A 141130-nucleotide genomic window follows, 5' to 3' on the forward strand; every position below is an offset into this window, starting at 1 on the left:
CCTTACCTGCTCCAGTGACGTCTTCCTAGTTTTCTGTGGAATGCTCAGCTCAAAGCTGCTGTTGTGAGCTTGTGACTGAGAGGTGGAGTCTTCTCCCTCCAGGGTACAGGAGTGGTCCTCAGAGTAGCTGCTCCTGCGGGACGTGCAGGGGGAGGCCAGAGGGGAGTTCCTGCGCTTCTTACCCCCCGGTGAGGTGGGCCGGGAGGAGGGTGACAGGCAGAAATGGGAGGTGACCTCATTGAGCTCCTCCTCCTCCACCAGCAGCGAATCACAGCTGGACGCAGGACTGAGCCAGCCGCGAGAGGAGGGGCTGGAGGCAGGGCTTGGGCTCAGGGACCCAGCGCCGGTGCTGCCTTCGCGGTAGCAGAATGGGTCCATTAGGGGAAGGTAGAGGCGCTCCCTGTCCCATCCACCTCCTGTGTCCCAGAAGTTACTTCCTGCTGGGGCAGTGTCATCCTCTGGGGAGATAGTGGTGATCTGGATGCTAGGGCACTCCAACACATGGGACTCTGACACCTGGGAGAGAGATGGGAGAGAGAGAGAGGGAGAGAGAGAGAGAGAGAGAGAGAGAGAGAGAGAGAGAGAGACAGATAAGTTAGAACATTAACAATAGAGAAATGCTACGCCACCCCCACGGCCGTTAGTTTCTTCTCCGCAATGAGTGGGGATCTGAGTACCTCCCCCAAAAATTCTAGAATGCAAACACATTCTAACCGTTCTGATTGGTCCCATAAACCGATGGGTTGGGCCAGATTCAGAACATACATGGGTAAAGTGGCATTTAGGAAATTTGCCGAGGGCGCAGCGCTCAATGGCACTGCGTCACTACAGACCCGAGTTCGATCCCAGGCAGTGTCACAACGGCCGTGACCAGGAGTCCCATAGCGCGGCGCACAATTGGCCCAGCGTTGTCCAGGTTAGGGGAGGATTTGGCCGGGGGGGCTTTACTTGGCTCATCGCACTCTAGCGACTCCTTGTGGAGGGCCGGGCGCCTGCAGGCTGAATTCGGTCGTCAGGTGAACGGTGTTTCCTCCGACACATTGGTGCAGCTGGCTTCCGGGTTGAGAGGGCAGGTGTTAAGAAGCGCGGATTGGCAGGTCATGTTTCAGAGGACGCATGACTCAACCTTCGCCTCTCCCGAGCCCGTTTTGGAGTTGCAGCGATAAGACAAGATCGTAATTGAATATCACAAAATCATTAAACTAAAATATCACTAAAATAAATAAACATTCGTAATTGGCTTTTATACTCTGATTGGTTACTGATGATCCAATCGCTGATGACTTTCTTTTGTACAACACCCTTCATTTTCACCACAAATGACTTCAATGATGACAGTCTCAGACTGAAGTATGTTGCGAACATAGAGCAGCGGAAGAATTGTTGGAGTCGTCAGGCAACCATACTGTAGGGAACTGTATGGCTTTTAGCATCATTTATGACATACATTTATGAGTCACTGTCCCACTCTCACTGACCAGGAGAGTAACTGGACATCTCCGATTCGCTCACCTGTACAGATCTCGCTGGAAGGCTCTCATAGGTCCCACTGAACTCCCTCACCAAGGCACGTCTGGGGGGCGGGGAATGCATCCCAGCCCTTTGACTGGCTGAAGAATACGTTGGGGTAGGGATGCCGATTGGCTGGCCTACGTGAGTGGTATCCAGGTGGCTCTCTGTGACCAAACAAAAATGTTGGAGAGGGTTGTTAGTAGTCTCCCAGTTACAGGTTGACATGGTAAGCTTTAGCCTATTGAATTCACCGTAAAGAGATGGTACAGATCTAGAATACATTAAAGTTTCAGAGTAACCAGTTATGTCCACTACAACTATAAAAACATACCCTAACTCTATTGCTTCAGAAATAATGTAGAGGGGGCTTAAGGTTGTTTATAAAATAGGTAAGTAAATGTTCCATATTTGTGTTTTTACATCAAACATTTCCCTGCTGTGGTGCAATAGACAGTACAGGACAGTTAGGTTCACTGTAGAGCACTGTGTGCATCACTTTCCAGTATGGATCATTGGTCAGCCTAGTGCATCAGTTATAAGGTACAATATACACTGTGGTAACATCCCTAGGTTGGGGTGTGGTATACATGTTGTATGCCAGTGTGGGCAGGAAATAAATGCTTTAGTGGGTGAGAGGGGTGTGTATCAAAAGCTGAAAGGGGAAAGGAGTGAGGGGGAGAGGAGAGGGAGAACGGAGGGAGAGGAGAGGGAGAACAGAGGGAGAGTAGAGGGATAGTAAATGGAGAGCAGAGGGAGAGTAGAGGGAGAGGAGAGGAGAGGAGAGGGAGAGGGAGAACGGAGGGAGAGTAGAGGGAGAACGGAGGGAGAGGAGAGGCAGAACGGAGGGAGAGGAGAGGGATAGTAGATGGAGAGGAGAGGAGAGGAGAGGAGAGGAGAGGAGAGGAGAGGAGAGGAGAGGAGAGGAGAGGAGAGGAGAGGAGAGGGAGAACAGAGGGAGAGTAGAGGGATAGTAAATGGAGAGCAGAGGGAGAGTAGAGGGAGAGGAGAGGAGAGGGAGAGGGAGAACGGAGGGAGAGTAGAGGGAGAACGGAGGGAGAGGAGAGGCAGAACGGAGGGAGAGGAGAGGGAGAACGGAAAGAGAGTAGAGGGATAGTAGATGGAGAGGAGAGGAGAGGAGAGGAGAGGAGAGGAGAGGAGAGGAGAGGAGAGGAGAGGAGAGGAGAGGAGAGGAGAGGAGAGGAGAGTGGAGGGAGGTGTGTATGTGGTGCATGCTCAGTAAACAGAGATTGCGGTTCCATCCAGATGGCAGCTGTTAACTCCACTCACACGCACAGCTGATTAAAACCACATTGAGTTCTGCTCTTACACACACACACACACACACACACACACACACACACACACACACACACACACACACACACACACACACACACACACACACACACACACACACACACACACACACACACACACACACACACACACACACACACACACACACACACACAAGCATGCAATACACAGCACACATAGTAGGCTACAGAACACAAGAACTCCATGCACATGAACACACATCCCCCAGACACAGATAAGCACGTGTGCACATACAGTACATCCAGACCGGGGCTCTCCAACCCTGTTCCTGGAGAACTACTGTCCTGTAGTTTTTCAATCCAACCCCAATCTAGCGTGTCTAGTTCTAATAATTAGCTGGTTGATCAACCAAATCAGGTTAGTTACAACTGGGGTTGGAGTGAAAACCTACAGGAGGGTAGCTCTCAAAGAACAGGGTTGGAGAGCCCTGATCAGACACATAACTCATCTCTATACCTGGGTAGAGAGAGAGAGAACATTAGGCCAAATAATTGTACAAATAAATGATAAACGTACTCAGAACAAGTCAACTAAATCATTCACATTATATACACCACACACAGAGGAATGTCTCTACGTTGTGGATGAGTTGCCTACATTGGGGACCATTGAACGGCCTTCAATCTTCCTTTCCTTATCTGTCAATCTCTCTCTCGGTCAATCTCTCCCACATTCACAAACATTCACACACACTATTCAAGAAAGGGTTCTAACCAGTATTGCTCGACTCTAGGAGCGACAGGGCGCTCTCTGTCCTCTCCCCCGCGATAGTGTGCTCCTGGTCCGCGTTGCACAGCGGGGATGGGCCCCGGAGTTGGCGCGTCGGGTCCTCCTCAAAAACCAACTTGAACTCGAACTCCCCCTCCTCCCAACCAGAACCCGGCGCAGCCCCCATCCCCACAGCAAGCGAAAAAAAGTCTGCGAAACGGATGAAGAGAACTCCCAGTTGAACAGATAGTGTGATCTGCTGTGTTATTTCATAATGATAATTTCCTTGGTCCTGTTCATTCGAAGTTTTGGAGAAGACAGATTTAAATAAATATATCGTTGAGTTCTTTGAAGTCCGTTAGCCATAGGACCGGTATCTATCTATTCCATCACAGGCTATCTACCAGTCTTTAATTCTAATGCTCTGTCGCCATCCTAGCTTCTATCCAACCAGAAAAAAAAGTGTATCAAATATTTTGTCGTCCTTTACCCTTAATTGCCTTTGGGTGAGTTGCCCAGCCCAGTTTGGACCGTTACTCGATCTCAATTGGACATTTCGTTTGTCAGTCAATGAGACCCTCTCACCCTCCTATCCCCTTTTCCCCCTGCCTGTGTCCATGAGCGGGGATGTTTCTTTTCACATACTGTGCTTAGTTTACGTTTTAAAAAAAAACTTTTTCCCAGTTCTTAACATAACTAATATGTTAAGTAGGCTATAGCCTATAGATTATTGCCTACATTTCCTCTGACAGTTTGACAGTACATCCTTGTATTTCCAGAAGTTTTCTGTTTTCGCTCCCTCCCTCAAACACCAAACTTTTTAAAGGTATCAACTCGAGTGTAAAAAAGTAATGAAGTGACCCTCTTGAGCCAGATGTTTGGCTGGTGGGCTGTTCCTCCTTGCTGTGGCCTCACTGTATGTCCCTGTGCTCTCTGTCATAAAAAGGACCATGATTCTTCGCTGTCATTCAGAGAGCATAAGGAGGCCAGGCTGTTTCCTGTGGTGTTTACATGATTTACCCCCTCTGTCTTGTCATCCTCCTTTCCTACTCCCATTACCCATCTCAGCCCTTTTCTTTTCCCTCCCCCATGTTACTCCCCTTGCTCTCCCAGGCTCACCCCCCCTCCCTCTCTCCCTCCCTCCCTCTCCCTCCCTTGCAAGATCTGTTTCTCATTATCATCTGTAGTCTGTACTCTGTCTGAGACGGGAGACGAAAAACTTAAATAAACATGCTCTCTCCCTCCCTCAATCCCTCTCTTTCCCCAGCCCCCCCCCCCCCCCCCCGCCCCCCTGCCTCTCTCTCACCCCCTCCTCCAGTTCTCACAATCATCATGTTATACTGGAGCTGGATGCTTTTTTCTCTCACTTTCTATCTTTCATACTCTTGGAGATGTGGGTCTTCTATCCAAATGAAGATGATTATATTTGGTAAATGTTTATGCGCAATCAAGATTGACTAAAGACTGCTCATTATTTAGGGTAAAATATAGTTTATATTGTGGGGGATTGGGATTTATTCTATAGAATTATAGAATTATCTCGCCTTCATAAGGTCTTGGCAAGAGATCAAAATCGTTTTTTGGAGTTTATATAACCAGTAGGGTTTTATTTGGGAGGCATATGAGTGTTACAAATTAAAAGGATGCTAATGTGGGTCAAATCCTCAGGCTGGCTTTCAGTTGCTGTTGGATGTCAACGGTTGAATGTCAAATTAATTGACAGAGGAAGGAGGATATAACAATGTGGATATCTTGCCACCATGTGGTAGAAAGGTGGAACAGTCTTTCCACAGTCTGTATTCTTTTGCCCATCTTAATATTTTATTTTTATTGGCCAGTCTGAGATATGGCTTTTTCTTTGCAACTCTGCCTAGAAGGCCAGCATCCCGGAGTCGCCTCTTCTGTTGACGTTGAGACTGGTGTTTTGCGGGTACTATTTAATGAAGCTGCCAGTTGAGGACTTGTGAGGAATCTGTTTCTCAAACTAGACTCTCTAATGTACTTGTCCTCTTGCTCAGTTCTGCACCGAGGCCTCCCACTCCTCTTTCTATTCTGGTTAGAGCCAGTATGCTCTGTTCTGAGAAGGGAGTAGGCCATAGCGTGGTACGAGATCTTCAGTTCTTGGCAATTTCTCGCATGGAATAGCCTTCATTTCTCAGAACAAGAATAGACTGACGAGTTTCAGAAGAAGGTTCTTTGTTTCTGGCCATTTTGAGCCTGTAATCAAACACACAAATGCTGATGCTCCAGATACACAACTAGTCTAAAGAAGGCCAGTTGTATTGCTTCTTTAATCAGACAACAGTTTTCAGTTGTGCTAACATAATTGCAAAAGGGGTTTCTAATGATCAATTAGCCTTTTATAATGATAAACTTGGATTAGCTAACACAACGTGCCATTGGAACACAGGAGTGATGGTTGCTGATAATGGGTCTCTGTATGGCTATGTAGATATTCCATTCAAAAGCAGCCGTTTCCAACTACAATAGTCATTTACAACATTAACAATGTCTACACTGTATTTCTGATCAATTTGATGTTATTTTAATGGACACATTTAAAAAATAAAAAAAATTAAACAAGGACATTTCTAAGTGACCCCAAACTTTTAAACAGTAGTATTTATATATATATATATATATATAGTGGCAGACCAGGGGGTTGTGTCAAAACATTTGCACAGATCAGACACAGAGTAGGATTAGCTCAGTTTCAAAGGTGTTTATTAAAATAATAGTTCAAAAGAAAAGAATAGGTCTCCCCCATGAGACCCTCTCCAGGATACCATCTTCTGGGCTCCGGGTCTTGCTGTGTCCTGTGGGGATCAAAATCTGAACTCACTCCTGTTACCTCTGCAACCGTCCCCAACTATACAGGTGTCCTTTCTTGCTCTTTCCCTTACATAGACTGACCAGGTGAATCCTGGTGAAAGCTATGATCCCTTACTGAAGTCTCTTAAATCCACATCAATCACTGTAGATGAAAGGGAGGAGACAAGCTAAAGAAGGATTTTTAATCCTTGAGACAATTGAGACATAGTGTGCCATTTAGAGGGTAAATGGGCAAGACAAAAAATATAAGTGCCTTAGAAGAGGGTATGTCATGAGTGAGGATGTTGAATCAACGTGGAAAACTGATTGGATTTGCAAAAGTAATCGACTTTAGGGCATTTCGTATTTTTAACCTAAATCCAATGACATGGTGACATTTTTTGTTGACTTCACGTTGAATTCACGTTAGTTGACAACTCAACTAAATGTAAATCAAATCTAGACATTGAACTGATGTCTGTGCCCAGTTGGCAGACACAATGCGTGCCTGACTACCTCTAAAGGTGGTCAGGAAGATCACAATCAGATCACAATGTGTCTTTTAATCTTCTACACCTGTCGGATAATGTGGGTACAATCAGAATATTGGCAAGATCAGGACAAAGGGGGGAAGGTTAGCACCAGGAAAAACATCGCTGTGGAGGGTGTGTGTGTGAAAGAGAGTGAGAGGTTGGAGACTAAAGGAAGAACACACCTCTCTCGCCCTTCAGAGCATGTTACAGCTTGTGGGGCAGCACATTTATTAGACACAGTAGCAGGGAAAGACAGGGGAAACAAGCAGTTGTAAAGAAAAAAATAGAATGAGAGAGGGAGTTGGATACAAGCTGTCAGAAAAGAGAGATAAACAAAGAGTATAGATAAACACAAAACTATTGCCACCATATGGTTACACACCCTACTCAGATCCATTGCTCTTCAACACCTTCTTCGTCATCCTCTGAAGTCTTGATTGTGTAGTAAGGTGAGTGGATGCAAATATCCTGAATTTTTCCCTGGGATATACTCGATTCTCATTTTCAGTCTCTCTCTCAGTCTCTCTCTCTCTCTCTTTCTCTTTCGTTCTCTCTCTCTCTCTCTCTCTCTCTCTCATAATCATTCCTAATCTCATAATCATTCCTAATTCATTTCCAATTTTCTTATTTTCCAATTCCATTATCTTCCCTCTATCTATCTTCTTTCCCTCTCATATCCATGTGTTGATGAGTGAATCCTGTCTCTGTGTGGTTCTGTGTGTTCCTTGCTGTTGACGTAACTCTGCCTTGATTCTTATGTTGACACATAAGGTCAGCTTTTGAAATCCACTTCAAACAGTGTAGATGAAGGGGAGGAGACCGACTAAAGAAGGATTTTTAATTCTTGCGATAATTGAGACAGGGATTGTGTATGTGTGCCATTCAGAGGGTGAATGAGCAAGACAACAGATTAGGTGTTCCAGATGTTTTCTACACTCAGTGTATAATACAATGCACTTTCCACTGCTGTTCACTTTTTTTATTTGTCAAAATAACTGCACAAGTGGAGACTTGTTGCCCTGTTCATAGCCTGATTGACAAAATGTCCACTTCTGTGAACCATTATTTGGTGTCCTTCCTCTTCATAGCTTTACAGAAATATATTTTTTTGGGGGTAGAAATAGAAATTACACCACGGAGGAAGACAAGCATAATGCCTGTGATGATAAGAGGACATTATTGTGGCAATGTAGAGTACAGAGAGCGATACAGAGAGATATACAGAGAGAGATACAGAGAGAGATACAGAGAGAGAGAGCAGGAGGGAGGAAATCAAGAGAAGTCTATGACTATCGAAGTGGAGTCTTTTAAAGGAGCAGTGTTAATATTTGGCATGTTTTAGCATGCCATCTCTGTGTTGTGACAATATACTGTTGGCCAGGAGGGCTAATGTGAATATTTGCTTGCCTGTGTCAGTGGCAAAATGTTTTATGTGTGCTGCAAACACATTGTCTACCGCAAAGATACAACAGTGAGTGAGGGTTGAGCGACATGTAGCCCCAACCTCAAATAGAATTATATCCCAAAGCTATTTCTATCAGTGTAAACATGACCTTGGATGCCCATGCTTCACTCACGTCAATGAGGTGAGATTTGGAAGGATGGACTCGTGAAACTAGTGTAAACCATATGCAAAACAATTCACCTAATTTTGAGTTGGTGACAGTTCCGTGATATGCTACATGCATGACCAAAACTATGGGGACACCTGCTCGTCGAACATCTCATTGCAAAATCATGTGCATTAATATGGAGTTAGTTCCCCCTTTGCTGCTATAAGAGCCTCCACTCTTCTGGGAAGACTTTCTCCTAGATGTTGGAACATGGCTGCAGGGACTTGCTACCATTCAGCCACAAGAGCATTAGTGTGGTTGGACACTGCTGTTGGGCGATTAGGCTTGGCTCAGAGTCTGCGTTCAAATTCATCCCAAAGGTGTTTGATGGGGGTAAGGTCAGGGATCTCTGCTGGCCAGTCAAGTTATTCCACACCGATCTTGACAAACCATTTCTGTATGCCCCTTGCTTTGTTCATGGGGACATTGTCATGTTGAAACAGTAAAGCTGGCAACCGTTCCCTAAATGGTTGCCAGCCGCACAAACGTGTCAGAGAAAACACGGCCCAACTGACAACCGAGTCAGCTTGCAGGCACCCGGCCCGCCACAAGGACTCTTTAGAGCACAATGAGCCAAGGAAATCCCGCTGGCCAACCCCTCCCTAACCCAGACAACGGTAGGCCAATTGTGCACCGCCCCATGGGTCTCCCAGTCACGGCCGGCTGTGGCACAGCCTGGGATAGAACCCAAGGCTGTAGTGGCACCTCAGCACTTCGATACAGTGCCTTAGACCACTGCGCCACTCGGGAGGCCCACAGAAAGCCCTTTCCTGTTGCACATGGTGATCTTAGGCTTGTGTGCGCCTGCTCGGCCGTGGAAATCCATTTCATGAAGCTCCCGACGAACAGTTATTGTGCTGACGTTGCTTCCAGAGGCAGTTTGGAATTCGGCAGTAAGTGTTGCAACCCGAGGACAAACAATTTTTACGCGTCACACACTTAAGCACTCAGTGATCCTGTTCTGTGAGCTTGTGTGGCCCACCACTTCGCGGCTGAGCCATTGTTGCTCCTAAATGTTTGCACTTCACAATAACAGCACTTATAGTTGACCGGGGCAGCTCTAGCAAGGCAGAAATTTAACAAACTGACTTGTTGGAAAGGTGGCATCCTATTACGGTGCCACGTTGAAAGTCACTGAGCTCTTCAGTAAGGCCATTCTACTGCCAATGTTTGTCTATGGCGATTGCTCAATTTTATACACCTGTCAGCAATGGGTGTGTCTGAAATTCAGTAATTTGAAGGGGTGTCCACATAGTTTTGCATATAGAGTGTACTTCCCAAACATATGTCTCTTTCTCTCTACCCTCGTTTACATCTTGTGCTATCGTGAGTTTTGTGAGATCTGATCAATATGATCCGATCACTATCTGATCAAGGTTTATCGCGTCTACGCGTTGTATTAAAATGTGTCTCTTATCCTTCCACCGTGTCAGCACTAAGTTGGTGCCTCCCTGTATGGAAACTATTTGACAGATATTCTTTTAAAATAATCAGAGTTTATTTAAGACAATGATACCATAAATCATTGGTGCTACCTGTGTCAATGATTTTAGAGTGATGATTATAATGATGATTTAAATGGTTTCACCATCCAGGTCTGTTTGATATCCAGACACAATGTGTGCCTGATCACAATCAGATCACAATTTTATTGTCTACACCTGTCTAGAAATGTAGCCTGGGCACAATCAGAATGTAGAAAAGATCAAGACAAAGGGCACATGCTAGCAACAGGTATAAACGGGGCTATTGTTTCGCCCTTTACCTCAGAGCTAATAACCGTACAAATGGCCAATGACATTGATTTCCTCCTTTTTTCTGACTCGTCCATCTCCTTCCTTCTTTAATCACACAGAATTGAAGATGACAGACAGCACCTTGAGCCCTCAACTAAAACCTTTACATCAAAACAATATGTTCTTACCTTAGCTTCAATAAGTAAAATGTCTACTGATAACTGTGTTTTATGTAGGTCATACTCTTTGTCAATGACCCAAGCTCTGTGCTACTTTTCAACTTGAAGGTTGATAACACACAGTAGCCATTAGAGTCCATGGATAACTCTGTCTTTCTCCCTCTCTCCCTCAGAGCTGATAACCCTCACTATGGCTAAGGATGGCAGTTCCCTCCTCCATTATCTCAACAAGTCCACTTCCACCTCTATCCTCTTCACCAAAGACACTGTTGAGGATTCCAGCATCGTGAGTAATGACGCCACCACAGCCATAGGAGCCCTCATCTTGGGCCTGGTCTTCCTCCTCGGCGTCCCAGGAAACCTCTTCATCATTTGGAGCATCCTGGCCCGTGCCCGCCAACGCTCCGTTACCACCCTCCTCATCCTCAACCTCGCGTGCGCCGATGGCTTTCTCATGTGCCTTACCATCTTCTTCCTAATTTATCTGGCCAGGCAGAACTGGGACTTTGGCGACCTCATGTGCAAAGGGCTGTTTTACCTGTGCAACACTAACATGTACGCCTCCATCTTCCTCATCACGCTGATGAGCCTGCACAGGCTAGTTGCAGTGGTGTGGCCCCATCGAGTGGCGGCCCTGGCCAGCAAGAAGATGGTGGTGCGGGCAATAGCTGTGCTCTGGGCCCTAGTGTTCTCAATTTCTATCCCTGCTCTGGTGTTCAGGCAGGTGAGGTATGATCATGATGAACAGAACAACACCCGCCTGGTGTGTGCCTCAAATCACTCCCGGTCTCGATATGTAAGTTTAAGAGATAAGTGAATATTAAGTTAATAATGAAGTTAGATACATTATATATTTTTTCTGGTTTAAGTATATAGTTATTCAGGATTAGGAAGAGGTTTACATGTTGATACAGGTACAGTCATTATATGACTACTAAAATCACAGGAGCCATCTTACATTTAGCTTGATCTTGGTATGACAGACCCATTCGTGTTCAAATAAGCCTGGTATTGTACCATGTCATTACATGTGTGCAGTTTATCATTACATAATTTCTCATGTTCAGGTGGTGTACCAGTACACCTTTGAGACAGTAGTGGGATTCCTGGTTCCGTACGGGGTTATAGTGAGCAGCTACGTCTGCATCCTGAGACGCCTCAGACAGACCAAGTTCCGTCGTAAGGTCCGCAGTGAGAAACTCATCCTGGCCATCGTTGTGATGTTTGGCATCTTCTGGTTGCCATATCACCTCATTAACATAATACAGGTCTGTGTGATCATACGGTATTGTTTATCTTGCAATTTCACTCAGAGTGTGGAGTGTAGCATAGAAAGTTATACTATTTTACAGTGAATGACTGTACTTTTTTTTCTCTCCTAGGTGGTGGCTGAACAGTTTGATGACAGCTCACCAACGAAAAAGAGGTATGTGCCAACCAACCCAACATCTTTCCCCTCCATTTAGCTAAAGTTAAATTTAACATAAGCACCAACACCCATACAATAAGAAAAGGACTGGAACTGCAACATGAACTCTATCCCTCTCTCTGCAGACTAGATATGGTATGGCAGCCCAGTCGTGCTGTGACCTCCGCTCTGGCCTTCATCAGCAGCTGTGCTAACCCTATACTCTACACCTTTGCTGGAAAATCCTACATCAAAGAGGACGGCATTGCCTTCATGGCTCGGCTCTTTGAGGGGACATCTCTGGACACTGGGATAAAGAAGGGAATTGGACTAAAAGATGCGTTGTCTTTCAGCAGCACTGGGGGCAATGCTGTGAAGAACGAAAAACAGACACTTGTGTAGAGTTGCACTGCAGATGCTATCCACTCATCATGACGATGCACTGCTGCACACAGACTGCTTCGAAACCTTTACCTGTCCAAATGGGACCATCTGAAAGAATCCCTACAATATTCAGTGCACCTTGTGTTAGACAAGTTTCTCAGTAGACCCAAATTCACTGCCACTAATCTTTGTAAATGCGTTTTGTAAATGTGCCCCCCCCAAAAAATTTAAATACTTTTAATACACTGCTTGTACTGCTTGAATGTTTGTTGAATCCCATGTTGTAAATACCACTTATAATACTGTGGAATATTGTGATTAAAATAAGTGTGGAAAATGATTAATAATTTGAGTTCTGAATATGTAAACTCAACTTCAGGTTATAATTACCTAACCAAACAAATCCAATTTTAAGGGTCACATACACGTGATTAGCAGATTTTTATTGCAGGTGCAGCGAAATGCTTGTGCTTCGTCAGTGCAGTAATATCTAACAAATTACACAACATATACCCAATACACACAAATCTAAGTAGGAATGAATTAAGACTATATACATGTATGGATGGATGAGTGATGTCAGAGCGGAAAGGACTAAGATACAGTAGAATAGAATACAGTAGAGAGAGAGGTGCATATGAGATGAGTAATGCAAGATATGTAAACATTAAGTGACTAAGATACCGTGACTTATATGTAAACTTCATTAAGGGACCAATATACTGTAGAAGTATAGAAAACGGTATCAGATGAGTAATGCCAGATATGTAAACATTAAAGTGACTAGTGTTCCATTCCTTAAAGTGGCCAGAGATTTATAGTCTATGCCTATAGGTAGCAGCCTCTAATGTGCTAGTGGCCATGAGATAGCTGGAACCAAGAGTCTGAAAAACAGCTTTGATGCACCTGTACTGACCTCGCCTTCTGAATGTTAGCGGGGTGAACAGGCAGTGGCTCGGGTGGTTGAGGTCCTTGATATTTTTGGCCTTCCTGTGACATTGGATGCTGTACAGTAGGTGTCCTGGAGGGCGGGTAGTGTGACCCCGGTAATGCGTTGGGTAGACCGTACCACCCTCTGGAGAGCATTGGTTGCGGGTGGTGCAGTTGCCATACCAGGCTGTGATACAGCCCGACAGGATGCTTTCAATTGTGCATCTGTAAAAGTTTAAGGGTTTTAGGTGACAAGAAAACTTTCTTTAGCCTCCTGAGGTTGAAGAGGCTCTGTTGCGCCTTCTTCACCACACTGTCTGTGTGGGTGGTCCATCTCAGTGATGTGTACGCCAAGGAACTTGAAGCTTTCCACCTTCTCTGCGGTCTCGTCGATGTAGCTAGGAGGGTGCACCCACGATCATCTCAATTGTTTTGTTGATGTTGAGTGAGGTTGTTTTCCAGGCACCACACTCCCAGAACCCTCACCTCCTCCCTGTAGGCTGTCTCATCATCGTTGGTAATCAAGCCTAATACTGTTGTGTCATCTGCAAACTTGATGATTGAGTTGGAGGCATGCTTGGCCACACAGTCATGGGTGAACAGGGAGTACAGGAGGGGGCTGAACATGCACCCTTGTGGGGCCCCAGTGTTGAGGATCAGCAGAGTGGAGGTGATGTTTCCTACCTTCACCACCCGAATGAGACCTGTCAGGAAGTCCAGGATCCAGTTGCACAGGGTGGGGTTCAGACCCAGGGTTTTGAGCTTAATGATGAGCTTGGAGGGTACTATGGTGTTGGATGCCGAGCTATAGTCAATAAACAGCATTCTTACATAGGTATTCCTCTTGTCCAGATGGGATAGGGCAGTGTGCAGAGTGATGGTGATTGCATCGTCTATGGATCTATTGGGGCGGTAAGCAAATTGAAGTCAGTCTAGAGTGGCAGGTAAGGTAGAGGTGATATGATCCTTAACTAGTCTCAAAGCACTTCATGATGACAGAGGTGAGTGCTAAGTAGCAATAGTCATTAAGTTCAGTTACCTTTGCCTTCTTGGGTACTGGAACAATGGTGGCCATCTTGAACAAAACTGAGCTCCCTCCTTTTATCTCTGGAACCGTCCCCAACTATGCGGGATCAACCTTTCCTCCCCCAGTCCCTTCTCCCATGTGCTGCCCTTCCCTTCCGGCAGCTTTATGGGACTTGTCCAGCTGGTGATCAATCAGCCCTTGATTACTCAGCCCCAATTAGTCCTTGCCAGAGAGCCCGGCGAGACCTGGCACATCCAGAAGAGGGAGCCATCGCCTTGTGATGTAGACTCCGTCTGTCACCAGGCCTCCCCCTGGTGGCTGACCTGCTGTACGCCACACTTCCCACAATACGTTGGGTGAATTTTGGCCCATTCCTCCTGACAAAGCTGGTGTAACTGAGTCGGGTTTGTAGGCCTCCTTGCTCGCACATGCTTTTTCAGTTCTGCCCACAAATGTTCTATGGGATTGAGGTCAGGACTTGATTTGACTTTGTTGTCCTTAACCCATTTTGGCACAACTTTGGAAGTATGCTTGGGGTCATTGTCCATTTTGAAACCTCATTTGCGACCAAGCTTTAACTTCCTGAGTGGTGTCTTGAGATGTTGATTCAATATGTCCACAGAATTTTCTTGCCTCATGATGCCATCGATTTTGTGAAGTGCACCAGTCCCTCCTGCAGCAAAGCACCCCCACAACATGATGCTGCCACCCTCGTGCATCACGGTTGGGATGGTGTTCTTCGGCTTGCAAGCCTCCCCCTTTTTCCTCCAAACATAATGATGGTCATTATGGTCAAACAGTTCTATTTTTGTTTCATCAGACCAGAGGACGCTTCTCCAAAAAGTACAATCTTTGTCCCCATGTGCAGTTGCAAACGTAGTCTGGCTTTTTTATGGCGGTTGTGGACCAGTGACTTCTTCTTTGCTGAGCGGCCTTTCAGGTTATGTCAATATAGGACTTGTTTTATAGTGGATATAGATACTTTTGTACCTGTTTCCTCCAGCATCTTCACAATGTCCTCTTTTGTTCTGGGATTGATTTGCACTTTTCGCACCAAAGTACATTGGTCTCTTGGAGACAGAATGCGTCTCCTTCCTGAGCGGTATGACGGCTGCGTGGTCCCATGGTGCTTATACTTGCGTACTATTGTTTGTACAGATGAACGTGGTACCTTCAGGCATTTGGAAATTGCTCCCAAGGATGAACCAGACTTGTGGAGGTCTACAATTTATTTTCTGAGGTCTTGGCTTATTTCTTTTGATTTTCCCATGATGAGGCACTGAGTTTGAAGGTAGGTGTTGGAATACATTCACAGGTACACCTCCAATTGACTCAAATGATGTCAATTAGCCTATCAGAAGCTTCTAAAGCCATGACATCATTTTCTGGAATTTTCCAAGCTGTTTAATGGCACAGTCAACTTAGTGTATGTAAACTTCTGATCCACTGGAATTGTGATATAGTGAATTATAAATGAAATAATCTGTCTGTAAACAATTGTTGGAAAAATGACCTGTGTCATGCACAAAGTAGATGTCCTAACCGACTTGCCAAAAGTATAGTTTGTTAACAAGAAATTTGTGGAGTTGTTTTAATGACTCCAACCTAAGTGTATGTAAACTTCCGACTTCAACTGTATGTAATTGCAATGTTTCAATTTTAGCTGTGATCTTTTGTCTACCTCAGAGATGATCCTGAAGTTGATATTTGACAGGAAGCTGTTGCCTTTCCAGACAGCCTTAGCCTGAGGAAGACAGGTATTACTCTGTTTATCAACCTCAGACTCAGTGGGGAGAACAGTTGAGATGTCCACCTCTCTGTCATGGATGCTGGCCCCATCTTCAGATGTTCTTTAGGGCCCAATGTACTCTTTCTGCATTACTGAATCAGAAAACTGAGAGAAGTTGTCCATGACTTTATGGACCATAACCTTTGTAAACAGATTCACAGCATTGTTGTATATCTGTGAAGAGCTGTCGGAGACTGCATATCTTCCAGAAGAAATGCAGTTCTGAAAGTTAAATCAGTAAGGCTGGTCTGAATGGATCATCACTTTTAATTCATCTAGTAAACTCATAATTCACATCGCTTCCTATCTCACTCATCAGCATTATAGGTATTTACCCTGAACAAAAATATATACTCAACATACAAAAAAATGTAAGATTTTACTGAGTTACAGTTATTTGTAAATCAGTCAATTTAAATAAATTCATTAGACCCTAATCTATGGATTTCACATGACTGGGAATGCTGATATGCACCTGTTGGTCACAGATACCTTAAAAAAAAGTAGGGAGTGGGTCAGAAAACCAGTCAGTATCTGGTGTGACCACAATTTGCCTCATGGGGCACGACATGTCTCCTTTGCATAGAGTTGATCAGGCTGTTGATTGTGGCCTGTGGAATGTTGTCCCACTCCTCTTCAATGGCTGTGCAAAGTTGCTCAATATTGGCAGGCACTCGAACATGCTGTCGTACACGTCGATCCATAGCATCCCAAACGTGCTCAATAGGTGACATATCTGGGGAGTATGCAGGACATGGAAGAACTTGCACATTTTCAGCTTCCAGGAATTGTGTACAGATGCTTTCGACATAGGGCAGTGCATTATCATGCTGAAACATGAGGTGATGGCGGCGGATGAATGGCACGACAATGGGCCTCAGAATCTCGTAACGGTATCTCTGTGCGTTAAAATTGCCATTGATAAAATGCAATTGTATTCGTTGTCTGTAGCTTATACCTGCCTATACCATAACCCCACTGTCACCTTGGGGGCCACTGTGTTTTTGGGAACCTTCAATGCTGCAGAAATGTTTTGGTACCCTTCCCCAGATCTGTGCCTCGACACAAACCTGTCTCTGAGCTCTATGGACAATTATTTTAACTTAATGGCTTGGTTTTTGCTCTGGCAACTGTGGGACCTTCTTTAGACAGGTGTGCAGTACTTAACTTGAGCCGGATCCTGTCGGAACAGGATCCTGCACCTCTCAGATTTGACTTTGTTTGTTCCAGCACCTATTTGCCCAGATCCGGTACCCCTCGCAGCATGATTTATTCATAATTTCATTGTTCGCACTGTAGACATTCTAATAAAAGCAATAAGCATTAAATCAAGTTGTCTCCTCGTCTCCCGGGTGGCGCAGTAGTTAAGGGCGCTGTACTGCAGCGCCAGCTGTGCCACCAGAGACTTTGGGTTCGCGCCCAGGCTCTGTCGTAACCGGCCGCGACCTGGAGGTCCGTGGCCTAGCGTCGTCCGAGTTAGGGAGGGTTTGGCCGGTAGGGAAATCCTTGTCTTATCGTGCACCAGCGACTCCTGTGGCGAGCCGGGCGCAGTGCACGCTAACCAGGTTGCCAGGTGCACGGTGTTTCCTCCGACACATTGGTGCGGCTGGCTTCCGGGTTGGATGGCGCTGTGTTAAGAAGCATGACTTTCAACCTTCGTCTCTCCTGAGCCCGTACGGGAGTTGTAGCGATGAGAAAAGATAGTAGCTACTAAACAATTGGATACCACGAAATTGGGGAGAAAAAGGGGTAAAATTAAATTTAAAAAAATTAATAAAAAAAAATAGTCTCCTCGTTATTTCTCCTGCCCCCCCAGACCATCATGTAAAAGTGCGGTGATCCTTCTATGTAATCATCCTATCCTGTACATAGAGGTTATTGGGAGGGACAGTGGGGTAAGTAACTGATCTTGACACAGGTCCTGGTAGTGGTGGTCAGCTAGTCCCTACGTAGTCACGTCACGTAGCCTAGTCTAGTCATCTCCCTACTGAATTTGAATCATGGGAAAGCCAAATAAAAAATGGATAAAAAAAAGGCAATCGAGTTTGACATTTTTCAAGTCCAAAAATCCAGAGAAAGATGGTGAATTCGAACCCAGTACGGGCCAGAGAACTGTCAGTGCGTGAGAGGAGTGAGGGGCAAACTGTTCCTGATACAGTGTCAAGTAAAAGTATGTGAACCCTTGGAAATACCTGGATTTCTGCATAAAATGGTCATCAAATTTGATCTGATCTTCACAACAATAAGCAAACATAGTGTGCTTAAACTAATAACACACAAATTACTGTATTTTTATTATCCTACAGTGTAGGTTGTCCAGATAATTCCAAAGGATTCACATACTTTTTCATGCCACTGTACCTGTTGCAAGACCCACTGGTTGATGCTTATTTATAAAACCCTCTTAAGCCTCACTCCCCCCTATCTGAGATATTCTGCCAGTCACATTCTGTTAAATGTCCCCAAAGCACACACATCCCTGGGTCGCTCGTCTCTCTTCATTTAGCTGCAGCTAGCGACTGGAACGAGCTGCAACAAACACTCAAACTGGACAGTTTTATCTCAATCTCTTCATTCAAAGACTCAATCATGGACACTCTTACTGACAGTTGTGGCTGCTTTGCGTGATGTATTGTTGTCTCTACCTTCTTGCCCTTTGTGCTCTTGTCTGTGCCCAATAAAGTTTGCACCATGTTTTGTGCTGCTACCATGTTGTACTGCTGCCATGTTGTGTTGCTACCATGCTGTGTTGCCGTGTGTTGCTGCCATGCCATGTTGTTGTCTTAGGTCTCTCTTTATATTGTGTTGTCTCTTGTCATGATGTGTATTTTGTCCTATATTTTTAATTGTATTTATTTTGTTAATCACAGCCCCTGGTCCCCACAGGAGGCCTTTTGACTTTTGGTAGGTGTCATTGTAAATAATAATTTATTCTTAATTAACTGACATGCCTAGTTAAATAAATAAAGTAAACAAATTATCCCACCAGTTCACTCTACTAGCTAGTATTTTTTTTAGCAAGAAGTTGACTCTCGAGAGTTAAATGGACTTGACATGGGTAAAGTCATTGTGGGAGTTTGTAATCTGAATATGTGCTTCATATTATCACATAGGCAGGAGGCCTACAAATTCTTATATGTGGGTTCTGCTGTAGCCTACATAGATTTATTTTATGTTATATTCCAATATTGCGAAATTTGTCGTGAAATATGAAATACGGGTCTTGTGAGCCCCACAGCTGAGTATGTGTGCATATGGTGGGTGTTCTGCAGTGTCGCATAAAAATGTTGCTGTACATTGATGTCTATAAAATTAGGCTATAAGAAATTCTGACTTGTGTAAGCCCCACGCTATACTCAAGTATGTGGGTTTACTGCAGTGACGTCTAAAATGCTTTGAATTAATTAGCACCTTGCAGAGTGCTGTACGTTTCACCTCCATAGATAGTAGGCTACTTGGCTGCTACGTTGTGCTTGACACTTTTTCTCAAAGTGTTATGGTACCTCAGAGACCACCCGGATAACCCCCCCCCCATTTTTTAATAAAAAAATAAATAAACCTGTTTTCACTGTGTCATTATGGGGTATTGCATGTAGATTGATGAGGAACATTTTTTATTTAATCAATTTTAGAATAAGATAACAAAATGTGGAAAAAGTCAATGGGTCTGAATAATTTCCTGAATGCACTGTATTCGTTAAGGACTGGGGAGTTTTTCAGGATAAAAAAGAAGCAGAACGGAGAGGCACAGTCAGAATCCTTGAGGAAAACCTGGTTCAGTCTACTTTCCACCAGACATTGGGAGATGAGTTCACCTTTCAGCAGTACAATAACCTAAAACACAAGGCCAAATCTCCACTGGAGTTGCTTACCAAGAAGACAGTGAACGTTCCTGAGTGGCCGAGTTACAATTTTGACCAGAAAATGGTTGTCTAGCAATAATTAACAACCAATTTGACAGAGCTTGAAGAATTTTTCAAAGAATAATGGGCAAATGTCTCACAATCCAGGTGTAGAAAGCTCTTAGAGACTTAACCAGAAAGACAACCAGCTGTAATTGCTGGCAAAGATGATTCTAACATGTATTGATTGACTCGGGGGGTTGAAGTGTTTAATTTTTAATAAATCTTTCACAAATGTAAAAAAAAAAATGCCTTCCACTTTCACATGAAAGTTTTGTGTATAGATCGTTGACAAAAAAACAATTAAATACATTTGAATCCTACTTTGTAACACAACAAAATGTGGAAAAAGTAAAAGGGTGTGAATACTTTCTGAAGGCACAGTATACATAGTGGCTGTAGAATTAACACATTTCAGAGAGGGGTCTGGAGAAGCACTCAATGGCTTAGTTGAGTCTTTCTGGGTAAGTAAGAGATTTGCACACCTGGATTGTACAATATATGCACATTATAATTTTTACAATTCTTCAAGATCTGTCAAATTGGTTGTTGATCATCACTGGACAGCCATGTTCAAGTCTTGCAATAGATTTTTAATCCGATTTAAGTCAAAACTGTAACTAGGTCACTCAGGAACATTCAATGTAATCTTGGTAAGCAGACTAACATCGCTGCTCTACCAGGGGTCGAGTCGGAGAACAGGGAGGGGGCGGTTAGGTCAGGTAGAGCACTAGAGCAGCGGCGGTGTCTGAGGACAGGGCAGCTAGTGGATGCTCTGCGACTTCTGGGAATTGTGATTGATAGATAAGACTGAATGACTTTTATATGGCTATAGGGGGGGTCTGGTGACGCCATAGTAGCGATAAATTGTGCCGTAATTAGGCTATTGATTTAGCTTATAAAATAGATGGGCTATTAGTTTGAAATTACAACAGGATCATTTCAAGAGCCAACCATTATAAAGGTACATCTAATACCTTAACCCTCAGCTGAGGGTCCGCTCATACAATTTAGCGATTTTCCCCCCTTAATTTTAGGATCAAAAGAATCGTGCTGTGTTTTGTATTTGTTAATTTTCCCGTTTGTGCTTGGAATGGCACGGTTACTATGGGAAAGTCACATGTCATAATGCACATGTAAACGTTTTGTCGGCCAATTTTGAATCTGTAGGTTACTATGTTAACCATTATTCCTTTTAAACTTTTACGTCATTAAAAGAAGTGCCATTTGGCGGCCAATCGGGCTTGTGCCACCAGTGGATTCAAATGAGAACCCTAACAATTATTTAGCCCACATGGCTCCAGTTCCATTTGCAGAAACTTAAACATAGGGTGACAGTGAGCAAAATAACCATAGATGGGAAGTTAATGGTTTATTAAAAGGTATACATTTTACTAGGGTTGCAGTCCTCAGATCAAAATTGCATTGAATCAAATCCAATGATTTATCGACCATAGGACGGGGTGCCGCAATTGCAAAATACCACGGGTATGACGCTAAAATGTGTAACTGGATTATAAAAGCAATAAGGAACCTCATGGGTTTGGTAAAACGCTTCAGGTCGGTCACGTGTGCTAGCAATGCAGAGGTCACGCCGAATTGGAATTCCCTAAACCAGCAGCAAGACATCCTCTACACTCCTCCCCCTCGTGGGGGCTATTTGAATGCTCATTGAAATTGGGGGCCGCTAGAACATTCTCTATTACAAGCAGCACTCGCCTAGCCCTCATGTGGTGGCTAGAAACCGACCGCTAGTCAGCCAATCCAGTAATGGTGAGACGCTATACTGATGATTTTATTTTAAAGAGGTATTAACAGTTACAACTGCCAATGACATTCCATAAATTATAAACAGTCAACATTCACTGCATTTATTGAACACTTGAACCAAAAGTAACATTTTGTACAATTTTGAACCAGTTCGATAGTGCCGCAGACAAAACGCATCTGGTTAGCAACTGTAGAGTACATACGTAGTCATTAGATGTACATAAATTTGACCTCAAAAACAGATCTGAAGATCCAGGGGTTGAATGGAAGCGGTGATCAGTCCTACAATGGCAGTTCACATTACCTAGAGATGGACAGATGGGAAACCGTTAGTACAACACAGAATGAAGAGATTCTACAACAACTCCTTAAATTTACTCAGCGCATGTGTATAATCACTAGGATTCAGGTGAAACACGGATCATGCAACAAACTCATCATAGTAAGGTTACTGAAAGGCTAGATTCAGGAGCAGAAAAGCTTATAGTTACCCGATTTTCCAGCACAGCAAGGCTTGAGCTTAGATTCTCTAAAGTGACATACAAACAAAAGTCAGTTACCTATAGTCATTGACAGAAGTGTTAAATGTTGACATTGTCAACCCAGTCAGTGCAGTGAAATTATAATCACGAGGTTCAGCTGAAACACGGACTCACATGCAAATCATCATTTTGGGTTTGACGATACAACATTTGCAAGTGGTCACAGGTAAATAACGTTAGCGATGTAATAATGGACCCAGGTAGCAAGCAAAATGACTAGTCCTCGGAACCAACCCCCCCCCCCCCCCCAAAAAAAAAAATTACGTTTAGAGATACTGCCATGGTTCATCATGGAACCAGTTCGATAGTGCCTCAGACTAAACACATCTGGCTAGCGGCTGTACAGTACATGCCCAACATCTGCTTACTGTCTATATAAGGGCCTACGGCATTCGAATTCGTGGTTAAAAATAAATGTAAATAGTTAGGCCCAATTCTCAGACAGGTAAAAAGTTAAGAAAATACTTGATGTTTACCGTAGCCAAGGCCTTTGAATGGTCGGTTTATTGAACCAACTTACATTTTTAAAAATCGGATAAAACTAAAAATGTATCAAGATATATTAGGCTGGCCTAAAGCTAGCCTAGCAAGTTAGCCACCAAAATGACTTACCGGCCAATTGCAAGCAAATAACCCAAAACTTGAGTCAAATATTACCTAATAAAAAAATTGTTATAAAAAAATAACTAACTGACTATCAAAATGAATCAATTGGTAGCTTATGGCGAAATCGTCCACATGTGCTGATGTCCACTTGTCCTCCAACCGCAGTAGGTGAGAAAGACTGATTGAGGGGACTGGGGGCGGATTTATATGTTTTACAAAACCACGTGTTGTTGTGGGAAACACGCATGTTGCTTCCGGGTGTGGTATCTCCCCCTAAGACATGTCTTTGTTTCAGTTCCGCGTGGAACGAATCAACGCTGAACACTTTAAACCGCGAAAGATCATTCCCGAGTTTGACAAGATGTAATATAGAAATTGTCATGGTTCTGGATATCTGAGAATAGTCACACTTTCTCGTTTGCCCCTCACCGGATGCTTGAGCTCATATGTGCCTCTTTAAGAGCATTAGCTCAAAAGCTTTATGGAGCTCCTGAGAATACAACAAGTCCAAATCAATCACACTATTATGTTGTTATAATACAAACAAAATGTTATCATAACAAACATTTGTTCCATTATTCTGATATTGATTTATAAAGGCCAATTGACTGACAAACCAATAACTGGCTGATAACTGATCTGGTATATCCATATTTTCGAAACATGCATATGTCTGACACTATTGCCATTTAGTTGAAAGTGTTGCTGGAAACACTGCGTTTAAAAAAAATCTCCGCTTGTAAGCATAATACAAGATAGTGATTGTATAATTGGATTGAAAGGACAGTAAGTTATTTTCCTTACCTCACAAAAATGGAGGAGGGCTCTGTTCAGTATGGCATGTGACATATCTACTGGACACCGTTGGACAAATTCTTCTGCGTACACTTTAAAAAAAATAATATTTAACTAGGCAAGTCAGTTAAAGAACAAATCTTATTTTCAATGGCGGTGTAGGAACAGGGGTTAACTCAGGGGTTAACTGCCTTGTTCAGGGGCAGAAAAACAGATTTTAACCTTGTCAGCTCGGGAATTCGATCTTCCGGTTACTAGATCAACGCTCTAACCACTAGGCTACCTGCAGCGCCGTGCCAATTTGAGTTAGTGTACTGTGAACAATCAACACAGGAAAGCAGAATTCCAACCCTGGAACTGGAAATTGTGTGATATGAGAGTGTTAATAGGTATGTATAAATCAGACATTTTTATTTTATTTAACTAGGCAAGTCAGTTACAACGATGGCCTAACGTTACCACTGATCTTCAATAGCGTAACGTTACTTGGCTACTTGTAACTGAGTGTTTGTTACATTGAACGTATACTATTAGCTAGTTAAAGAAATCGTTATCAAACATGCATTCTGTGGTTCCAGTTTCATGTCATGTGTGCGGTAACTGTAGAGGAACCGCGTCAGTTTTGCTAAGGACATTTCGTTCACATTTGAAAACCCTTGTAAATATAGCCAGCTACCTTGTTTTGTAACTGAGCAAAGTGCGCATGCGCGTCAATATGACGTTTCTTTGAACACTTATCTGTATTGTTTGGTGAGCTAAGATTCTTATGCCTAGAGTAATTGCTGGTTGTTAATACAGGTTCAGAGTTTTATTCATGTTCTCATCCAAATTTCTAGCATCGTCTATGTTTTGGACTGTGAAAAATAAAATACAAATTAGTAACAGCAGCTTCCCTAATCTAATCTTGTGGTTGTCAAACCTGTTCCATGTATTTGATCTATTCCAGAGTTAGCATACCTGATTGAACTTGTCAACTAATTATCAAGCCCTTGACTAGGTGAATTAGGTGAGCTACTTCAGGGCTACAACAAAATTGTGAAACATCTAGGGGTCCCCAAGGAGACGTTTGAGAACCACTGATATAATCAATCTTGTACTTATCCTGGCTTGTAATATTGTAATATGCTCTCTGCCTTTTATTTTCATCAGGAGGAGGATCTGGGTTTGTGGGAAGAGAGCTGACTCGTTTACTCAAGAACAAAGGTCATGAAGTCACAATAATATCCCGACAGCCAGGTCTGGGAAAGATCACATGGGTATGATTATGACCTCATTTTATAGCACTGTCATGGGCAGAGCACGCACTGAAATAATTGTAATTCATTTTCCTTTAGTATTATAATACAAGTATTCCTCACTCCTACAGAGTAACCATTCTTCATATTAGCAACCATAAGTGATCTTTGTATGCACGAATGACTGACTATAAGTCACTTTGGATAAAAGCATCTGCTAAATGGCATTTATTATTGAAGTTATTATCTATTGGAATCTTTCAGGTTGACACCCAAACATAACACATGGTGTCATCTAATAAACAATAATTAAAAAGCTATCTCATGCCCTGTTTGCAGGGTGAATTGGAGTCTGGTGGCCTCCCACCATGTGAGGCTGCTGTCAATCTGTCTGGGGAGAATCTTATGAACCCACTGCGATGGTGAGCAATGGAGCCCTCATTTTAAGCCTTTTCCAAAAATGAAAGCAATTGTCTGAGGATGGTGCTGGACCATCAGATTTTATTTGTCACATGTGGCAAATGCAACTGTTGTAGACTGACGTGAAATGCTTGCTTACTAGCCATTCCCAACTATACAGAGTAAAATACATGAGGAATAGAATACACAACCATGAAGATGTATACAGAGAGTATGAATAGCAGATCAATGTGCGAGAGGGATTTGAGGTAGATATGTAAATAAAGGCAGGATAAAGTGATTAGGTATCAGGATAGATAATAATAAGAGTAAGAATAAAGAACAGAGTAGCAGCTGCATATGATGAGTGTGTTGTGTCGGTGCGTATATATAGTCTTGTGACTGTGCATAGTCATTGCAAGATAGGGTCAACGTAGAGTCCTTCTAACCATTCAATTAACTATTTAGCAGTCTTATGGCTATTTAGCTGTCTTGTGGCTTGGGGGTAGAAGCTGTCTCGGAGCCTGTTGGTCCGAGAGCCGATGCTCCGGAACCATTTGCCGGACGGTAGCAGAGTGAACAGTCTTTGGCTTGGGTGCCTGAAGTCTTTGGCAATTTTTCGTGCTTTCCTCTGACACCACCTGATAAAGAGGTCCTGGATTTCAGGGAGCTCGGCCCCAGTGATGTACTGGGCCGTCTGCACCACCCTCTGTAGTGCTTTGCGGTCGAGGGCGGTGCATTTGCCATACAAAGTGGTGATGTAGCGAGTCAATATGCTCTCTGGTGCAACTGTAGAACTTGAGGATCTGAGGCCCTATCTGACATAAAAAGAAAAGGGGACAGTTTGATGAAAACGTTTTAAATACAGGTTAATATCCATCATGGACTGGACTCTTTCCATACCACTCTTTGCCTCCCTCTCTCTCTTTTCTTTTTATGTTTGTCCCTCTCAACCCCACCCCCCCATTGGTTCTCCCTCCTCCATGTTGGTACAGGTGGAATGAGGGTTATAGGAAGGATCTGTTCTCCAGTCGGGTTGACACAACCACAATTCTGTCTCAAGCCATTGCTGGGTCCCCCAGTCCCCCTCATGCTTGGGTCCTTGTCACAGGTGTAGGTAAGTATCCTAGGTTCCTTGCATAAAGTTTCAGTGACACTTAAAGCATCCTTAGATAGTCACAAACAATATTACAATATTTTTACCACAATTGTTGGTTGGTTTTTGTCTCTTCCCCACAGCATGTTATAAACCCAGTCTAACAGCTCAGTACACAGAAGACAGTGAGTGGACGCCATTTGACCTCCTGTCGAGACTGGTGAAGGAATGGGAGTCGGCGGGGCGTCTTCCTGAAAACATTGCACAGAATACCAGACAAGTAGTAATCAGACCAGGTGAGTACTATACATTTATTATCAGAGTGTGTGTATGTGTGTTAGATACAACTGGACAATGTTAATATGAATACGGTCCATTGAATGAGATAGCAGTCTTGTGATTTCACCACTGATACCCCTGCTCTACTGCCTTCCTCCAACAGGGGTAGTACTGGGCCGTGATGGTGGGGCCATGAAGCAGATGATGACTCCTTTCTGGCTAGGCCTTGGAGGCACGTTGGGGTCTGGCAGACAACCATTCCCCTGGATCCATGTCTCTGACCTGGCTGGAATCATCGCTCATGCCCTGGTGCCCTCTCCCGACACCCCCTCCTCTGCTGTCCCTCAAGTGTTTAACGGTGTCGCCCCAGCACTGAACACCAATTACGAGTTCACCAAAGAGCTGGGCCGGGTTCTGAGGAGACCCACTGTCTTCCCTGTGCCTGGATTTGTCATTGATGCCCTAATGGGTTCAGAGAGAGCCATAGTGCTAACCCAGGGTCAGAAAGTAGAACCCAAGAGGACTCTGGAGTCAGGCTTTCAGTACCAGTACCCAGACCTGAGCTCTGCCCTGAAGGAGATTGTTGGGAGCTAGATGTGAAACAGGAGATGTCAAGAGACTGAATGAGATTAGATTTTGAAACGTGAGAGAACTTCACTGATGTGAGCTTTTTTCCTGAATAAATATGAGATGGACCCTGTCTTTCAAAAAAAGTGTCCAGTGTCCACTGCAAGAAAGGATTATGTACATATATAAAATCTTCTACACGTTAGTCAATATTACATTCTCAGCCTAGAGGTTTCTGTGACCTCAGAATGTAATGAGTAACATGATTTGAGCACTTGAACTTCACTGTTTATTAACTTTTATTTACAATGTAAATATGTTATTCCCCATTACAGGAAACAACATGCAATTTATGGACCGTGGTGAGCGGAGGGTGGGGTTCTGACCAAAGTATGATGAATGTGTTTGGCACTTATTCACTTAAACACAGGATTTAACAAATCATACACTTTTATTGCCGTGTCCTTGACAGTTATATACTGAACAATGTTCACATTAACAATCTTCACCACATACCCTTTTAGAAGGAGAGTTGCGCTTGAATCAAATGTTGGTGTTTCATGTCATGTCAGTTATCCTCAGTATGATGATGTCAACCTGTTTTTGATCAGTCTATGAAGGGAAGAGTTGATTTCACAGCACCAGGAAGAATGACCTTAGAAACACCCTCCATCTCGTTCATTCATAATGGCACTGACTGGTCAGTCTAAATTACTTGAGTCATCCTCTGGCTGAATGATTGGCAGTTGATCTCCCCAATCACTACTCCGGGCACAGCGATATACGTCTCTGTGTGGAAAAGATACCATCAGTCATGTATGCAGTTTAACTTGGACAGTGGAAGTGTAATGACGCTAGTTGGAGGATTCAACGTACCTGCCATGTCGATGGGCTGTCACCACAACCCGTTTAATCTCTCCACTAGAGCAGCAGACCTGACAGTGAACATGTCTCGGCCTGCGCAGCACTGGTGCTGTGAGCCTGGCCCAGTCCAGCCCCTCTCCACCTGCCCAGTCTGTTCTTGACAGAACCAGGTAGCTGAACCTCTCGGTCAGTCGGTCTGGAACCTGTGAAAGAAATAACAGGACTAAGAATAGGACAGGCCAGATTATCTTGCATTCATTGTTGACACCATTGTTGACACATGGTCAAGTATGCCAACAACCAGAAAATACAGTCAGATCCTTCAGAATGATCTCTTACCCCAGGAAAAGGGAGTGGGCTGTAGGCTTGAGAGAAGTTGCAGGGTACTACGGGCAGTTGGAACAGCTTGGGACAAGGTGATTCATGAGGACACTCAAAACAAAGCAGACAAAAAACCACATAGGTGAAATAAACTGCCGAATGAGACAATGTATTATAAGGTGGTTCATGTATAATAACATACTGGGGCGAACACAGATGGTCTTCTAGGGTCATGGGCTGTTCTTTCTTGTTTCTGGGATTAGAGTAATAAAGGCATCATTATACTTTCAATGACTCATGTATTTAGATATTAAAAGCAGTTGATTATAGTATATGTTTGAGAGAGTGAGACCTTAAGTAGTATGTCTCTGGCATCCATAAGTATCTGGTGGCCCTCTTTGGTCCCATTTTCTACCAGCACCTACAACAAAAGCAGAGTTCAAAGAAATGAGGTTGGGGTGATTCAAGGTAATATTACTTATTGTACAATGGATGGGGTTTGAGGGAACATTTTCACCAACCAGATAAGAGCTGGTCTTTCTCCACAAAGTGAGTATGGCATCTTCCCTCTCCTTTTGACTGGCCAATTCTGACAGAGAAAAGGCCCCCACCACCAGATCAAATTGCACCTGAAAGTATAACACCGCATCATCACTAATGCCATCACATTGTTAGTCTTGCACATAACTAGACACATTGAAGGTAACTAGACTAACCTTAGGGGAGACAGGAAGGAACTGACGGAAGTATACTTGTTTGATGACAGGCTCATCTTTTTCGCTGCTGCCTGCTCAACAAAGAACAGCATAATGATTATGTAATTCTCTGTCTCGCTCCCTGTACATTGACATGAATGACTGGAGGTGCATACTTTACCTCTGAGAAGGCGATCTGCTATAGTGTTCATTGCCCCAGAATTGTCGACACACACCATCTCCTTCAACGTATCACCCCAAAATGAGTGTGATGCCCTGGGAAAAAAGGAAGGAGAATCTTAAATGTGAAGTCTCACTACACAGACAGACAACTGAAATGATGTTATTGTTCTGATCCTCACCAGACAGCTGTTCCTAATCCTGAACCAAAGTCCAGGAGAGAATGAGGGGAGAAGGAGGGATCTCTTTTCTTTATCTGGAAAGAGTGATGAAAAAAAGTGAAGAGGTCCCACTGTTGGCAAGAGGGGATCAGACTGTATATAAAAGCATGTTAGTATGTGGCAAGACTGATTACTTTACCTCATTTAGAACTCTTTTCACTGCAGCGTAGCCACCTGCCAGCTTAGCAACCATGTACACCACACCCAACTCTTCATCATACCTAGGACAGAGACAGAAGAGCAGAGTGAGACAGAAAGACTAATTTACATGCTACTTTAAGCTTACCATGCAGAGATGTACATAGTTGAGGAAAACACACATAGCTACCTCATAGGGGACCAGTGGTATGTTGTCTTCCTGAGATCGGAGAGCACTTTCTTTGTGATTTGGGTCTTCAGTAGTTGAAGATCTACATCTTAAATAAAAACAGACGTTAATTTCACATTACCACATGTTCTCCATCTTGTGTCCAATTGAGCAAGACACTTTCCTGGAAGTTGTTCATCCAGTTCACCTTTCCCTCACACCCAACATTCCATATCGCCAATCTCTGCCCCTCTCTTTCTTTTAACATCCATTTGTATTAAGTCTGTCACCTCCACCCTTCTCTTTTGTCTTCTCCCACAGATTCTTCTCCAGGGCCATGGCTCTTTCCCTTAGTGTTACATCCTCAGGTGCTCTTTTCCTGCTCCACAGGAAGTTGGTGAGACTGCGTGCTTTGTCAACCAACCCACTCACTTCTGTGCCTGCAAGTTGGGAGGATAAAAGACTAGAATAACACTGTCTCTAAATGGTAATAGATTAACACTGTCACTAAATGGTAACACTGTCTCATGATATTTTATTACTCTAAATAAATACCATGGCAAGAAGTAACACTATTGAGATATGGATGTCAAATATCCTCTACCATGAATGATAGCTTGTGCTGCTTTCTGGAGTTCATCTGGCAGGCGCAGTGTCTTCAGATTTGTCACCCCTGGGTGTTTCCTGTGGGGAGCACCTTTTAGGAAGTCTGCATGGGATTGGGGATGCACTTCTGCACTTAGTGCCTGTGGGTAAAGATAAATTATTCGAGACATAACTGACATTAACATCCTCAATATTATTATTCCCAACCTCTATGAATAAGGATGGTCAGTCTTCAATTAGACTTTAAGGTCACAAAAAATTAACGATGTAACATAGAAGAATAGGCCACATTTAAGAGAATGGATCAACGACAGGGCGAGAAGAGCAAAAACAATACATACTCTGTACATTATCCTCACAGCAACCACCCTTTGATAAAGGACACGCGCACCATAAACTCGAAAAGCCATATCTTCGTTTTAACAATCCCAAATGTCTACATGGAATAATAACTATACTAAATAGCTAGCTATTGGCTACCTGGCTGACACAACATGCGAAGCGATCACGTGTACGTTTACCAAATACTTCCGCCTAGGAAACCGCTAAGGCGGAACCTTTATTGCCGAGCTAATCCACAACATATCTCAACAGAGGCGCTAGCTGGTTGGGTGATTTCCCGCGTTGATCACTTTCTAGTCTGCATCTGTGCATCTGTTCTTAGATACAAAAAAAACGTTCTTATTAGGCAAGTAACATAAACATTGTACAACATGAGACGCACAAGAAGCTCCAGGAACACATCTCAAGGTGTAGCATCAGCAAATGGAGTGTCTCCGTCCAAGACAGGTTAGTGCTTGCTGGCAGGCTAACGTTAGCTTTGTTGTTAGCTGGCTAGCTAGCTACGCTTCGGTTGCGTGTAATTTTGCTTACCTAACGTTAATTAGACACTAACAAAGTACTGACAGGAGCTGATAACTATTCTGCTTTTTTAAAAACTTGTTGAAAAGTTTGCTTGACTCAGTCTGTTGTGACATTGATTGGCTATAAAGCTGTATAGCTCTCTGTTTGACTGAAACATAGCTATGCAAAAACGTGTATGTCTAGTCTACAGCATCTGTTGCGTTGTTGAAATTAATATCTCTGTGACTGTTCTCTCCTCAGTGTGGCAGTGGAAGGGGGATGAGGGTCAGTGGGAGCCATACCCACCATCAGCATGTGCCCAGCTAGACTCAGCCCTCAGCTCTGGAGACGCCACGGTCTCACTGACGTTTGGCTCTGGGGCAGCATATGACGTAGACTTGAAGAAGATGGTCCAGGTCAACACAGTAACCAAGTACAAGAGGAAAATACGTTCTCACACACTGAAACCAGGTTAGTTGTCAATGTTGTTATTACATGTGTCTATGTATGTGTGTTACCTACAACAAATCAACACATGCTATCCCCCTGTAGAGAGTTTAAATGGAGGAGATGCAGTGGATTTAACCCAACAAGATGCGAGTCCAGTCCAGATTAAAGTGGAGGAAATGGAGGAGCAGCCAATCGCCAAGAAGAAGCGGGGTGAGGGAAGGAGCCAGAAGAAAAGTAAAGTGATGCCCATGGATGAAACAGAGAGCAAAGGTTCTAGCATTTCCTTCCATTTTTATAATTTAAATGTGTTGTCTGAAGTGCTGTCTATGCTATAAATACCCATTGTTTTAGGACATGGACATCTATTTTTGTTCATGTGTGATACAGTAATGTAAGGGGTTGTGTCAATTACTGTATACTGATGGCTCTATGTAATGTGTTCATGTTCTCTTAATAATTGTGGTTAATGTCAGATGTCTTTTTGATGTGTTGTGTATTAACGGTGCTGTTTATGTTGTGCAGAGATTGTGAAGACTGTGGTCATGAAAGGAAAGGCTCCAGTTGATTCAGAATGCAAAGCCAAAGCCGGCAAGGTACAGTACACTGGGATTTTTTTAGACTGGCAACTGAAATGTTCTCTTATGATGCTCACCCCTCGTCTAGGTGACAAAACCACGGCATCTGTGAGCTTTTCTAAGACAAGCTTTGGTCACAGTTCTCAATGTGGTGTTTCTGTTTGAAAGTGTTTTAGTCACATACCTCTGACACAATCTACCATGTATGCACAAAATCTAGAAAAATTGACTAGGGTCTGGTTTCAATGATGGGACACTTTTTGCAACTTTCAATACGGGAAAAAAATATGTTCCGTGCGGGTCCTCCTCAGACAGCTTCCTATTTCGCAACAAAGCATCCTTCACTCATGCTGCCAAACATACCCTTGTAAAACTGACCATCCTACCAATCCTCGACTTCGGCGATGTCATTTACAAAATAGCCTCCAATACCATACTCAACAAATTGGATGCAGTCTATCACAGTGCCTTCTGTTTTGTCACCAAAGCCCCATATACTACCCACCGTTGCAACCTGTACACTCTCGTTGGCTGGCCCTTGCTTCATACTCGTCGCCAAACCCACTGGCTCCATGTCATCTACAAGACCCTGCTAGGTAAAGTCCCCCCTTATCTCAGCTCGCTGGTCACAATAGCATCACCCACCTGTAGCACGCGCTCCAGCAGGTATATCTCTCTGGTCACCCCCAAAACAAATTATTTCTTTGGCCGCCTCCCCTTCCAGGTCTCTGCTGCCAATGACTGGAACGAACTACAAAAATCTCTGAAACTGGAAACACTTATCTCTCTCACTAGCTTTAAGCATCAGCTGTCAGAGCAGCTCACAGATTACTGCACCTGTACATAGCCCACCTATAATTTAGCCCAAACAACTATCTCTTTCCCTACTGTATTTATTGTATTTTATTTATTTATTTATTTTGCTCCTTTGCACCCCATAATTTTTATTTCTACTTTGCACATTCTTCCACAGCAAATCTACCATTCCAGTGTTTTACTTGCTATATTGTGTACTTTGCCACCATGCCTTTTTTTTTTGCCTTTACCTCCCTTATCTCACCTCATTTGCTCACATCGTATATAGACTTGTTTATACTGTATTATTGACTGTATGTTTGTTTTACTCCATGTGTAACTCTGTGTCGTTGTATGTGTCGAACTGCTTTGCTTTATCTTGGCCAGGTCGCAATTGTAAATGAGAACTTGTTCTCAACTTGCCTACCTGGTTAAATAAAGGTGAAATAAATAAAAATGTTCAAGTGGATAGAGTAGTGATGTAGGCAGTGACGTAGTTCTTCTATGCCTAAACAGTCCATAATTGAAACCAGTCTCTAGTCACTGTTGCCTAGGGTTGGATATTCCAGACTTCCCTTCTCACCAATTGTAAACCCTCTCTTTTCCTCACAGGCCCATGTCTACAGTGAAGGAGATGACGTATATGATGTAATGTTAAACCAGGTAAAAACATAACGACATAGTAACTACATAAGTGTATTTGCTAAATGATTTGTAAGGGAGATGTTTTGTTTGTTGTTTCACAGACAAATCTTGAGTTCAACAACAACAAATTCTTCCTGATCCAGCTACTTCAGGATGACAGTGTTAAGGCCTACAGCGTGTGGTTTAGATGGGGACGAGGTGGGTTCATGTCTTTGTTTTCCCAAATGTTTTGTGATATTGGGAAGTAGTGTTTTCTAACACATGGTGCCATCTCTATTTAGTTGGTAAGGTTGGACAGAACAATCTAGTTTCCTGTGGTGGAGATCTTCTTCAAGCCAAAGAAGTCTTCAAGAAAAAGTGAGTGGGCTGGGGGTGTTGTGTGTGTGTGTGTGTGTGTGTGTGTGTATGTGTATATGATGGGAGTTGAGTGATATTGGGTGTTTGAATGATTGGGGAAAAAAGCTACATTTTTGAACTAAGTGAATATTGCTAAGAGGATAATGTATAAATTTGTGTTTTGATGTAGGTTTCTGGATAAGACCAAGAACGAGTGGGCACACCGGACAGACTTTGAGAAAGTGGCAGGAAAATATGACATGGTGTTTATGGACTACAGTACCAATGGAAAGGCAAGGAATAAATCATCTCAGACTTTCCTCATATCGTCAATGTTTTATCTCTCAATCAAATCAAATGTTATTGGTCACATACACATGGTTAGCAGATGTTAATGCAAGTGTAGCGAAATGCTTGTGCTTCTAGTTCCGACCGTGCAGTAATATCTAACAAGTAATCTAACAATTTCTCAAAAACTACCTTATACACACAAGTGTGAAATCATCTACATATCCCCCTGCTCTGCATTCATTAATTCTCCATTCCATATCTTCTCTCCCACCCCTCTGACCTTAATGGTCCACTGTTCTCCAGCTTTAGGCAGGTGAATCTGTGCCTAACCAGTGTTCCTCCTTTTCCAGGAAGAGCCCCAGCCCCTGCTTGCATCACTGTCCCAGAAAAAGCCCTCCAAGCTGGATGTGAAGGTCCAGTCCCTTCTCGAACTGATCTGTGACATCAAGGCCATGGAGGAATGTGTGCTGGAGATGAAGTTTGACACCCGAAAAGCTCCTCTCGGTGAGTATGTGTAACTGTCAAAATAACTGACAAAGTAAATGTGACATTGTTTTTGTAACTTTTCATTGTGGTTGTTTTCCCCGGTAGGTAAGCTTACAACAGAGCAGATCCGTGCAGGTTACTCAGCACTGAAGAAGATTGAGGAGTGTGTGAAGAGAAAGGGAAGCAGCCGCGAGCTACTGGAGGCATGCAACCAGTTCTACACACGCATCCCCCATGACTTTGGGTCAGTAATGAATGTTCTGTATTTCAAGCTGCTCTATCCACTGGCATGTGTCCATTCATGGTAAATAACAATTTTATTATATTTTTCCCAGGTTGCGAACTCCCCCAATAATCCGCTCAGAAGAGGAGCTGAAGGAAAAAATTGCTTTATTAGAAGTGAGCATGACTTATTTGAGTACTATATTTTCTATTACCTGCAGATCATACCATTCAATAACATGTTCTTACAAATTGAAATTGCTGGATGTTGGTTTGGTATGGAATCACGCCGTCTGCAGCCTGTTTGACAGTGTGTTGTCTATCTCCAGGCACTGAGTGACATCCAGATAGCAGTGAAGATGGTCCAGTCCAGTGCCTACGGTGATGAGCATCCTTTGGACAGACAGTACAACGCCCTCCAGTGCCAGCTACAGCCACTGTCCTCTTGTAGCCAAGAGTATCAGGTGAGCACCTGTGCTTTGGTTGAGTTTACTCAAAGTATGTTCATGTGTAGTTTAGAGGTCTGTTACAGCTGGGTTGGAACAAAAGCCTGCATATATTGATCAGGTAGGGTGTCTCTTCCTTCCACTGCTCAATTGTTGTTCTCTCTCTGAAGGTGATTGAGAGATATCTTCAGACAACCCATGCTCCCACTCACTCTGACTTCACCATGACTGTTCTGGACATCTTCTCTGTGGACAGGGAGGGGGAGAAGAATGGCTTCCTCTCACAACTACACAACAGGTGCCTAATATTTTATTGTCTGCTTACACAGGCTGTCCAATGCCACTTTGAAAGGGATTTTAAAATAAAGATGGTACCCGTGGTGAATGGTTGTCCTTCGGGGTGTGTTCTGCATTGTTATTGTGTGTGTCTCCCTCAGGACGCTGCTGTGGCATGGCTCTCGTCTGTCTAACTGGGTTGGAATCCTCAGCCAGGGCCTCAGAGTGGCCCCTCCAGAGGCTCCTGTCACTGGATACATGGTGAGATTGTGTGAGTGAGAGACTGTGAGAGAGAATATGACTGAAATGAAATGGCACATGTTCACCTGCTGCATAACAGGGCGATGACAATTGTTTCTTTCTCCTAGTTTGGGAAAGGTATTTACTTTGCTGACATGTCATCGAAAAGTGCCAACTACTGCTTTGCCAATCAACGCAACAAAACTGGACTCCTACTGTTGAGCGAGGTATGAGATTTGTAGTTCTATTTTTTTTCCTCTACACAAATGCGTTGTTTCCAATTTGAGAATAACCCTTCTGGAAATGATCATATGAAGCGTTTGTTTCCATACACCTGCTATTTTTCATTTGATTTATTAGGATCCCATTAGCCGATGGCGACAGCTAGTCTTACTGGGATCCAACACATAACGGAAAAAAACATTACAATTTACATGCATGTAAAAAAAAAAAAATGTTTATATGTATGTATATGTGTGTGATGCAATATGATGTGTGTACTCCCTTGGTAACAAGTCGTCTGTTTATTCGTTGTCTTGGTAACAGGTTGCCCTGGGTGACAGTAACGAGCTGTTAGCAGCTGACTATGAGGCTGCCAAACTACCTGCAGGGAAACACAGCACCAAGGGCCTTGGACAGACAAGCCCAGACCCCAGGAACGCTGTCACATTGTGAGTTTCTCTCCCTTTCACTCACTGTAAATGTTTGGTTGGTTTACTCTAACACAGATGAGTAATAAAAAACAGACATATCTAATAGTTTTACTTGAACCTGAATCAAGATTTCCGTCTTACATGTTGTATATGACTCGCTTGAGTCTTCCATTGTTCACTATTGTCTCCTCTCTCTCTCTTTCCCTGTTCTGTGGTTCTCTCAGGAATGGAGTGACAGTCCCAATGGGGCCTGGAATGAAGACTGGGGTGGGAGCAGGTGGCGGCTACTCCCTCCTCTACAACGAGTTCATTGTCTATAACCCTGCCCAAACCCACATGAGGTATTTACTAAGAGTTCAGTTTAACTATTCCTCGCTGTGGTGAGTCAGGGATATACTGTAAAGACGTGTGTAGCAAAAAGAGACATTAACACATGAAGTAAACTGTCGCATATTAGTAATTTGTATTTGTCCTGTTACACACAAGTGTGTAATGGAAATGCCGTAAGGGCACAGCAACATATTTTTTTGTTTTTCTTTCGATTACTGACCCAATGCTTCAACCTCGAGGCTATCTGCCGCCCTTAAGCTTAAGCGGTGGTTATGAAAAAGGAAGAGTAGACCCAGAGAGATTCTGATAAAAAAAAATTCACAACTCATGAAACGATCCCTAAGGGGTTTTAATGTCTGTGGTGTTGAGGCTGTATTACTCCCAATAGCTTTATTTCAAAGCCTTGCATTGTATGATGTCCATAAGAGGGCAGCAACAATTAACATGGGTTAAATTCATACATCTGTTGCATTCCAAGCATTTTTTGAAATAGTGGATGATGTGAGTGTTTTGAAGTGATACAGCTTGTTTAGACATCAGCACAGATTTTGTTTTATGTTGTCAAATGTCACCCTGAGTGTTTCTTTCTAATGTAAAACAAAATAATAAAAATGCATGAATTGACGGTTGTTTTATATATAAGCTATTGCTATAACTATCACCACAAAACAGATTTTTATTGATAACAAAAATATGAAAAGTAAGTCTGTAAGAGCGAGAGATATCACTCATCAAATATGTATGTCCAGGGGTTTCCATGTAAAACTAAATAAAGACTGTTTTCATTGTGAACAGGGGTTTTGCATGTGTGCTTGGAGTAGAGCTGGGACGATAAACCAAAAATGATCAGCACCAACCATACTGATCACTTATCCAGGGCCAGATTAACAAGTCATAGGCCTTACGCTTAGTTTTTTTAACTCAGTCGTGGTCTCAACTTACTGTTGAGAGTTAAAATGGTACGATACACGGTGCAATTTCAAAATATGAAATGCTTACTTTCAAGCCCTTAATTAACCAACAATGCAGTTCAAGAAATGGAGTTAAGAAAATACTTACTAAATAAACTAAAGTAACACAATACAATAAGGCTATATACAGAGGGGCAGTGTTTCTCTGTCAGTCAATAGCTAGGTTTCCAATTGGTGACAGATTTTCATGTGAATATACTAAAATACGCATAAAAACAATATACACATTTTCCCACCAGAGATGTTACATTCTATTTGACTTGTTGCGGATAAAAGGATGTGCGTGATGACGTAGTGCACGTAAAAATATATTTTGCTTTTAAATTCCCATTTACCGAAACAAAAACAAAAAACTGGTATCGCATTTTCACTCTACTGATGGTTTTGTCACAAAACATGTATATAGAATGTGCCCGCTCTGGTATTGTCATGTGCGATCTGGCCAACAGCTCACATATAGAGCCTTCAGAAAATATTTACACCCCTTGACTTTTTCCACATTTTGTTGTGTTACAGCCTGAATTTAAAATGGATTAAATAGACTTCTTTTTTTGTCACTGGCCCACACACACTACCAGTGTTAGTCACTGGCCCACACACAATACCAGTGTTACAGTCACTGGCCCACACACAATACCAGTGTTACAGTCACTGGCCCACACACAATACCAGTGTTACAGTCACTGGCCCACACACAATACCAGTGTTACAGTCACTGGCCCACACACACTACCAGTGTTACAGTCACTGGCCCACACACAATACCAGTGTTACAGTCACTGGCCCACACACAATACCAGTGTTACAGTCACTGGCCCACACACAATACCAGTGTTACAGTCACTGGCCCACACACAATACCAGTGTTACAGTCACTGGCCCACACACAATACCAGTGTTACAGTCACTGGCCCACACACAATACCAGTGTTACAGTCACTGGCCCACACACAATACCAGTGTTACAGTCACTGGCCCACACACAATACCATAATGTTGAAGTGGAATAATGTTTTTAAATAAAAAAAAATGTAAAAAAATGAAAGCTGAAATGTCTTGTGTCAATAAGTATTCAGCCCCTTTGTTATGGGAAGCCTAAATAAGTTCAGGTGTAAAAATTAGCTTAAGTCACATAATAAGTTGCACGGACTCACTCTGTGTGCAATTAGTGTTTAACCACATAAATGTAAAGTCCCCATATTTGGGGACTCTATTAGATTTTTAAAAATTAAATTCAGTCTGGTATGAGAACAGTAGCCCCTATCTGCAAAAGCAGGGTGTCTGTGGAAAGCTGAGTATCTTGGCTATTGATCTGTGCCTTAAAATCTTTGGTGTTACTTCTTACCATATATGGGCATACAAAAATATAATGGCATGCTGAGGTGATGACAATTCAAGATGACTGCTACATAGATTCCGGTTAGCGTTGTGTAGCATAAAGGAAATAAACACGGAATACGTTGATACACACCGAAAGCCGGGACTCCACAGATCATGAGGATGTTTTATTTGTCTGCCAGTGACCTACCGTTATTGATCACCAGCCCCAAGAGTCCAAATGTTTTATTTTACAAATTTTTTTTCACCAAACAGTAAACATCAAATTTTATTGGTCACATACACATGGGTAGAAGATGTTAATGCGAGTGTAGCGAAATGCTTGTCATCTTACAAAGTAAGCTTCGATTTGGTTTGTGTTTGCGCTAAAGATACATGGGTGGTATCAAATTAATCCTTAGGTTGGTAGGAACAAATCTAGCATATTGCCAATGTTATCTGATGATGTATGACTAAATGGCAACATCGAATGTCCACTGAGTGACTATCTTTGCGCATCAAAAATATGACGTTGCCCGTTTTACACGCTGAAGGCATCCATTACACGGGATTGACTACTATGGCACCTTGACGGTCTTGTAGCCAGCGAGATGAGCTTCCAGGGATATGCAGTTGACCTGGGTGGGACAAAGTAAGGCCTAGAATATTTGATGCGTAATGCGAGCTATTGCTACCTGGCTCAGAGACGAGACACACTGAGTATGCCACATTCGATTGTAAACCGATGAATTGCTTTAATTTCAACACTTTAGCATAAAAGATGGCTTCTCAGGGTGTAAAAAACTAAGAATATTGAACAGGAAGCTAAAAAGGAGGCCGCTATGAATGAGCATACCGGCATAGAAGCTTTGGTCGGACTCGGATCGGGGAGCGATTTGGACAACGAGATTTAGACTCGGCCAACGACGATAGTTTTCTAGAAGGATTGGATCCACTTTTAGATCTGTAAGTAAATTTTTTTCATGACTTTTATATAACTAATTTTACTATGTATTTAGTTTACCTCGGCCTATGTAACAAGTCATTTCAATGTAATATAATTCCTAAATTTCATCCTTGTAATTTTGGGGAGACCACTAAACTCTCATGGCCATGTTTACTTGTGGTTCTCACCTCTGCCTTTGTCTCCAAAGTGTTATTGTTTGCATTGTGTGTGTTTCACACCTATGAGACACTGTACAGATAAAGTTAAGGCTTGGTGTTTTTACTTTACAGTAATGTCCTTTTTGTAAATTTAGTCAATTGCAATTCTGTGTGTCTTACAACAATATATCCCATAATTTAATTCACCGCAGAGGATTTGGATGATGATGACGTTTGGGAGCCACCCCTCCCCAGCAAGCGCCCCCGGTCAAGGTCTTCACCCCCCACTGCTATGTCAATCACCCCATCTGATGGTTCTACATCCACTTTTCATAGACCTCTTGAAAAGAAAATAGGGGCTTGTGGCACCATTCGTCCTAACATAATCGGTTTCCCCAGGACCAAAGTAAACAACATGACAAAGACAGCGGAGAGGGGGACCATATGTTGTATCAGGACGAACAAGCTGCTTTTTGTGAAAGTAGGGAAGTAACCATGCTCACCACACAGCATAAGGCATTCAATAGCGACCATGTCTCAAGGAGGGTGAAAAAGGAGAATGTCCCCATTCCTGATTCTGTGAAGGACTACAATGCCAGCATGGGGGGTGTTGACCTACAGTTGAAGTCAGAAGTTTACATACACTTAGGTTGGAGTCATTAACTTGTTTTTCAACCACTAACAAATTATAGTTTTGGCAAGTCGGTTAGGACATCTACATTGCATAACACAAGTAATTTTTCCACCAATTGTTTACAGACAGATTATTTAACTTATATTTCACTTTATCACAATTCCAGTGGGTCAGTTTTCAACCATTTCTACAAATTCATTGTTTATATATGATCAAATATTGTCACCTCCGTTCTCATCCACACAACCTAATGAAACCATTCTGAAAATGTGGTATGGTATTTATTAAAGGAGAGAAAAGAGAAATAACATGTTTGACACAGCTGGGGAACAAAGGACAAAAAACTAGTTTCATGTGAACTTAAAATTAAACTTCATTTATATATATTTCAAGTAACTATTGCATACTACCTTATAGCTGATTTACATTGAGGTCCTTCTCTTAGGTTTTTAAAGGCATGTACATACAGTTGAAGTCGGAAGTTTACATACACTTAGGTTGGAGTCATTAAAACTCGTTTTTCAACCACTCCACAAATTTCTTGTTAACAAACTATAGTTTTGGCAAGTCGGTTAGGACATCTACTTTGTACATGACACAAGTCATTTTTCTAACAATTGTTTACAGAGAGATTATTTCACTGTATCACAATTTCTGTGGGTCAGAAGTTTACATACACTAAATTGACTGTGCCTTTAAACAGCTTGGAAAATTCCACGAAATGGCATGGCTTTAGAAGCTTCTGATAGGCTAATTGACGTAATTTGAGTCAATTGGAGGTGTACCTGTGGATGTATTTCAAGGCCTACCTTCAAACTCAGTGCCTCTTTGCTTGACATCATGGGAAAATCAAAAGAAATCAGCCAAGACCTCAAAACAATTGTAGACCTCCACAAGTCTGGTTCATCCTTGGGAGTGATTTCCAAACGCCTCAAGGTACCACGTTCATCTGTACAAACAATAGTACGCAAGTATAAACACCATGGGACCACGTACCCATCATACCGCTCAGGAAAGAGACGCGTTCTGTCTCCTAGAGATGAACGTACTTTGGTGCAAAAAGTGCAAATCACTCCCAGAACAACAGCAAAGGACCTTGTGAAGATGCTGGAGGAAACAGGTGCAAAAGTATCTATATCCACAGTAAAACAAGTCCTATATCAACATAACCTGAAAGGCCGCTCAGCAAGGAAGAAGCCACTGCTCCAAAACCACCATTAAAAAAAGACACTATGGTTTGCAACTGCACATGGGGACAAAGATTGTACTTTTTGGAGAAATGTCCTCTGGTCTGATAAAACATAAATAGAACTGTTTGGCCATAATGACTATCATTATGTTTGGAGGAAAAAGGGGGAGGCTTGCAAGCTGAAGAATACCATCCCAACTGTGATGCACGGGGGTGGCAGTATCATGTTATGGGAGTGCTTTACTGCAGGAGGGACTAGTGCACTTCACAAAATAGATGGCATCATGAGGAAAGAAAATGATGTGGATATATTGAAGCAACACCACAAGACATCAGCCAGGAAGTTAAAGCATGTTCGCAAATGGGTCTTCCAAATGCACAATGACCCCAAGCATACTTCCAAAGTTGTGGCAAAATACCTTAAGGACAACAAAGTCAAGGTATTGGAGTGGCCATTACAAGCCCTGACCTCAATCCTATAGAAAATCTGTGGGCAGAACTTAGTGTGTGCGAGCAAGGAGGCCTACAAACTTGAATCAGTTACACCAGCTCTGTCTGGAGGAATGGGCCAAAACTCACCCAGCTTATTGTGGGGAGGTTGTGGAAGGCTACCCGTAACATTTGACCCAAGTTAAACTATTTAAAGGCAATGCTACCAAATACTAATCGAGTGTATGTAAACTTCTGACCCACTGGGAATGTGATGAAAAAAATAAAAGCTGAAGTAAATCATTCTCTTTACTATTAATTCTGACATTTCACATTCTTAAAATAAAGTGGTGATCCTAACTGACCTAAAACAGGGAATTTTTACTAAGGATTAAATGTCATGGATTGTGAAAAACAGTTTAAATGTATTTGGCTAAGGTGTATGTAAACTTCCGACTTCAACTGTATCAAGACAAGGAAGTGGTATACTTTTTTTACCACTTTGTGGACATTGCTACAGTAAATGCGTTCATTCTCCACAAGCAGATGACCAAAGCAAAAGGTCAAACCCCTTTCTCCCAGTTGGCCTTCACCAGCCACTCTATTCATACCCCTTGACCTATTTCACATTTTGTTGTGTTGCAGCCTGAATTCAAAATTGATTACATCATTTTTTCTCAGGCATTGACACACAATATGCTCTATTGACAAAGTGAAAACATGTTAAACATTTTTGCATATGTATTGAAAATGAAATACAGAAATATCACATTTACATTTTTTTGAACCTTTATTTAACTAGGCAAGTTTAAGAACTAATTCTTATTTACAATGACGGCCTACACCGGCCAAACCCGGACGATGCTGGGTCAATTGTGTGCCGCCCTATGGGACTCCCAATCACGGCCGGTTGTGATACAGCCTGGATTTAAACCAGGGTGTCTGTAGTAACGCCTCAAGATGCAGTGCCTTAGACCGCTGCGCCACTCGGGTGTTGGAAATGGCTGAATTGGGGGCCCAAAGCAACCTCACAAGACCCCCCCCCCTCATTTAACTGTTGAAAGCACGGAAGGAATGAAGCAACAATAGAGAGAGAAAGAGGAGGTTGGCTAATAACATTGGAGTAACCCTGAATTGTAAACTGTCCTGGTCAAAACATATTGATACAACAGTAGCTAAGATGGGGAGAAGTCTGTCCATAATAAAGTGCCGCTCTGCCTTCTTAACAACACTATCAACAAGACAGGTCCTACAGGCCCTAATTTTGTCACACCTGGACTACTGTTCAGTAGTGTGGTCTGGTGCCACAAAGAGGGACTTGGGAAAATATCAGTTGGCTCAGAACAGGGAAGCACGGCTAGCCCTTAAAAGTACACAGAGCTAACATTAATGACATGCATGTCAATCTCTCATGGCTCAAAGTGGAGATTGACTTCATCATTACTTGTTTTTGTAAGAGGTGTTGATAAGCTGAAGGTACCGAGCTGTCTGTTTAAAATAATAGCACACAGCTCGGACACCCATGTATACCCCACAAGACATGCCACCAGAGGTCTCTTCACAGTCCTCAAGTCCAGAACAGACTATGGGAGGCGCACAGTACTACATAGAGCCATGACTACATGGAACTCTATTCCACATCAGGTAACTGATGCAAGCAATTAGATTTAAAAAGCAGGTAAAAATACACCTTATGGAACAACGGGGACTGTGAAGAGACACACACAAAGGTACAGACACATGCATATGCACACATTGTGATATTGCTGTATGGTGGTATTGAACATTTTGTGTTGTGGATGTGTGGTGGTGTAGGGATGTTGTATGATGCACTGTTTTATCTTTAGCTCATTCAGTACAAACAGTTCACTGTTTTATATTTTGTTTTATATGAAATGTGGGTGCTTTGGTGTGTTTGGACCCCAGGAATATGGGGATCCCTAATAAATACAAATGAATACAAACAAGGTATATACAGTGCCTTGGGAAAGTATTCAGACCCCTTGATTTTTTCCACATTTTGTTATGTTACAGCCTTATTTTAAAATGGATTAAATTAAATAAAAATCTCATCAATCTACCTGCCTTTTACTGAGGAGTGGCTTCCGTCTGGCCACTCCACCATAAAGGCCTGATTGGTGGAGTGTTGCACAGATGGTTGTCCTTCTGGAAGGTTCTCCCATCTCCACAGACAAACTCTGGGGCTCTGTCAGAGTGACCATCAGGTTATTGGTCACCTCCCTGAGTTTGGTTCCAAACTTCTTCCATTTAAGAATGATGGAGGCCACGGTGTTCTTGGGGACCTTCAATGCTGCAGACACTTTTTGGTACTCTTCCCCAGATCTGTGCCTCGACACAATCCTGTCTCGGAGCTTTACAAACAATTCCTTCCACCTCATGGCTTGGTTTTTGCACTGACATATACTTTCAACTGTGGGACCTTTATATAGACGTGTGTGTGCCTTTCCAAATCATGTCCAATCAATTGAATTTACCACAGGTGGACTCCCAAGTTGTAGAAACATCTCAAGGATGATCAATGGAAACAGGATGCACCTGAGCTCAATTTCAAGTCTCATAAGGTATCTGTTTTTTTTTATTTGCACAAACAAAATACTGTTTTATCTTTGTCATTATGGGGTATTGTGTGTAGATTGATGAGGGAAAAAATGAAATGTATCAATTTTAGAATAAGGCTGTAACGTAACAATGTTGAAAAAGCGAAGGGGTCTGAATACTTTCCGAATGCACTGTATATACAATGCGTGTGTAGCCTACATGATGTTATTAATATGGACTAAAGAGCAAGATTATTTTATTTGTCAAACGGCAGCTAAGCATCTGTCATCATGTCACCAGAATAAGAACCATTGTATTTATTGGAAAGGAGCATAAAGCTCATCACCTTGCACTTTCACCACCCTGTAAAGTTCATCAGAATTTATTTCACCTGTTGCCTAATAAACTGCATGGTTTCCCAAGTCGTAGTGGGAGAATAACACAACATGTCATCGCATGACTTCAAGTCTACATCGATATGATGGTTATTATATCAATATTTGTGCTTAAAAGAGTTTCCACTGCCATTGCGCGCATTATTAATTTTACCGACACAAAAAGATCCCACCTTGTCTAGCATATTTAGTTTAGTCAACGTTTGGAAAGTTTACCAACAAATTTGCTGTTTCCATCAGGCCTGTCATAAAATGTTTTATGTGACATGTATTTTTCTCGCATAAAAATATTGGATGGAAACCTGTTTACTGACAGTCATTCAATAAGCCATGTCAGCTAACACTTTTTAGACAAGTTAGCTGGCTAGACTATCTAATCTTGTAATAATCATGGCTGAATACCGACTGTGCATGCAAGGCACATGCCCAGGGGCCCTGACCTCCTGGGGGCCTCCTTTGATTTTGTTATTCACTCTCACTGATATATTATTAACATGGCATAAGTCATGGCAAAATGTGTAGAATTGCAGGTAATTAGCTTTAAAACTGCAAAAATGACTCTCCGCCCCATGGCAAAATGTGTAGCGGGGCAACTAAAGTGTTTTACACATGTGGGCCCCCTTCTTCCTCTCTTCCCCCATCTGATGATTAGCAGAGTGGCAGAAGGATGTCTATCTATATTCATTGAGAGCGGGCTCCTGAGTCCTCCTGTGTTTGGTGGTTGTAGTAAAAAATATGTATATTTTACCTATATATACTGTATGTATTTCCTTTTTTTGTGCCTCTTGGGCCCCCTACAAGCCTGGACCCAAAGGCTCAAGAAATGTGATGTTTGAAATTAAATAAGTTTGCTAATATGGATGATTGTTAATGAGACAATTGATGACTACAACCATCAAACTAGTAGTAGTAGTTTTAAAGGATACAAAAAAAGAATGGCGCACATTGTTATAAACGTATCGTTCTATTTATCGTTATCGCATCAATTCATGCAATTTATCGCGATATGGATTTTTGTCCATATTGCCCAGCTCTAGTTTGGAGTGCTTTGGACTATAGCTACATATGTGTGTCATTGTAGGTTTCTGCCAGGTGTTGACTATTTGCTGGAGCCTCCCATTATGATGAGCAGATAGAGGAAGATGTTAATGATGTCCAGGTACAGGATCAGGGCAGCAAACACATACTCCTCTGGATCTAGAGCGTACTTCTGCCTGCCCATCACCAGCTGGCAGTCAATCGCCAAGAACTGAGGGAGAGACACAGAAAGGGAAAAGGTGACGGAGGAAAGAAAGCGTTTAGGGTGCAATGGATGGAGGCATTCATTCTGGCTATAAGGCTGGATAAACAGAAATGGCCTAAAAGTAGAAGTAACATTGAGTGAGTTCTGTACCAGTGAGAAGAGCAGGGCTCCCAGAGATCCGTAGACTATCTGCAGCACATTGGAGTAGAAGAAACAGCAGAAGAAGCTGAACATGAGAAGGTCCACTGCCAGCACCAGCAGGATGCCATTACAAATTGTGAAGTCCACTCGAGTCTGCAGACCAAAGAGAGGACAGTGAGTAAGGCTAGATAGGCTTGGTCACTGATCAGCCTGACCACATTAAACACACGTGGTAGGTACTACAGTAGTGGTCCAATTAAGCATAATATCATGTTTTTTGTTATTTGAAAAGACTGAGTCTGACCTGGGCTGAGAAGATGATGATGGTGAAGGAGATTGCCACTGTTGCTCCCATGGCGATGACTACAGCAGTGGTATTATGAAATGAGGCCACAGTGCCGACCAAGTAAGATAGGGTGAGAGTTACCACTGACTAAGGGTAGTACATTACACAGTTAGAATAACACTCACTCAACCACAAATCACACTGTATCTTTGTCTTATGTGTTTAAGACAGTTGTTCTCATTAGTCATAGAACTAGGTTCTAGGAGAATGGCGTTGGCATGAACTAACAGGGAACTGTGAATACAGGAAGAAGCATTTATAACCATCACAGGTAAGTTCTCTTTTTCAATAATGTTTAGGAACATCTAAAGAACAATTGCGTAGTTTATATACAGTATATCAGTCAACAGATGAACCTTGAGCTCAATTCAATCTAACCCACACTTCAGTATTAACTCATTGACTGCATTAGCCAGTATGTCAGTCACTGTTCTACCTAGCTGCGAAAGGGGTTGTGTTTGTCTGTGTGTGACCTACCAGTCCCACCAGGTTCCAGGGATGCCTTCTGCTGAAGGAATTGGAGAAGCTAAGGGAGATGGCCACCACAGCAAACAGGATGTATGAGCTGAGGTAGATCCAGATGTTGCTCTGCACCGCCGCCCTCACCACACTGGAGAACGTGAACACACACACGATGCTGAAGGTCACCAGCAACTGCAGGGTCACGACACTGAACACCTGCACAGGTAGAAAGACAGGGTTACCGTTCGCCACTTTGCTTGCCAGGTATACTGGGGAGGTCACCATGAAACCTGGGGGTCAAAGACTAAGGGCTCTATTCAATCCGTAGCGCTGAAGTTCCGCATTGTAGCCCGATTTACATTTAAAGACAATGTTCCCACGGTAGCAGACTGCATTTGTGTTAAACACTGTATATGTCGACTAAATTGGAAATTACCTTTACATTTCAAGCACGCTATAGCTCTGAACTTTGGCGATATGGATTGAATAAAGCCCCAAATCTCTGAGACTTATCAGTACAGACCTTTCTGATAAACGCCTTCCTTATGGTCTTGTCATCAAAAGATGACACCAATAGGGCGGCGTCTGCCTCTGGTGAAGACGATCCTTTGTGAGTGACAGAACAACAGCCCCATGTTGTTATTGGACACAACACTGGAATACTGTAGTGACCAGACTTTGCAGACTTTTCAGTGGTTATGTAACACAAGTGAATTTAGCGGACATAAATTATTCAATCAGAAATGTTCAATGTTATAGTAATTGGCAGTAATATGAGGAAAGACATGAATAATCCATCCGCATGATCGATTCCCTCTTTCCTTGCTATAGCAGGACAGATATATACCTGGCTCTCCCAAAGGGTTACACTCTCCAGGGGGGAGAGTTCCCATGTCTACCCCTGCCTGTGGTGGATACAGGACTGGGGGGTAGGGGGATGGAGGATACATGGCTGGAGCTGCAGAGTAGGGGGGTGGTATGTATGGTGGCATGGGGTCCACTTGAGTTTCCCCATGGGGGTAAGGGGGTGGCAGGTCAGAGTTCAGGGCATCCTGAGACTCTGTGGGCATGGAGTAATTCTGAGCATCTGTCATTCTGGCAGAATGTAGTCTGAAAAGGAGGAGTGGTTAGAAGACACTGATGTTGAAAGGAAAGTACAGAGGACGTTGATATCAAAAGGTCAGTAAGAAAATAGAGGTGCAAAACTTAATTTTGAAAGTAAAAATGTGTTGCAGGCATATTGCCTCATTGGGGGGGGTTTCCACACAAGGAGAAACCTGGGTTGAGTAAACCATGTATAGTAGAAGAAATATAACAGCCATGTATCGGAAAAATCATGCAACAATAACATCCTTGCATTTACGACCAATCGAACATACTGTGCATGTTACTACCAGATAATTTTTTTGTATTAGTGTACTCACTGACACAGGTGGTTTTGTCTATGTGTGTGAATGCAGTTCTTAGTAGCAGGAACAAGAAGAAGGTCAAACCACTGTGACAGAGTTCAGCGATGAACACATCAAAATGACAACTGGAAAGCTAAGCCCAAAAAGCAATCACTTTTACTGTATCAGTTATACAAAATTAGATCAAATGTTTGTGTTGCCCAATTCATCATCAGATATACAGTACCAGTCAAAGTTTGGACACCTACTCATTCAAAAGTGTTTCTTAATTTGTACTATTTTCTACATTGTAGAATAATAGTGAAGACATCAAAACTATGAAATAACACATATGGAACCATGCAGTAACCAAAAATAGTCTTAAACAAATCAAAATATACAGTGCCTTGCGAAAGTATTCGGCCCCCTTGAACTTTGCGACCTTTTGCCACATTTCAGGCTTCAAACAGAAAGATATAAAACTGTATTTTTTTGTGAAGAATCAACAACAAGTGGGACACAATCATGAAGTGGAACGACATTTATTGGATATTTCAAACTTTTTTAACAAATCAAAAACTGAAAAATTGGGCGTGCAAAATTATTCAGCCCCTTTACTTTCAGTGCAGCAAACTCTCTCCAGAAGTTAAGTGAGGATCTCTGAATGATCCAATGTTGACCTAAATGACTAATGATGATAAATACAATCCACCTGTGTGTAATCAAGTCTCCGTATAAATGCACCTGCACTGTGATAGTCTCAGAGGTCCGTTAAAAGCGCAGAGAGCATCATGAAGAACAAGGAACACACCAGGCAGGTCCGAGATACTGTTGTGAAGAAGTTTAAAGCCGGATTTGGATACAAAAAGATTTCCCAAGCTTTAAACATCCCAAGGAGCACTGTGCAAGCGATAATATTGAAATGGAAGGAGTATCAGACCACTGCAAATCTACCAAGACCTGGCCGTCCCTCTAAACTTTCAGCTCATACAAGGAGAAGACTGATCAGAGATGCAGCCAAGAGGCCCATGATCACTCTGGATGAACTGCAGAGATCTACAGCTGAGGTGGGAGACTCTGTCCATAGGACAACAATCAGTCGTATATTGCACAAATCTGGCCTTTATGGAAGAGTGGCAAGAAGAAAGCCATTTCTTAAAGATATCCATAAAAAGTGTCGTTTAAAGTTTGCCACAAGCCACCTGGGAGACACACCAAACATGTGGAAGAAGGTGCTCTGGTCAGATGAAACCAAAATTGAACTTTTTGGCAACAATGCAAAACGTTATGTTTGGCGTAAAAGCAACACAGCTGAACACACCATCCCCACTGTCAAACATGGTGGTGGCAGCATCATGGTTTGGGCCTGCTTTTCTTCAGCAGGGACAGGGAAGATGGTTAAAATTGATGGGAAGATGGATGGAGCCAAATACAGGACCATTCTGGAAGAAAACCTGATGGAGTCTGCAAAAGACCTGAGACTGGGACGGAGATTTGTCTTCCAACAAGACAATGATCCAAAACATAAAGCAAAAACTACAATGGAATGGTTCAAAAATAAACATATCCAGGTGTTAGAATGGCCAAGGTGTTAGAAACCCACTCTTTTTTGGGTTTCAACATGATTCCATGTGTATTTCATAGTTTTGATTTCTTCACTATTTTTCTAAAATGTAGAAAATAGTACAAATAAAAACCCTGGAATGAGTAGGTGTGTCCAAACTTTTGACTGGTACTGTATCTTACTACATGTTTTTATCCAAACTGACACATACTATAGGTCATCCACAACAGCCTGAGATCTTTGACATCCCCAAAATTCTGTCATCTGGTTCAGTCAATGAATTGGCTGTTTACAAAGGCAGCCCAATTCTGACTTTTCTTCCCCCCAGTAATTGGTCTTTTAACTAATCACATCATATTTGTTTCCAATTCAATTTGGTAGACAAAACAGGAGATGACTTACCTCCTTTACACCTGGGTTTCACTTGAACTTCAATGACCGTACTGTCCTTCCTGTTGATCTAGCCTACACACAGACTGTCAATTGCTGCTAGGCTCAGACAGACTCTGGAACATCTACCTTTAGCAGCCTGTGCCCATTTGTGTTATTTCCTGAACCTAACTGTCACTGACAGCGATGGTGATTAGAGGAACTAAGGCCGCGTTTACACAAGCAGCCCAATTGTTTTGACCGATCACATATTTTTCAGATCTGATCGGCCAAAATACCAATTAGTGAAAAAAAGATCAGAATTGGGCTGCCTGTGTAAACCCAGCGTGTGACAGAACAAACCAACATACATTTTAAGATCTGTAGCTTGGGGAAATGGAAAACCACAAAGTTTCTCCACTGTTCTTTTCCACAAATGTAGTCAGAAGGGGATGTACTTTAATCGTTAAGAGGCCTAACAACAGGAAATGCAATAATGTAATCTGGTGCTCGTAAAGGTTTGAGTAACCATCTTTGGTAAATCTAAAGAATGCAACCAGTTAGGAATATACATAATTGTGAAACTGACCCCCAAATTTCACATGGTCGAGAGAAAAAAAATGTAGGATAGTCATTTACAATGAATAACTTAACTGTAGAAATGAGTGTCACACCATTACCTCTTTAGCAATGACCATTGCAGACATTCCACAAAACACTTATGAACACTACAGTACTCACATATGCAAACAAGGACAATGACAAAACATGGCTCACACAAGTATATTTATTGTAAAAAAATACATATAAAAACAACTTTGAGACATACAAAAGATTGGAGCTTAGAAACAGTACAATGAACAGACAAAGACCAAGCCATTTTGAATTGCAATACATATGTACACTTTAATAAATAAACGGATTGTTCTGTTATACCAGAGAAGGCAGATTGTCCATATCTTGGGATGCAGATATCACCATGGTGACCTTAAAAACATTATCATTGAATATATCAATTATCGTCCTTGGAGAAAAGCTATGCTGCCGAGTAATAACATATGTAAAAATGGAGGTATTGTACCACACAGCTAAAAGGGAAGAGTAGTAAAGTAAAGGAACATTTGGGGCTTCAGATTGTCCATATTTTCTCTGACAACCCCTCCGCTCCCTCAAAAGTACACAACATCATTATTCATCATCACCACAAATATTGTAACATTTATGTCTAATGATCAATTTCTCTCTTTTTCACACACATCCCCTACCACTGTTTCATGTACACAGACATGCATACATACTTTTGGCGGAATAGTTCTTTCTTATTTTTTGGGGACGAAAGAGTAACATGCACCGGGCTGCCATCTAGGGGCAGGAAAGGTCGTAGCACCTCACTTCAGAATGCAAGATGTGGGGCAAGAACTCGGGGATATCATCCAATAGGAATGCTGAACAGGGCTGATCCTCATGCTGGTAGCATCACTGTAGCATCACCACTGATCCCCAGAGTACACTACACCAGAGGAGCCTGGACAGACAAATCTCACCAGGCAAAGGCAACCAAAACACAGGCAAATGTATCTGCTTAGCACATTTAGTAGTAATAATAATAACTGGAATAATACAATGTCTATAAATCCTCTTATGGGGAAAGGGGGGTGGGGTAATATAAGAATCACCCCATCAGCTGTTCTTTGCTTCCAGCGACAGGAATCATGGGATAGGCAAGGCAGCTAGCTGCCTTATGGAGTAATCATGCCATTAAATACATCATCCCTCCCATTCAGACATGAATGCAGGGAGCCAGATAGCCAGACTAGCGCACAGGGACTGGTCCAACAATCCGGACAACACCCTAGAGAGGCAGGGGGACATGAAGACCCACAAACACCACCACATGCCTTCAGCACAACAGGCGAGGTGGAGGGCATGTCAAAGTAGCAGAATGTTTTTAATCACACAGATAGTTTTAATCATTGTGATACTTTGTTCCTAAAAGTATCGCTTTCACCCAGGGCATTAAGCACACACACCTCTCATGTATACAGCCAGTGAGAGGACTGCAGTTCACTTCTGCGGTCCAGTCAGGCGGTGTACACACACACAAACAAACAACCGTATGGAAATATCAACAACCTGCTACCGCTGCAGTAAAGGACCTAATACAGTGGTGTCAGCACCAACCAAACAAACTGACCTAAACTGACCAGACTATCAATCAACTCACACCCACCATCCTTCTTCTGAAATGTGTCATGGTGACAACAGAAAAACACCTACAATCACTATAACAACCCCACCCACAAAATAAAGCCCTGCGTTCCAACATATGGCTTTTAAAAACAATACATTGCAATATTTACGCAGCTGGGCTGTTGTTTTTTGAACAGAAACATTTATCCACTGTAAGGTGAATCTGGCTGTTGTTTTTTGAACAGAAACATTTATCCACTGTAACGTGAATCTGGCTGTTGTTTTTTGAACAGAAACATTTATCCACTGTAAGGTGAATCTGGCTGTTGTTTTTTGAACAGAAACATTTATCCACTGTAAGGTGAATCTGGCTGTTGTTTTTTGAACAGAAACATTTATCCACTGTAACGTGAATCTGGCTGTTGTTTTTTGAACAGAAACATTTATCCACTGTAAGGTGAATCTGGCTGTTGTTTTTTGAACAGAAACATTTATCCACTGTAAGGTGAATCTGGCTGTTGTTTTTTGAACAGAAACATTTATCCACTGTAACGTGAATCTGGCTGTTGTTTTTTGAACAGAAACATTTATCCACTGTAAGGTGAATCTGGCTGTTGTTTTTTGAACAGAAACATTTATCCACTGTAACGTGAATCTGGCTGTTGTTTTTTGAACAGAAACATTTATCCACTGTAACGTGAATCTGGCTGTTGTTTTTTGAACAGAAACATTTATCCACTGTAACGTGAATCTCTGCACAATATGGTTTTGCAGCATCAGGAAAGATAACATGACCTTTTCATATGGATAGTCCACATTAGGGTAAGAAGAATGCAGGGAGCACAGAAACACATTTTCCTTTCCTTGAGTTCCAAAGGTCTTTCAGGGTACTGCCAACCTGGTATGATAATATATCCCCTCCAGCAGTTTTGGCTATAGTTTCGGCTACATTGACAGAGGAGAGGTGCCATCTATTCCAGGGGTGATTATAGTGGTCTGCGTTGAGTTCAAATGGACTAAACCAGGTCCAAGATGGTAAAGTGGTTGTTGGTCGCATCCTTGTGGGGTTGTGTTGTTATTAGGAGGCTTGCCTCTGGTATTAATCATTGTCGTAGTATATTTTCTGCAATTGTAGATACATTGCAGTCTCCTGTGGGGTAAAAATCTAAAATACGTCAGAAACATTTGGAATGTGTAATCGTTCATATAAAAATCTCTTCATATTCAAGTACATAATCATGTCCACACTAACTTCTACCCAGTTGGGTAATGTGACATCATGAGGATGGAACAAATGTGGTTATGAACATGTACATACCTGAGTCAGGTGTGTCACTGAGCAGGACATGTGACCCATGAGTCAATCAAAAGGGTGTTCAGGACAGCAGGTCTTTACCTTCGCCCAGGAGTCAATACAGCTGGACAGAGAAACAAATGTCTATTTTCCCTTTTGATTATCACATATTCACTTATTTGTCAGGGACCATGCATAATATGTCTATTACAACAGAGTTTTAGATACATAACTAACTTCCATCTGTGGTCCCGGGGTGGGACTTAACTATGACCATGGTGCAGCTGACTCACTGTGAGACAGCCTGATTAGAAACACTTGTTGTGGTTAGGGGTGTGAATGTTTAAAGGAAATTGGGATCATTGGCATTTAAAAATCCCTAAGGCCTAGGGAAAGTTGAATAATATTTATAAAAACAAATAATATTTATAAAACCAGGGCTGAAGAGGCAAACTTTAGGCTACTTTGGTGAATGTGAGATACAGATTACCAAGACATATGGAGTTCTTTCTGCCTGCCCCTCCTCTCTCTTCCTCACGCTGGCTCGCCTGCTTGTTCTCTTTGTTAATGATGCGAATGGGTGTTCAGTTTGAGTTTTTTTGTGTGTAGAATAACATATCCTGGCGCAACAATTTAAGGCACTGCATCGTAGTGCTTGAGGCATCACTGCAGACCTGGGTTCGATCTCAGGCTGTGTCACAGCCGGCTGTGACCGGGAGACCCATGAGGCGGCATACAATTGGCCCAGCATCTTCCGGGATAGGGGAGGGTTTGGCCAACCGGGATTTCCTTGTCCCATCGCGCTCTAGCGACTCCTTGTGGCGGGCTGGGCTCCTGCAAGCTGACTTCGGTCGCCAGCTGGACGGTGTTTCCTCTGACACATTGGTGCGGCTGGCTTTCGGGTTAAGCGAGCAGTGCGTCAAGAAGCAACGCGGCTTGGCAGGGTCCTGTTTTCGGAGGACGCACGGCTCTCGACCTTCACCTCTCCCGAGTCCATAAGGGAGTTGCAGCGATGGGGCAAGACTAACTACCAATTGGATATCACGAAATTGGGGAGAAAAAGGGGTAAAAAGAACAAACTAAAATCAAATAAAACAATATGGTCCTAGCCTATTCATTGATAATAGGGCCTTGCTTTACAGAAGTTGCAAGACATGTGCAAGCCAAGAAATTGCGAGATACAGCTTTTGATTACCGATAGATAGGCCGAGTGAACGGTTTGGATAGTCTGTCTGGTAGCCGACCTGCCTATAACCGTGCCCCTCCCCTCTCTATCCGTTCCTTCGCTAACTCGCTATGAAATATGGAAGTGTTTGTGTTCTCGAAAGTACAGGAACTAATCAGTCTCCTCTGTTCCAAAAATACAAAATCTTAGGAGTCAATTGTGTGTGGAATTTAATCGTGACACTCAGAAATGGGAGTTGACACCGGGAGTCGACATGCAAGGAGTAGAGGAATCTATTATTTTGGAGTTGACTATCCAGCACTACGTCATCGTCGTCAACAGTTGGAAAAATAGCAAAGAAAGGCACGCGATAGCAGCGAAGTCCTGTATGGCAATACTTTCAGAAGTTAAATGAGAAGGTGGTGAAATACAAACTTATAAGAATTGTAGTCCAGGTGCAATGCTTAATCATCTGAATGAGACGCACCATGAGACCGAAACTGTAGCGGGAAAGGAGCTCAGGCCCACAACAACAGACATAAGACAGCTTCACACGAAGGAAGAGTGATCAGGGATGAAGTAGCCATGACTGCAGTAAAAGGAGCTGCATTGCCCTCCAGAGGTCATATGCAGGACAATATTGTGCCTTTTGAATTCACATGCAATTTCATAAATGTTTTCATATCTTTTTACAAAGAAAAAAATTGTATTTTAAACGTAAAGAAATCTTTCCCCATTTGTCACAGGCCTAGTTGTGGTTACACGCCTAGAGGTTCACACCTCAAGAGACTTCCTGGTCTTAAAGAGGTGAATGACTTACAACAAGGTTAGGTCTTTCAGGGAAAAAAAGAATGAGGTTATTAGACGCTCATTGTTTGCTGCTAGCACAAGAGTTCTTCAGTGGAGCTTTTAGTGATATACTTTTGGTCATTTAGTGTTTATTTTCTATATCAACTTTATTTAACCAGGTAGGCCAGTTGAGAACAAGTTCTCATTTACAACTGCGACCTGGCCAAGATAAAGCAAAGCAGTGCGACAAAAAACACCAACACAGATTTACACATGGGATAAACAAAAGTACAGTCAACAACATTAGAAAAATCTATATACAGTGTGCAAATGGGAGTAAGGAGGTAAGGCCTAGGCAATAAATAGGCCATAGTAGCGAAGTAATTACAATTTAGCAAATTAACACTGGAGTGATAGATGTGCAGATGATGATGTACAAGTAGAAATACTGGTGTGCAAAAAAGTCATTAAAAACAATATGGAGATGAGGTAGATAGTTGGATGGGCTATTTACAGATGGGCTGTGTACAGCTGCAGCGATCGGTGAGCTGCTCAGATAGCTGATGCTTAAAGTTAGTGAGGGAGATATATGTCTCCAACTTCAGCGATTTTTGCAATTTGTTCCAGTCATTGGCAGCAGAGAACTGGAAGGAAAGGCGGCCAAAGTAGGTGTTGGCTTTGGGGATGACCAGTGTGATATACCTGCTGGAGCGCGTGCTACGGCTGGGTGTTGTTATGGTGACCAGTGAGCTGAGAAAAGGCGGACCTTTACTTAGCAAAGACTTAGATGACCTGGAGCCAGTGGGTCTGACAACGAATATGTAGCGAGGGCCAGCCGACGAGAGCATACAGGTCCCAGTGGTGGGTGGTATATGGGGCTTTGGTGTCAAAACAGATGGCACTGTGATAGACTGCATCCAAGAGTAGAGTGTTGGAGGCTATTTTGTAAATGACATCGACGAAGTCAGGGATCGGTAAGATTGTCAGTTTTACGAGGAATGTTTGGCATTGTGAGTGAAGGAGGCTTTGTTGCGAAATAGGAAGCTGATTCTAGATGTAATTTTGGATTGAAGATGCTTAATATGAGTCTGGAAGGAGAGTTTACAGTCTAGCCTGACACCTAGGTATTTGTAGTTGTCCACATATTCTAAGTCAGAACCGTCCAGAGTAGTGATGTTAATCGGGCGGGCGGGTGCGGGCAGCAATCGGTTGAAGAACATGCATTTAGTTTAACTAGCGTTTAAGAGCAGTTGGAGACCACGGAAGGAGTGTTGTAAGGCGTTGAAGCTCGTTTGGAGGTTTGTTAACACAGTGTCCAAAAAAGGGCCAGATGTACACAGAATGGTGTCATCTGCGTAGAGGTGGATCAAGGAATCACCCGTAGCAAAAGAGCGACATCATTGATATATACAGAGAAAAGAGTCGGCCCGAGAATTGAACCCCGTGGTACCCCCATAGAGACTGCCAGAGGTCCGGACAACAGGCCCTCCGATTTGACACACGGAACTCTATCCGAGAAGTAGTTGGTGAACCAGGCGAGGCAGTCATTTGAGAAACAAGGGCTGTTGAGTCTGCCAATAAGAATATGGTGATTGACAGAGTCAAAAGCCTTGGCCAGGTCGATGAAGACGGCTGCACAGTACCGTCTCTTATCGATGGCGGTTATGATATTGTTTAGTACCGTCAGCGTGGCTGAGGTGCACCCGTGACCAGCTCAGAAACCGGATTGCACAGTGGAGAAGGTAAGGTGGGATTCAAAATGGTCAATGATTTGTTTGTTAACTTGGCTTTCGAAGACTTTGGAAAAGCAGGGCAGGATGGATATAGGTCTGTAACAGTTTGGGTCTAGAGTGTCACCCCCTTTGAAGAGGGGGATGACCGCGGGAGCTTTCCAATCTTTAGGAATCTCAGACGATATAAAAGGGAGGTTGAAAAGACTAGTAATAGGGGTTGCAACAATGGCGGCGGATAATTTTAGAAAGAGAGGGTCCAGATTGTCTAGCCCAGCTGATTTGTACAAGTCCAGGTTTTGCAGCTTTTTCAGAACATCTGCTATCTGGATTTGGGTAAAGGAGAAGCTGGGGAGGCTTGGGTAAGTAGCTGCGGGTGGGTGCGGAGCTGCTGGCCGGGGTTGGGGTAGCCAGGAGGAAAGCTTGGCCAGCCGTAGAGAAATTCTTATTGATATTCTTGACTATCGTGGATTTATCGGTGGTGACAGTGTTTCCTAGCCTCAGTGCAGTGGGTAGCTAGGAGGAGGTGCTGTTATTCTCCATGGACTTTACACTGTCCCAGATCTTTTGGGAGTTAGAGCTGCAGGATGTACATTTCTGTTTGAAAAAGCTAGCCTTTGCTTTCCTAACAGACTATGTGTATTGGTTCCTGACTTCTCTAAAAAGTTGCATATCGCAGGGACTATTCGATGCTCGTGCAGTACGCCAAATGATGTTTCTGTGCTGGTCGAGGGCAGTCAGGTCTGGAGTGAACCAAGGGCTATATCTGTTCTTAGTTCAACATTTTTTGAAAGGGGCATGCTTATTTAAGATGGTGAGGAAATGACTTTTAAAGAACATATGGACGAACACCTGCTCGTCAAAAATCTGGGGCAGGAAGTGTTCTCCTGGAATCTGCCAAACCCAGATTCATCCTTCAGACTGCTAGATGGTGAAGCGTGATTCATCACACCAGAGAACGCGTTTCCACTGCTCCAGAGTCCAATGGTGGCGAACATTACACCTCTCCAGGCGAAGATTGGCATTGTGCGTGGTGATCTTAGGCTTGTGGCAGCTGCTCAGACATGGAAACCAATTTCATGAAGTTCCCGACAAACAGTTATTGTGCTGACGTTGCTTTCAGAGGCAGTTCGGAACTCGGTAGTGAGTGTTGCAACCGAGGACAGACGATTTTTACGCACTATGCGCTTCGGCATTTGTCGGCCCTGTTCACAGCTGTGCCTTTGTTGATCCTAGATGTTTCCACTTCACAATAACAGCACTTAAAGTTAACTGGAGCAGCTCTAGCAGGGAAGAAATTTGACGAACAGTGGAAAGGTGGCATCCTATGACGGTGCCACGTTGAAAGTCACTGAGTTTCTCAGTAAGGCCATTCTATTGCCAATTCACGAGTCATGACCACAGTCAAATTCCAAGTGACCGCTGAGTAACAATAACTAGGCTACTCCAAAACTGTTCTCTGTAAATAATGATGCTGATGGTCGTTAGTAGCCAACCAAACTTGTTAATGGCCCTCAAGTCACAAATGGCCTGGTACTCAGCACTCCATTGTCCCTGTAATCACTCTGACATCAATGCAAATACAATTGAAAATCAATTCAACCACTTCATGATTGAATTTGAATATCACCTGTCACGCAGCTGAGAGCCAGCTCCTCAGCTTTTTGATGTGTGTAATAAAATAGTGCATGCATTTTTTTGCGACTTTTTCACATCATCAAAATTCGCATCATGCAGCCCATATATGTTTGATTTTTCAAAAACATTCTAAGGTTTGGATTACAACTAAAGTTGCCAAATAACTCTATATTAAGCATATAGGACATGTTAAAAAGTATCACTTTTTATAACCGCTCAATACAGAGCACACACACTGCAATTGATTGCGGAAAATATCCTTTCTATTTCATGCAGCTATGTTCAATTGTATTATTTTAAATTGTATTCTTCTTACTATAAAAATAATATAATATGAAATAATGGCATGGGAATTATAAGAAAATCATGTCTTCTAAATGAAATGCCAGATCAGTAATCATGTTCTTCTGAAATAAATTTTCTTCATACCATAGGTTCTTAAGACCTGCCTAAAATAAATCATGGATTTAATTTGATGGTGTGTATTAAATGGATTTATTAAACTTTTTAAAAATGTAGATGTTCCAAGGGTCTGCATCAGTGGCTTAATGCGTGTAAGCCCATAGATGCTTTAAAGTGTTTGTTAATTAACCGTCAATTACCATGAGACCGGCGGTGATTTGCATGACAGTTACCAGCTCACAAATTGTCATAACTGCTACAGTCCTAAATGAGATTTCAAAAGAATACAACTCATGATTGTATCACATGCTTCCCATGCATGTGATGCTTCCCATGCATCACAGTTGCATAATTGCTTCCTGGTAGATAGAATAGAAAAGTATCAATGAATTATCAGATCTGTGCTCTTGTGTGTGAGAAATGTCACCCCTTTCCCTACTGGGCAAAGTGTATGCCTGCATCCCAAAATGACACACTATTCCCTATATAGTGAAATACTTTCGAGGCCCTGGTCAAAATAAGTGCACTATATAGGGACTAGGGTTCCATTTGAGACAGATATATTGTGTGTATTAAATCCTCAGTGTAATTACCTCTTGTGGTAGACACAAAGGCAGGCCAGCCGGGCGATGGTCTCTCCCTGCTGCAGCTCGTCCAGACAGATGGAGCACTCACCGCTGTCCTTACTCAGCACGTCCACTGAGACCACCACACACATCACAGAAATGACAGTTAGACAAAGCACATCCGCTGAGACCACAGTTTGTGTAATAGACTGTAATAACACCATAATAACACCACTCATGACCCAACGTGAGTATTACATTTAGCATGCAATGTCAACCCTTTCTCTGGGTGAATGTAAAGACAGTAGGGCTGGGAATTGCCAGGGACCTCACGATACAATATTATCACAATACTTAGTTGCCGATACTAGCGTTGAATGGCAGGAACCCGGTTACCGGGATTTACTGTCCAAAACCAGTAAATTATAATGAATAATTTATATGAACACCATGGCACGAAATGGAACTGTTAAATGATATGCAATATCTAAATCTGGTTTCTCTACGGCCTATGCATGTTGAATCAACGCTCAGGGTGGGGACATACAGCCCATCTCAGTATGGAGCGCAGTTCACAATGCATGTAGACCTACAGTATCATCTCATGAAAAAAAAATGCATTAATATCTGCAGTAATATAAAGACCGAATGCGTGTCTAATTTACACATCTCCATCTGAATTTCGGGGGTCACCTTGTTTTTAACTGTAAGATAATATTTTTTTTGCAGCTGCAGAGTTTTAAAACAGCCTATCACTCGAATATCGTTGCTTTAAATAAGTGCATGCGGGAGTACTCTCACAGTCTTTCTTTCTCTCTCTCTACATCAACTCCATTCAAATTGCTTCCAAAATACATAATTCTGTTCTAGATTGATATACATGTCCTAGCCTATCTCTTTCAGGCAATATATTCAATGCAGTATTAGCTTATATTTAGCAAATTAATGATGGGTTATGCAAAATATGCTTCTTACATATAGCCTCTGTCTCTTGAGCAAAACACAAGCACCTGTGCTCCACTACCCTCTCTCCTTAAAAAACACTCCGTAGCTCTTGGAGTCCCAGGCAGGAAAAACTAGACCAGAATAGCTTGCTGGACATAATTATTTTTAGCATTTCTTATACCAATAGACAATTTGAAGAGAGACGCAAACTATTTTTTTGCTGAATGTTAAATACTGCAGCCAATAGAACTCATGGGTAGTTTGAAAGAAATGTGAACACGAGATGGTGGTAAGCTGTAGCAGTTATTTATTCAGACTCATAACCATTCAATCTTCATGAAGAGAAATGAATGCCTTCTGCATCTAATTGTAGTCCTATATTATTCAAGGATGTCATTAGAATGATTACGATAAGGACAACAAAACGTATTTAATTTAACTGTTGAACGCGAGGAAAGAATGAAGCAACAATAGAGAAAACGGTAGGCTAATAACATTAGGTCTAAATATTATAAAAGGTATAAATGCGTCAGCCTACTAATTATACAAATAGGCCCTATTATATTTCAAAATTAAAATCAAATTCGCCAACCTATACTTTGTAGGCCGCATGTGCTGCACCAGAATCGCATGTTTTCTTCTGCTTTATCATGGTTTGAACAATGTGCGCAATTCCAGTCCATATAATACAGTATAATACAGTACAGTAATACAGTTCACACTCAAAAAGATGAGCCTACAGGAGTTAGTTTAATTTATTTACCCAAGAGCACATATAGCTAGCTACATCTATGGGCTTTTATGTTTTAATGTCGTGCGTAATGTGCAGTAGCCTATATCATATATGTATTGCATAACGGCCCAATCATTTGGGCTTTTTTGGGCTTGGGCTCATTAAATGTCATAAATGTATGGCTCGTAAAATGTATTTAATATATGTCTCATCAGGCTCAGCTAGCATCAGGTTTGAATGTTCATGCTGATCAAATCTCTAATCAAATCCAGACATTTATATGCTTCTTTGAATGACACTTACGGCTTTGGCGGGAAATACTGGGTTATCCGGGTGAAAAGTGATTTATTCTCGTGATGGAACATTTGTAAAAAACCTGGAAAATATTTAACCCTAGCTGATACGATATGTATTGCAATTCTCCCGTTTCTATATGTATTGCGAGTCGATACTACGATTTTATTTGATGTTCCAAACATATTAGGGTAGCTTAGCGGTTAAGAGAGTTGGGTCAGTGACTGAAAGGTCGCTGGTTTAATCCCTGAGCTGGCAAGGTGGAAATATCTGCTGTTCTGCATGGCAGTTACCCCCAACAACAACTTTTCCTCGGGTGCAGATGACTTGGACTTCGATTAAGGCAGCCCCCTGCAACTCTCCGATTCTGGGGGGGTTGGGTTCAATGCGTAAGACACATTCCAGTTGAATGCATTCAGTTGTACTGACTAGGTATCCGCCTTCTTTTATTACTCACTATATATTTTCTGAAGAGAGATACTTACTGTTGTAAGGGAGAGGGGGAGATGTGAGACAGCTCAACAGGTGATCCTCAATTCTGCCACCCGGGAAAGGCTTGGAGCAGAACGGACAGCGGATATCTGGGGAGGAGACGACAACATGCTCATGTTTAACAACAACACATTAGAAAAACAAAAGAGGGGAGTTGATCAAATCAACTAATCAACTAATGAAATCAACTTGTCCATCATGCATGCCATTGGTCTTCAGTAGATGTTGACATTTGCGTGATCAGCGTGTCATGACGAATGATTAAGGTCAACTGACCCGTGATTAGTTTTCTAGTCATCATCATTCTAACAGACCAGGCAATCACGCATAAGAAGAGGAGTCCAGCCTCGGGGATGGGACGACGTGGGGGAGAGCGTTCCCAGTTGGCCTACATTCCTCTCTGGCCCTCCTGTCAGCCATGCCCAAGTGAGGACTTTGACCCATTTCCTAGACTTGCTCTGAGCTGTGTTTGTGTGTTATGGCGCGTGGGAAAATAAATCCAATGTTGTGTTTGGGCAGGGGTCTCACTCATATACAACCACATCTGTCCATCTGTCTAATGAATAACATAACATAGGTCTACACTGAGAATCTCTCTCAGTCTGGGACGGGTCATATTGGAAACGTCCCTAGCTACCGTAAGTCAATGGATTTTGTTGAGAGTGATGCATGGGCTATTGTTAGAGAGCTCATTGATGAATCTCGAATGAATTCATGGGTGTGCTACATTCTGAAATTGTCAAAGCAGTCAGTTTGTAGTACTACTGTATTAGCTAGCTAATCTATTAACAGCAGCCTGATTGTTACAACTTAAAACAATGGGTTCTGCTGTAATAAGTCAAGTAGCTTGTAAGCACGAGAGAAGATCATACCTCCAAGAATGCAGGTTCAGTAGTAAGCCTGGACAATTTGTGTCACCATAAAACTGATTGTTGAGCCCTAGCCTAATAGAGAATGGAGTATTTTTGTTGCCACTAACTTCATCATGGCTCTTTGGCCAAAGCATATAGGAAAATTAAATGGGGGTTTGAGGGTTTTTGGATAAACACAGAAAGAAAGTTAAATACAGGCTTAGGAGATCTTATACATTTTGTTCTATGATATTTAGTTCAATCAGCTAACGGCACTTTTTGTGAATTTTTAAGCATTTATGTAATCAAAACAAGCACATAAAGGCTTCATAATGGTCATGTTAACTGACTGATATTATCTCATAGAACAAAATGTATAAGACCTCCTAGCCTGTGTTAACCTCAGACCTTATTTTAGGTGTTTATCTAATCAAATCCAGCTTTATTTATACAGCACATTTCAGACATAGAATGCAACGCAATGTGTTTTACAGGAAAAATATATATAACAAAACAATTAAAATAAAAGCTGAAATATATATTACACAACACAAAAAACTAAATGACACAAACTGAACAACTAAAAAGCACATTCAGGAAAATCCAAGCTAAAAAATATGTGTTTTAAGATCTCTTTTAAATATGTCCACAGTTTCAGCCAGCCAGGTTATTCCAGAGGCTGGAGGCATAATAGGCGTAAAAAGCTATTTTGGTCACAATCCTAACGTGTGATTCAGAATTTAGTTCAGAATCTAAAATAACACCTAGGTTTTTTACCTGGTGTTGTATCTTTATTGCCTGTGAATTAAAATGTGCGGCTAGATTCTCTCTCGGTGCTTTGGCTCCAACAATAAGTACCTCAGTCTTGTCTTGATTTGGCTGGAGGAAGTTGTGAGCCACCCAGGTATTTAAATCACTAATACAGTCTAATTTATTTATGAAGCTAAAATCATCTGGTGACACAGGAATGTAAAGTTTTATAACGTCTGCGTAGCAGTGAAAATCAATGCTGTGCTTTCTGATAATGCTGCCAAGGGGTAACATATATAAACTGAACAGTACACCAGACCCAAAATCCCCAACCCCCATTTATTTCCCCTACAAGAATGGCTGGACGAACCAGATATAACTAATTTCAAGTTTTTTGGACCACAAGCTGGCAAGCTCTATACCAATGGGGCATTTCACTGTGTTTTTGTTCACACTGTGTGTGTGATAATGTATCGGTTGTCAAATCTGCGAGAGAAAATAGGAACAGCAACTTAAACAATACACACACAAAAACACAACATGGGTGGTCTCGTATAAACTTACTGCCATGTCGGTTGTTGACACGGTAGAGGCTAATCCAAGCCTCCGACACTGGGCGCTGATGGATGCCTCTCATCCGTGCGGATCTTGCGCTGACGTTGCGCCCAGAAGAGTGTCGATTACCGGGTAAACGTTCAGAGAAAGTGCGGTGAAGCACTTGGCCTGTCTCCTCTCCAGGCAGATGTTCCCCGTTTACAGCACCCGCAGGACTGCTATTGCAGTCTTCCTCGCGTTTGCATTCGCTGTTGTCTTCTGCTGGTGATGATGGGCTGATGGACGGGTGGCTCTTGTGATCGACGGGGCTTCCACCGGTGCTCGCCTGTTGCCCCATGTCCGAATCGCTGCCCTCCTCCGATCGGCTACGGTTGGTCTCTGAATCGTCAAAACTCCCCAAAAAGTCTACCATAATACTGGTGGGCCTATTGCACCGGGGTCGTCGATAGGAATCCCGAGTGATGCCATCTTTCCCGAAAGTCGAAGGCACTGGGTCCTCTTGTAAACGACTAGCTCTTGTCCCCATCTCTTTCGTTGAGAGCAGTTAGCAAGCCAGCTAACTCACCTATCTAACGTTAGATAAACTAGCCTTCTCAGTACCTTTACGGACCACAAAACAGGAGATTTTAGATGGTGTTATTCTCGAAAATTTTATTTCAAATTTTTCCCACGATCTCTTAAATGATATTTGTTCTATAAATAGAGTATTGTCTACCGGTTGATATCCCTCGTCTGTCTATGCTGGCAGCAGCGGAAGTGAATTTAGTTTCTTCTTCGGTATCATGGCGTTTTCACATTTTGTTTGTGCATGCCGCCACCTACTGTGCGGAAGTGTGTGTTCAATCACGTTGCATTTTGTGAACACATAAAAAGGGTGAAAATGAAAAATTGCACCACCAACTAACCCTACACCTACATACCACAATTTCATTAAAATAAAAATCCCCACCCTATTCCACTACTTTGACCCTTACTGATCCTACACCAGGCCAACGGCATGAGAGGATGGCACTCTTTAGTTCAACACACCTTGCAACTCTTCTGCCATAAAACCTTGTGCACCCAAGTACATCGCTGCAGCTGCCACCACAACATCTATTTTTTGTGATTTGCGTTCCATTTCTGCGGTACAGTTGATAACCATGGCAATGAATGCTAAGAAGCCAACGTTACTGAAGCACAAATTCTATCACTCTGTATTGGCTTAAGGCCTACTACTCAGCCTTGACCCATCATCCTCTACTCTCTCCACTGCCTCAGCATACAACATCTGTTCTACTCTGACCCTGACAACCTAAACCTGTCTCCCTCGCACTGGTCACTTCTGATCCCCAGCAACATGGTCACCTCCACAATTGACCGTTTTTTCCACTGATACTACACATTTGTCCCATGCACTCCTGCATACTTCTCACATCTCAGAATCTCCCTCCTACACACTGCTGTAACATGACCCTCAGCTTGGCATCTGAAACGCCTTAGTGGGTTCAGCACCAAAGCTCTCACTGGATAACTGACATATCCTAACAGGAATATATCAGGTAAAGACTCTGCTTCAAAACTCGAAAGGGTGGCGAGTCTTCTCAGTTTCACCACACTCGCCACCAGGTCTAAGTCGCACCAAACGGCCAGTATCACAATAGAGACAGCAGAATATGGTTTGTACTTGGCGCCATTTTTCCTCAACACACATCTTCCCTCTGCACTCGGCTCTTCTCCTTCTTCCTCGCTGTCCATAACCACGTCTATCAGTTCACCACGCTCATGCCGCATCTTCATTCGCTATACTGCTTGCAGAACAAATACTGATGGCCTTTCTCCAATACCCACCTTCTGTTCCTTAGCCCAATTTACTAGTCTATCTATCTCTGGCCTCTCAATGCTCCTAAACGTGCCACAGTCATCAAAACCTATAAATCTCTACTGAATAAAAATATAAACACAACATGTAAAGTGTTGGTCCCATGTTTCATGAGCTGAAATAAAAGATCCCAGAAATGTTCCATATGCACAAACAGCATGACCAACCGCAGACCATTTCTAACCACGCTAGCCCAGGACCTCCACATCTAGCTTCTTAATCTGTGGGATATTCCGAGACCAGCCACCTGGACAGCTGATGAAACGGTAGGTTTGCACACCCAAAGAATTTCTGCACAAACTGTCAGAAACCGTCTCGGGGCAGCTCATCTGCGTACTCATTTACCTCACCAAGGTCTTGACCTGACTGAGGTTCTGTCACGCCCTGACCTTAGAGAGCCGTTTTATTTCTCTATTTGGTTAGGTCAGGGTGTGATTTGGGGTGGGCATTCTATGTTGTCTATTTCTTTGTTTTTGTCCGAGTATGGTTCCCAATCAGAGGCAGCTGTCTATTGTTGTCTCTGATTGGGGATCATACTTAGGCAGCCCTTTTGCCTACTTTCTGTTGTGGGATCTTGTTTTTGTTAGCTGCTGGTTTAGCGCTACATTACTTTACACATCGTTTATCTTTCTTGTTTTGTTGGGTTGTTCATTTAATAACTTCAAAATGTACCCCTACCACACTGCACCTTGGTCTCATTACGACGACAGCCATAACAGGTTCGGCATCGTAACCGACTTCAGTGGGCAAATGCTCTCCTTTGATGGCCACTGGCACGCTAGAGATGTGTGCTCTTCATGGATGTTTCAACTGTACCGGGCAGATGATGTCATCTGGGCAAGTTTGCTGATGTTAACGTTGTGAACAGCGTGCCCCATGGTAGTGGTGGGGTTATGGTATGGGCAGGCATAAGTTACGGACAACGAAAACAATTGCATTTTATCAATGTTAATTTTAATGCAGAGATACCGCGACGAGATCCTGAGGCCCATTGTCATGCCATTCATTCGCCATCACCTCATGTTTCAGCATGATAATGCACAGCCCCATGTCGCAAGGATCTGTACACAATTCCTGGAAGCTGAAAATGTCCCATTTCTTCCATGGCCTGCATACTCACCAGACATGTGACCCATTGAGCATGTTAGGGATGCTCTGGATCAACATGTGTGACAGTGTGTTCCAGTTCCCGCCAATATCCAGCAACAGCCATTGAAGAGGAGTGGGACAACATTCCACAGGCCACAATCAACAGCCTGATCAACTCTATGCAAAGGAGATGTGTTGCACTGCATGAGTCAAATGGTGGTCACACCATACTGACTGGTTTTATGATCCATGCCCCTACCTATTTTTTAAAGTATCTGTGACCAATTTCAATGTACTGTTTAGCCTTGTGTGGACTTCAGTTTAATTTGTGCTTCTAGAATACACCATTAGAATAATTTCAAGCACACCCTTCCTTCTTCACTACCTTTAATTATCACTGGTCTGATGACTGGACAGTAAATGTTATACTCTCTCCCCCTCTTTTTCTCTTCACACCCCTCTCATCTCATGATGAGAGGGGTGTGTCTATCTCTCTCTCTCTCTCTCTCTAAATCTGTAATAAATTTACTAAGACTGACAGCTATGTTTATTAACCAAGAGTAATATACTATACTATATACTATTGACCATACCATTTATTTGGAAAGATTGACATCTCACCTGACCAGATTTTGAAGAAAGTCCCATAATCTCAATTGGTTGTCCTAATCTCTGGACAGTTATTAGAACCAGAACTGGATAGATTTGGTAGGAAACATACAGGGGTGGATTTAGAAATTTGGGGGTCCATTGCAATATACTGTTGAAGGGCCCCTACAAAAGGGACATTTTCACACAGACAGAACCTGGTGATTGATTATTAATATGCCATTATTACAAATATTTATTTCATGTACATTTAGAAATTATAAAATGTATAAGCCATATAATGTTGAATTCTTTTATAAACATTGAAACCCCTGAAACATAGCAAAGTCCGACCTTGGAAACATCGGCAGGCAAACTCTATCACATTCTTTTGTCATTTTTTAAAAACATTTATTAGGAGGGTTGGGAGACTCAACTCTCTTATAGTAACCTATTATATGTTATAACTTGCACCCTCTATTGACTAGCTTCACAGATTATTTATCCAGGGTTGGATCTCAATTCTGACTTCCTTTCCACTTCTGCTTTAATAATCTACACTGATTTGAAATAACTGAACAGTTGAAACCAAAATCCCAGTATCCACCATATTGCGGTTTCACCTTTCCTGTGTTTTCAGATCTGTGCAAGTGAAGTGAAGGAGACAAGGAGATGAAGCCACTTTACTAACATATTAAGATGCACCCAGGTTTGTATAAACTATGCTTTGTACAAAATTATGTTCTGTACTGCACGAGGCAGTTCCTCATTTTACTGCCATACATCTAGCATTTCCGAGCATTTTTGTAGTCGTTTCTATGGGACCTGGGTGAGTAGATGTTGCCTAGAAGGGATACAGCTTTTGTCTAAATTGTACTTTTCATAGCAGGGTTAGGGGAAATTACGCAGCAGGTTAGGATAATTAATGAAGCAGGTTAGGAGAATTATGTCAATATTGGGGAAAAGGGTTAGGTAAAATGCAAATAAAGAATAAACTTTTGGCGTCAAAAGCTGTATCCCATCAACACATGACCCGTTTAGAATTGATTTAAAGCGCATCCAACAATTTTTATAACTAGCTCCTTGTTCTATATATACGATTTTTATAACTAGCTCCTTGTTCTATGTGTAAGATTTTTATAACTAGCTCTTTGTTCTATGTGTAAGATTTTTATAACTAGCTCTTTGTTCCATCTGTAGCGCATTAAACAGTGCGTCCACAACAAATATCTACACACATGCAAGAGGCATTTCTCATTCGGTACAAAACTTGTATTTAATATCTTTTTGAAATTTCTCTGGATTTTGTAGAACCACATGCAACTGGACACAGACATTTTATGAGATACACTTTTTCCCGAATGGAACGAAGTAAGTATTCCCAAGAGCAGGTAAATTGAGCGTCAGTTGTTTAGCAACAAAACTGATGTGTGTGCAACTATGGGGTAAAACAGATGGGGTCAGCTTAGATTGTAGACAACATATCAACTATATTTAGTCTCCAAATGTCTATTGAAAACATAATACATTTTCACAATGACCACTTGTTGTCTCTCAAATACATCATTACAGTTGTTGATTAGCTAGCTAGCGAATTTGATCCATATTAGTGTTGACATGAAATCAGTCACAACATCTCAAAACAACTTTTTTGGTGTGTTTGGACCATGATAGTTTGTTGGTGATGTGGACATCAAGGAACTTTTAACTCTCGACACGATCCACTACAGCCCCATTGATGTGAATGGGGGCGTGTTCGGGCCTTCCTTTCCTGTAGTCCACGTCTCCTTTGTCTTGCTCACGTTGTTGGAGAGGTTGTTGTCCTGACACCACACTGCCAGGTCTCTGACCTCTGGCTGTTGCATTGTTGTCAGTAATCAGGCCTACCACCGTTGTGTTGTTAGTAAACTTAATGATGGTGTTGGAGTTGTGCTTGGCCATACAGTCGTAGATGAACAGGGAGTACAGAAGGGGACTAAGCACGCACCCCTGAGGGGCCACCATGTTAAGGATCAGCATGGCAGATGTGTTGTTGCCTACACTTACCACCTGGGGGCGGCCAGTCAGGAAGTCCAGGATCCAGTTGCAGAGGGAGGTGACCCAAGTCCCAGGGTCCTTAGCTTAGTGATGAGCTTTTTGGGCTCTATGGAGTTGAACGCTGAGCTGTAGTCAATTAACAGCATTCTCACATACTGTAGGTGTTCCTTTGGTGGGAAAGTGTGGAGTGCTTTTGAGATTGTGTTGTCTTTGGATCTGTTGGGGCGGTATGTGAATTGGAGTGGGTCTAGGGTTTCCGGGCTGATAGTGTTGATGTGAGCCATGATCAGCCTTTCAAAGCACTTCATGGCTACAGACGTGAGTGCTACCAGGCGGTAGTCATTTAGGCAGGTTACCATCGCTTTCTTGGGCTATGGGACTATGGTGGTCTGCATAGACTATGGTCTGCTTGAAACATGTAGGTATTACAGTCTCTGTCAGGGAGAGGTTGAAAATGTCAGTGAATGCACTTACCAGTTGGTCCGTGCATGCTCATGCCCCGCGGCCTTGTGAATGTTGACCTGTTTAAAGGTCTTGCTCACATCGGCTATGGACAGCGTGATCACAATATAATAGCCATATCTAGGAAAACCAAAGTTCCAAAGGCTGGGCCTAATATAGTGTATAAGAGGTCATACAATAAGTTTTGTAGTGATTTATATGTTGATGATGTAAAGAATATTTGCTGGTCTGTGCTGTGTAATGAGGAGCAACCAGACGCTGCACTTGACACATTTATGAAATAGCTTATTCCAGTTACTAATAAGCACGCACCCATTAAGAAAATGACTGTAAAAACTGTTAAATCCCCTTGGATTGATGAGGAATTGAAAAACTGTGTGGTTGAGAGGGATGAGGCAAAAAGGTCTGGCAGCCCAACTAACTGGCTTATTAAGAAATCATGTGACTAAGCTAAATAAAACTAAAAATAAACAATACTATGAAACAAAGATAAAAGATATGAAGAATGATAGTAAATGTCACGACTTCCGCCGAGGTCGGTCCCTCTCCTTGTTCGGGCGGCGTTCGGCGGTTGACGTCACCGGCCGTCTAGCCATCGCCGATCCACCTTTCATTTTCCATTTGTTTTGTCTTGTTTTCCCGCACACCTGGTTTGCATTCCCTCATTACTCGTCTTGCATATAACCCTCTGTTTTCCCCCATGTCTGTGTGTGTAATTGTATTATGTAAATGTATGTGTACTCCAGGCTGGTTTTGTAAACCGTGTGTGTTTAGTTTTCTGAGTGCCGTGTTTTGTTCACCTCAATAAAGGGCTCCGTTTGCTATCAATTTCTGCTCTCCTGCGCCTGACTTCCCGGCAGCCAGTTACGCACTCCAGTAAAAAGCTTTAGAGCACCTTAAATGACATTTTGGGGAAAAAAGCCAACTCGGCTCCATCATTCATTGAATCAGATGGCTCATTTATCACAAAACCCACTGATCTTGCCAACTACTTTAATTACTTTTTCCTTGGCAAGATAAACAAACGGAGGGATGTCATGCCAGCAACAAACGCTGGCACTACACATCCAAGTATATCCGACCAAATTATGAAAGACAACAATTGTACTTTTGAATTCCGTAAAGTCAGTGTGGAAGAGGTGAAAAAATGATTGTTGTCTATCAAAAATGACAAGCCAAAGGGCTCTGACAATCTGGATGGAAAATGACTGAGGATAATAGCAGACGATATTCCCGCTCTTATTTGCCACATCTTCAATTTAAGCCTACTAGAAAGTGTGTGCCCTCAGGCCTAGAGGGAAGCTGAAGTCATTCCGCTACCCAAGAATAGTAAAGCCCCCCTTACTGGCTCAAATAGCCGACCAATCAGCCTGTTACCAACCCTTGGTGAACTTCGGGGAAATTAATTGTGTTTGACCATATACAATGCTATTTCACAGTAAACAAATTGACAACAGACTTTCTCACATATAGGGAAGGACACTCAACAAACACAGCACATACACAACTGACTGATGATTGTCTGAGAGAAATTGATGATAAAATGATTGTGAGGGCTGTTAGACTTCAGTGCAGCTTTTGACATTATCAATCATAGTTTGCTGCAGGAAAAACTGATGTGTTATGGCTTTACACACCCTGCTATAATGTCAAGAAAGAGTTACTTGTCAAATAGAACACAGGGGGTGTTCTTAACGGAAGCATCTCAAACATAATCCATGTAGAATCATGAATTCTTCAAGGTAGCTGTTTAGGCCCATTGAAAAAGGCAATCTTTACTAACGACATGCCACAGGCTTTGAGTAAGGCCACTGTGTCTATGTATGCGGATGACTCAATGACATACACGTCAGCTACTACAGCACGTGTCTATGTATGCGGATGACTCAATGCAATACACGTCAGCTACTAAAAGACTGCAACACTTAATAACAAAGAGCTGCAGTTAGTTTCGGAATGGGTAGCAAGGAATAAGTTAGTTGTAAAGGTATTTTTCCTCCTCTGATGAGGAGTAGTAGGAAGGATCGGAGGACCAATGCGCAGCAAGTGTCCATATTTTTAATAAAGAAATTGAACACTGAACAAAAACAACAAAGTGCACAAATGAAACAGTTCTGTCTGGTGCAGAATACAAACACTCAACAGAAAATAATCACCCACACCACACAGGTGGGAAAAGGCTACCTAAGTATGATTCTCAATCAGAGACAACTAACGACACCTGCCTCTGATTGAGAACCATACCAGGCCACAAAAACACCACATAGAAAAAGGAACATAGACAACCCACCCAACTCACGCCCTGACCATACTAAAACAAAGACATAACAAAAGAACTAAGGTCAGAATGTGACATTAGTCCTAAATATTTGGAACAAATCACTCACTAAACCCTACATCTCAACTACATCTCGTAATGAATAATGTGGAAATTGAGTTCAGGTGACTAAACAGCTTGGAGTTACCCTGGATTGTAAACTGTCATGGTCAAAACATATTGAAACAACAGTAGCTAAGATGGGGAGAAGTCTGTCCATAATAAAGCGTTGCTCTGCCTTAACAACACTATCAACAAGACAGGTCCTACAGGCCCTGGTTTTGTCGCACCTGGACTACTGTTCAGTCGTGTGGTCTGGTGCCACAAAGAGGGACTTGGGAAATATCAGTTGGCTCAGAACAGTGCAGCACGGCTGGCCCTTAAAAGTACACAGAGCTAACATTAATGACATGCATGTCAATCTCTCATGGCTAAAAGTGGAAGAGAGATTGACTTCCTCATTACTTGTTTTTGTAAGAGGTGTTGACAAGCTGAAGGTACCAACCTGTATGTTTAAAATATTAGCACACAGCTCGGACACCCATGCATACCCCACAAGACATCCCACCAGAGATACGCACTATACACACACGTACACATGGATTTTGCATTGTAGATATGTGATCGTGTAGAGTATGGATAGAGTATGGGCCTGAAAGCACACACATAGCGTGTTGTGAATTCTGTAATTAATGTATTGTAATGTTTTTTAAATTGTATAACTGCCTTAATTTTGCCGGACCCCAGGAAGAGTAGCTGCTGCCTTGCCTTGGTGCTCTCAGGATTCAATCTTAGTCCTGCATTGACACTTTGCCTGTTTGATTGTTCGTCTGAGGGCATTGCGTGATTTCTTAATATCGTCTGGATTAGTGTCCCGCTCCTTGAAAGCGGCAGCTCTAGCCTTTAGCTCGGTGCGGATGTTGCCTGTATACATGGCTTCTGTTTGGGATATGTACATGCGGTCGCTGTGGGGACGACGTCATCAATGCACTTATTGATGATGCCGGTGACTGAGGTGGTATACTCCTCAATGCCATTGGATGAATCCCGGAACATATTCCAGTCTTTAAGAGCAAAACAGTCCTGTAGCGTAGCATCTGCGTCATCTGACCACTTCCGTATTGAGTGAGTCACTGAGACTTCCTGCTTTAGTTTTTGCTTGTAAGCAGGAATTAGGAGGATATAATTAGGCAAAACGGATTTAAGTTTGCCTGCATTAAAGTCCCTGGCCACTAGGAGCGCCGCTTCTAGATGATCATTTTCTTGCTCGCTTGCCTTATACAGGTTCTTGAGTGCAGTCTTAGTGCCAGCATCGGTTTGTGGTTGTAAATAGACGGCTACGAAAAATATAGATGAAAACACTCTTAGTAGATAATGTGGTCTACAGCTTATCATGAGGTACTCTACCTCAGGCGAGCAATACCTCGAGACTTCCTTAATATTGGACATCGCGCACCAGCTGTTATTGACAAATATAGTGGCAAGAAAAAGTATGTGAACCCTGGAATTACCTGGATTTCTGCATAAATTAGTCATAAAATTTGATCTGAGCTTCATCTTAGTCACATCAATAGACAAATACAATGTGCTTAAACTAACAACACACAAATTATTGTATTTTCTTGTCTATATTGAATACAGAATTTAAACGTTCACAGTGTAGGTTAGAAAAAGTATGTGAACCCCTAGTCTAATTACTTTCCAAAAGCTAATTGGAGTCAGGAGTCAGCTAACCTGGAGTCCAATCAATGAGACGAGATTGGAGATGTTGGTTAGAGCTGCCCTGCCCTATTAAAAACACTCACAAAATTTGAGTTTGCTATTCACAAGAAGCATTGCCTGATGAACCATGCCTCGAACAAAAGAGAGCTCAGAAGACCTAAGATTAAGAATTGTTGACTTGCATAAAGCTGGAAAGGGTTACAAAAGTATCTCTAAAAGCCTTGATGTTTATCAGTCCACGGAAAGACAAATTGTCTATAAATGGATAAAGTTCAGCACTGTTGCTACTCTCCCTAGGAGTGGCCGTCACCACGGAAGAAGCCACTGCTGTCCAAAAAAACATTGCTGCACGTCTGCAAAAGAGCAATTGAATGTTCCACAGCGCTTCTGGCAAAATATTCTGTGGGCAGATTACACTAAAGTTGAGTTTTTGGAAGGAACACAAAACACTATGTGTGGAGAAAAAAAGGCAGAGCACACCAACATTAAAACCTTATCCCAACTGTAAAGTACGGTGGAGGGAGCATCATGGTTTGGGGCTGCCTCAGGGCCTGGACAGCTTGCTATCACTGACGGAAAAATGAATTCCAAAGTTTATCAAGACATTTTGCAGGAGAATGTAGGCCTATCTGTCCGCCAATTGAAGCTCAACAGAAGTTAGTTGATGCAACAGGACAATGACCCAAAACACAGAAGTAAATCAACAGAATTGCTTCAACATTTCCTAGTGACAATAGTCCCTGCAGTGCTTCTGTAGTGAAGTCTTGGAGCCCCAAAAACTTATCGGCCGCAGATGTAACGATGTCCAGGTTCTTCGACTTCTTAGACACGTGTGCTGTACAATTAATCACTGTGGCTATAAATGCCACAAAATCCACTTCACAATGAGTGTATCCAGATCACTCGATTGACTTTAAACACTAGCAACTGGTTGCAATGCATCCACTACGATATCTTCAACACTGTTGTCTCTTGCCCCTTCGACTCTCTTCACAGCCACATACAGTGCCTTGCGAAAGTATTTGGCCCCCTTGAACTTTGCGACCTTTTGCCACAGTTCAGGCTTCAAACATAAAGATATAAAACTGTATTTTTTTGTGAAGAATCAACAACAAGTGGGACACAATCATGAAGTGGAACAACATTTATTGGATATTTCAAACTTTTTTAACAAATCAAAAACTGAAAAATTGGGCGTGCAAAATTATTCAGCCCCCTTAAGTTAATACTTTGTAGCGCCACCTTTTGCTGCGATTACAGCTGTAAGTCGCTTGGGGTATGTCTCTATCAGTTTTGCACATCGAGAGACTGAAATTTTTTCCCATTCCTCCTTGCAAAACAGCTCGAGCTCAGTGAGGTTGGATGGAGAGCATTTGTGAACAGCAGTTTTCAGTTCTTTCCACAGATTCTCGATTGGATTCAGGTCTGGACTTTGACTTGGCCATTCTAACACCTGGATATGTTTATTTTTGAACCATTCCATTGTAGATTTTGCTTTATGTTTTGGATCATTGTCTTGTTGGAAGACAAATCTCCGTCCCAGTCTCAGGTCTTTTGCAGACTCCATCAGGTTTTCTTCCAGAATGGTCCTGTATTTGGCTCCATCCATCTTCCCATCAATTTTAACCATCTTCCCTGTCCCTGCTGAAGAAAAGCAGGCCCAAACCATGATGCTGCCACCACCATGTTTGACAGTGGGGATGGTGTGTTCAGCTGTGTTGCTTTTACGCCAAACATTGTTGCCAAAAAGTTCAATTTTTGTTTCATCTGACCAGAGCACCTTCTTCCACATGTTTGGTGTGGCTTGTGGAAAACTTTAAACGACACTTTTTATGGATATCTTTAAGAAATGGCTTTCTTCTTGCCACTCTTCCATAAAGGCCAGATTTGTGCAATATACGACTGATTGTTGTCCTATGGACAGAGTCTCCCACCTCAGCTGTAGATCTCTGCAGTTCATCCAGAGTGATCATGGGCCTCTTGGCTGCATCTCTGATCAGTCTTCTCCTTGTATGAGCTGAAAGTTTAGAGGGACGGCCAGGTCTTGGTAGATTTGCAGTGGTCTGATACTCCTTCCATTTCAATATTATCGCTTGCACAGTGCTCCTTGGGATGTTTAAAGCTTGGGAAATCTTTTTGTATCCAAATCCGGCTTTAAACTTCTTCACAACAGTATCTCGGACCTGCCTGGTGTGTTCCTTGTTCTTCATGATGCTCTCTGCGCTTTTGACGGACCTCTGAGACTATCACAGTGCAGGTGCATTTATACGGAGACTTGATTACACACAGGTGGATTGTATTTATCATCATTAGTCATTTAGGTCAACACTGGATCATTCAGAGATCCTCACTGAACTTCTGGAGAGAGTTTGCTGCACTGAAAGTAAAGGGGCTGAATAATTTTGCACGCCCAATTTTTCAGTTTTTGATTTGTTAAGAAAGTTTGAAATATCCAATAAATGTCGTTCCACTTCATGATTGTGTCCCACTTGTTGTTGATTCTTCACAAAAAAATACAGTTTTATATCTTTATGTTTGAAGCCTGAAATGTGGCAAAAGGTCGCAAAGTTCAAGGGGGCCGAATACTTTCGCAAGGCACTGTAGGAGATGTGCTGCACAGCCCTGATCCTTGACACTTTGACCTTCTTCAGTCTAACAGGGCACTCAAGGAAGTCCTTCAGTCTAACAGGGCACTCAAGGAAGTCCGGGGTATGATCCCCACCACAGTTGCCACATTTTCCATTGACAGATTCTTCAGTAATAAACTTCTCCCGTCTGCAAACATTTGGCACGTGACCATATCCTTTACAATTCCTACACTGTAATGGTTTGGAAACAAATGCTCTCACCACATACCTCCCCAATCCAAGCTTCACATATTCAGGTAGAGTCTCCTCAAACAAAAATATCAATAGGTTTTTCTCCTTCCTTCAATTTACCATACGGGTCAGGCGACGTGCACTGACCACTACTGGGATTTTCTGACTAAGGTACTCGTCATCTACAGTACCAGTCTTTATTTTTACAATTTTCTACATTGTAGAATAATAGTGAAGACAACAAAATGATGAAATAACACATATGGAATCATGTAGTAACCAAAAAAGTATTAAACATATCAACATATATTTTATATTTGAGATTCTTCAAAGTAGCCACCCTTTGCCTTGATGACAGCTTTGCACGCTCTTGGCATTATCTCAACCAGCTTCATGAGGTAGTCACCTGGAATGCAATTCAATTAACAGGTGTGCCTTATTAAAAGTTAATTTATGAAATGTATTTCCTTCTTAATGCGTTTGAGCCAATCAGTTGTACCTACATGGTAGGGTTGGTATACAGAAGATAGCCCTATTTGGTAAAATGCCGAATCCATATTATGGCAAGAACAGCTCAAATAAGCAAAGATAAATGACGGTTTAAAGACATAAAGGTCAGTCAATATAGAAAAATTATTCAAGTCCAGTCGCAAAAACCATCAAGCGTTATGATGAAACTGGCTCTCGTGAGAACTGACACAGGTGAGGAAGACCCAGAATTACCTCTGCTGCAGAGGATAAGTTCATTAGAGTTACCAGCCTCAGAAATTGCAACCCAAATAAATGCTTCACAGAATTCAAGTAACAGACACATCTCAACATCAACTGTTCAGAGGAGACTGCGTGAATCAGGCCATTGCTGCAAATTAACCACTACTAAAGGACACCATTAATAAGAAGAATATACTTGATTGGGCCAAGAAACACGAGCAATGGACATTAGACCGGTGAAAATCTGTTCTTTGGTCTGATGAGTCCAAATTTGAGATTTTTGGTTCCAATCGCCGTGTCTTCGTGAGACGCAGAGTAGGTGAATGGATTATTTCCGCATGTGTGGTTCCCACTGTGAAGTATGGATGAGGAGGTGTGATAGTGTGGGGGTGCTATTCTGGTGACACTGTCAGTGATTTATTTAGAATACAAGGCACACTTAACCTGCATGGCTACCACAGCATTCTGCAGCGATACACCATCCCATCTAGTTTGCTCTTAGTGGGACTATCATTTGTTATTCAATAGGACAATGACCCAACACATGTCCAGGCTGTGTAAAGGCTATTTGACCAAGAAGGAGAGTGATGAGTGCTGCATCAGATGACCTGGCCTCAACAATCACCCGACCTCAACCCAATTGAGATGGTTTGGGATGAGTTGAACCGCAGAGTGAAGGAAAAGCAGCCAACAAATGCTCAGCATATGTGGGAACTCCTTCAAGACTGTTGGAAAAGCATTCCAGGTGAAGCTGGTTGAGAGAATGCCAAAAGTGTGCAAAGCAGTTATCAAAGCAAAGTGTGGCTACTTTGAAGAATATAATATATATTTTGATTAGTTTAACACTTTTTTGGTAACTACATGATTCCATATGTGTTTTTTCATATTTTCACATGACTTCTGAGGTGGACAATTTTGCCAGATCCAGTGCCTGGTTCTTCTGTTCTTCATCAACACAATTAACCAAAACAAGGTAGATTCTAGTCACCTTGATTGAATCCAACTGCTTTCTTCACAGTCCTCGATATTACAAATGGATTTCCCAAATGAATCTCCTTGTCCCAAAAACGCAGTCCAATAAGAAATGCATTATTGGACCGGTCCTTGTCTTCTTCTACAATTTTTGCTTGTTTTGTTCCATTCTTTGATTTCCCATTGGAAACAACAGGCTGTGGTCTATCTTGGTTTAGTTAAAAAAAAATACTTCTTATAACGTTCAGTATTGGAAACGTGGATGTGGGTACACAGACCTGGGAGCAACTGCGGCCCCTTTTGATGAGTTCAGATTTTTTGTGGCCCCCACCCCCATCAAAGTTGCCCATCCCTGTCCTATGCGGAGGCAACCAAAATAGTTTTGAAAGCAAACTACTGTGTTGAAGATATGGGCTGCAATCCAAACTCAAAGTAGACAGCCCGACTTGGCCCTAAACCCTCAGGCCTTGAATGACGTTTTACATTGTCACATCCGAATGTACCTTAAATGTCCCTTGCCCAAGCGAGGGAGAGTGATGATCGGAGAGGCAACGTCCTTGGTGAAAATCTTGAAATTGAGGCTAAAAACAACCAACCTGAAGCTATTAATGTACTTAGCAAGCTAACCTAACTAGCCTGCACTCCTGTCAGGGAGTTACAGTTACACATAGCTGGCTAGCTAGTTTCAGTTAGCTCATTTATTCCAATAAATGTCAGAATTCCAAAAAACATGTCTATGAAGCTAGCTATGTTTTATAGGCTCCTCAGTATGAGACTAAGCCAATTTGCAAACGCTACAATCAATTTAATCAAACATTTTTTTTTAGCAAGCTAGCATCATAATTTTATCTGACATGACTAAAAATGCAGCCATGTTGATTAAATATGACACTTTGCGGCCACCGGAGTATGACACGTGACTACAGTTTACATTGAATTGTGTGTCAGATCAACCATCAATTGGATAAAACAATTCCTAAGAAGACCCACTTCTATCTGGAATTTTATTCCTCATCATGTCTTCTCTACTTTTGGTGGCCTTAACTTCATGTTGTTTTGCAATTATAATATTGACAAAGTTCCAGTGAAACTTTCTGCTTTTCATCAGCAGGTTTTCTTGTCATGGTCCTTAATTTATAAACACAATTTTTCTCCACACAGATATTATATATGGAATAATCGGGATATATGGTATAAAAATACCTCTCTGTTTTTAGAATATTGGTTCCGAAATAATATCCTATTGGTGAGCCAACTGGTAAATGCAGAGGGTCTTTTACTCAGTTATAAAGAATTCTTATCACTTTACAAGGTCCCTGTAACACCTAAAGATTTTGCAATTGTTTTAGATGCCATTCCCTCAGGTGTTGCTATGTTATTCAGGAACATGTCAAGACCTGACCCTCAGAGCCTACCTTCTGTTGACCCTGTTGACTCATCAGTAGGAAAGATTTGTTTCTCTTTTGGTCCATTCAACAACAGAGCGATACGATCCTTGTTTCAGCAGGATGTTGTGTCATGCCTTATTGGAATGGATTTATTGATAATATCTGTTGGAAAAAAGTTTGGATGTTGCCACACACATTCCTACTTGTTAACAAAATTAAGGAAGTTTCCTTTAAAATTATTCATAAATATTATCCTGACAACCACTATATGAAGAAGGAAAACATCAACTCAAATTGCTCCTTTTGTAATGACCACCCAGAAACAGTTTTGCATCTTTTTTGGCATTGTATGCATGTAAGAAAACTGTGGCAAGACATCAGTAGGTTTATAATTGAACACATTTATGAAGATTTTACACTATTCTGGAGAGATGTACTGTTTGGATTCTTTACATACAATAGAAATAAGCGGAATCATTTTTATGTAATTAATTTCATTATTCTTTTGGCCAAATTTCATATACACAAATGTAAATTTACAAACAGAAAACCACATTTTCGTACCCTACAAAAAGAAATTGAACTGTATTTTAAGACGGTTAAATGCTCTACTAACAAAAAAGCTGTTAGATTTGTAAGTATATGCATGTCCCTTAAGGTCCTTGTGTAATTGTAATGTGATATTGTACCCCCTAGCTCGATTGTCTATTGTCTGTAATCTATGTATGCTTGTGTTCCCTCATGTGCTTTATGTATTGATTTGTTATTAATAAAAATTACACAAAAAAAAGAAAAAAAAAGTGTGTCAGATCAACCCCACAAGTGATCAAAGTTCTTTACCTGCTCCCTCGAGCTAAATTGAGGGCCAAGGGGGTAACGTTGGTGAATTGGACCTCCATTTAAAATGGCAATCAAACTGCATCCGGTTGCGACAGGGATTCCCCTGAGGGAAACTGGCTAGTACGAGAGCAGAGGGGGAGAAAACAACCTGTATGGACTGTAGACAAGGTCACTTTTGTGTCAAACAAGAGAAACGGATACGCTGTGGGTTAAAAAGGTGGATTTTGGAGCATTCATTGCAACTGTTCTTTACTGTATGGCACAAATTACGAAGAAGTTGGACATCATTGTGGCTGCAGCTGAAAAGTATCTAGTACTTCAGGAGTTCACAGCGGAAGATATCCAAGGGGTATTGGCAATGGAAGATGTCCCCCATTTTTGTGTGTTTTTGTTGGTAGTTTGTATGGATATTTCCCCCAACCCAAGAATGTTCCCATTTTTGGGATCTTTTTGTTTTCATCCCGCACATTAGGTGGCAGCAATACACATTTTTGGGTGTACTCTGCCAATAAACCTTAAAGAAGAAGTAATGGAAGCGAACATAGTTATTATTACATATGTGACGTAACACACTTTAGCTAGTGTTACAGCCTAAAAAGAAAAGTTCAACAACTGGTAAAGAATCAAGCCAACTGCTAGTTTAATAAACCGAAGAACAACTATTCAGCACAGCCTACATTTCAGCAACCACAGCAACTTCTTTTATGATCGAAAAAGGCTTTCAACGCGTATATTGCTTGAAGATCACAGATAAACAACCAGTAGGCAGTTGTAATGGTAAGCGTCGAATCATGTTGAAACGGTTTTGATTATACGTTTAAGTGATGTTTTGATCTGTGGTGTCCATTTTTAAACTTACCATAAATTGCTCCTGTATAATAGAGATAGTTAACATTTGTTTTGACAGGATCGGAAAGGGCGATGCCATTGTGGATTTGGAGTGTGAGGGAGAAGTCATGGTTAGCCCATCATAGCCCAATAATGCACTAAAGAAGCCTAAAGTTACTCCGTATCATCAAAGGACATTAAATGTCCCGTTTATAGACGAAATGCCTCTGGAAGCCAAACCCGCTAAATACTCAATCTAAACATGAATCGATTCTCAATTGCCTTACGGTTCTATAAACATAAATCCCTCGACTTTCCTAGCACATTTAAAACCATTTCACAAACGCAAAATACACACGGTTTATTTATATGATTTTATTAAGCGTCACACACCTACCAGTGCCCAGCCCACATGGGTTTACAATTTTCCTTGTACTAAAACAAAATAACATTTTACAAATTATAATAATCATGGCAGGTACAGCTACACTACACAAAAAAATACATTGTTTAATTTTTTTTGCAGCCGTCAGTATTTTTCAGTGTCGACAGTCTTCCGTTTACACACAGGTGTTCAGAGACGCAGATAGCTAATTAGCACAGGTAGTCCACTCTGTCTTCCGTCATTGGGGGCTATTCTATGGGTGCTGAAACCAGTTGTTTCTTTTTAAAAACAAAATTGTTATGTCAGAGCTTCAGTAGTTGCTTTTCAACTCCATCCTAAATCGTTTGAGTTTAATCATCTACTTATCGTGGGTCTTCTTAAGAGCCCCGAGGCCTTCTCTAAAAGGTAACGCAAATTACGGTACGGTTTTGGAAACCGTATAATGTATTTTTCATATCAGGGTATTTTACGACATCATTTAGGGTTTCCGCACAGACATATCTCCATATTGCTACGCGTGTTAACGGAAAACCGAGGCAGCCATCGAGCGTGCTCGGAACATCTGTGTGTAAGCATACAGTGCGTTCGGAAAGTATTCAGACCCCTTGCCTTATTCTAAAATGGATTAAAGTTTTTATTTATCATCAATCTACACACAATACCCCATAATGACAAAGAAAAAATAGGTTTCTAGAAAACGTATAAAAAACTGAAATCACATTTACATAGGTATTCAGACCATTTACTCAGTACTTTGTTGAAGCATCTTTGGCAGCGATTACAGCCTCGATTCTTCCTGGGTATGACGCTACAAGCTTGGCACACCTGTATTTGGGGAGCTTCCCATTCTTCTCTGCAGATCCTCTCAATCTGTATCAGCTTGGATGGGTACTGTCGCTGCACAGCTATTTTCAGGTCACTCCAGACATGTTCGATCAGGTTCAAGTCCGGGCTCTGGCTGGGCCTCTCAAGGACATTTCAAGACATGTCCCGAAGCCACTCCTGCATTCTCTTGGCTGTTTCCTTAAAGTTGTTCTCCTGATGGAAGGTGAACCTTTGCCCCAGTCCGAGGTCCTAAGCGCTCTGGAGTAGTCTTTTAATTTTTTTTATTAAAAAAAAAAAAACTTTAATCTGTTCATCTTCCCCTTGATCCTGACTAGTCTCCCAGTCCCTGCCCCTGAAAAACATCCCCACAGCATGATGCTGCCACTACCATGCTACACTGTAGGGATGGTGCCAGGTTTCCTCCAGATGTGACGCTTGGCATTCAGGCCAAAGAGTTCAATCTTGATTTCATCAGACCTGATAATCTTGTTTCTCATGGTCTGAGAGTCCTTTAGGTGCCTTTTGGCAAACTCCAAGTGGGCAGTCATGTGCCTTTTTTTTACTGAGGAGTGGCTTCCATCTGACCACTAACATAGATGGCTGATTGGTGCTGCAGAGATGATTGTCCTTCTGGAAAATTCTCACATCTCCACAGAGGAATTCTGGAACTCTGTCAGAGTGACCATCGGGGTTCTTGGTCACCTCCCTGATCAAGGCCCTTCTCCCCCGATTGCTCAGTTTGGCCGGCGGCTAGCTCTAGGAAGAGTCTTGGTGATTCCAAGACTTCCATTTAATAATGATGGAGGCCACTGTGGGGACTTTCAATGCTGCAGATTTCTTTTGATACCTTTCGCCAGATTTGTGCTTCAACACAATCCTGTCTCGGAGCTCTACGAACAATTCCTTCAGCCTCATGGCTTGGTTTTTTTCTCTGACATGCACTGTCAATTGTGGGACCTTTTATATAGACAGGTGTGTTCCTTTCCAAATCATGTCTGATCAATTGAATTTACCCCAGGTGGACTCCAAACATTTCAAGCATAATCAATTGAAACCAGATGCACCGGAGCTCAATTTCGAGTCTCGTAGCAAAGGGTCTGAATACTTAAGGTATTTCTGTTTATTTTTAATACATTTGCAAAACAATTTTAAAAACGTTTTTCGCTTTGTCGTTAATGGGGTAGTGTGTGTAGATTGAGGAAAACAATTTAAATCATTTTAAAATAAGGCTGTAATAAAATGTGGATAATGTCAAGGGGTCTGAATACTTTCTGAATGCACTGTAAGTGGGGAGGGAGTGTAGTTGATCAACTGGAGGCACACAGAGCATATGGATCTGTGCAAAACTGCTACAGTAAGTGTGTATTTTTATTTTAAAGATTCTTTCTCACTGTTATGAATGTGAAAGATAAGGGGCATATCATCATATGTTTCGAAAACCGCTTTGCAAGCTATGATTAACGCGTTTTTCTAAACAAATGAAACTTAGCGTCGGAATTGTAGTTCACACTGAGCCAACCGTGGGCAAGTTTTTTTTTTTGAGAGAGAGTTCAATTATGGTGAAACTGAGTGGCCTACATATTGATACGAACAACCCAACACCTAGCGACCTCTTCAAGGGGTTCATTGTTGCTGGACCTGGGTTCGAGTCCTGGTCGGGGCTACCCTGCGAATTCACTACACTGGTGTCGGAAGTGGGAGGGTGCCCGTTAGGCCATCGGAGAGGCGTGCACACGAGGGACTTGGTATAGTATTGAAACGCGGCGACATTCTTTCCCAAAGGAAGAGAGTATAATGTAGTGACCAACCCAACACCTAGCAATCTCTTGGCATAACGGTTAAGGTGTTGGCTTGACAATTGCCGGATCCGGGCTCGAGACCCGGTTTGGGCTGCCCCCAAATTCGCTACAATAGGTTTTCTTTAATACAAGAACCATAACCATTGACCAATCATTCTGTGTATTTTTCTAAATCCTCTGAATTAATCCACAATGAGCAGCCTAGTGTAGAAAGAGGGCAGTGCTGTTATGTTATATCCCCCCCCTCAATATTTATACTTTTTTTTTAATGATATTGATGGCATCTTTAATTGCAGGAAAAGTAGAAGGCTGAAAACACATCAGGATCAAAGGAGAATCTCACCTCTTCTGAAAAACACTCTAAAACCAAATAGGTAAGCATTTTGGTCTAATTTGTTGCTGTACTCTTTATTCATCAATATGGAATCTCAACTCAGAATGTACTTAACTGTAAAACATGTGTCCCTTTCTTTGTTTCAGGATAACCTATCTACACAGTGATCTGTCAGCCAGCAGTGACAGTCTCTCAGACAAGACCTCAAAGGTGAGGCTGGTGTTACACAATGTAACTTTCCTCCAATTTGTTTTGCATGCAACTAGGTTGCATTTGGATCGCTTCATATAACACCCCCAGCAAATAATAAGCAGCTTTTAATTTCTTTTTTATGTCTTTATCTGTCAGAACAAACTGGTTGGAGCCATGAACAAGCTGAATCCTTTTAAATCAACTCCCAAAGTAAGACATCATAGCTGTTGTACTAGCCAATGAGATTACACTTTTTCCCTCCAGAAAAAAATAGATTTCACTTGTAAAAAATCACATGATTTTGCATGAAATTCCTGTGGTTTTTCCATAGGTTGTGCTTATTTTCTTTCACTATCATATGACAGTTTGAACTATGAAGATAGAGTAATTACATTTATAACGATGCTTGAGACTGATAGTTTGAGCTGAATATGGTGGCAACATCTACAGCCCGAGAACAAACATACTGAACAAAATATAAATGCAACATGCAACAATTTCTATGATTTTACTGAGTTACAGTTTATATAAGGAAATTAGTCAATTTAAATAAATAAATTAGGCCCTAATCCATAGATTTCACATGACTGGGGATACAGATATGCATCTGGTGGTCACAAAAATGTGTCAACTAACTTTTTGTCCTGAATACAAAGTCTTATGTTTGGGGCAAATTAAATACAATACATTACTGAGTACCGCTCTCCATATTTTCAAGCATAATGGTGGCTGCATCATGTTACTGGTATGCTTGTAATCGTTAAGGGCAGGGGAGTTTTTCAGGATAAACAAAGAAATGAAATGGAGCTAAGCACAGGCAAAATCCTAGAGGAAACCTTGTTGTCTGCTTTCCACCAGACACTGGGAGATACATTTACTTTTCAGCAGTACAATAACCTAAAACACAAGGCCAAATCTACAGTGGAGTTGCTTACCAAGAAGACAGTGAATGTTTGAGTGGCAGAGTTAGTTTTGACATAAATCTGCTTGAAAAACTATGGCAAGACTTAAATGATTGTCTAGCAATAATCAACCAATTTAACAGAACTTGAAGAACTCACACCAGAACCAGAAAGATTCACAGCTGTAATCACTGCCAATCACTGTATTTACTCAGGGGTGTGAATACTTATGTCAATTATATTTATTTTTCATTTTCAATAAATTAGCTAACATTTCTAAAAACATGTTTTCACTTTGTCATGATGCGTTTTTGTGTGTGTATATAAAAAAATATTTATTTTAATCCATTTTGAATTCAGGCTGTAACACAACAAAATGTGGAGTAAGTCAAGGGTTATGAATACTTTCTGAAGGCACTGTATATAAGGAACCAGGATCAGATGTTGAAGAGCCACCTGCCACCACAGAAAAGCTTCCCAGCCACAGACATTCCTATGCACGGCCCTGTTCATCTGTTACTGTTCCTGTTTCATTATGTAATTCAAGTCGTATTGCATGTTATTTCTGTCAGAATTACCAATGGAGCCATATCAAAAATGAATCCATTCTGCTCTTTAACTACAGTAAATATTACAATTAATTTAACTGTTGGTGGTGGTGCTTGTATCAATGATTATGATTTTTGTGAAATGTTCGTTAGGATTATGATGGCGTGATGTTTTCAAAGTCGTGATAGTGTCGGTTTGTGTTGGTGGTTTTGAGTTCAGTGCAAGTGGTGATGCTGCAGAGAAGTTAATCAATATGGTGAGAAGGATGATCCCTTTAAAATAACAATGTCTTTCCTTGTTCAGAAGGACAATGAAGATGCAAAGTTACTCAGGGACAAGGAAAGGCAGGAAGAGGAAAAGCAAAAAACAGTGAGTTTGTTACATTTATACCACACACACTTGTTCTACTATCCTAGCGGAGACCTAAAATTGATTTCCATTCTAAATCTTATTTACCCTAAACCTAACCACTAACCATAATTCTAAACATAACTGAAAATAGCCTTTGTGATTGTGGGGACATTGGAAATGTTCTTTTACTATCCTTGTGGGAAGGATAGAAGATCAAGACCATACACACAATCAAAGTTGCTTCTCTCTTTCGAAAGTCCCCTCTCTTCCTTGTCTCCACCTTTTCCTAAAGTTCCCACCAGCCTTTGCTTCTCTAACTCCTACAAAGTCACAGGAACAGAACAGTGATTGACTGTGAGTGTCCTTGTCAGGTCAAAAGCAATCTGATCCAGAGAGAGAGGAAGGAGAGAACTGAAACACAGCCGGCAGTTCCTCCCAGACCCACTGAAGAGGTAGGCAAACTGCTCCTCCTTACTGTATGTCAAATGTTTTATATATCTCTACTGAGGTTGTCTGTCACCTCTCCACAGGAGCTGAAGGATACAGCCTTACATGACAGACTGAAGAAGAGAGAGACGAACGACAATCAGGTATGGTTTACACCAGTCATGTTCATTTTTGGATGTGTGTTATCTATAGTGGGGTCTGAATTTAATTTGAGGGTCAAAGATCATACTTCCAAGGCTTGCTAACCTCTCACCATTAACATGGGGAGGTTAGCATGTCTTGGGGGTATGATCTTTGATCCTCTTGTAACTATTCACTAATAATTATTCACGATTCATTCAGGATTATCCATAATCATTGAAGCATCCACATTAGGGCTGTCCCGGACCAAAAAATAAATACTTAGTCGCCTGAAAGTCATCTGTTCGATTCACCAATTTATTTTTTTTTTATGAGTATTTTCACCTATATAGACACTATGTGTTTTAATAAAATCAACTATATGCATTGAGCTTGTCTAATGCTTTTTAAATTAAATAAAACACAAATGACTCGGGAGCCAGACATCTAGCTAGATAAGCTGAAGAAAAACATACATTTGACCAAACCATTCTCATCCCTCTCCTGCTGGCTTTTGCAGATTCTGCCATTACTCTCCTGAAGTTGCCGGTAATAGGCTAAATGAGGAGTCGGCAACCTTTCTCATGTAGCATGCCAATTTATCTTACTATTTCTACCTATCTGTGTGCCAGTTGTGGTCTTCATAAGCACATTTTTGTGGAACAGTTTTGTTTTATAATAACGTCTTCATATCTCAGTCATTGTCATGTGATTAATCAAAATTCTATCCAAATTTGAATAAAAATGATAAAAACCTAAAGTGACTCCTATTGCCATTGCCAACTATGTAAAAAAATGTGCCTACATAAAGACAACAAATAAAAACATTGCAGCCTGCAAGTAGAAAATATTCGGATTTTAAAAATAAATAACCTATAAATCACATTGGCTACGCATGGCCTGTCTGCAACCAACTTTAAACATTGTATTAACTTTGGTCTGGCCCAATGCTTGCCTAACGAACTTGCAACATTGTATAAAATATTCTGGGCGCTCAGTTTCTGTGCCAGTGAGCTCAGGACAGACACAGCTGTAGGCTATTTACGCAAGGGATATGAAGCAGTGCTTGACTTGGGCAGGAGCTCACTAGAGCTGAGTACCGACACCTCAAATGCTCTACTGCTTGAGCTTCTGTTCCTCTTATAGAATATTATCTCAAAAGTATTGTGGAGCTCCTGTACTTAAACAGTACCAGCACCAAAAATGAGAACCGGAACCTATTTGTCTAAGTCAAGAAGTTATCAGATAGGTCTGTTTGATGACGTTTCCACTGGATCGGAGCATGACATCTTTTCCTTTCACGCTGAGTGGTTATCGAAAGGGAGAGAGCTGGAAAGATTTTAAAAATACATTGAACTATTGTCATTCTCAATGGATGTAAAAACATACTTTGTTTGCTTGCTATTTAGGTGAAGAAAACATTACTTTGAGAAGCTCTACAGCCAATCAGAAATACTATCAGATCCCCAAATGGGCACATTCCTATTCCTACATTTGCGAGCAGGCCAGGTAGCCTACAGGCCTACTTCTAAGGGTAGTCAAACTCCAAGCGGGCTGTCATGTGCCTTTTACTGAGGAGTGGCTTCCGTCTGGCCACTACCATAAAGGCCTGAAAGGTGGAGTGCTGCAGGGATGGTTGTCCTTCTGGAAGGTTCTCCCGTCTCCACAGAGGAACTCTGTCAGTGACCATTGAGTTCTTGGTCACCTCCCTGACCAAGGCTCTTCTCCCCCGATTGCTCAGTTTGACCAGGTAGCCAACTCTAGGTAGAGTCTCTGTGGTTCCAAACTTCTTCCATTTTTAAGAAAGATGGCGGAAACTGTGTTTTTGGTGACCTTCAATGCTGTAGACATTTTTTGATACCCTTCCCCAGATCTGTGCCTCGACAAAATCCTCTCTCTGAGCTCTACAGACAATTCCTTCGACCTCATGGCTTGGTTTTTGCTCTGACATGAACTGTCAATGGTGGGACCTTTTATTTAGACAGGTGTGTGCCTTTCCAAATGATGTCCAATCAATTGAATTTACCACAGGTGGACACCAAGTTGTAGAAACATCCTAAGCATGATCAATGGAAACAGGATGCACCTGAGCTTAAGTTCGAGTCTCATAGGCGAAGAGTCTGAATACGTACAGTACCAGTCAATGTTTTTTCTTTGTTTTTACTATTTTCTATATTGTAGAATAATAGTGAAGACATCAAACTATGAAATAATACATATGGAATCATGTAGTAAACAAGTGTTAAACAAATCTACATATTTCATATTTGAGATTCTTCAAAGTAGCCACCCTTTGCGTTGATGACAGCTTTGCACACTCCTAGGTCAGTTAGGATCACTTTATTTTAAGAATGTGAAATGTCAGAATAATAGTTGAGATTTATTTAAGCTTTTATTTATTTATTCACATTCCCAGTGGGTCAGAAGTTTACATACACTCAATTAGTATTTGATAGCATTGCCTTTCAATTGTTTAACTTGGGTCAAATGTTTCGGTGTAGGCTTCCACAAGCTTCCCACAATAAGTTCCTCCTGACAGAGCTGGTGTAACTGAGTCAGGTTTGTAAGCCTCCTTGCTCGCACATGCTTTTTCAGTTCTGCGCACAAATGTTCTATAGGATTGAAGTCAGGGCTTTGTGATGGCCACTCCAATACCTTAACTTTGTTGTCCTTAAGCCGTTTTGCCACAACTTTGGAAGTATGCTTGGGGTCGTTGTCCATTTGGAAGACCCATTTGCGACCAAGCTTTAACTTCCTGACTGATGTCTTGAGATGTTGCTTCAATATATCAACATCATTTTCCTGCCTCATGATGCCATCTATTTTGTGAAGTGCACCAGTCCCTACTGCAGCAAAAGGACCCCCACAACATGATGCTGCCACCCCCGTGCTTCACGGTTGGGATGGTATTCTTTGGCTTGCAAGCCTCCCCCTTTTCCCTCCAAACATAACGATGGTCATTATGACCAAACAGTTCTATTTTTGTTTCATCAGACCAGAGGACATTTCTCAAAAAAGTACAATCTTTGTCTCCATGTCCAGTTGCAAACCGTAGTCTGGCTTTTTTATGGCGGATTTGAAGTAGTGGATTTTCTTTGCTGAGTGGCCTTTCAGGTTATGTCGACATAGTACTCGTTTGACTGTGGATATAGATACATCTGTACCTGTTACTTTCAGCATCTTCACAAGGTCCTTTGCTGTTCTGGGATTGATTTGCACTTTTCACACCAAATTACGTTAATATCTAGGAGACAAAACGCGTCTCCTTCCTGAGTGGTATGACAGCTGTGTGTTCCCATGGTGTTTATACTTGCGTACTATTTTTTGTACAGATGAACGTGGTACCTTCAGGTGTTTGGAAATTGCTCCTAAGGATGAACCAGACTTGTGGAGGTCTACAATTATTTCTGAGGTCTTGGCTGATTTCTTTAGATTTTCCCATGATGTCAAGCAAAGAGGCACTGAGTTTGAAGGTAGGCCTTGAAATACATCCACAGGTACACCTCCAATTGACTCAAATGATGTGAATTAGCCCATCAGAAGCTTCTAAAGCCATGACCTCATTTTCTGAAATTGTCCAAGCTGTTTAAAGGCACAGTCAACTTAGTGTATGTAAACTTCTGACCCACTGGAATTGATACAGTGAAATAATCTGTCTGTAAACAATTTTTGGAAAAATGACTTGTCATGCACAAAGTAGATGTCCTAACTGACTTGCCAAAACTATTGTTTGTCAACAAGAGATGTTTGGAGTGGTTGAAAAATGAGTTTTAATGACTCCAACCTTAGTGTGTGTGTGTGTATATATCAGCAAAAAAAGAAACCTCCTCTCACTGTCAACTGTTTTATTTTCAGCAAACTTAACATGTATAAATATTTGTATGAACATAAGATTCAACAACTGAGACACAAACTGAACAAGTTCCACAGACATGTAACTAACAGAAATGGAATAATGTGTCCCTGAGCAAAGGGGTGGTCAAAATCAAATTAAGTCAGTATCTGGTGTGGCCACCAGCTGCATTAAGTACTGCAGTGCATCTCCTCCTCATGGACTACACCAGATTTGCCAGTTCTTGCCGTGAGATGTTTCCCCACTCTTCCACCAAGGCACCTGCAAGTTCCCGGACATTTCTGGGGTGAAGGGCCCTAGCCTTCACCCTCCGATCCATCAGGTCCCAGAAGTGCGCAATGGGATTGAGATCCAGGCTTTTCGCTGGCCATGGCAGAACACTGACATTCCTATCTTGCAGGAAATCATACACAGAACGAGCAGTATGGCTGGTGGCATTGTCATGCTAGAGGGTCATCTCAGGATGAGCCTCTTTTAGTGTCATAAGTTTTCATAACTGTGACTTTAATTGCCTACTGTCTGTAAACTGTTAGTGTCTTAACGACTGTTCCACAGGTGCATGTTCATGTTTATGGTTCAAGCATAGGAAACAGTGCTTAAACCCTTTACAATGAAGATCTGTGAAGTTATTTGGATTTTTACGAAGTATCTTTGAAAGACCTTGTCCTGAAAAAGGGACATTTCTTTTTTTGGTGTGTGTATATGTACATACAGTGGGGCAAAAAAAGTATTTAGTCACCCACCAATTGTGCAAGTTCTCCCACTTAAAACGATGAGAGAGGCCTGTAATTTTAATCATAGGTACACTTCAACTACGAGAGACAAAATGAGAGAAAAAATCCAGAAAAATCACATTGTAGGATTTTTAATGAATTTATTAGCAAATTATGGTGGAAAATAAGTATTTGGTCACCTACAAACAAGCACGATTTCTGTTTCTCACAGACCTGTAACTTCTCCTTTAAGAGGCTCCTCTATCCTCCACTCGTTACCTGTATTAATGGCACCTGTTTGAACTTGTTATCAGTATAAAAGACACCTGTCCACAACCTCAAACAGTCACACTCCAAACTCCACTATGGCCAAGACCAAAGAGCTGTCAAAGGATGCCAGAAACAAAATTGTAGACCTGCACCAGGCTGGGAAGACTGAATCTGCAATAGGTAAGCAGCTTGGTTTGAAGAAATCAACTGTGGGAGGAATTATTAGGAAATGGAAGACATACAAGACCACTGATAATCTCCCTCGATCTGGGGCTCCACGTAAGATCTCACCCCGTGGGGTCAAAATGATCACAAGAACGGTGAGCAAAAATCCCAGAACCACACGGGGGGACCTAGTGAATGACCTGCAGAGAGCTGGGACCAAAGTAACAAAGCCTACCATCAGTAATTCACTACACCGCCAGAGACTCAAATCCTACAGTGCCAGACGTGTCCCCCTGCTTAAGCCAGTACATGTCCAGGCCCGTCTTAAGTTTGCTAGAGAGCATTTGGATGATCCAGAAGAAGATTGGGAGAATGTCATCTGGTCAGATGAAACCAAAATATAACTTTTTGGTAGAAACTCAACTCGTCGTGTTTGGAGGACAAAGAATGCTGAGTTGCATCCAAAGAACACCATACCTACTAAGAGGCATGGGGGTGGAAACATCATGCTTTGGGCTGTTTTTCTGCAAAGGGACAAGGACGACTGATCCGTGTAAAGGAAAGAATGAATGGGGCCATGTATCGTGAGATTTTGAGTGAAAACCTCTTTCCATTTCAAGGTCCTGGAGTGGCCTAGCCAGTCTCCAGCTCTCAACCCCATAGAAACTTTTTGGAGGAAGTTGAAAGTCTGTGTTGCCCAGCAACAGCCCCAAAACATCACTGCTCTAGAGGAGATCTGCATGGAGGAATGGGCCAAAATACCAGCAACAGTGTGTGAAAACCTTGTGAAGACTTACAGTAAACGTTTGACCTCTGTCATTGCCAACAAAGGGTATATAACAAAGTATTGAGAAACTTTTGTTATTGACCAAATACTTATTTTCCACCATAATTTGCAAATAAATTCATTAAAAATCCTACAATGTGATTTTCTGGATTTTTTTTTCTTCTCATTTTGTCTGTCATAGTTGAAGTGTACCTATGATGAAAATTACAGGCCTCATCTTTTTAAGTGGGAGAACTTGCACAATTGGTGGCTGACTAAATACTTTTTTGCCCCACTGTACGTATGTGTATGTATATACACTGCTCAAAAAAATAAAGGGAACACTTAAACAATACAATGTAACTCCAAGTCAATCACACTTCTGTGAACAATACATTTCACATGCTGTTGTGCAAATGGAATAGACAACAGGTGGAAATTATAGGCAATTAGCAAGACACCCCCAATAAAGGAGTGGTTCTGCAGGTGGTGACCACAGACCACTTCTCAGTTACTATTCTTCCTGGCTGATGTTTTGGTCACTTTTGAATACTGGCGGTGCTTTCACTCTAGTGGTTTCATGAGTCGGAGTCTACAACCCACACAAGTGGCTCAGGTAGTGCAGCTCATCCAGGATGGCACATCAATGCGAGCTGTGGCAAGAAAGTTTGCTGTGTTTGTCACCGTAGTGTCCAGAATATGAAGGCGCTACCAGGAGACAGGCCAGTACATCAGGAGACGTGGAGGAGGCCGTAGGAGTGCAACAACCCAGCAGCAGGACCGCTACCTCCGCCTTTGTGCAAGGAGGAGCAGGAGGAGCACTGCCAGAGCCCTGCAAAATGACCTCCAGCAGGCCACAAATGTGCATGTGTCTGCTCAAACGGTCAGAAACAGACTCCATGAGGGTGGTATGAGGGCCCGATGTCCACAGGTGGGGGTTGTGCTTACAGCCCAACACCGTGCAGGACGTTTGGCATTTGCCAGAGAACACGAAGATTGGCAAATTCGCCACTGGCGCCCTGTGCTCTTCACAAATGAAAGCAGGTTCACACTGAGCACATGTGACAGATGTGACAGAGTCTGAAGACGCCGTGGAGAACGTTCTGCTGCCTGCAACATCCTCCAGCATGACCGGTTTGGCGGTGGGTCAGTCATGGTGTGGGGTGGCATTTCTTTGGGGGGTCGCACAGCCCTCCATGTGCTCGCCAGAGGTAGCCTGACTGCCAATAGGTACCGAGATGAGATCCTCAGACCCCTTGTGAGACCATATGCTGGTGCGGTTGGCCCTGGGTTCCTCCTAATGCAAGACCTTATGTGGCTAGAGTGTGTCAGCAGTTCCTGCAAGAAGAAGGCATTGATGCTATGGACTGGTCCGCCCGTTCCCCAGACCTGAATCCAATTGAGCACATCTGGGACATCATGTCTCGCTCCATCCACCAACGCCACGTTGCACCACAGACTGTCCAGGAGTTGGCGGATGCTTTAGTCCAGGTCTGGGAGGAGATCCCTCAGGAGACCATCCGCCACCTCATCAGGAGCATGCCCAGGCATTGTAGGGAGGTCATACAGGCACGTGGAGGCCACACACACTACTGAGCCTCATTTTGATTTGTATTAAGGACATTACATCAAAGTTGGATCAGCCTGTAGTGTGGTTTTCCACTTTAATTTTGAGTGTGACTCCAAATCCAGACCTCAATGGGTTGATAAATTTGATTTACATTGATAATTTTTGTGTAATTTTGTTGCCAGCACATTCAACTATGTAAAGAAAATAATATTTAATTCATTCAGATTCAGGGATGTGTTATTTTAGTGTTCCTTTTATTTTTTTGAGCTGTGTGTGTGTGTGTGTGTGTGTGTGTGTACAGTGCCTTGCGAAAGTATTCGGCCCCCTTGAACTTTGCGACCTTTTGCCACATTTCAGGCTTCAAACATAAAGATATAAAACTATTTATTTTTGTGAAGAATCAACAACAAGTGGGACACAATCATGAAGTGGAACGACATTTATTGGATATAAACTTTTTTAACAAATCAAAAACGGAAAAATTGGGCGTGCAAAATTATTTAGCCCCCTTAAGTTAATACTTTGTAGCGCCACCTTTTGCTGCGATTACAGCTGTAAGTCGCTTGGGGTATGTCTCTATCAGTTTTGCACATCGAGAGACTGACATTTTTTCCCATTCCTCCTTGCAAAACAGCTCGAGCTCAGGGAGGTTCGATGGAGAGCATTTGTGAACAGCAGTTTTCAGTTCTTTCCACAGATTCTCGATTGGATTCAGGTCTGGACTTTGACTTGGCCATTCTAACACCTGGATATGTTTATTTTTGAACCATTCCGTTGTAGATTTTGCTTTATGTTTTGGATCATTGTCTTGTTGGAAGACAAATCTCCATCCCAGTCTCAGGTCTTTTGCAGACTCCATCAGAGTTTCTTCCAGAATGGTCCTGTATTTGGCTCCATCCATCTTCCCATCAATTTTAACCATCTTCCCTGTCCCTGCTGAAGAAAAGCAGGCCCAAACCATGATGCTGCCACCACCATGTTTGACAGTGGGGATGGTGTGTTCAGCTGTGTTGCTTTTACGCCAAACATAACGTTTTGCATTGTTGCCAAAAAGTTCAATTTTGGTTTAATCTGACCAGAGCACCTTCTTCCACATGTTTGGTGTGTCTCCCAGGTGGCTTGTGGCAAACTCTAACCAACACTTTTTATGGATATCTTTAAGAAATGGCTTTCTTCTTGCCACTCTTCCATAAAGGCCAGATTTGTGCAATATACGACTGATTGTTGTCCTATGGACAGAGTCTCCCACCTCAGCTGTAGATCTCTGCAGTTCATCCAGAGTGATCATGGGCCTCTTGGCTGCATCTTTGATCAGTCTTCTCCTTGTATGAGCTGAAAGTTCAGAGGGACGGCCAGGTCTTGGTAGATTTGCAGTGGTCTGATACTCCTTCCATTTCAATATTATCGCTTGCACAGTGCTCCTTGGGATGTTTAAAGCTTGGGAAATCTTTTTGTATCCAAATCCGGCTTTAAACTTCTTCACAACAGTATCTCGGACCTGCCTGGTGTGTTCCTTGTTCTTCATGACGCTCTCTGCGCTTTTAACGGACCTCTGAGACTATCACAGTGCAGGTGCATTTATACGGAGACTTGATTACACACAGGTGGATTGTATTTATCATCATTAGTCATTTAGGTCAACATTGGATCATTCAGAGATCCTCACTGAACTTCTGGAGAGAGTTTGCTGCACTGAAAGTAAAGGGGCTGAATAATTTTGCACGCCCAATTTTTCAGTTTTTGATTTGTTAAAAAGGTTTGAAATATCCAATAAATGTCGTTCCACTTCATGATTGTGTCCCACTTGTTGTTGATTCTTCACAAAAAAATACAGTTTTATATCTTTATGTTTGAAGCCTGAAATGTGGCAAAAGGTCGCAAAGTTCAAGGGGGCCGAATACTTTCGCAAGGCACTGTGTATATATATATACGTGCTACTGCTTGACAAAATAAAATCTTGGTCGACCAACAACCTATCGACCAAACAATCGACCCGTTGACTAATTGGGGTCATCCCTAATTCACATTAATATATTTAGAAACATATATTATATTCTTATTTACAATAAAAATGACTCCAATGACACACTACATTATATACCATTAATTTCTATTGGGCACTAAATCTGAAACCCAACTAAAATAAACTGCAAATGCATCCAAGCATGATGTTGTCATTGCATTCTAGGACCAAATGCTAAACTTTTGACACTTCAATTCTAAGATTATTTAGGGGTGTCAATTTTGACCCCTACCCTTTTTGAGAAAAAACAAGTATTGTTAACAAAGTCTTCCTCTGAGCAATTGTTTTAGTATAAAATATAATGGAGCATACAATATAGCTCAGTATTTGAATTGTTTATTTTATACAGTTATTACTGCTCATCTTTATCAAGGATGTCAATCATTTCTGACCCATCTGTATATGTAGTGTACCGGTATCTCTGTTTAATTAATGCACAATTCAGATGGTGACTATATTCGTCCTTCTGACTATTTCAGGCTAACCGTAATATGATGCAGAGTGAGAGGAAAGGGAAAACTGCTGAAACTCCAGTGGTTCCTCCTAGACCCACAGAAGAGGTAGGCTTGGATGATTGACTGGTCAGGATTTATAATCATATCTAAATTATCTGTATCTATCAGTTATCCTGTGTCATGGTGGCTCATATAGGAGGATTTTGTCTTATGTTTCCAGGAGATAAACAGACCAGCCAGACGTGGTCAGCAAAATACAAAAAAAGACAATCTGGTAAGCGCATGCACATACGCTCGCACATACGCTCGCACACACACGCAAACATATGCACACTCCTTATCTGTAATTTATTTTCTAGGACCAATGTGATGATGAATGCCTTAAAGAGGGTGAATCTCTCTTCCCGGTGGTAAAAGAGGGAGAGGACAAGGATGAAGAAGAGGCCGTGGTTAAACTTACAGATAGCACATCAGTAAGTTTGTTTTCATCTTAAATTCTACATCCCCCTAGACCTCGACCTGTATCCACAAAGCTTCTCGGAGTAGGAGCGCTGATCTAGGATTAGTTTGGGCTTTTAGACCGTAATGATTATATTGACAGGTGGGGTCCTGATCCTAGATAAGCACTCATACTCTGATACGCTTTAGGAATATGGGCACAGTACTCTATCCTTGCTGTGTTCATGCAAATATCAGGGTTTCACTTCAATTCAGTTAAGATTATTCCATGATTAAATGCTGGTGTTTTCCAGATTTTCTCACCATGTTTCTAACAGACACTGAGTTTTTTTTTTAATGTTTTTTTTATTTGACCTTTTATTTAACGAGGCAAGTCAGTTAAGAACATTCTTATTTTCAATGACGGCCTAGGAACAGTGGGTTTAACTGCCTTGTTCAGGGGCAGAACGACAGATTTGTACCTTGTCAGCTCAGGGATTTGAACTTGCAACCTTTCGGTTACTTGCAACCTTTCGGGTCCAACGCTCTAACCACTAGCCTATCTTAACCACTAGGTGAACCAAATTAACACTTCCCTTTACTTGCCCTTTGCGTTAATGTATTGATTTGCATTCTATTGTTCTTAGGCCAAGATGCGAGAACCCACGAGACACAATCCTTTCATGCCACGCGGTGCTGGAGGCAAGGTAACGTTCAAACCTCCTATTTTCATGCACACACATCTGTTGATCTCCCATTGTGTACATTGTAGTTCCCTTCCTCCAGGTGTTAACTATGGTTTACAATATGCATATTATGGTTCCGTTGTGGGATAACTGTTAGAGTCCTCTAGTGTAAAAGTTGTTATATTTGATTATTGTCTGTTTCAGGGTAAAACCAAGAAGCGTGAACCCCAGCAGGGAGTTTCAGTCAGTGACTCAACAGAGGTAGCTCTGCACCCTGACACTCCTACTAACACTGTTCTGCCAGATACCCGTGCTGTTTTAATGGATATCTACTGTACAACCGTCACTCCTGAGGTTTTGTTTGTGTATGCGATTGCTTGACTGCCACAGTTAACAGACTGTAAAGTGGCCCAGGATTTCAAAATGGCTGTCACATGAGGTCTATTAGATGACTAGCTCTTTTTTTTTTCTTGGTCACTGGAAGGATTTTCCCACACGGTATTCTCTGACCCCCAACTAAGATTTTTTTACAATTTTTTTATCTTCTGTTCTCTTTATCTCTACCTACCAAAAACCCAGCCACACCACCTCACCCCTTACTTTGCATTGTGAATTGATTAGATTGCTATTTGCCTAAACTTGTTCCCCTGCTTCCTGTTTCTTTTAACCCTGGAAGATTTTAGATGCTCCACTTCTGCAAAACAGCAGAGAAAGGAACTGAAATCCAAAATCGCAACTTGAAATCTGAAACTGACCACATATTTTCTCAGTTCTGGCCTGTGAATCTGATCTCTGATTAATTGTCTCTATATCTTGGTTGCTACACTGGCAGCAAAAACATTGGTTTGCCAAGAAATGTTCTACTTTTCTTTAGTGTGTAGAATGTATACATAACAGCATGTCATTTATCACCCCTGCCCTCTCAGAACAAAGGTGGAAATAAATCACTATTCGACCAATTGGAGGTATTCCGTATTAATCCAGCGGAGCCAGAGCAGCAGGTTGGTTTCTGTAAACAATGTTAATAATATCAATCTGTGCTCTTAAATACCCACAGATTTACTTTTCACTCTTGGTTTCCTCTAACTGCCATGGAGTTGTGCAATTGATTTTAAATAGATTTTTGATTGAAAAGTATGACTTTCTGAAGCTGATTTGGGAAAATGTGTGTCTCAGCAGAATATGGATGGCCTGATGGAGTGGTGGAGCACAGTGGAGCGTGAGTCCGAAACATGCACACATACACACAGTACTAGCGTAGGGGTATTCCTTAAACTTGATCCAAATGAAGCCCTTTCTCTTTTGCTGCAGAGTGGGAAGACATGCCTCAAGAGCATGACATGACTGAGAAAGAGGAGGCCAAGTAAGTGATTCCTTATGTTGGGTGTTACCTTATGTGCGTGCACCTGTATAGAACAGCCATGTTATAAAGCTGGTAAATGGGTAAATCATACTATAGTAAGTAAGCATGGATAATACTAATTCATCTGAACTTGTTTTCCAGGGTGTTTGCAGTGACAGCTGAGAAGGTGCAGAAAGGTATCCGTGTGTTCAACAAGCTGTTCTCAGAGCGTGCAGAGAGCCTGTGGCAGCACGTCATTGACCTTAACAACATTGCAGACGCCCTCGACTGTTTCAACAAGAAGACTAAGATCGCCCAAATCACTGGTGGTTCCACCAGCGCGGTAGGAGGCGTATGTACCATTGTAGGCCTCGCCCTGGCCCCCGTCACCTTCGGAACCTCTCTGATTGTCACGGCGGTGGGGCTGGGCGTGGCCACGGCGGGTGGCCTCACCACGGCTGGAGCCGGAATCTCCAACACGGTCAACAACTCCATGGACCGCAAGAAGGTGGAGGCCATCGTGACGGACTACCAGGAGAAGATAACCGACATCAACAAGTGCATGCTGTTCATCAAGCAGGGGATTGAGAGTCTGCGCAGGTTCGACCTGCTGAAGATGAAGAAGCATGCGTACAACCGCGACTTCCCGGGCCTCAACAACATCTACGAGGATGGTGCCATGGCCGGGAAGGCCATCCTCATTAATGCCAATGAGATGATGCGTGTGGTGCAGATAGCCAACGTGGCGGGCAGCACCGCTGCAAGAGCTGTCCAGATTGCCAGCATGGCCACCGGAGTGCTCACCGGCCTCTTTGTGGGCATGGACATCTACTTTGTGGCTAAGGACTCCAAGGAGCTGAAGAAGGGAGCCAAGTCAGAGTTTGCAGCCAAGATCAGGGAGGTGGCGACCCAGCTGCATGATGGACTGGTGGAGCTCAATGGCATACGGGTTGAGCTGCAGTCCTCAGATCCAGGCAACACCAATGAGACCAACATCCAAAACACAGATAATACCAATTACAGCAAAAAAACAGACATCTCTGATGACGATATTAACAACTATTAAACCTCTATCAACAAAAGCAATGTTGATAACAGCAATACTTCAGATAACAGCCATAAGACCAGAAAAATCCTAAACTGTATTTCCAACCCATCTCTACAACGACACATCCTGTCAGCATTAACACTACTAGTAGCAACGTTGAGGCTCTGATTCCCCAGTCTCTCTTTCATAGCACAAGCACCCATGCCTGAAACATTTTTTTTAGACTGCAAAAATAGAACCAGATGATATCTCCAGTCATCACTGGCTTGGGTTAAGAACTGTTATTAAAACTTACCTCTGTAATATCTAGCAAAATAGTATATTGTATGACGAGCTCATGTCCACATTTTCCCTTGTCTTGCCCCAAAGAGTTGTATTGTAGTTATGCGCATTGTGCCTGTCTCGACAATATTATCTACAGGACTTTATGAAAAGTAAGGGTTGAAAGTTAAATCAGTTTGTTCATGGGGGCAGGAAACAGTTCACAGATGAAAATTATGGAAATATGTTGTTTTTTTTTATATTACAAATACATTCTCATACACATTATGGAAGGGATCGTTGTGTCTATATTTTCTAGTACAGACTAGTGTAAAAAGCTAAATGTAATATTTTAAAGTTCAGGCAAATATTTTGATGGTTTCGATTTTTGATAGATACACACACACACACAATCTTTGTACATACCTATGGTACTATACATACAGTACCAGTCAAAGGTTTGGACACACCTACTCATTCAAGGGTTTTTCTTTATTTTTACTGATTTCTATTATTGTAGAATAATAGTGACTACATCAAAACTATGAAATAACACATATGGAATCATGTATTAACCAAAAAAGTGTTTAAATATATTTTTATTTGTTTAAGCATACAGTGCCTTCGGAAAGTATTCAGACCACTTTACTTTTTCCACATTTTGTTACATTACAGCCTTATTCTAAAATTGATTTGTTTTTCCCCTTAATCTACACACAATACCCCATAATGACAAAGCAAAAAAAGGTTTTTAGAACATTTTGCTAATTTATTAAAAATATAAAACATTGCAAGTATTCAGACCCTTTACTCAGTACTTTGTTGAAGCACCTTCAGCAGCAATTACAGCCTTGAGTCTTCTTGGGTGTGACGCTACAAGCTTGGCACACCTGTATTGGGGAGTTGCAGATCCTCTCAAGCTCTGTCAGGTTGGATGGGGAGCATGGCTGCACAGCTATTTTAGGTCTCTCCAGAGACTTTCGATCAAGTTCAAGTCCGAGCTCTGGCGGGGCCACTCAAGGACATTCAGAGACTTGTCCCGAAGCCAATCCTGCGTTGTCTTGGCTGTGTGCTTAGGGTCATTGTCCTTTTGGAAGGTGAACCTTTGCCCCAGTCTGAGGTCCTGAGTGTTCTGGAACAGTGTTTCATTAAGGATCTCTCTGTACTTTGCGCCGTACATCTTTGCCTTGATCCTGACTAGTCTCCCAGTCCCTGCTGCTGAAAAACATTCCCACAGCATGATGCTGCCACCACCATGCTTCACCGTAGGTATGGTGCCAGGTGTCTTCCAGACGTGATGCTTGGCATTCAGGCCAAAGAGTTCAATCTTGGTTTCAGCAGACCAGAGAATCTTGTTTCTCATAGTCTGAGAGTCTTTAGGTGCCTTTAGGCAAACTACAAGCGGGCTGTCATGTGCCTTTTACTGAGTGGTGGCTTCCATCTGGCCACTCTTCCATAAAAGCCTGATTTGGTGGAGTGCTGCAGAGATGGTTGTCCTTCTGGAAGGTGCTCCTATCTCCACAGAGGAACTCTAGAGCACTGTCGGAGTGACCATCGGGTTTTTGGTCACCTCCCTGACCAAGGTCCTTTTCCCCCGATTGCTCCGTTTGGCAGTGCAGCCAGCTGTAGGAAGAGTCTTGGTGGTTCCATTTAAGAAAGATGGAGGCAACTGTTTAGAAAGCACTTTCGCTACACCTGCCATAACATCTACTAAATATGTGTATGTGAACAATACAATTAGATTTCTTGGGGACCTTCAATGCTGCAGAATTTTTTTGGTATCCTTCACCAGATCTGTGCCTCAACACAATCCTGTCTCGGAGCTCTACGGACAATTCCTTCGACCTCGTGGCTTGGTTTTTGCTCTGACATGCACCGTCTATGGTGGGACCTTATATAGGCAGGTGTGTGCCTTTCCAAATTATGTCAAATCAATTGAATTTAACACAGGTGTACTCCAAGTTGTAGAAACATGTCAAGTATGATCAATGGAAACACCATTCACCTGAGCTTAATTTCGATTCTCATAGCAAAGGGTCTGAATACTTATGTAAACAAGGTATTTGATTTTTGTTTTTAATAAATTAGCAAGAATGTATAAACCTGTTTTCACTTTGTCATTATGGGGTATTCTGTGTAGATTTCTGAGGAATTTGTTTTATTGAATACATTTTAGAATAAGGCTGTAACGTAACAACATTTGGAAAAAGTCAAGGGGTCTGAATACTTTCCGAAGGCACTGTGGGGTAGGGGTTTTGTCACGATTTTATTCCAAAGAAAACATTGCTTATTGCATTGCTTCATTTTTAGGTCTGTTCGGGGGAATATTAATTTATATTGAAACATTCAGGTTTTTAATTAAGTCTAACTTTTATTTAATTAAGTCTAACTTTTTTATTTTAGGTTAGGAATGAATGTTCTATTACTGAGTAGTGCCTTACTCATTTATATTAAGTCATATATAAATGAGGTCTCACTTTAGGATTATTCTATTTTCCTGTCTTAGATTGGAAAGGTCTCAGCTGCTATGCAATTCAGTCCCTGTGTCTCCCCTGTCTCCTTCACTTGTGTGTGGTACTGATGCTGGATAAGTGATCTCTCCCTCTTTCTCTTTTACTCACTGACAAACTGGAGATGCCTCTTACAAAGGGCAGGGTCAGAGATTATTTTTCATTGGTCAATTTTAGTAACAATTTTTGTTTTGCAATGTAGTATTTATCTTAAGAGTATATATGAAATGTAATAAGTTGCTAATAAACGTACGTATTATACAGTTGAATCTGTTTAATTTTAAGGAACAGGGTTGCAGACGTTTCCCTCGTTCTGCCTCTGCTGCTGTGTCATGCCTTAGATACTGTATTTGTTCAACAAGTGTTGGACTTGAAAGGCAAAGATTGTAAAAAAGATAAGCCATTGATTTAGTGGCTGCAGGGAAAGGGGACATGTATGGTTAGAGTCGGAAGTTTACATACAGCTAAGCCAAATACATTTAAACTCAGTTTCTCACAATTCCTGACAATTATACTTGCGTACTATTGTTTGAACAGATGAACGTGGTACCTTTAGGCATTTGGAAATTGCTCCCAAAGATAAAGCAGACTTGTGGAGGTCTACCATTTTTTTTTTTTTTTAGGTCTTGGCTGATTTCTTTAGATTTTCCCATGATGTCAAGCAAAGAGGCACTGAGTTTGAAGGTAGGCCTTGAAATACATCCACAGGTACACCTCCAATTGAATCAAATGATGTCAATTAGCCTATCAGAAGCTTCTAAAATCATGACAATTTTCTGGAATTTTCCAAGCTCTTTAAAGGCACAGTCAACTTAGTGTATGTAAACTTCTGACTTCAACTGTAAGTCAAAGAAAACAACCACCTATCTCTTTGTTTTGCTTCTACAAATCTAAGTTAAGGCCAGACCTATGTTTAACAGAACATTTGATCAGAAGCACAGTACAGTTTCTACGGCAGCATCCTCATCACGACTGACACTGACCTGGACACTATTGGACACATCTTGACTTTCTCCACATTTTGTTGTTACGGCCTGAATTTTAAATGGATTCAATTGAGATTTTGTTTCACTGGCCGACACACACTACCCCATAATGAGTCAATAACTATTCAACCCCTTTGTTATGACAAGACTAAATACGTTTAGGAGTAAAAATGTGCTTAAGTTTCATAGACTCTTTATGCAAGAAGGGTTTAATATGATTTTTGTAATGACTACTCTCATCTCTGTTCCACACACATACAATTATCTGTAAGGTCCCTCAGTCGAGCAGTGAATTTCAAACACCGATTCAACTACATAGACCAGGGAGGTTTTCCAATGCCTCGCAAAGAAGGGCTCCTATTGGTATATGGGTTAAAAGAAAATTAATGCAGACATTGGATATCCCTTTGAGCATGGTGACGTTATTGATTACACTATGGATGGTGCATCAATACACCCAGTCACTGCAAAGATACAGGCGTCCTTCCTAACTCTGTAAAAAGGACAAACAGAAATATCTCTTTTACATAAGTATTCACACCCCAGTGTAAATCAGACACAGCAGTTTTCACCACATGTTTTTGGGGGATCTGTGCGAACAGTGTTAATGGTGATGACAGCTATTCTGTGGCTGTCTGTGAGGGCATTCTGTCCCTCACTCTCTGTTTCAATACCCTTTACAGGAGAGCCAGAAGTGTCAGTCAGATACACCTGGAGAGAGAGAGAAATAGAGGGTGTGTTTAACAGGTAGAGAGCACATGAGTGTGAGAAAGGTTTGCATGAACACAGGGCCATAACAGGTGTTTGAGTTTTAGTGAGGTCCGGAAGGGACACAGGTAATTCTTTAAAAGTTGAAGTTGGAACTTAAATGCTATTTGGAGAACAGTAAAAACAAGCAAAATGACCCCAGCCATTATCACCTTGGCTGCTGTAGGTTCATTCACCTACAAAAATATAGCCTGTTAGCTATACAATTGTAACGTTATATCCCTGAAAGGGGGGAAATATGGCAAATGATTCACACTGACAGGTAGCATCAGCGACTGTTCAGTAATGACGAATTGCATAAAATCAACTCTTTACATAGATATCTATTTTCTCAAACTACATACATTGCCTTCAGAAAGTATTCATCCCCCTTGAGCTATTTCACATTTTGTGTTACAGCCTGAATTCAAAACGGATTTTAAAAAACGTATCACCTATTTACACACACAACCCCACATGTTTCAGTATTTTTTTATTTTTTGAAAATAAAATACAGAAACATCTTCCTTACATAAGTTTTCACACCCTTGAGTCAATACATGTTAGAATTACATTTGGCAGCAAATACAGCTGAGTCTTTCTGGGTACATCTCTAAGAGCTTTGCACACCTGGATTGTACAATATTTTCACATTATTTTTAAAATTCAAGCTCTGTCAAATTGTTGTTTATCATTGCTCGACAACCATTTAAGTCTTTCCATAGATTTTCAAGTAAATTTATGTAAAAACTGTAACTAGTCCACTCTGTAACATTCAATGTTGTCTTGATAAGAAACTCCAGTGTACACTGAGTGTACAAAACATTAGGAACACATTATTGCGTTGCACCCACTTTTGCCCTCAGAACAGCCTCAATTTGTCAGGGCATGGACTCTACAAGGTGTCGAAAGCGTTCCAAAGGGATGACGGCCCATGTTGATTCCAATGCGTCCCACAGTTGTGTCAAGTTGGCTGGATGTCCTTTGGGTGGTGAACCATTCTTGATACACACGGAAAACTGTTGAGCGTGAAAAACCCAGCAGCGGTGCAGTTCTTGACACATCATTGTGCCTAGCACCTACTACCATACCCTGTTCAAAGGCACTTAAATATTTTGTCTTGCCCATTCACCCTGTGAATGGCATACATACACAATCCATGTCTCAAGACTTAAAAATCAATCTTTAACCTGTCTCCTCCCCTTCATCTACACTGATTGAAGTGGATTTAACAAGTGACATCAATAAGGGATCATAGCTTTCATCTAGATTCCCCTGGTCAGTCTATGTCATGGAAAGAGCGGGTTTTCTTAATGTTTTGTATGCTCAGTGTATGTATTCCACATCACATTTTGATTTTTTTCAATAACGATTTTTACATCTGTCCGTGTTTTAGATTTTTTGCTAAATATATCCATAAAAAATAGATGTTGAGACCTTCGCCCAGGAGAAGAGTTCTCTCTGAACGTGGAAGGAGACCCAGGTGCCAAGGTTGGGCTGGTGGTAGTTGACAAGGCTGCTACATGCTGAGTAAAAAGGGCAATCTCAGGCAGGCCAAGGTGACTCACTGAAATCTTGTTACATTTTTATATTCTGCTGCTTGAACCATTTTTACACCCTTCTTCTATCTCACTTTATTCCAGATCTGCACCCCCAGATCATCACCGATCCTCCACCAAATTTCACAGTGGGTGCGAGACACTGTGGCTTGTAGGCCTCTCCAGGTCTCGTACCCACTGTCAAATTTGGTGGAGGATCTATGATGGCCTGGGGGTGCTTCAGCAAGGCTGGAATCGGGCAGATTTGTCTTTGTGAAGGACATATGAATCAAGCCACGTACAGGTTTGTCCTGGAAGAAAAGTTGCTTCCTTCTGCTCTGACAATGTTCCCCAACTCTGAGGATTGGTTTTTCCAACAGGACAATGCTCCATGCCACACAGCCAGGTCAATCAAGGTGTGGATGGAGGACCACCAGATCAAGACCCTGTCAGGGCCAGCCCAATCTCCAGACCTGAACACCTCTGGAATGTGATCAAGAGGATGATGGATGGTCACAAGCCATCAAACAAGGCCAAGCTGCTTTAATTTTTGCACCAAGAGTGGCATAAAGTCATCCAACATCAATGTGAAAGACTGGTGGAGAGCATGCCAAGAAGCATGAAAGCTGTGATTGAAAAATCAGGGTTTTTCCACCAAATATTGATTTCTGAACTCTTCCTAAGTTAAAACATTAGTATTGTGTTTTAAAATGAATACAAACTTTTATTTCGAAAAAAAGTTTGAGTTCTGACAACACTGCATCTTTTTGTTATTTTGACCAGTTGTCATTTTCTGCAAATAAATGCTCTACGTGACTAGATTTTTATTTGGAATTTGGGAGAAATGTCAGTAGTTTATAGAATAAAACTAAAATGTTCATTCTACCCAAACACATACCTATAAATAGTAAAACCAGAGAAACTGATAATTTTGCAGTGGTCTCTTCATTTTTTCCAGAGCTATATATATATATATATATATATATATATATATATATATATATACACACACACTCCGACAGTGCTCATCCTAATATTTCTATATTTCTTAATTACATTGTTTTACTTTTATATGTATTGTTAGACATTACTGCACTGTTGGAGTTAGGAACACAAGCATTAGGCTTCACTCACAATAACGTCTGCTAAACATGTGTATGCGACCAATAACATTTATTTGATTTATTATAGCTAGCTAGCCCCGTTATTGATCACAAAATCAATCACTGTACTGAACAACACTGCCTCGTGTAAAAATAGAGCTTATATTGCTAGTTAGCGACCGACAGCAAAACAACCTAGTCGTCTGTCATTTGCCATCCTGATCCAACTGGTCGAGGCTGCCGCCGCCAGTTGATATTGGAGGTTCTGAAGAACGTCTCCAACACACCTCTATCAATATGTGCGTCGAAACTTTGATGGTCTGTCACAGACACACGATCCATGGGGTCTGCAGTGACCCTCTCCAGTAAGAACAGTCCACCATCGAATTTGCATGCAAGAACATTCATGTGTCCAGTTTTCAGACGGTTATGAGAATATTCCATCAACTTCCCACCAAACATACACAGAACATGGTTACCATATAATATGTTTTAGACACGTTTCATGGGAGTTCCAAGAACATTCATGCGTCCAGTTTTTTTAGGGTTAGGAGAATATTCCATCAACGTTCTACCAAACGTACACAGGACATGGTTGCCAAGTTATATTATTCAAGAATCAATGGGTATATACAGTGGGGAGAACAAGTATTTGATACACTGACGATTTTGCAGGTTTTCCTACTTACAAAGCATGTAGAGGTCTGTACTTTTTATCATAGGTAGTACACTTCAACTGTGAGAGATGGAATCTAAAACAAAAATCCAGAAAATCACATTGTATGATTTTTAAGTAATTAATTTGCATTTTATTGCATGACATGAGTATTTGATCACCTACCAACCAGTAAGAATTCCGGCTCTCACAGACCTATTAGTTTTTCTTTAAGAAACCCTCCTGTTCTCCACTCATTACCTGTATTAACTACACCTGTTTGAACTCGTTACCTGTATAAAAGACACCTGTCCACACACTCAATCAAACAGACTCCAACCTCTCCACAATGGCCAAGACCAGAGAGCTGTGTAGGGACATCAGGGGTAAAATTGCAGACCTGCACAAGGCTGGGGTGGGCTACAAATCAGTAGGCAAGCAGCTTGGTGAGAAGGCAACAACTGTTGGCGCAATTATTAGAAAATGGAAGAAGTTCAAGATGACGGTCAATCACCCTCGGTCTGGGGCTCCATACAAGATCTCACCTCGTGGGGCATCAATGATCATGAGGAAGGTGAGGGATCAGCCCAGAACTACATGGGAGGACCTGGTCAATGACCTGAAGAGAGCTGGGACCATAGTCTCAAAGAAAACCATTAGTAACACACTACGCCGTCATGGATTAAAATCCTGCAGCGCACGCAAGGTCCCCCTGCTCAAGCCAGCGCATGTCCTGGCCTGTCTGAAGTTTGCAAATGACCATCTGGATGATCCAGAGGAGGAATGGGAGAAGGTCATGTGGTCTGATGAGACAAAAATAGAGATTTTTGGTCTAAACTCCACTCGCAGTGTTTGGAGGGAGAAGAAGGATGAGTCCAACCCCAAGAACACCATTCCAACCGTGAAGCATGGAGGTGGAAACATCATGCTTTGGGGATGCTTTTCTGCAAAGGGGACAGGACAACTGCACCGTATTGAGGGGAGGATGGATGGGGCCATGTATCGTGAGATCTTGGCCAACAACCTCCTTCCCTCAGTAAGAGCATTAAAGATGGGTCGTGGCTGGGTCTTCCAGCATGACAACGACCCGAAACACACAGCCAGCGCAACTAAGGAGTGGCTCCGTAAGAAGCATCTCAAGGTCCTGGAGTGGCCTAGCCAGTCTCCAGACCTGAACCCAATAGAACATCTTTGGAGGGAGCTGAAAGTCCATATTGCCCAGCGACAGCCCCGAAACCTGAAGGATCTGGAGAAGGTCTGTATGGAGGAATGGGCCAAAATCCCTGCTGCAGTGTGTGCAAACCTGGTCAAGAACTACAGGAAACGTATGATCTCTGTAATTGCAAACAAAGGTTTCTGTACCAAATATTAAGTTCTGCTTTTCTGATGTATCAAATACTTATGTCATGCAATAAAATGCTAATTAATTACTTAAAAATCATACAATGTGATTTTCTGGATTTTTGTTTTAGATTCTGAAGTGTACCTATGATAAAAATTACAGACCTCTACATGCTTTGTAAGGAAACACTGCCGATTTTGCAGGTTATCAAATACTTGTTCTCCCCACTGTATCATTAATTTATAAGTCTGATAATGGATGTAGCAACTAAGGATTCTAGCTTTAAACTCTACTTATTTGATTCTCTGATAACTTCATGTTGATGTTCTGTGTAAAACGGCCCTCTGCATGTTTCAGGAGAAAGAAGGCATCTTCAGTGGAATGTTCAAGAAGTCTTCCAAACTTGAACAGAACCATCTCAAGAAGTAGAGGTGAAGTAGCCCTGTATGATATGATTTCTAAACGTGTGAACTGAATGTAAGAACAAAGGAAAATGTGCTTTCATGAGTCCATTAACCTTGATTTTATATCAATGAACTGTAAAGCGAATCGATTCATAATTAAATGGTCACTGTGCAGGTAACATCATTTGATCGTTGTGTTGCCTGTAATTTGTTCCAAACTAGCTTCTGTTGTCATACAGGACCAGCAGTCATTACACAGTGAACTCTCAGCCAGAAATGACAGTCTCTCTGAAAACAACAACATTAAGGTGATACAGAGTTGAGAACTATTCACCTGTTCAGTAAAAAGATGGACTTTTAAATTTATTTCACCTTTATTTAACCAGGTAGGCTAGTTGAGAACAAGTTTTCATTTACAACTGCGACCTGGCCAAGATAAAGCAAAGCAGTGTGACACAGACAACAACACAGAGTTACACATGGAATAACATGGAATAAACAAACAAGCCAATAACACAAACAAGTCGATGACACAGTAAAAAAAAGAGTCTAATAACAGTGTGTGCAAAAGGCATGAGGAGGTAGGCAATAAATAGGCCATAGGAGCGAATAGTTACAATTTAGCAGAATAACACTGGATTGATAAATGAGCAGATGATGATGTGCAAGTAGAGATACTGGTGTGCAAAAGAACAGTAAAGTAAACAAAAACAGTATGGGGATGAAGTAGGTAGATTGGGTGGGCTATTTACAGATGGACTATGTACAGCTGCAGCAATCGGTTAGCTGCTCAGATAGCTTATGTTTAAAGTTGGTGAGGGAAATATAAGTCTCCAGCTTCAACGATGTTTGCAATTTGTTCCAGTCACTGGCAGCAGAGAACTGGAAGGAAAGGCGGCCAAATGAGGTGTTGGCTTTGGGGATGCTCAGTGAGATATACCTGTTGGAACGTGTGCTACGGGTGGGTGTAGTTATCGTGACCAGTGAGCTGAGATAAGGCGGAGCTTTACCTAGCATAGACTTATAGATGACCTGGAGCCAGTGGGTCTGGCGATGAATATGTAGCGAGGGCCAGCCGACTAGAGCATACAGTGGTGGGTGGTATAAGGTGATTTGGTAACTAAATGGATGGCACTGTGATAGACTGCATCCAGTTTGCTGAGTAGAGTATTGGAAGCAATTTTGTAGATGACATCGCCGAAGTCGAGTATTGGTAGGATAGTCAGTTTTACTAGGGTAAGTTTGGTGGCGTGAGTGAAGGAGGCTTTGTTGCGAAATAGAAAGCCGATTCTAGACTTGATTTTGGATTGTAGATGTTTAATATGAGTATGGAAGGAGAGTTTACAGTCTAGTCAGACACCTAGGTATTTACAGTTGTCCACATATTCTAGGTCAGAACCATCCAGGTTGGTGATGCTGGTCGGACGGGCGGGCGAGGGCAGCGAACGTTTGAAAAGCATGCATTTGGTTTTACTAGCGTTTAAGAGCAGTTGGAGGCCACGGAAGGAGTGTTGTATGGCATTGAAGCTCGACTCCAGTATTATGGATATTACCATATACAGTGCCTTGCGAAAGTATTCGGCCCCCTTGAACTTTGCGACCTTTTGCCACATTTCAGGATTCAAACATAAAGATATAAAACTGTATTCTTTTGTGAAGAATCAATAACAAGTGGGACACAATCATGAAGTGGAACGACATTTATTGGATATTTCAAACTTTTTTAACAAATCAAAAACTGAAAAATTGGGCGTGCAAAATTATTCAGCCCCTTTACTTTCAGTGCAGCAAACTCTCTCCAGAAGTTCAGTGAGGATCTCTGAAATGCTTACTTACAGGCTCTAACCAACAGTGCAAAAAAGGTATTAGGTGAACAATAGGTAATTAAAGAAATAAAAACAACAGTAAAAAGACAGTGAAAAAATAACAGTAGCAAGGCTACATAAAGGCACCTGTTAGTTGGGCTGATTGAGGTAGTATGTACAGTCGTGGCCAAAAGTTTTGAGAATGACACAAATATAAATTTTCACAAAGTTTTCTGCTTCAGTGTCTTTAGATATTTTTGTCAGATGTTACTATGGAATACTGAAGATAATTACAAGCATTTCATAAGTCTCAAAGGATTTTATTGACAATTACATGAAGTTGATGCAAAGAGTCAATATTTGCAGTGTTGACCCTTCTTTTTCAAGACCTCTGCAATCCGCCCTGGCATGCTGTCAATTAACTTCTGGGCCACATCCTGACTGATGGCAGCCCATTCTTGCATAATCAATGCTTGGAGTTTGTCAGAATTTGTGGGTTTTTGTTTGTCCACCCGCCTCTTGAGGATTGACCACAAGTGGTCTTAGGCAAAATTGTGAGTCAGCACACTCCCTTGGCTGAGAAGCAAAACCACACATGAATGGTCTCAGGATGCTTTACTGTTGGCATGACACATGACTGATGGTAGTGCTCACCTTGTCTTCTCCGGATATGCTTTTTTCCAGATGCCCCAAACAATCGGAAAGGGGATTCATCAGAGAAAATTACTTTACCCCAATCCATGTACCTTTTGCAGAATATCAGTCTGTCCCTGATGTTTTTCCTGGAGAGAAGTGGCTTCTTTGCTGCCCTTCTTGACACCATGCCATCCTCCAAAAGTCTTCGCCTCACTGTGCATGCAGGTGCACTCACACCTGCCTGCTGCCATTCCCGAGCAAGCTCTGTACTGGTGGTGCCCCGATCCCGCAGTTGAATCAACTTTAGGAGACGGTCCTGGCACTTGCTGGACTTTCTTGGGAGCCCTGAAGCATTCTTCACAACAATTGAACCGCTCTCCTTGAAGTTCTTGGTGATCCAATAAATGGTTGATTTAGATGCAATCTTACTGGCAGCTTTTTGTGCAAAGCAATGATGACGGCACGTGTTTCCTTGCAAGTAACCATGCTTGACAGAGGAAGAACAATGATTCCAAGCACCACCCTCCTTTCGAAGCTTCCAGTCTGTTATTCGAAGTCAATCAGCATGACAGAATGATCTCCAGCCTTGTCCTCGTCAACACTCACACCTGTGTTAACCGGAGAATCACTGACATGATGTCAGCTGGTCCTTTTGTGGCAGGGCTGAAATGCAGTGAACATGTTTTTGGGGGATTCAGTTCATTTGCATGGCAAAGAGGGACTTTGCAATTAATTGCAATTCATCTTATCACTCTTCATAACATTCTGGAGTATATGCAAATTGCCATCATACAAACTGAGGCAGCAGACTTTGTGAAAATTAATATTTGTGTCATTCTCAAAACTTTTGGCCACGACTGTAAATGTAGATATGTTTAAATTGACTATGCATATATGATGAACAGAGAGTAGCAGTAGCGTAAAAGAGGGGTTGGCAGGTGGTGACACAATGTAGATAGCCCGGTTAGCCAATGTGCGGGGGCACTGGTTGGTCGGGCCAATTGAGGTAGTATGTACATGAATGTATAGTTAAAGTAACTATGCATATATGATAAACAGGGAGTAGCAGCAGCGTAAAAGAGGGGTTGGGGGGGACGGGGGTCACACAATGCAAATAGTCCGGGTAGCCATTTGATTACCTGTTCAAGAGTCTTATGGCTAGGGGGTAAAAACAGTTGAGAAGCCTTTTTGTCCTAGACTTGGCACACCGGTACCGCTTGCCATGCGGTAGTAGAGAGAACAGTCTATGACTGGGGTGGCTGGGGTCTTTGACAATTTTTAGGGCCTTCCTCTGACACTGCCTGGTGTAGAGGTCCTGGATAGCAGGCAGCTTAGCCCCAGTGATATACTGGGCTGTACACACTACCCTCTGTAGTGCCTTGCGTTTGGAGGCCAAGCAATTGCCATACCAGGCAGTGATGCAACCAGTCAGGATGCTCTCGATGTTGGAGCTGTAGAACCTTTTGAGGATCTGAGACCCATGCCAAATTTTAAACGTTTCCTGAGGGGGAATAGGCTTTGTCGTGCCCTCTTCACGACTGTCTTGGTGTGTTTGGACCATTCTAGTTTGTTGGTGATGTGAACACCAAGGAACTTGAAGCTCTCAACCTGCTCCACTACCGCCCACTCGATGAGAATGGGTGCGTGCTCGGTCCTCCTTTTCCTGTAGTCCACAATCATCTCCTTAGTCTTGGTTACATTGAGGGAAAGGTTGTTATTCTGGCCCCACCCGGCCAGGTCTCTGACCTCCTCCCTATAGGCTGTCATGTCGTTGTCGGTGATCAGGCCTACCACTGTTGTGTCGTCTGCAAAATTAATGATGGTGTTGGAGTCGTGCCTGGCCAGTACAGGAGGGGACTGAGCATGCACCCCTGGGGGGCTCCGTGTTGAGGATCAGCGTGGCAGATGTGTTGCTACCTACCCTCACCACCTGGGGGCGGCCCATCAGGAAGTCCAGGATCCAGTTGCAGAGGGAGGTGTTTAGTCCCAGGGTTCTTAGCTTAGTGATGAGCTTTGAGGGCACTATGGTGTAGAATGCTGAGCTGTAGTCAATGAATAGCATTCTCACACAGGTGTTCCTTTTGTCCAGGTGGGAAAGGGCAGTGTGGAGTGCAATAGAGATTGCATCATCCGTTTGGGCGGTATGCAAATTGAAGTGGGTCTAGGGTTTCTGGGATAATGGGGTTGACGTGAGCCATTACCAGCCTTTCAAAGCACTTCATGGCTACGGACGCGAGTGCTACGGGTCTGTAGTCATTAAGGCAGGTTGCCTTCGTGTTCTTGGGCACAGGGTCTGCTTGAAACATGTTGGTATTACAGACTCAGTCAGGGACATGTTGAAAATGTCAGTGAAGACACCTGCCAGTTGGTCAGCACATGCCCGGAGCACACCTCCTGGTAATCCGTCTGGCCCCGCAGTCTTGTGAATGTTGACCTCTTTAAAGGTCTTACTCACGTCGGCTACGGAGAGCGTGATTACACAGTCGTCCTGTACAGCTGATGCTCTCATGCATGCCTCAGTGTTGCTTGCCTCGAAGCGAGCATGAAGTGATCTAGCTCGTCTGGTAGGCTCGTGTCACTGGGCAGCTTGCGGCTGTGCTTCCCTTTGTAGTCTGTAATAGTTTGCAAGCCCTGCCACATAAGACGAGCGTCGGAGCCGGTGTAGTACGATTCAATCTTAGCCCTGTATTGACGCTTTGCCTGTTTGATGGTTCATTGCAGGGCATAGCAGGATTTCTTATAAGCTTCTGTGTTAGAGTCCCGCACCTTGAAAGCGGCAGCTCTAACCTTTAGCTCAGTGCGAATGTTGCCTGTAATACATGGCTTCTGGTTGGGGTATGTACGTATAGTCACTGTGGGGATGATGTCCTCGATACACTTATTAATAAAGCCAGTGACTGATGTGGTGTACTCCTCAATGCCATCTTAAGAATCCCGGAACATGTTCCAGTCTCTGATAGCAAAACAGTCCTGTAGTTTAGCATCTGCTTCATCTGACCACTTTTTTACAGACCGAGTCACTGGTGCTTCCTGCTTTAATTTTTGCTTGTAAGCAGGAATCAGGAGGATAGAGTTGTGGTCGGATTTACCAAATAGAGGGCGAGGGATAGCTTTGTACGCATCTCTGTGTGTGGAGTACAGGTGATCTATAATTTTTCCCCCTCTGTTTGCACATTTAACATGTTGATAAAATTAGGTAGAACTGATTTAAGTTGCCTGTATTAAAGTTTCCAGTCACTCACGCCTCTGGGTGAGTGGTTTCCTTTTTGCTTATTTCCTTATACAACTGACTGAGTGCGGTCTTAGTGCCAGCATCCGTCTGTAGTGGTAAATACAGTGACGGAAAAAAGTATTTGATCCCCTGCTGATTTTGTACGTCTGCCCACTGACAAAGAAATTATCAGTCTATAATTTTAATGGTAGGTTTATTTGAACAGTGAGAGACAGAATAACAACAAAAAAATCCAGAAAAACGCATGTCAAAAATGTTATAAATTGATTTGCATTTTAATTAGGGAAATAAGTATTTGACCCCCTCTCATTCAGAAAGATTTCTGGCTTCCAGGTATCTTTTATACAGGTAACGAGCTGAGATTAGGAGCACACTCTTAAAAGGGAGTGCCCCTAATCTCAGCTTGTTACCTGTATAAAAGACACCTGTTCAGAGAAGCATTCAATCAATCAGATTCCAAACTCTCCACCATGGCCAAGACCAAAGAGCTCTCCAAGGATGTCAGGGGCAAGATTGTAGACCTACACAAGGCTGGAATGGGCTACAAGACCATTGCCAAGCAGCTTGGTGAGAAGGTAACAACAGTTGGTGCGATTATTCGCAAATGGAAGAAACACAAAAGAACTGTCAATCTCCCTCGGCCTGGGGCTCCATGCAAGATCTCACCTCGTGGAGTTGCAATGATCATGAGAATGGTGAGGAATCAGCCCAGAACTACACGGGAGGATCTTGTCAATGATCTCAAGGCAGCTGGGACCATAGTCACCAAGAAAACAATAGGTCCCCCTGCTCAAGAAAGCACATATACATGCCCGTCTAAAGTTTGCCAATGAACATCTGAATGATTCAGAGGACAACTGGGTGAAAGTGTTGTGGTCAGATGAGACCAAAATGGAGCTCCTTGGCATCAACTCAACTCGTCGTGTTTGGAGGAGGAGGAATTCTGCCTATGACCCCAAGAACACCATCCCCACCTTCAAACATGGAGGTGGAAACATTATGCTTTGGGGGTGTTTTTCTGCTAAGGGGACAGGACAACTTCACCGCATCAGAGGGACGATGGACGGGGCCATGTACCGTCAAATCTTGGGTGAGAACCTCCTTCCCTCAGTCAGGGCATTGAAAATGGGCCGTGGATGGGTTTTCCAGCATGACAATGACCCAAAACACACGGCCAAGGCAACAAAGGAGTGGCTCAAGAAGAAGCACATTAAGGTCCTGGAGTGGCCTAGCCAGTCTCCGGACCTTAATCCCATAGAAAATCTGTGGAGGGAGCTGAAGGTTCGAGTTGCCAGGTCAGGTTACAGGAGACTACAACCCTACAGATTATCTCTCAAGGAGGAGAGATCTAGGGGCCTGAGATTTTCTCAGGAGCGTGAGGGGTCATAAAGCCCCCAAATCTTCAGACCCCTAGATCTCTCCTCCTTGAGAGATAATCTGTAGGGTTGTAGTCTCCTGTAACCTGACCTGGTCAGGACAACTGTATTCTCCTAAAAGGAAAAAAGGTTATATTCCGCGGAATCCTCAAAAAGGGTGACAGGGTGATAGGTAAGGTGGAGGTGATATAATCCTTGACTACTCTCAAAGCACTTCATGATGACATGCCGGGGCGGAAGTAATTTAATTCCGTTATCTTTGCCTTCTTGGGTACAGGAACAATGGTGGCCATTTTGAAGCATGTGGGGACAGCAGACTGGGATAGGAAACTATGTGGGAGTGGAACTTTGAAAAGTACACAGAGTACAGCCAAGAAGGCTCTGAACCACTACATTAAGCATGTGATAAAGGAGGGGTGGGGGCAGGCTGGGAAGGCCCTGATGATCAACACAGACAAGTTCATCTGCACCATGCAGGCTCTGGTTGTGGCCAGAGGGGCCGCCAAAGCTGCCCAGGCCATCAGAGTCACTGCGCTCGTCATGTCCACCCGTGCCAAGTTTGCCACCAAGATCCAAGAGCTGTGCAAGGACCTGCAGGATGGGTTATTGGAGCTGAACAAAGTGAAAACCCAGCTGCAGAAGACCAGGGATGGAATCAAGCTGGAGGAGGAGGATGTGAAGATGGATGATGGCCGGGAGTCAGACCCAGTTAGACTAGCTCAGCTTGACCAAAAGTTGGAAAGGAGAACAATAGTAATAAAGAAGGGTTATTACTTTTGATTATTTCTCTATTTTCTTTCTCTGCATTGTTGGGAAGGGCCCATAAGTAAGCATTTCACTGTTAGTCAGCACCTGTTGTTTACGAAGCATGTGATAAATACAATTTGATTTAAGAAGACGGGGACTAAAAATGAAATAATGAAGTTGAAGAAGTTGTGTGAGACTGTTGGAGTTGGAGAAAGAGGGGACGTGAGAGTGAAGACACTAATGTAAAAGGTGAGAATAATGGTACGAGAATTAAAGAGAAGGGTCTGTCTGAGAAAGGAACAGAGTAGAAACAGCAAAGAAAGATGCACAGCAAGAAGAAAGTGTAGGCTATATAGAAATAATGATGCTCAAATTGAAAATCCTTAAACAAAATAATGAGGATTTCTTTCAGCCTAACTGAAGTGTAGATTACATCTCACATTCCAGTGTTTGAACTTATAAACAAGGCTGCATGTGATTTCTCTTAATGCGACTGTACTGCCAATGGCAATGTCTGCTTGGGGTATAAAGCCAGGTGTCACGGCTGATTTCCTCCTCTTCGTCTGAAGAGAGAATCACCCACAAAATACCCAAAGAATATGGCTGCCTAAATATGGTTCTGTTACAGGAATTATATTCCTCTATGTTTTAATACCCAATTAAAATGAAACACTCTTGTCAATTCCTAAGAATTTGTAAGACTCTTATTTGCATAAAATGGACAGAGACCAGTCTCAAAAAATCAACCAGCTGCGTTTATTCTCGAGAGTACTGAACACGATACAGTTTACCACAGATTATAAACTGAAAATGACGTCATTAGTTTTCGTAACACCCCGTCTCATCAACCAGCAGTACAATGGCTGTATAGTTCTCAAGCCTTCCCACATCGTCTCTCCTTACTAAGATAATTTACGACGCAAGCCAAGGTCTGCCTGTGTAGATAAGCATTCTAGCCAGTCTGGCTATAAGTTCATTCATTTCTACCACGGAACAGACAGTCATTGTTCTACTTCTTGATTATATTTACACACATTATATTCAGTACTAGGGTTAAAAGAAAATTCATACATCTGTACAGTAACATAATAGTTTTCTGATTAGTCAGTCCTGATTGAAATGTATACATAATTAGTCATTATTGATAAAAAAAATCCCTTAACAGGTTCCCAATCAGAGACAACGATAGACAGCTGCCTCTAATTGAGAACCAATCTAGGCAACCATAGACATACAATTTACCTAGAAAGGACCCAGCCCCATAAACTTACAAAACCCCTAGACAAGTGAAAACACATAAATCCCCCATGTCATACCCTGACCTAACCAAAATAATAAAGAAAACAAAGATAACTAAGGCCAGGGCGTGACACCGGGAGCTGCTTGTGGATTTGACAGCTCTAAAGCAGTTCCACCACAGATACCATCAAACAACAGCTATACACATTTTGGTTGAAGTGGATCTGACTGAATCAGGCCCTAAGAAACAAGAGGTGGTAGTGAGGAATACTTCTGAAAAAAAGATAGAGACAGGGAAAGCAAGCAGGCATAGCAGCAAAAGTGACAAAGAGCAAAACCAGAGGAGGAGTGAGAGGGATAGAGGTAGCAGTAGAGACGAAATACCAGAGATTGCTCTGGGATAAGACACAGTAAAGACCTGAAGCGAGGGAGCAAAACAAAAAATCTGGTGAAAAGGAGTAAGACTGAAAAGGGGGAGATAGAGAGAGGGGTTAAGAACTGGAGAGCAGAGACAGATAGGGGATTTATATCTGAGCAAATTATGAAAGACAAGAATTGTACTTTTGAATTCCGTAAAGTGAAACCAAGATGGCGTAGCAGTGAAGACGTGTTTGTTTGTCCTCTCGTGTACTTTTGTATTTTTTCGTATTTTATTGTATATATATTTCAATTTATTTTCATTCTCTTATTGATTTTGAATTCGATTATACCTTCCGGTAACCTGCCTCACCCAATGTGATACGGAATCGCTATTTTTTTCAATATTAGAACACATTCAAGAACCTCCAGAAGCTAACCAGCTAATCAGCTACAAGCTATTTAGTCATTGTTAGCCACTGCTAGCGGCTTTTACCTTCTGCACAGATACCAGCCCTGTTTTTAGCCTGGATAATACTCGCTAGTCTACCAGTATCGGACTGTCTCTCCACGGCTTTTTCACATTTCTTGTTTTGTAGATTGTTATATTTTCATCTTTATTAAAGATGTACAAAACTAACCACGCTGCATTTTGGTCCGCCTCTCTTTCACCAGAAGAAAACCGTTACAGAATCACCCACCACAACAGGACCAAGCGGCGTGGTAACGGGCAACAGCAACAGCGATGTCAGGATTTCGGGACAGGGGAGCAGAATCTGGACTACACAACTTGGGAAGAGATAGACAGGTGGGCGGTCGACCCAGGGAGAGTGCCGGAGCCCGCCTGGGATTCGATGGAGCAGTGCGCGGAAGGTTACAGGATAATGAGGTTGGCGAAACGAATACGGCTGGCAAGGAAGCCCGAGAGTCAGCCCCAAAAATTTATTGGGGGGGTGGCACAGGGAGAGTGTGGCAGAGTCAGGAGTCAGACCTGAGCCAACTCCCCCTGTTTATCGTAAGGAGCCAAGGAGGAAACCAGAACCAGAGCCGGTGTTGGAGGTGAGCGAAGCAGAGACTGTGAAGGAGTTAATGGGGAGTTTGGAGGAGAGAGATATGAGGGAGTTGCTGTGTTGGTGCATGAGACACGGAATTCGCCCGACGGAGCGTGTCGGGGATTTGATGACACCTGGGTCAGCTCTCCATACTCGTCCTGAGGTCCGTGCTAGTCGGCTGGTGAAGATGGTGCCAGTCTCACGCACCAGGCCTCCTGTGCACCTCCCTAGCCTTGCACGTCCTGTGCCAGCTCAGCGCTACAGTGCGCCTAGCAGTGCTAACCGTGGCGGGCGTGGTACTGGTCAGGCACCGTGTTATGCGGTGGAACGCACGGTGTCCCCAGTACGCGTGCTTAGCCCGGTACGCTACATCTCAGCTCCTCACATCTGCCGGGCTAGGGTGAAGATCCAGCCAGGGCGGTTGGTGCCAGCCCTGCTCTTAAGAGCTCCAGTGCGCCTGCATGGTCCGGTCTATCCGGTACCACCTCCACGCGCCAGCCCTCCGGTGGCAGCCCCCCGCACCAGGCTGTCTCTCCGTCTCATCCCTACAGGTGCTCCCGCCTGTCCAGTGCTGCCGGAGCCTTCCTCCTCTCCAGCGCTGCCGGAGTCTCCCGCCTGTCCAGCGCTGCTAGAGCCTTCCTCCTCCCCAGCGCAGCCAGAGTCTCCCGCCTGTTCGGCGCTGCCAGAGCTCCCGCCCCTCAGTCCAGAGGCGCTAGAGCCCCTCAGCCCAGAGGCGCCAGAGCTACTCAGTCGAGCGCTGCCAGAGCCTTCCTCTCCAGCGTTGCCGGAGCTTCCCGTCTGCCCAGCGCCATCAGAGTCGCCAGTCTGCCCAGCGCCATCTGAGCTACCCGTCTGCCCAGCGCCATCAGAGTCGCCAGTCTGCCCAGTGCCGCCTGAGCCACCCGTCGGCCCAGCGCCATCAGAGTCGCCAGTCTGCCCAGTGCCGCCTGAGCCACCCGTCGGCCCAGCACCGCCAGTGCCGCCAGTCTGCAAGGAGCCGCCAGTGCCGCCAGTCGGCCAGGGGCCGCCAGTGCCGCCAGTCGGCCAGGGCCCGCCAGTGCCGCCAGTCGGCCAGGGCCCGCCAGTGCCGCCAGTCAGCCCAGAGGCGCCAGAGCCGCCAGTCGGCCCAGAGGCGCCAGAGCCGCCAGTCAGCCCAGAGGCGCCAGTGCTGCCAGTCGGCCAGGGGCCGCCAGTGCCGCCAGTCGGCCAGGGGCCGCCAGTGCCGCCAGTCAGCCCAGAGGCGCCAGAGCCGCCAGTCGGCCCAGAGGCGCCAGAGCCGCCAGTCGGCCCAGAGGCGCCAGAGCCGCCAGTCAGCCCAGAGGCGCCAGTGCCGCCAGTCGGCCAGGGGCCGCCAGTGCCGCCAGTCGGCCAGGGCCGCCAGTCAGCCCAGAGGCGCCAGAGCCGCCAGTCAGCCCAGAGGCGCCAGAGCCGCCAGTCAGCCCAGAGGCGGCAGAGCCGCCAGTCAGCCCAGAGGCGCCAGAGCCGCCAGTCAGCCCAGAGGCGCCAGAGCCGCCAGTCAGCCCAGAGGCGTCAGAGCCGCCAGTCAGCCCAGAGGCGCCAGAGCCGCCAGTCAGCCCAGAGGCGCCAGAGCCGCCAGTCAGCCCAGAGGCGGCAGAGCCGCCAGTCAGCCCAGAGGCGCCAGAGCCGCCAGTCAGCCCAGAGGCGCCAGAGCCGCCAGTCAGCCCAGAGGCGTCAGAGCCGCCAGTCAGCCCAGAGGCGCCAGAGCCGCCAGTCAGCCCAGAGGCGCCAGAGCCGCCAGTCAGCCCAGAGGCGCCAGAGCCCCTCAGCCCAGAGGCGCCAGAGCCCCTCAGCCCAGAGCTTCTGCCCCTCTGTCCCGAGCTGCCCCTCTCTCCAGTGGGGTCATTGAGAAGGGTTGCCATGGTTAGAGAGCCACGGAGGCGGATAATAAGGCGGACAAAGACGATGGTGAAGTGGGGTCCGCGTCCTGCGCCAGAGCCGCCACCGCGGACAGACGCCCACCCAGACCCTCCCCTATAGGTTAAGGTTTTGCGGCCGGAGTCCGCACCTTTGGGGGGAGTACTGTCACGTTCTGACCTTTATTTCCTTTGTTTTGTCATTATTTAGTATGGTCAGGGCGTGAGTTGGGGTGGGCAGTCTATGTTTGTTTTTCTATGATTTGGGTATTTCTATGTTTTGGCCTAGTATGGTTCTCAATCAGAGGCAGGTGTCATTAGTTGTAGCCTGGGTTTCACTGTGTGTTTGTGGGTGATTGTTCCTGTCTTTGTGTTTGTGGCATCAGATAGGACTGTTTCGGCTTTTTCACATTTCTTGTTTTGTAGATTGTTATATTTTCATCTTTATTAAAGATGTACAAAACTAACCACGCTGCATTTTGGTCCGCCTCTCTTTCACCAGAAGAAATTACAGTCGGCCCCAGCCGCGAACTCAGGCTCTGTGTGTAGTTAATCCGACCCTCTCTGCCTAGTCATCACCATTTTACCTGCTGTTGTTGTGTTAGCTGATTAGCTGTTGTTGTCTCACCTGTTGTTTTAGCTAGCTCTCCCAATCAACACCTGCGATTACTTTATGCCTCGCTGTATGTCTCTCTCAAATGTCAATATGCATTGTATACTATTGTTCAGGTTAGTTATCATTGTTTTAGTTTACAATGGAGCCCCTAGTTCCACTCTTCATACCTCTGATACCTCCTTTGTCCCACCTCCCACACATGCGGTGACCTCATCCATTACCACCAGCATGTCCAGAGATACAACCTCTCTTATCATCACCCAGTGCCTGGGCTTACCTCCGCTGTACCTGCACCCCACCATACCTCTGTCATACCCCATTATGCCCTGAATATATTCTACCACGCCCAGAAATCTGCTCCTTTTATTCTTTGTCCCCAACGCTCTAGGCGACCAGTTTTGATAGACTTTAGCCGCACCCTCATCCTACTCCTCCTCTGTTCCGCGGGTGATGTGGAGGTAAACCCAGGCCCTGCATGTCCCCAGGCACCCTCATTTGTTGACGTCAACATCAGAAGCCTCCTCCCTAAGTTTGTTTTACTCGCGGCTTTAGCACACTCTGCCAACCCTGATGTCCTTGCCGTGTCTGAATCCTGGCTTAGGAAGCCCACCAAAAATTTGGAGATTTCCATACCCAACTATAACATTTTCCGTCAAGATAGAACTGCCAAAGGGGGAGAAGTTGCAGTCTACTGCAGAGATAGCCTGCAAAGTAATGTCATACTTTCCAAACCCAAACAGTTCGAACTTCTAATTTTAAAAATTAATCTCTCCAGAAAAAAGTCTCTCACTGTTGCCGTCTGCTACCAACCCCCTCAGCTCCCAGCTGTGCCCTGGACACCATTTGTGAATTAATCGCCCCCCATCTAGCTTCAGAGTTTGTTCTGTTAGGTGACCTAAACTGGATATGCTTAACACCCCAGCAGTCCTAAAATCTAAGCTAGATGCCCTCAATCTCATACAAATCATCAAGGAACCCACCAGGTACAACCCTAAATCTGTAAACAAGGGCACCCTCATAGACGTTATCCTGACCAACTGGCCCTCCAAATACACCTCCGCTGTCTTCAATCAGGATCTCAGCGATCACTGCCTCATTGCCTGTATCCGCTACGGGTCCGCGGTCAAACGACCACCCCTCATCACTGTCAAACACTCCCTAAAACACTTCTGCGAGCAGGCCTTTCTAATCAACCTGGCCCGGGTATACTGGAGGGATATTGACCTCATCCCGTCAGTTGAGGATGCCTGGTCATTCTTTAAAAATAACTTCCTCACCATCTTAGATAAGCATGCTCTGTTCAAAAAATGCAGGACTAAGAACAGATATAGCCCTTGATTCACTTCAGACCTGACTGCCCTCGACCAGCACAAAAACATCCTGTGGCGGACTGCAATAGCATCGAATAGTCCCCGCAATATGCAACTGTTCAGGGAAGTCAGGAACCAATACACGCAGTCAGTCAGGAAAGCAAAGGCCAGATTTTTCAAGCAGAAATTTGCATCCTGTATCCTGTCATAAAAAATCCTACTATGTGATTTTCTGGATTTTTTTTTCTCATTTTGTCTCTCATAGTTGAAGTGTACCTATGATGAAAATTACAGTTCTCTCTCATCTTTTTAAGTGGGAGAACTTGCACAATTGGTGGCTGACTAAATACTTTTTTGCCCCACTGTATATCCATCCTGCCCTGCCTATCTAAGGTCTTCGAAAGCCAAGTCAACAAACAGATCACTGACCATCTCGAATCCCACCGTACCTTCTCCGCTGTGCAATCTGGTTTCCGAGCCGGTCACGGGTGCACCTCAGCCACGCTCAAGGTACTAAACGATATCATAACTGCCAGCGATAAAAGACAGTACTGTGCAGCCGTCTTCATCAACCTGGCCAAGGCTTTCGACTCTGTCAATCACCATATTCTTATCGGCAGACTCAGTAGCCTCGGTTTTTCTAATGACTGCCTTGCCTGGTTCACCAGACAGAGGTCAGTGTGTCAAATCGGAGGGCATGTTGTCCGGTCCTCTGGCAGTCTCTATGGGGGTGCCACAGGGTTCAATTCTCGGGCCGACTCTTTTCTCTGTATATATCAATGATGTTGCTCTTGCTGCGGGTGATTCCCTGATCCACCTTTACGCAGACGACACCATTCTGTATACTTCTGGCCCTTCCTTGGACACTGTGCTATCTAACCTCCAAACAAGCTTCAATGCTATACAACACTCCTTCCGTGGCCTCCAACTGCTCTTAAATCCTAGTAAAACCAAATGCATGCTTTTCAAATGTTCGCTGCCTGCACCCGCACGCCCGACTAGCATCAGCACATTGGATGGTTCCGACCTAGAATATGTGGACATCTTTAAGTACCTAGGTGTCTGGCTAGACTGTAAACTCTCCTTCCAGACTCCTATCAAACATCTCCAATCTAAAATCAAATCTAGAGTCGGCTTTCTATTTCGCAACAAAGCCTCCTTCACTCACGCCGCCAAACTTACCCTAGTAAAACTGACTATCCTACCGATCCTCGACTTCGGCGATGTCATCTACAAAATAGCTTCCAATACTCTACTCAACAAACTGGATGCAGTTTATCACAGTGCCATCCGTTTTGTTACTAAAACACGTAGATGATGTATGCTCTAGTCGGCTGGCCCTCGCTACATATTCGTCTCCAGACCCACTGGCTCCAGGTCATCTACAAGTCTATGCTAGGTAAAGCTCCGCCTTACCTCAGTTCACTGGTCACGATGGCAACACCCTCCCGTAGCACGCGCTCCAGCAGGTGCACCTCACTGATCATCCCTAAAGCCTCATTTGGCTGCCTTTCCTTCCAGTTCTCTGCTGCCTGTGACTGGAACGAATTGCAAAAATCGCTAAAGTTGGAGACTTTTATCTCCCTCACCAACTTTAAACATCTGCTATCTGAGCAGCTAACCGATCGCTGCAGCTGTATATAGTCCATCAGTAAATAGCCCACCAAATTTACCTACCTTATCCCCATACTGTTTTATTTATTTACTTTTCTGCTCTTTTGCACACCAGTATCTCTACCTGCACATGACCATCTGATCATTTATCACTCCAGTGTTAATCTGCTAAATTGTAATTATTCGCCTACCTCCTCATGCCTTTTACACACAATGTATATAGACTCTTTCTTTTTTTCTACAGTGTTATTGATTTGTTTATTGTTTACTCCATGTGTAACTCTGTGTTGTTGTCTGTTCACACTGCTATGCTTTATCTTGGCCAGGTCGCAGTTGTAAATGAGAACTTGTTCTCAACTAGCCTACCTGGTTAAATAAAGGTGAAGTAAAAAAATAAATACAAAAAGTCAGCGTGGAAGAGGTGAAACAATTATTGTTGTCTATCAACAATGACAAACCACCGGGGTCTGACCACCTGGAAGGAAAATTACTGAGGATATTAGCGGACGATATTGCCCAATCTTAATTTAAGCCTACTAGAAAAGTGCTTGCCCCCAGGCCTGGAGGGAATTCCAGTCATTCCACTACCCAAGTATAGTAAAACCCCCTTTACTGGCTCATATAGCCGACCAATCAATCGGTTACCAACCCATACTAAACTTCTGGATAAATTGTGTTTGACCAGATACAATGCTATTTCACAGTAAACAAATTGACAACATACTTTCAGCATGCATATAGGGAAGGACACTCAACAAGCACAGCACTTCCAGGACCTCTATACCAGTCAGAGGAAGGCACCCCAAAAAATTGTCAAAGACTCCAGCCACCCAAGTCATAGACTGTTCACTCTGCAACCTCCCGGGAAGCGGTACCGGAGCGCCAAGTCTATGTCCAAGAGGCTTCTAAACAGCTTCTACCCACAAGCCATAAGACTCCTGAACACCTAATCCAATGGCTAGCCAGACAATTTGCATTGCCCCCCCCCCTTTTACACCGATGCTACTCTCTGTTGTTATCGTCTATGCATAGTCACTTTAATAACTCTACCTACATGTACATATTACCTCAACTCACCGGCCCCCGCACATTGACTCTGTACCAGTACCCCCATGTATATAGTCTTACTATTGTTATTTTACTGCTGCTCTATAATTACTTGTTACTTTTATTTCTTATTCCTATCCATATTTTTATTCATTGCATTGTTGGTTAGGGGCTCGTAAGTAAGCATTTCACTGTAAGGTCTACACCTGTATTCGGTACATGTGACAAATAAAATTTGATTTGATTTGCACAAATGACTGATGATTGGCTAAGATAAAATGATTGTGAGGGCTGTCTTGTTAAACTTCAGTGCAGCTTTTGACATTATTGATCATAGTCTGCTGCTGGAAAAACGGATGTGTTATGGCTTTACACCCCCTGCTATAATGTGGATAAAGAGTTACTTTTTATAATGGAAGCCTCTCAAACATAATCCAGGTAGAAGCAGGAATTCCCCAGGGTAGCTGTTTAGGCCCCTTGCTTTTTTCAATCTTTACTAAACGACATGCCACTGGCTTTGAGTAAGGCCAGTGTGTCTATGTATGCGGATGACTCAACACTATACATGTCAGCTGCTACAGCGACTGAAATGACTGCAACACTTAACAAAGAGCTACAGTTAATTACGGAATGGGTAGCAAGGAATAACTTAGTCCTAAATATTTCCAAAACGAAAAGCATTATATTTGGGACAAATCATTCACTAAACCCTAAACCTCAACTACATCTCATAATGAATAATGTGGAAATTGAGCAAGTTCAGGTGACTAAACTGCTTAGAGTTACCATGGATTGTAAACTGTCATGGTCAAAACATTTTTACACAACAGTAGCTAAGATGGGGAGAAGTCTGTCCACAATAAAGCATTGCTCTGCATTCGTCACAACACTATCAACAAGGCAGGTCCTACAGGCCCTGGTTTTGTCGCACCTGGACTACTGTTCCATGTATACCCCACAAGACATGCCACCAGAGGTCTCTTCACAGTCCCCAAGTCCAGAACAGACTATGGGAGGCGAGCCATGACTACATGGAACTTTATTCCACATCAGGTAACTGATGCAAGCAATAGAATCAGATTTAAAAAGCAGGTAAAAATACACCTTATGGAACAGCGGGGACAAAGGGACAGGAGACTGGGTGATGCTGAAAGGGACAAGAGACTTGGTGATGCTGAAAGGGACAGGAGACTGGGTGATGCTGAAAGGGAGAGGAGACTGGGCGATGCAAGGGACAGGGGAGAGGGCGAAAGGGACAGGGGAGAGGGCGATGCTGAGCAAAAGCCTCTCGGCCAAGGCTCTCGTCTGCATTATTAACTACTGAAAATGTGATTAAGTATTCTAAAATGGATTGACATGGTGTTTGGTTTTTAGATTATTTATTTGGGGACAAATCAAAAGCCAGTCATTGTGTTGCTAATATTTGCTCCTTCTTTGAAACTAGAGCAATGGAACTTCAAATGGTGCCTTTTATACACATTTGTCGTTCAACTTTTTTTAAGTGATTTTTTAAACAAGATCATCGTAGAGATTGTTGTATTAAAATATATCTCTGTCTGAAAACTGGTAGTGGATTCACACGGACTCAAATCACTTAAAAGAACAATGCTTGCTGCTCATGTGAATATCCTCAGGGTTTTCTTTCTCTGCTTAAATGTTTGCCATGACCACTTTTCCAATGTCAGAGATCAGTGTGTCGCAAACTCAGGTGTTTTTTGCACAATTTGAATGCTGGCCTCAAATTACTTTTGGTGTGTTTATAGTAATGTTTTTGCCACTGAACTCCTAAATTTGTTCTTTATTTAATGGTTACTGATACATGGGTCACATTCACATGTGGGCAGCATGTAGCCTAGAGGTTAAGAGTATTGGCCTGGCAATCAAAAGGTCTCTGATTCTAATCCCCGAGCAGACTAGGTGGAAAATCTGTCGATGTGCCCTTGAGCAAAGCACTTAACCCTAATTGCTCCTGTAAGTCACTCTGGATAAGAGTGTCTGCTAAATTACTAAAATGTAAATTCCATAAACATAGGTTTATGTTTTTTGAGGTGTTGGTTTCTAAAAAAAAATAGAGCTAACTTCTAGCATAATTTGTTTTTGCCACACTGAAATTATCTAAAAATGCTCGCTGTACTTTAGTATACGGCTAAAACTAAAGCAGATACAGCCATGCTCTTACCACTTGAGGGCGACAGAGTTGTAGTACTAGATGTCTCTTTTTCAGATGAGCCCTGTATAACACAACAAAGATCAAAATACAAGAAACACATTAAAATGTCACATCCATATACACATGAATATACTTAATATACACAACAGTACACAAAAACAAAACAAAATAATCAAATAATAAAAATAAAACTTCTTCAGTAAAATGGTGCCCTGTGCCACAAAATGCATAGATATCTACGTTTATAAACACAAGGTCGATACAGTTATCGTTATTTGTGGCACAGATCGTAAATATTATTTTGAGTTAATTCTTTGAGGAATTCTTTTTTTGTTAAAACTTGAGTTGTACCAGCCCCCAGGAGTATACACTGGAGTTGCTTACCAAGACAACATTGAATGTTCCTGAGTGGCCTAATTACAGTTTTGACTTCAATCGACTTGAAATAACTTGGAAGAATTTTTAAAAGAATAGTGGGTAAATATTGTACAATCCAGGTATGAAAAGCTCTTAGAGATTTACACAAAAACCCTCACAGCTGTAATTGTTGCCAAAGGTGATGGTAACATGTATTCATTCAGGGGGTTGAATATTTATCTAATCAAGATATATGTGTTTTATTTTTCATTACTAAAAAAATTAAAACATAGAATACTTCTTCCACTTTGACATTACAGAGTATTGTGTGTTGATTGTTGACAAAAAAAATGACAATTTTAATCCCACTTTGGAACATAACAAAATTAGTAAAAAGTCAAGGGGTGTGACTACTTTCTGAAGGCATTATATGTTTGTTGACTGTTATACAGGCACTGGATTATGAGCTGGCTTGTAGCTTGTTTGTTTGGGTCGATTCCAGACATATGCAACATCAGTGGTCGCTTAGGGCCACCAGCCCATATGGATGAAAATACCCTCAAATTAAAGCAGACAGTCTGCACTTTAACCTCATCACTGTATCATTTAAAATCCAAAGCGCTGGAGTAAAGAGCCAAATTAACCAATGTGTCATTATACCATTACTTTTGGAGTTCACTGTATGCCTCAATGCGATCATATTTGTGGGTTGTTGGGGGTGTGGCTTTCAGTTAGTTATTTTTTGGCCATCCATCCCATGAGAGGGAATGTTATTCCAGTTAATCTGTATGTCATTCCAGTGTACTGCTCGCTATTAATTCTATCTGACGGTGTTTGCATGTTTAGGTAAAAACACCCCCCAAAAATGCATTTTGCTCAATCTGATTCGGTGGGCCTGCCTCTCCAGTGGGTGATCTTCCGCACTATATCGCAATTGAAATGTAAGGAAAATGTATCGAGTTGACATATGCAGCGTTTAGGACTACAAAGAATGCAGTCTCCGCAAACGCTGAACATTGTCTTTAAACTTTTATCGTGCTGTAGCCCTTAGTAATAATAGCGATAACTTCATGCATTGTTGATCCCCTTTTGTATCTGGTTTTCAATCAGCATCTGAGCAGAAAAGTTGTCCAGCGTAACTTGAGTATGTGTAGTTATTTATACCTGAGTCTAACCTGCTGGTAATGAACCCAATAAAAGTTTAAGGGGAAGCTGTTTCACAACAGGAGGAAGTATACTGTAGGTTTCACCAGAAACACAATGCAACCTATAAAGAATTTAAAGGATACCATGTAACAAATGATGAACTACAGCCAGGAAGGTGTGTCAACTGAACCTGCGTCAGTAACTGGAGCTGATTGTGTTTTGTTTTTTTGTCCCATGATCCCTGTTATGATTACCTGTTCTCAGGTGGAACGAATCCAAGTGGACTTGATTCAAGAATGCAGACCAAAAGTCCCTTCTTTCTCTCTCCCTCTCTTTCCATGGCATGACTATGGGTTTTACTGTTGACATCAAACCCAGAAAATGTGGAACACAACCAGTAAAACCATGTTTGAAGAATGAAGCATTTAGTGCTTTTAGCTATTATTCTGCTTGATTGTTTGTGTTGTCTATGTTTGCTATAGTTCACACTGGCCAAGACCTGGGTAAAATACTATACCTTTAATAGAATGAGCTTATGCAGGTTAATAATTAAATGTGTGCATTTCATATGAAAATCAGGTAAAGGAAGTGAACCAGACAGTCTTCTGAAAAGGAAACGCTGACTGATCGTCGCGATCAGGACGTGTGCTGACCAACTGGCAGGTGTCTTCACTGACATTTTCAACATGTCCTTGATTGAGTCTGTAATACCAACATGTTTCAAGCAGACCACCATAGTCTCTGTGCCCAAGAACACGAAGGCAACCTGCCTAAATGACTACAGACCCGTAGCACTCACGTCCGTAGCCATCTAGTGCTTTGAAAGGCTGGTAATGGCTCACATCAACACCATTATCCTAGAAACCATAGACCCACTCCAATTTGCATATCGCCCAAACAGATCCACAGATGATGCTATCTCTATTGCACTCATCACACTGCCCTTTCCCACCTGGACAAAAGAAACACCTATGTGAGAATGCTATTCATTGACTACAGCTCAGCGTTCAACACCATAGTGCCTCAAAGCTCATCACTAAGCTAAGGACCCGGGGACTAAACACCTCCCTCTGCAACTGGATCCTGGACTTCCTGACGGGCCGCCTGGGGGGTGGTGAGGGTAGGTAGCAACACATCTGCCACGCTGATCCTCAACACTGGAGCCCCCCCAGGGGTGCGTGCTCAGTCCCCTCCTGTACTCCCTGTTCACCCATGACTGCATGGCCAGGCACATCTCCAACACCATCATTACGTTTGTAGACGGCACAACAGTGGTAGGCCTGATCACCGACAAGACAGCCTATAGGGAGGAGGTCAGAGACCTGGCCGGGTGGTGCCAGAATAACAACCTATCGCTCAACGTAACCAAGACTAAGGAGCTGATAATAGATTACGGGAAAAGGAGGACTGAGCACACCCCAATTCACATCGACTGGGCGGTAGTGGAGCAGGTTTCAAGTTCCTTGGTGTCCACATCACCAACACCATTTTTTTACACTGCTGCTACTCGCTGTTTATTATTTATGCAGTCACTTTACCCCTACATACATGTACACATTACCTCAATTACCTCAACTAACCTGTACTCCTGCACCAATGGAGGCTGGTGACTTGAAAAATTGAGGAGGATGGGAGACCCACGATATAGGCGCTGAGCGCACAGAGATGTCAAAGTGTGTATCAAAAATCATCAAAAGAGTAATTATTTTAACCTAAAGCATTTAATAAAGATATGTATAGTACAATATTATGGGGATTGGGAATGAGAGGGCTAGCTACACAGTGTTTGGAAGGGATCACAGCAATGATTGAATGAGGGTATGAGGCATGAGTTGAGTTGTTCACAGGCTTGACTTCAATGCAGGATTTGCCTGGGAAGACAAAAAACAACAACACACTACAAAGTTAGGCAAAAGAGCAAATAATGAGTTAGTCCAAGCAAAGAGTAAAATCATTGATGTGCAATAATGTAAGTGTATATGTGATTGACTCTACATAGAGTAATGAGAGAAAATTGACAGGGGTACTCACAGTGCTTGGAGAGGAAACATGCAACGTGCCAGTGGATGAGCGGGCACATGAGACGTTGCTTCAGTTCATGTCAGGACAGAGTTGACAATGGTAGTAGAGTGGACTGGTCATCACCTCTTAAAAACAGGGAATAGCAGGGGACTTAGCTGGAAATAAAAATATCAGATATATTCCATTACAGCTGCGCCATCATAGGTTTGAACAAGTTTCTCTGTGAAGTTAAACACAAGAGTTGGCATCTCGCCCACTTAATATATCAAAGTAGCCCAAGAAACATTCTTGAATAACACCCTGATCATCAACTGAGGGCTGAGTTTGCTTTATGAATGTTTGTATCATGCAGTCCTATGCAACTGTAGGCCTTATAGAATTGTTTACTCACATCTGTCATCACTATTATGTTGATTGATTATTTCCAGTTAATCATTTTTGATTGAAAACATATTGGCAGCCTAGCCAGCCCGATTTGGAATATAAACAAAATTTGATCACATTTACATTTTCTGGACTATAAATACAGATGGACTATAAATACATAATGTTACCAATTAGTTTACCCTGACCAAATGGACAGCAAACATAGGCTGTATGCATCTGCTCATTTTAGTAGCCTACAGTTGCTCAGACTGAAAAGTTGTCTCGTTTTCATCCCATACAGCAAGTAACCCCTGTATATAGCCTTGTTATTTTGTGTTACTTTCTTTTTACTTTAGTTTGTTTAGTAAATATTTTCTTAAATCTTATTTTTCTTAAAACTGCATTGTTAGTTAAGGGCTTGTAAGTAAGCATTTCACTGTAATGTATAACACCTGTTGTATTTAGAGCATGTGACAAACAACATTAGATTTGACTTGATTATCAGACCGGTTTATTTTTAATCGCACATTGTTTCCTTCTATGTGTGATTTCACAATAACTCATTGTTATACCGCCCAAGCCTAATGGAGAGGATGCTTGTAGGTTTGTATCTATCAATATAGGGTTGGTCAGTTGAAGAATTGAATTGACATCAGTACTTAGCCCACTAGTTCTCTAAGTTTGCTTACACCACTTACACCAATAATTGTTCTTTTGACCAATTGCATCAAAATCTTTTGCCAATAATTGGTCTTTTGACCAATCAGACCAGATATTTTGTCAACAATTGGTCTAGACCAGTGGTTCTCAAACCTTGACCTTTGCCTTAGCACTACACAGCTGATTCAAATCATCAAAGCTTGATGATGAGTTGATGATTTGAATAAGTTGTGTAGTGCTAAGGAAAAAAACACAACATGCACCCCTTTGGGTCCATAGGACCAGGATTGAGAACCACTGGTCTAGACTAATAGTTTCCTTCTTGTAAATACACAAGGGCAAACGAGGAACTGAATTTCTGAATTCATACTTACATACAGTATTATTCCATTGCGTGGTAACACACCTTTACCGGTAATCCACGCCCTGCCTCCTTCCACATGAACATGTAGATAAGGAGTAAAAAACATATTACAGAATTTAGAAAGTATTAATCCCGCTGAGACAGTGTATTGACTAAAGGATAAGCTTACTAAATACAGGACCAAGTAAGTCTTGTATTTGTATTTAAGAATACTTTGCATTTAGATTTTAAACATTTGGTTGATGGCTTCTTAAATAAAATATGACAAATGTATTTCTCTACTATCAGAAAAGATGACAATGAGTGTTTTTATTTCTGATAATTGTTCTATTTTCTCCACGATTTACCATGTTCCCATGTAGGAATGGACAGAGGACTTCTCTTTGTGGCCTCTATGGTGATGGGCTGCCTGGCACCAGGTGTTAGTGGAAACGGACATCTCTCGTTTGCCAATAATACGGAGGTAAGGTTCTCAATCTACTCTTTCCAGCAACACCTTTATGGACCAGGGGCCGGATTCACAAAACATTACTTACGAAAAAAATTAAGAAGCTGCTGAAAACAAAAAAAATAAGAAGTTCATAACATAGTTCGTAAATGCGATTCCTCAATGTTCTTGGGAATTCGTCGTTTTCTTAGAAACTTCGTAAATATATTTCTTAAGAACTTCGTAAATATCGTTTTATGTGGCATTGACATTAGTGACGTGCTTGAAACTAATAAATAAGCCTATGTGACATGAATGATAGGATTTGGCCCACTATAAGTGTTGATGTTTACATTGAATTACTTTTTTTTTGCTTTATATCTCCAGAATTTTTTTTTTGCTTTATGTCTCCAGCTCGCGAAACCTTTATACACGCATACAAAAAAAACGTTCTTTTTCACACATTATAGGAAGACTAGCGTTAGCTACTGTACATCAAAATAAAATTTTCAGCAAACAAGAGCTTGGAGTGATGATGGAGGAAATAGCAGCCAGGAAAAGGTTGCTGTTGGGGAGACTTGATAACTGCGGGGTCAATGCAGACAAAAAAAGAGAGAGGATGGGCGAGTGGCCTAGTCTGTCAATGCTGTCGGGGTTATGGCAAAGGACAGTGACGCCTTAAAAAAAGAAGTGGTCCGACATCAAGTCGACTGCTAAGAAGAAGGGAGCTGAGAGACCATTAATGTGGACCAGCTGGAGGAGAAGGTGGTAGAGGGACTGCGCAACCGGTAAATTAGGTAGCTAGCTACCTTCGCTAGCCAAGCGTCCCGACATTATAGCCAACAACATAGCTAACTTTGCCAAGTTCTTTGCAAATTGACGAGATAACGCTAGCTATTTAACACTTATAGAATATTGTAATATATTGTTAATTACTAGTTAGCTAGATAATGCACGTTTAATTTGTTTTCTTTCTGTATTTAAATACCCGGTTGCCAGCTGTATCTGGTGCAAGAAAACGTTAATGTTTACACAATTATCTAGTCGTCTCAAGACAAGGGTTTAGCTGTCCTAAAGTTCAGTACATTTCAAATAAGAAATCCTAAAGCATTATTTTCAAAAATCCCATTTCATAACTTTCTTCATAGGAAGAAACTTAGGAAAAACCTTAACATGTCCAATAAGTTTATTGAGGAATAGCAACGTTGCTTAACTTTCTTCTTAAGTCTATAGTTATGGAAAAATGGTCAGTTAAGAAGACATTTCTTCTTAAGAAAATTGTGAATCGGGCGCCAGATCCTAACTTAAAGTCATAGTTCACTCCCAAATCAAAGTTAGGCAGATGATTTTAGAAGTCATTGGTATGATGTCAATGAGTCAATAGCCCACAAATGTAGATATTGAAATGAACTTGTGTGTGTGTGCATAACTTGAACTAGATTTGCTGTGTGTGGTTTGACAGGTGCATATCACACGGACAGGCTGTGGATTGACTAAGCTGTGTGTAGAGACCCCAGAACAATGTGATCCTACAGGAAAAACAAGCTGCCTCTTCGCTTCCATCGTCACCACCGCCCCCTCTCCTCCTAATGGAGTAGACCTGTTAGTTGAGCTCCTTGGGGACTCCAGTGGATACATCGCTCTAGGACTGACTGCCAACGAGACAGAGGTAACACATGCGCACACACACAACCAGAAAAACAAGGTGAACCCATAACCACATAATTATTACTTTTTGGACTTCTTCCCAAAGACAAGACATTAAGGGACCATTCTTTGGACATTAAATTGTTGTTGTAGTAGAGGTAATGATGATTGTCTGTAACCCATGCTCTCCCTCTCTCCTATGAATAGGGAACGTCTATGGTTTTTATCTGTGCCCAGAACAGAAATGGCAGTTTCTTCTTCCGCTCTGCCCAGCGCAACAACCTCAACAACACAATTTCTCTGACACAAAGGGTGAAGAGGCTTTCATCTAATCAATTGACACTAATGAGGTTGGTTATTGACTGTAGGCAAATGTAACACTTTTTCTTGTGTTCCCAGATTGTGAAAAACATCACTGGCTCAGTCAATGGGACTTTCATACAGTGTAAATTCATGCTGCCAGCGGTTAATGCAACAACCAGGACCAGTCACGTCACCACCTTCGTCACCTTCCTCGCTGTGGGAAATGTCATAAACGGTAAGTGTTGACCTGATATTGGAACCAGGCACAGACCCCCCCCCCCTCACTGTAATCATTTTATCTTCTAAACATCTGCCTTCTGCTTCATCCCTACTTATTCAGGTATGGGTATTGGTGACATCAACATACGCTTGACCAATAAGCCATTGAACCTGGCTGACCCTACCAGCAACGTTGCAACAACAGCAGTCCCAACAACAGCCGGCAGCAGCGCACTCACATCCCAAGGTAAGCAAATCAGGCTTGAGCTAGAAGTTGCCCTTAATCAACCATAGATCTGCTGGGGTCATGTCTATTCTAGTGCTTCCCAGTGTTCTGTCGGGTCCGTAACATCCAGTCAATCCACACTTCCCTTTCAGCTGTGATGGTCCTGCTCAGTGTGCTGATGTATCGTCTTTCCTGAAGAGAACCTGAACGTTAGCCAGCTTCAACACCAATGGAAAGAGAACCCTTTTACCCTAAATATTTGAAGGAAAATTGACTCCGTATCTCAGATGAATTACTGTTACGTGCAATGAAATGCTACTGTTAATGTGGGATCTTGGTAACTTTAAATGTGTGTGAAAGGGAACAATTAGAATGTACGTATGCTACAGTAAAAGGAATTAATTGGTTCATAATGTACAGTTGGAGTCTACATACACCTTAGACAAATACATTTAAACTGTTTTTCCCAATATTTAATCGTAGGTCAATTAGGATCACCACTTTATTTTAAGAATGTGAATAATAGTGATTTATTTCATCACATTCCCAATGGGTCAGAAGTTTACATACACTCAATTAGTATTTGGGTCAAACGTTTCAGGTAGCCTTCCACAAGCTTCCCACAATAAGTTGGGTGAATTTTGGCTCATTCCTCCTGACAGAGCTGAGTCAGGTTTGTAGGCCTCCTTGCTCGCACTCTTTTTCAGTTCTGTCCACAAATTTTCTATAGGATCGAGGTCAGAGCTTTGTGATGGCCACTCCAATACCTTGACTTTGTTGTCCTTAAGGTATTTTGCCACAACTTTGGAAGTGTGCCATTGTCATTGTCCATTTGGAAGACCCATTTGCGACCAAGCTTTAACTTCCTGACTGATGTCTTGAGATGTTGCTTCAATATATCCACAATTTTCCATCATGATGACATCTATTTTGTGAAGTGCACCAGTCCCTCCTGCAGCAAAGCACCCCCACTACATGATGCTGCCACCCCCGTGCTTCACGTTGGGGATGGTAATCTTCGGCTTGCAAGCCTCCCCTTTCTCCGCTAAACAGTTCTAGTTTTGTTTCATCAGACCAGAGGACATTTCTCCAAAAAGTACGATCTTTGTTGCAAACCGTAGTTCAGCTTTTTTTGGAGCAGTGGTTTCTTCCTTGGTGAGCAGCCTTTCAAGTTATGTCGGTATAGGACTTGTTTTACTGTGGATACTTTTGTACCCGTTTCCTCCAGCATCTTCAAGGTCTTTGCTGTTCTGGGATTGATTTGCACTTTTCTCAAAGTACGTTCATCTCTAGGAGACAGAACGCTTCTACCTGAGCGGTCATGTTTATACAAACAGTGGTAACTTCAGGTGTTTGGAAATCGCTCCTAAGGATGAGTCAGACTTGTCGGTCTACAATGTTTCCCATGTCAAGCCAAAACAATTTCCTGGAATTTCCCAAGCTGTTTCAAGACAGTCAACAATTGCTATGCACAAAGATGTCCTGACTTGCCAAAACCATAGTTTATTAACAAGAGATTTGTGGAGTGGTTGAAAAAACAGTTTTAATGACGCCAACCTAAGTGTATGTAAACTTCCAGCTAAACACTGTGCCATTTTTGTATTTGTGGATCCTTTAATAAATAGTTATACCCTCCTCTGGTTAATTTCAGACATACATGCCATCACACTGCATTTACTTGAATATCTTTAAGGATTACATTCTTTCAACATGAATTGCTCGAAGCCCAGAAATAGGCAGTTTGTCTCCAATATATGCATTGAATGTGTACTAAACATGAAGCTCATTATTGGATTTCAAGGAGAGGACCATTGTTTGAGTCTAAGTGTAACCATGATAAAGCACTTGCGGGGCCAGTCATCTGACATCCAAACAAAGTAACCTCTCCAAATAGTGGTGGTGATGTACACAATGCTTTCATCAGAAAAGCTGCCTCAAGTCAATAAAAAGCATTAATCACAGTATTTAATTGCAATTTATTACAGTACAACTTAGTATAAAAATAATGACATGAATATAAGGAACATACATACTCAGGTGGGCCCGTTTCTTCAAACCTTAACCCAATCTTTAAAGTTGTCATCTCTTGATTAGTAATGCCAATGTGGTGATTTGACTTGTGGCTCAGGTCAGAGAATAAACGGCCATTTCTGCTCTCTGCTGGTCAAAAAAAGGAACAGCAGCACAGCAAATCACGTATTACTGCTTGCTACCTACAGCTAGTTCCAATGTAATTGGCTGCAGGACAATGCTAGATGTAAAATAATGATAGGAGGGGGCTGAAATGGGGACAAACTAAATTGCGTCAAGAAAAATATATACCTGTGGGACAATGGAAGGGTGGTAGTGGGGGCAGGTGAGTGACATTTCATAGTGTGGGAATTAATAGGAGTCGGAGGTCCCACTGGAAGTTGTGGATGTGTTTGTCTGTACAAGTGTGCATCCGTCTGTCTATGAAT

At 42.5% G+C, this 141130-nt stretch overlaps 10 protein-coding genes and 1 long non-coding RNA gene across 24 annotated transcripts in view; 5 read left to right on the plus strand and 6 right to left on the minus strand.

Moving 5' to 3' along the window:
• LOC139386961 (nuclear factor of activated T cells 4) overlaps positions 1-4024 on the minus strand; it is a 7945-nt gene extending 3921 nt beyond the window's left edge. The window contains exons 1-3 of the mRNA XM_071132873.1: positions 3565-4024; positions 1513-1676; positions 7-516 (exon numbers count right to left, since the gene is read on the minus strand). Coding sequence (XP_070988974.1) covers positions 7-516; positions 1513-1676; positions 3565-3745 — 855 coding nt within the window. The 5' untranslated portion in view covers positions 3746-4024. The remainder of the gene's footprint in view (positions 1-6; positions 517-1512; positions 1677-3564) is intronic.
• A 3133-nt stretch (positions 4025-7157) lies between these two features.
• Positions 7158-12467, plus strand: LOC139387185 (leukotriene B4 receptor 2b). 3 transcript variants are annotated; one of them, XM_071133249.1, is made up of 5 exons: positions 7158-7351; positions 10604-11226; positions 11498-11698; positions 11813-11856; positions 11985-12467. In XM_071133249.1, the coding sequence occupies exons 2-5, from the start codon at positions 10621-10623 to the stop codon at positions 12238-12240; spliced, it is 1107 nt and encodes a 368-aa protein (XP_070989350.1). In that variant the 5' UTR covers positions 7158-7351; positions 10604-10620; the 3' UTR covers positions 12241-12467. The 3 variants fall into 3 exon arrangements, with proteins under 3 accessions (XP_070989350.1, XP_070989351.1, XP_070989352.1); XM_071133250.1 differs by having other exon boundaries at positions 10604-11193; XM_071133251.1 differs by having other exon boundaries at positions 10604-11154.
• Positions 12468-21711: 9244 nt separating this feature from the next.
• On the minus strand, positions 21712-22908 carry LOC139387513 (uncharacterized). The gene is made up of 3 exons (XR_011629181.1): positions 22795-22908; positions 22132-22169; positions 21712-21944 (listed from the first exon to the last, which is right to left on the minus strand). It is a non-coding gene; the product is annotated as an uncharacterized lncRNA (long non-coding RNA).
• A 173-nt stretch (positions 22909-23081) lies between these two features.
• On the plus strand, positions 23082-27305 carry LOC139387516 (short chain dehydrogenase/reductase family 39U, member 1). The gene is made up of 6 exons (XM_071133782.1): positions 23082-23972; positions 24733-24839; positions 25158-25240; positions 26213-26334; positions 26457-26609; positions 26756-27305. The coding sequence occupies exons 1-6, from the start codon at positions 23957-23959 to the stop codon at positions 27184-27186; spliced, it is 912 nt and encodes a 303-aa protein (XP_070989883.1). The 5' UTR covers positions 23082-23956; the 3' UTR covers positions 27187-27305.
• A 120-nt stretch (positions 27306-27425) lies between these two features.
• On the minus strand, positions 27426-30889 carry LOC139387515 (methyltransferase like 17). 3 transcript variants are annotated; one of them, XM_071133781.1, is made up of 14 exons: positions 30695-30887; positions 30352-30493; positions 30038-30187; positions 29769-29856; positions 29580-29661; positions 29402-29475; positions 29221-29315; positions 29061-29131; positions 28866-28973; positions 28697-28765; positions 28547-28597; positions 28363-28428; positions 28036-28226; positions 27426-27948 (listed from the first exon to the last, which is right to left on the minus strand). In XM_071133781.1, the coding sequence occupies exons 1-14, from the start codon at positions 30761-30763 to the stop codon at positions 27861-27863; spliced, it is 1344 nt and encodes a 447-aa protein (XP_070989882.1). In that variant the 5' UTR covers positions 30764-30887; the 3' UTR covers positions 27426-27860. The 3 variants fall into 3 exon arrangements, with proteins under 3 accessions (XP_070989882.1, XP_070989880.1, XP_070989881.1); XM_071133779.1 differs by having other exon boundaries at positions 27428-27948; positions 28363-28455; XM_071133780.1 differs by having other exon boundaries at positions 27432-27948; positions 28363-28455; positions 29769-29850; positions 30695-30889.
• Positions 30876-37733, plus strand: LOC139387514 (poly (ADP-ribose) polymerase 2). Its single transcript, XM_071133778.1, has 17 exons — positions 30876-31142; positions 31458-31667; positions 31749-31916; positions 32169-32239; positions 33629-33679; positions 33763-33859; positions 33943-34018; positions 34188-34290; positions 34639-34792; positions 34880-35018; positions 35110-35173; positions 35326-35460; positions 35613-35740; positions 35880-35979; positions 36087-36185; positions 36505-36629; positions 36836-37733. Exons 1-17 carry the CDS (start codon positions 31067-31069, stop codon positions 36993-36995), a joined length of 1956 nt encoding a protein of 651 aa, XP_070989879.1. The 5' UTR covers positions 30876-31066; the 3' UTR covers positions 36996-37733.
• A 7441-nt stretch (positions 37734-45174) lies between these two features.
• On the minus strand, positions 45175-51215 carry LOC139387040 (protein lifeguard 1). The gene is made up of 7 exons (XM_071133012.1): positions 51086-51215; positions 48579-48841; positions 48255-48337; positions 47747-47947; positions 47228-47356; positions 46933-47076; positions 45175-46788 (listed from the first exon to the last, which is right to left on the minus strand). The coding sequence occupies exons 2-7, from the start codon at positions 48823-48825 to the stop codon at positions 46639-46641; spliced, it is 954 nt and encodes a 317-aa protein (XP_070989113.1). The 5' UTR covers positions 48826-48841; positions 51086-51215; the 3' UTR covers positions 45175-46638.
• A 606-nt stretch (positions 51216-51821) lies between these two features.
• On the minus strand, positions 51822-66209 carry LOC139386963 (E3 ubiquitin-protein ligase znrf1). The gene is made up of 6 exons (XM_071132875.1): positions 65456-66209; positions 63284-63379; positions 60854-60959; positions 54561-54660; positions 53918-54392; positions 51822-53416 (listed from the first exon to the last, which is right to left on the minus strand). Exons 1-4 carry the CDS (start codon positions 65970-65972, stop codon positions 54603-54605), a joined length of 777 nt encoding a protein of 258 aa, XP_070988976.1. The 5' UTR covers positions 65973-66209; the 3' UTR covers positions 51822-53416; positions 53918-54392; positions 54561-54602.
• A 16174-nt stretch (positions 66210-82383) lies between these two features.
• On the plus strand, positions 82384-105347 carry LOC139386986 (apolipoprotein L4-like). Of its 6 annotated transcripts, none has more exons than XM_071132911.1 (17): positions 82392-83029; positions 86386-86463; positions 86588-86633; positions 86772-86825; positions 88370-88435; positions 88789-88869; positions 88948-89007; positions 92317-92457; positions 98824-98904; positions 99020-99073; positions 99159-99272; positions 99885-99944; positions 100128-100184; positions 100850-100924; positions 101100-101142; positions 101235-101286; positions 101428-105347. In XM_071132911.1, exons 4-17 carry the CDS (start codon positions 86790-86792, stop codon positions 102329-102331), a joined length of 1824 nt encoding a protein of 607 aa, XP_070989012.1. In that variant the 5' UTR covers positions 82392-83029; positions 86386-86463; positions 86588-86633; positions 86772-86789; the 3' UTR covers positions 102332-105347. The 6 variants fall into 6 exon arrangements, with proteins under 6 accessions (XP_070989017.1, XP_070989012.1, XP_070989016.1 ...); XM_071132912.1 differs by lacking the exon at positions 92317-92457 and adding an exon at positions 87878-88054 and having other exon boundaries at positions 82815-83029; XM_071132916.1 differs by lacking the exon at positions 92317-92457 and having other exon boundaries at positions 82384-83029; positions 99891-99944.
• A 30579-nt stretch (positions 105348-135926) lies between these two features.
• Positions 135927-140306, plus strand: LOC139386700 (putative ferric-chelate reductase 1). Its single transcript, XM_071132523.1, has 7 exons — positions 135927-136033; positions 136212-136312; positions 137739-137945; positions 138131-138235; positions 138323-138461; positions 138567-138692; positions 138824-140306. The coding sequence occupies exons 2-7, from the start codon at positions 136214-136216 to the stop codon at positions 138865-138867; spliced, it is 720 nt and encodes a 239-aa protein (XP_070988624.1). The 5' UTR covers positions 135927-136033; positions 136212-136213; the 3' UTR covers positions 138868-140306.
• A 321-nt stretch (positions 140307-140627) lies between these two features.
• LOC139386698 (heterogeneous nuclear ribonucleoprotein C-like) overlaps positions 140628-141130 on the minus strand; it is a 5214-nt gene continuing 4711 nt past the window's right edge. For 4 of the 5 annotated variants that reach the window (XM_071132519.1, XM_071132521.1, XM_071132522.1 and 1 more), the window contains exon 9: positions 140628-141130. This exon is cut by the window's right edge and continues 91 nt beyond it. In XM_071132519.1, coding sequence (XP_070988620.1) covers positions 141123-141130 — 8 coding nt within the window. In that variant the 3' untranslated portion in view covers positions 140628-141122. The other variant, XR_011629099.1, reaches the window with a different exon arrangement.

Source organism: Oncorhynchus clarkii, chromosome 28 (genome assembly GCF_045791955.1).
Source record: "Oncorhynchus clarkii lewisi isolate Uvic-CL-2024 chromosome 28, UVic_Ocla_1.0, whole genome shotgun sequence".
In the NCBI taxonomy this organism is placed as follows: Eukaryota; Metazoa; Chordata; class Actinopteri; order Salmoniformes; family Salmonidae; genus Oncorhynchus; species Oncorhynchus clarkii.

Excerpts from the sequence above, each read along its gene's own strand:
- LOC139386700 (XM_071132523.1), top strand. The coding sequence starts at position 136,214 with ATGGACAGAGGACTTCTCTTTGTGGCCTCTATGGTGATGGGCTGCCTG. Across the intron at positions 136,313-137,738 it reads CGTTTGCCAATAATACGGAG|GTGCATATCACACGGACAGG; the intron begins GTAAGGTTCTCA and ends GTGGTTTGACAG. Across the intron at positions 137,946-138,130 it reads TGACTGCCAACGAGACAGAG|GGAACGTCTATGGTTTTTAT; the intron begins GTAACACATGCG and ends TCCTATGAATAG.
- LOC139387040 (XM_071133012.1), bottom strand. The coding sequence starts at position 48,825 with ATGACAGATGCTCAGAATTACTCCATGCCCACAGAGTCTCAGGATGCC. Across the intron at positions 47,357-47,746 it reads CCTGGAACCTGGTGGGACTG|TCAGTGGTAACTCTCACCCT; the intron begins GTAGGTCACACA and ends TACTACCCTTAG. Across the intron at positions 46,789-46,932 it reads GAGCCCTGCTCTTCTCACTG|TTCTTGGCGATTGACTGCCA; the intron begins GTACAGAACTCA and ends TCTCTCCCTCAG.
- LOC139387514 (XM_071133778.1), top strand. The coding sequence starts at position 31,067 with ATGAGACGCACAAGAAGCTCCAGGAACACATCTCAAGGTGTAGCATCA. Across the intron at positions 35,741-35,879 it reads CTCTCACAACTACACAACAG|GACGCTGCTGTGGCATGGCT; the intron begins GTGCCTAATATT and ends TGTCTCCCTCAG. Across the intron at positions 36,630-36,835 it reads CCCAGGAACGCTGTCACATT|GAATGGAGTGACAGTCCCAA; the intron begins GTGAGTTTCTCT and ends TGGTTCTCTCAG.
- LOC139387516 (XM_071133782.1), top strand. Across the intron at positions 24,840-25,157 it reads GTCTGGGAAAGATCACATGG|GGTGAATTGGAGTCTGGTGG; the intron begins GTATGATTATGA and ends CCCTGTTTGCAG. Across the intron at positions 26,610-26,755 it reads ACAAGTAGTAATCAGACCAG|GGGTAGTACTGGGCCGTGAT; the intron begins GTGAGTACTATA and ends TTCCTCCAACAG.
- LOC139386963 (XM_071132875.1), bottom strand. The coding sequence starts at position 65,972 with ATGGGGACAAGAGCTAGTCGTTTACAAGAGGACCCAGTGCCTTCGACT. Across the intron at positions 63,380-65,455 it reads TGTCAACAACCGACATGGCA|ATATCCGCTGTCCGTTCTGC; the intron begins GTAAGTTTATAC and ends TCTCCTCCCCAG. Across the intron at positions 60,960-63,283 it reads TCCCCCTCTCCCTTACAACA|TGGACGTGCTGAGTAAGGAC; the intron begins GTAAGTATCTCT and ends TGGTGGTCTCAG.
- LOC139387515 (XM_071133779.1), bottom strand. The coding sequence starts at position 30,763 with ATGGCTTTTCGAGTTTATGGTGCGCGTGTCCTTTATCAAAGGGTGGTT. Across the intron at positions 29,132-29,220 it reads AGCAGATCGCCTTCTCAGAG|GCAGCAGCGAAAAAGATGAG; the intron begins GTAAAGTATGCA and ends TTTGTTGAGCAG. Across the intron at positions 28,598-28,696 it reads CCAGAGACATACTACTTAAG|AAACAAGAAAGAACAGCCCA; the intron begins GTCTCACTCTCT and ends CTCTAATCCCAG.
- LOC139386986 (XM_071132911.1), top strand. The coding sequence starts at position 86,790 with ATGAACAAGCTGAATCCTTTTAAATCAACTCCCAAA. Across the intron at positions 86,826-88,369 it reads CTTTTAAATCAACTCCCAAA|AAGGACAATGAAGATGCAAA; the intron begins GTAAGACATCAT and ends TTCCTTGTTCAG. Across the intron at positions 98,905-99,019 it reads CTCCTAGACCCACAGAAGAG|GAGATAAACAGACCAGCCAG; the intron begins GTAGGCTTGGAT and ends TTATGTTTCCAG.
- LOC139387185 (XM_071133249.1), top strand. The coding sequence starts at position 10,621 with ATGGCTAAGGATGGCAGTTCCCTCCTCCATTATCTCAACAAGTCCACT. Across the intron at positions 11,699-11,812 it reads ACCTCATTAACATAATACAG|GTGGTGGCTGAACAGTTTGA; the intron begins GTCTGTGTGATC and ends TTTCTCTCCTAG. Across the intron at positions 11,857-11,984 it reads AGCTCACCAACGAAAAAGAG|ACTAGATATGGTATGGCAGC; the intron begins GTATGTGCCAAC and ends CTCTCTCTGCAG.